This window comes from Chiroxiphia lanceolata, chromosome 5 (assembly GCF_009829145.1).
Source record: "Chiroxiphia lanceolata isolate bChiLan1 chromosome 5, bChiLan1.pri, whole genome shotgun sequence".
Taxonomy (NCBI): Eukaryota; Metazoa; Chordata; class Aves; order Passeriformes; family Pipridae; genus Chiroxiphia; species Chiroxiphia lanceolata.
The window spans coordinates 18,757,552-18,901,730 of NC_045641.1; the positions used below are offsets into that span (position 1 = coordinate 18,757,552).

General features: G+C 39.0%; 3 protein-coding genes across 10 annotated transcripts; 2 read left to right on the forward strand and 1 right to left on the reverse strand.

Annotated features, from left to right (window-relative positions):
• Positions 1–9,197: 9,197 nt before the first annotated feature.
• On the forward strand, positions 9,198–35,098 carry ZBED4 (zinc finger BED-type containing 4). Of its 4 annotated transcripts, none has more exons than XM_032688612.1 (3): positions 9,198–9,305; positions 16,619–16,698; positions 29,806–35,098. In XM_032688612.1, the coding sequence occupies exon 3, from the start codon at positions 30,215–30,217 to the stop codon at positions 33,731–33,733; it is 3,519 nt and encodes a 1,172-aa protein (XP_032544503.1). In that variant the 5' UTR covers positions 9,198–9,305; positions 16,619–16,698; positions 29,806–30,214; the 3' UTR covers positions 33,734–35,098. The 4 variants fall into 4 exon arrangements, with proteins under 4 accessions (XP_032544503.1, XP_032544502.1, XP_032544505.1 ...); XM_032688611.1 differs by lacking the exon at positions 9,198–9,305 and adding an exon at positions 9,735–9,911; XM_032688613.1 differs by lacking the exon at positions 9,198–9,305 and adding an exon at positions 15,348–15,366.
• A 6,017-nt stretch (positions 35,099–41,115) lies between these two features.
• ALG12 (ALG12 alpha-1,6-mannosyltransferase) lies at positions 41,116–55,665 on the reverse strand. Of its 4 annotated transcripts, none has more exons than XM_032688616.1 (10): positions 55,647–55,665; positions 51,683–51,872; positions 51,407–51,539; positions 50,679–50,852; positions 49,620–49,814; positions 48,127–48,230; positions 47,425–47,648; positions 46,520–46,689; positions 46,246–46,321; positions 41,116–42,443 (listed from the first exon to the last, which is right to left on the reverse strand). In XM_032688616.1, the coding sequence occupies exons 1-10, from the start codon at positions 55,661–55,663 to the stop codon at positions 42,212–42,214; spliced, it is 1,515 nt and encodes a 504-aa protein (XP_032544507.1). In that variant the 5' UTR covers positions 55,664–55,665; the 3' UTR covers positions 41,116–42,211. The 4 variants fall into 4 exon arrangements, with proteins under 4 accessions (XP_032544507.1, XP_032544508.1, XP_032544506.1 ...); XM_032688617.1 differs by lacking the exon at positions 55,647–55,665 and adding an exon at positions 55,446–55,506; XM_032688615.1 differs by lacking the exon at positions 55,647–55,665 and adding an exon at positions 54,858–55,008.
• A 266-nt stretch (positions 55,666–55,931) lies between these two features.
• On the forward strand, positions 55,932–68,175 carry CRELD2 (cysteine rich with EGF like domains 2). Of its 2 annotated transcripts, XM_032689038.1 has the most exons (10): positions 55,932–56,123; positions 57,087–57,169; positions 58,060–58,170; positions 60,606–60,697; positions 61,707–61,883; positions 63,111–63,209; positions 64,505–64,582; positions 65,388–65,483; positions 66,346–66,486; positions 67,602–68,175. In XM_032689038.1, the coding sequence occupies exons 1-10, from the start codon at positions 55,947–55,949 to the stop codon at positions 67,658–67,660; spliced, it is 1,113 nt and encodes a 370-aa protein (XP_032544929.1). In that variant the 5' UTR covers positions 55,932–55,946; the 3' UTR covers positions 67,661–68,175. The 2 variants fall into 2 exon arrangements, with proteins under 2 accessions (XP_032544929.1, XP_032544930.1); XM_032689039.1 differs by lacking the exon at positions 66,346–66,486.
• Positions 68,176–144,179: the final 76,004 nt, after the last annotated feature.

Genomic DNA, 144,179 nt, shown 5'->3' on the forward strand with positions numbered 1-144,179 from the left:
GCCCGCCGCGCGCCCCCGGCGGATCGTCCGAACGCCCCAGCACGGGGGGAACGAGGGAGGAGGAGGAGGACGGGGAACGAACGGGGGCGGGACGCCGCTCGTTACAAAACCGAGGCTTAAAACTTGAAGCGAGTGGTATTTATTATCGCTTTGGGGGAACTCCAAGCTCGAGCTTCCTTACATAGAAAATTTGTTTGAAAGTCAGCTCTTGCGTGGTCTTCAGGTCAGGCTGCTGCTTACAGATTAACTGATAATAGCCTTACATTTTGACAGAGCAAAAGCAGGTTATTTCTGGCTCCCCCTGGGAAGGACACCCTTTGTTAGGTATTATTTTTAGACAGCCATTACAGCTATATTCGAAAACTTGAGGATTTTACTGCAATACATTTCTGTGAGGCAGCTGCACCCACATCCTTAAAAAACAACTTTTAGCTGGCCCAGCCTGACACAAACATTTGCCTGTGCCTATCACAAGTCCTGAGTATAGTAAAAAGCAAGTAGTTGAGAGTAGGTGTGATTCTCTTTGCCCATCAGTAACCATCCACTAAGCAAAGTCGCTTCAAAACAATTTACCAATTCATTTTTATGTTTTTTCTAGCCCTACTATGTTTGCTTGCCCCAAAAAGCAGTTGGTCCTACAATAAATTTATGACTAGGATATCAGAAATAGATGCACCTGTCATTGTAGAAAGTGAATTAAGATCCAGAGAGTTTAAGTAACTTTGCTAAGGAAACGTTATAGAATAGGCAAAGTACTCTCCAACTCCTTTTTTCCTCATCAGGGACCATTCAGCATGAGGATCTCTGAACAAAACAGTAGCTATTAAAGCACCTAACACTTGTGCAGTGCACTCACTGTAGGAATAGATCCTTAGGATCAGACAGGTACAGTACCTTCAATTTTAAATACAAGACAGTTTGTATGAACTATGGAGGCCATCTGTTCATTTGTGTACTTGCCTGTGAGAAACTATTCTCTGATTATATTGCTTAAGTGATCCTACCATCAGTCTCAGGGGTCTCACAACATGCTCATGTAAGTTAGTGTTGTTGCACTGGAATTCAACCTGTGATAGGAAGGTATTAAGAGGGAGCAGCATACTAAATCATATATGTTAGTGTGCACAGTATAAAAATTAATAGAAATTACGTTGTCAAGAAGCTAATAATAATATTGTCTACGATAGAAAATACATCAGTTTATCTTTTAAGTGATAACCCACATGTGTATTTGCAGTGCAGCTGTACAAATGCTTTATAACTGGAGACAAGTTCTCTGCAGAGACCTTGATGGTGTCCATACTCTCAACGTGTCTGAAGCACAGTAAGTCTGGCTCTTTTCCAGATTCTTCTTTCTGCCAGGTGGACTACAGCATTACGTAGTCCCTGGACATCCTTTTGATAATGTGGTGTTCCTTACTGGCATTTGCACCATTTGACCATTTTTCTGTAATTTAAAGTCACGCTTCTAGATCCTCTTAATTACTCTCAGTAGGAAGGTATGTGAAGTTTTCGCTATGGATTGTCCAGGCTAGGACACAGAATGCATGTTGTTCCTTGAAATGGTATTTCAGAGCAACAGCACAAAGATCCGGGCAGGCTTAACATGTAGTTCCATATTAGATGCCTTAAACTTTCATATCACTTCTCATTGACGTTATAACAGGCTACCAGAGCAGAATCTTCATCCCCTCCATGTTAAGTATTAGTACATTAGCCCATATATTTTAAAATACAACAATATATAGTATTGTCTGGGGCATCTGACCAGTCCTCTGCACATGCCTCAATAACCTCAAAGTTCTGTTACCTTTGCCTTTTCCACCTTCCAAGTGAGACCTGGTTACTCAAAAGAATACAGTTCTACCAGGATACAATCCAATTTCAAGCAAAAATAACTGTCCATCTGATCCATAGTTTGGTGACAACAGATCCATAACCACCCTGGCACCAGTTCAACATTGTGCAAGGGGATTCAGTCCCAGTGCACCAGAATCTTCACACCCCTACCTGGCAGCATCAAATTGTTAACCAAGTTGCCACTGTTGACTCACCCTGCATGGGAATCTTCTGCCTACCAGCTTTCACATTTGCTCGTTACTAAATTCTCAACAGAATCACTGTAAGAAGGATCATGTAAGCAAACACAACTGATTTTTATCTGCTTCAGCATCCTCCTCTTTCCTTCAAATTGCAAGAGACACATTTTTACATTTCTAAAGTGTATCACCTACATAGTATCACTTTTGTTTTAAAGATAATTAAAGGTCAACTCAGACTCGCTGCAGCACTAAATACTGGAGGGGCGTTGATCATCCCTGGATGCAACTCTGTATCCCTCTAACGATCTCGACAGCCGGCTGGTGAAGGGACAAGCAAGAATCAGAATCCACTCCCCAAGTTCTTTAGAACCTGCAAGAATCTTTGCATTTCAACGCGGGTTTTGGACATGGCACGTGTTGTGCGGGTCTGCTTCCCATCATGATGACAAATCTGCCTAACCTCGCCTCTGTATGATGCCTCAAACCAATCTATCACTAATAAGTTTTCAAGTTTGGCTTCCCCACCGTAGAATTTACACCTTCACACTTATCTGTGCATGATTAATACTCCCCTTCATAGTTCTGTCTCAGGAGATATAACATTACCATGGTCCTTTCAGCCTACATGGGAATGCTTTTAGACCTCACTTACCTCATCATAGTATGTGGCACCCGTACAATACTCATGGACATGACTTTGCAAGTTCACAAAAGAAAGGTTGTTCCCAAACCTCACAGAAGCCAGAACAGCATTCACTGTGGAAAAGATGCTGTAACCCAATCAAAAGACATATTACAGCATTGTGCTGACAGCTGACAGCTGTTTTTTTTTTCAGTCTGTGAGGTGGCGCAGCATCCCTCCACATCTTCTGGGTGATCTTTTCAAACTATTGCATTTACAGAAAAATCCACCTATTACTGATCCATCTTCTAGTTATCACTGATACCCTTGCAGAAAGACTGACTTCTTTTTCATACTAGACTAAGTGGGATATAGTCAAAGTCCTATATGACTATTCCAGAATGAGGATCAAATTTTTGGCTTCAAATATGTAAAATATGTTAGTCCTTTTAACTCCTAGCTGTTTAGTGAATATTGTTCCTTGTTCTCTAGTTAGGAAGAACTGTCTGCATATTCCTTTTCACTCTGATCTGGAAGTTCTGGCTGTACTATGACAAAACAGCAAGTAAAGATGGAATGATATTGGTATTTATCATGTTCACTAACTGCTAAGGAATCAAAGATGTTTTGTTTCTTATGGCCTCACTAACTCTTATTTCCTGCAGGTACCACCCTTCTTATTCTCAAAGTGGTTCTCTGTTTATAAAATTGGTGAGACCCTTTAGTCTGACCCTCTGGAACAATTTGTGTTGATTCAAACAAATGGTCTTTACCAATACACAAGTTTTAAACAGTCTGGAAGCTGCATCAATGCCTTTTATGGTATTGATAAAGTTACAGAGCCCTTTTATCATCAGAGCTCCACCAGAACTCAGGCTACATCACTGTGCTTGTGAAGAAATACCTCTGTAAGCTGCATCTGCTAAGCAGTCCTATGGAATGTTATCTACAGATAAGACTTGAAGATCATTTGACAGAGTGGTCTTCAAGTGGTACAGCTGCTATGCGAAGGCCCTTACCCCATTTCCATTTAAGCATTTGTTGGAACTACTGCTTGGAGTCACCTACTGCAAGAAGAGGTATGCAGACAGAAAGATAAGCCACGTGATGAGACACACAATCAACAGGGAAACCTATTTCCTGCATTACTTATCCACTATCTAGCTTGAATCCTTTACCATCATGTACCTTTAAAATCTTGCAGTTAGAAGACGCTTTCTACCATATGTGCTCATAACTGTTGCATGATGGAAGGTGAGGCTTGAGCTCACCCCAATGGACACTGCAAAGATTTAAAAAAAAAGTAAAACAAAACAAACCCAAACAAAGTTCACTATTGGGATACACATGAAAACATATGTAAACTATGCTTCAACAATACAAAACAAAAAAATACCCAAATTACAAAACGCCACAGCACAAGCACGAGGCTTGCCCATCTACTCACCTGCAGGTCTTCTAAACAGCAAAACTACCATCTACTATTTTAGAGACTATTTTGTCAAGCACAAACGCTTGGAACAGTTATTTGCACTCTTATGTATAATAATACTGCTGCTTATGGAAGAGTAGACAGAGCCATAAACAAGGGAATAGCATTCTCCTTCTCTTCCGTCATTGCCTTTTCGGCATTAATTATTCAATTCCTAGTGTTTACAGTTTGGCACCTTTATTATGTTCTGCATAGTAACTCCACCTGCAAAGGTCTTTGTGGAAAGCTATTCCTGCCACAGGATAACTGCCATCGGAACAACTGTTCATAAAAAAGTCACCTATTTTCTGTTTAGCTCCCAGAAGTGCCTCCCTGCATGATCAGATGAAAACAATTGCCAGCACAAGGGAGCAGCAGTGAAGTAAATCCAGGATTTGGGAGTGCCCCTTCTCTAGTTATTAGCCGTCGTTAGTTCAGCTTACAAAAGCAGCTGCATGTTTAGAACTGGAGTGTCTGTCAATTCACACAGCGTAACTAACTGAGCCAAGTTACGGGCAAAGACAGAACGTCAGCAGTAATGGGTAGGAATCAAAAAGCAAAACAGTAATTGCTAAGCAAAAAGTTCTAAAAATATCATACTTGCATAGCAAAGAATTACAAAACAGTGTGGCCAAACAATCTACATTGGATTTTGACCTCTTTTTTGCAAGACAGGCTGAAGAAGTTAACGCAACAAAAAAAGGACCTATTTGAACTGAACATTTTTGTCAAACGCAGCCACAGTGAAGGGAAAACAAAGTGGGTTCCACACATTTATCTGATACACAATGATTTCTGAGAAATATAATTTATTTCTAATTTCTCCCTGTGGCTGTTCTCCTGATCAGGTTTAGATTTCAGAAGATATTTCATTTATCCTGAACTCAGGTAACTGCTTAAGGCAGCATAACCCATGTAAACTATATTAATGCAAATACATTGTTGCCTTCTCCCTCTCCTACTTCCTGATTATTTCCTCTACACTGGGAAGGATCCTCTACCCGGCATTCATCCAAGCAAAGACAAGTTGCTCACTGCCTTCATAAAGTTTAATAATACATAAAGTTTCTTTTATTTATTGAATCCCTTAGAGTAACTTCTCCATTCTCAATTTCTTTTCTGTCAGTATCAAAACTTGCCAGTGTAACATGAGATGAAAGTATAAACTCCGAGGGAAGTTGTTTTCCTAGTTAGGTCACTCACAAACATGGACCTCTAAGAAACAACCTCCAATATTTACAGTGAGTTAACACTTCAGCCTTAGTATAATTAAGGTAAAATTCAATCAGCAATGAGACCCAAATCCAGTCTTAATTATTTTACTACCTCTTCCTCATTCCTTCTAGAGGACAAACCTGGTTTGCAGATGATTAAGATGGTATGCAATGGAGGAAGCTCAGCCGCCAGAATCCCTAGTCATTTATCACAGAAGAGATCCAAAAATAGATGGGTTCATTCAGAATTAAAACCTTGTCTCCTCAATTACATGGGGAAGGACTACAATGCAAAGTGACACCAAAATCTGGGGAGGAAAAATAAAGTGAAAAATAAGTCAGAAACAAGACTCAACACATGACCACCCACAAAAAAAACCCCAAACAACCAAAAGCAACAGACATGGTTCATAACTTCCTCTTTCCCTCAGAGAAACCCGACTTGTATGTATCATTTAACAAGCAGTAATGAGCCCTATGCAACTTTGCTTTGTCTCAGACATGCTACCACCTTGGTCAGTGCCTGATGCTGGATAATAAAGAGAACTTCCAAACTCATGCATATATAAATCAGTTTGGATACATAATATGGCTTCAAAATGGAGACAGAATCTCAACAGGCCCAATGAAAATCCTAGAATAGGAACTTCCAACTGAGCACTCCTGAAAGACATTCCAGCACCATCCTAATTCCACGTAAAGGGTACATATGAATAAATCCTGTGAAGGTGCTACTATATGCTCAGCTCCAAGTCAAAAGACACTGACATACATCTCTGATGTGCTATAAATTGAGGACGATAAAGAGATTAGACAGCTGTGTTTGTAACAAGTGAGGTAATCAAAATAAATGTACAAGGGCACCATGGTTTTAGCAGTGAATGCTTGTTCACAACTACTGTGTAATTGCTCATTCTTTATTTCCTGAGCACCCACCTTGACACCTTGGATCCGATCAGCAGAGCCAAGTGCCCACTGATGTAAATGGGTATGTATGCTAAATATATAAGTACTTTCCTATGTTTAGTGTTCTTAGAAACTGTACTCTTGTGATACTAAATTGGACATCCAAATTTAGTACTTCTGACCTCTGTCTTAAGGTTTTGATCATTAAGTTGACATTGCCTAGATAGGTTCCTGGAAGAGGCTGGAGTCTATGTAGGGAGGGAAAGAGATAATTTTATTAAATCTATTACCTCAGTGCATACAAAAGGCAGCAATTCTTTGTGCTTGGTTTAAGAACTAGTATTTCTTGATATAGTTTGTCTTCATGACTTTGTATGGAAAATGTATCACTGATGCAGAAGTTACTAGAGGTGAAGTCAAAGGTTTGAGTGATTCAGTAAGGAAAAGAAGCTTATCAGAGCAGGTTTAGAGACAAATATGCATTGCTCAATTTTGCTAAAACAAGGTAATGGCATCAAAATGGTTGCTACTTACAATACTGGTATTATCGATATGCCATTAAAATATTTAATGTTTCCTTCCCTGAATCTCTAAGACCTATTTTCCAGAGAACCCAAACAGTTTATTTGGGAGCACGGTCCATTTCGCTATTCTACAAAACATAACAGGGAGCCAGGTACTTGCACTTTGCAGGGACTGGAGTAACAAATTACTTTTTTATATTCATTTAGTATTAGATCACTTTTAATTCATGCCAGGGTCAGTTAAACAAGCAAATGTTTATTCACAATATCTGAAACAGATAACAAGTTTGTAAAGGCGTAGATCAGGGAAAACAAAGAAAAAACATACTCTTCTGAAGTTAAATTATAGAAGTTTTGATTTCTTCCTGTCAGGATGCCTTGCACAGATCTTCCTAATTATCCATCTTTCTAAATGACTATGTTCTTTTACATACTCACCCCTCAGACTAGACTGCAAGCTTTATGGAAAACCTTTATCTTTAGACTATTGCTACACCACTGCTACTACATTTACCACAAGCTGGCAGTCTGGAGCCTTCTCTAGGAATCAGTTACTTACTCTTTCCTTGCCTGTCACCAGATCAGCATCCCCTCTTTGTTTTATGCCTCATATTACTTGGCTGTTTAAGACTTTCTGGCCCAAGCTTTGCTCAGATTTTTAAGACCTAATTTCTTGAGTTTCCGGTGTATTTTTGTAAAACAGAAAGAAGCTCCAGTTATTTCACTCAATCTGTTATATACATCTGCAGATTATATAGTGAATCACTGATTGGTTCTCAAGCCACATAAAAGATAATTTAAAGAAATAATCAACTTTCATTAATCTCATCTTTCCCTAACCATTAAGGAAATTTGCAGAATAGGATGTATGAAAAAATAAAGAGGTATGGAGAGGTGCATACAGAAAGAGTAACATGCACTGAGGAAGCACAAAATTCACTTCCAGTCTTTTTTTAAATTGCTCTAAAATTTTCAACTACAACTTGCAAAACTCTTCAAAATCATAGCTGTTAAAAAAAGGACTAGATATTCTAATATTATCAGGCTTTCCATGATGTGATAAGTGTAACTATTCCAAGCAAAATTCAATATAACTGATGCAATTATGTAGTTCTCTAAAAGATGCTTTATGAAGTGACATCTTTCTATTATTATTGCTGTTGTTGCTGTTATTATTGTTACTATTGTTATTATTGTTATCATTATTATGTGTTAATTACCATAATATCCTGTCAACAGTCTGGTGACTCACATCTCTATCTCTCTATCTCTCACATCTCTATTACTTAGTCTAATAGGCAGATCTGGCCAAGACCAAAATTAATTTTTAAGTAGTTGCATTCATATAAATGTACTTTGTAACAGTGGAAACTGAGCAAGTCCAAGGAGCTTCACCTCATATCACTTTAGCCTCAGTTGCTTGGCCTCAATCATCTATAGTAGTTGACATATATACTATATATACAGTATTGTGTATACTCACGCACACACACACAGAGATACAGTTCAACTGTATCAATAAAAAGAAACTGTAAATTAAAAAGTTGTAATAAGGAACAAAGAAGGACTGCCAGCACACAGTGTAACCACTATTTTGTTGGGACTTAAAGTAGTGTATGAATTAAAAAAGAACTTGATGTGATATTTCCAAGGGAAGTATTAGACATAACAGATCATTTACTTCATATTGGCTGGTATCATCCATTTAGAAAACCACACCAGTACTTAAGTACAGACATACAAGTACTATGGAAAAATGTTCAAGAGCTCCACTATTTCAAATCAATTGATTTCAACTGATTCAATACTAACTGATTTTCTTCATATGCTGCCATATATCCAACCAAAATATTTTTTACTAAATCTGTTAAAATTAAAAAACCCAACCAATTAACTGATAAGAACAACTCAGATAAAAAAACAAGTACTTCCTTAAGCACTATTTGTCTAAATATTGTCTTAATGTAAATTTTAACACTGTTTCCAAAACAGTACTGTTAATGTTTTCTCTTGTTTTCACTCCCAAGGATAAGAAGTGAGTTATTATATATAATGACACCTAAGCCAAAGCAGCAGAAATCTATGACTGCTGTTGGGAATTTGATAACAAATGTCAAATTCATAACAGACCACATCTTACTCAACTCTCTCTAGAAAAGACATACATCCAAAGAATCCAAGAAATCACCCTTCTTCGCCCTCACTCCACTTAAAAAGCCTGGATCACTCATCTCATTGACAACCTTGACTAACGTTTCTCAGTTGGAGAAGACAACCACCGATCTACAAGTGAACACCAAAACTGAAGGAGCTTTATCCAGAGCAAGACCTTAAGCACGTAGCTGGTCACCGCTTCCCTGAACCACTGCAGTGCATTGCCACCACCCCCGAACGTTCTTCCCTGGGACGGCTGCGCGGGTGGGACTCAAGTGCCACGAGAAGGGCCGCTCCCGAGGCAGACTGAGCACAGCAAAACAGCGCCCAGAACCAAACACGCTGTGCACTAAACCGCGAACACACATCAAGGTGGGTCTTTTTAAATACAAACACGCGCAATGCAGGGTAAGCTAATGAAAAGGCGAGGGCCGCGCTCAGAGCAGCGTGCTCGTGCCTGCTCCAGCGTAGCGATGCCCAGCAAGGCCTCTCCACACCCGGCCCACGGGGACTTCGAGGCGCCCGCCCGCGGCCTCCCGGGGAAGGAACAGCCGGCCGGGTAGAGGCCCCAGCAGCCCTCCCAGGCCTGAAGCACCATAGGAACCGCCCCGGCCCCAGCCCACCACCCTTAGAGCCGCCACAGCCACTGCCTTCAACCGGCCCAGGACCGCGGCGGGCGGCAGCGCTGAAGGCGGCCGTTGCCACCGGCCCTGGGCGGCGCGGCCCAAGGCGGCCATTTTGCGGCCGCGGCGCGCTGACATGTCGCGCGCCGTGCGTGGCACCGCCCCCCGCGCCTGCGCCGCGCGCCCCGCGGCGGCCGAGCCGGGGCAGCTGCCGAGCGCCGCGGCGGCGGCCGAGACAAAGCGCCGGGTAATGAATGGGACGGGCTCGCCCGGCCCTTCCTCTTAACTCCTTCGGGTCCGGCCGGGCGGCGGCAGCGACCACTTTCGGCTTCCCCTGCGGCGGCCGCCCGGGGAGGTGAGTGGCAGCGTTCGGGCACCGGGAGGGCTCCGGGCGGGGCGGTCCGGTCCGGTCGCTGCTGCCCCGGCCCCGCCGCTCCCCCCGCGCCCGCCGCCGTGTTTGGCCTCGGCGGCCTTGGTGCCTTGTGCGGCCGCGGGCCCGCACCCCGGGCCCGGCGCCGCGTCCCGGCCGGGAGCGCCCGCGGGACAGCGCCGCCAGGCCGGGCAGAGGACGTGTGGCGGCGGGGCGGCGCAGGGAGCCGGGGACCAGGCCCGCGGTGCCGGTTCCATTGTCTGCGGGGCCCCGCAGGGGGCCCGGCCGGTCCGGCGGGCGGAGGTCGCCGGTACCCAGGGACTTGAAGACCCGGCGCTGGCCGGGCCGCTCTAGGGGCTCCATCGCCTCCTGCCCGGGAGCGGTGCCCGCCCTGGCGCCGGCCGCGCCCCGAGCACGGAGCCCGCTCGGCTTTGTGTGCGGGCCGGGCCGGCGGGACCCGCCGGGGCTTCGCCCCCGGGCCCCCCTGGCGGGGCCGCGGGAGCTGAGTCCGCGGAAGGAGCGGGGACCATGTGGTCGCTGGCACCCCGATCCAAGATGGCCCGGCAACCCGGAGCGGGGACCTCACCGCCCCCCGCACGGTGCGGACAGGCCCTGCCCGGGCACGGCGGGCCGCTCGGGCATAGGCTCTCTGGTCGGGCGCCGGAAAGCCTCGGAAATCGCAAAAAGCGCTTCCCCCCGAGGACACGGGACACGAGATGGGCAGGCGCCCGCCAGGGCTTCGGCCGCCGCGTAAACACCGCGTCTGTGCGTGTGTGCGGGGAGGCTCCTGTCCCTCTTGAGCAGAGTCGCTCTCAAGAGAGATGCCTGGGAAAAGTGCAGGATTTAGCTTTCGTGTACTGCTGCTCTCGTTTTCTGTTTGGTAATTTTGCTGAAAAAATGTCTTCTGTAACTCCTGGAGCTACTCAGAGACAGCTGCCTATGTTAGACTGGCTGTGTTAGAATGCGTGCTGGATTCCAGAGGGTGTCCGATACACTTAAAGTTGTTTGCTGCACGTACAGCCTGCTGAAAGTGCAAAAACACTTATTATTGCAATGAAAGGTAAAAGGCCTTTTTTTTTTTTTGGATTAATGGTCATTCTACTTATCATTGCTAAGTTTAGTAGAGTTTGGCTTTGCAGTGTAGAGATCTTTCTCTCTGGCGCTTACATGTTAGAAGCGGTCGTGTCTTGTTTCTGGGGGGGTTATCTTTGAGAGATTTCAGTAATTTAGCCTGAGCTGTCATGCTACAACTGTAATGCCAAGCAGAGAAGGCCTTTCAGGCCCCCATAACATGAATGTATTTCTCAGACCTGCTTTAGGTGGTGGTGTCTGTAAGACCCACTCTGCATGTGCATGTGTTTTGCTTTTCAAGTGGGTGAGCGCAGCTCTTTTCTTCTAAAGGTTATTTCCAGTAATGCAGCGTTTCACTTAAAGCACAGATGTGCACCCTTGGGAGGATGTTCGTGGAAACACATACTGGGGGAGTGAAGTCTGGAAGACTTTATCAGCTATCCCCAAGATACCACACTGCTCCTAGGAAGCCTGTTTGTACAATACTGGGTAGGGGCATTCTAGTTATTATTTGCTATGGAGATGGGTTTTGCAGAGGAAAAAGTCTTGCATCTTTTCACTGTATGTTAAAAGCAGCGTAAATTCTTTTGTGGACTATTAGAAACTTGAGTGCTGTTTGCTAGGCAAGGTGCTGACAGTTTTCATATAGTTGAATATCTATCTACTTTGGTACTTGGTGTTCCAAGTACCTTCCAACTTTCACAGGTGTTGAGGAATTTATTCCATAGAAGTTCTCCAGAGCAGTCAAATGTAAGAATTGATTAAGAATAAGTAAAATGAAAGTAAAACAAAATATCTAAACTAAGCGTTTCAGAGAAAAGTTTTCTAAACTTATGTACTTTTGAATAACAATGACTCTTTTACTTCTGGTGGTGTACCATACCACCCCCCCATCCTCGTGACTGCTCTGCCTACTTGGAAGCTCCTGATAAGCCCTGTCCGAACTGGCTGAATGGTGAAGCGTCCCTTGACCGTACCAGCTGGGCCGTGAGGCACTCCCTGATCTTACCAGGAGCTCTGGCATGGTAAAGGTGGGAAACAAAGGATAAGCAATTATCCTTTGTAGCCTTGGTAAACCATTTACCTGAATGGTAGCCCAAGTGGAACGGTACCATTGTTACTGCACTTTGGGTAAAAAAACCCTGTACTTACTGGCTTGGTTTATGACCAGGATGGAAACTTACTGATGACCAAAGTCAATCATCTTGCGACCCTATAAACAGCCCTCCTAAGTGAGGCCCTTTGTGCTCTACCGGACCCCAGTGGGCTGTACCAGCACCTTCCTCTGGTGGGACACAGAGCTCACAAACCCTCAAGTCTGGTACTCAAAGGACTGTCTCCCCCTGCCCTCCATCACCGTGTTCCTCAAGGTGCAGCCCTTGCCTATGGGGAAATGCAAAGGACTTTGAAGTATTTCACTGAAATTGAGGGGACTTTCTGATAGGTACCTTTACACACATAGAAATAGCTGCACACATTGTCTTACCTTTGTGTGAGTGAATTGACTATAGTAGGAATTTTACTCTTTCAAATCTGTAGTTAAATCATTGTTATAATTGTAATAAAATTTATCAAATTGCTTTGTAAATGTTAAAGTACTGAATGAATAAGTGCTGCTAAACTCTTTTTCATGCTTATCTTTGCAAGCATATCCTTTACACTCTTACCCTCTTTTGCATTCCCAGCTTTTGTGTAAATCATTCCAAATTACTTCTTATTTGATCTTCCTTTGTGTGCTTTAGTCTGTGTAGTAAGTAGTAGAGTGAGCCTTGCCATCAAACTCTGTAAAGTTGTGTTTTCATATATTGATATTAAACCCTACTTTTGCCAGTACCTTTGACGGTGTTTCTTTAAGCAGCCAAACCACTCACTCCTGACATCTATATAAAGCCAAATTGTGACAGGTACAGCATAGGCATTGATAATGTGAAAAGCAAAGTATAGAGCAGCAAAAGGCTAGACAGGTGATGAGCTTAGCAGAATGTTTGCTGTCTTTGTTACCTTGTCTTCTACACCCTCTCTCTGATGTTTTCACCTATTAAGGCTCATTTTAAACAAAGACAGTAAATGTCCTGAGCAAGAATTGTGTTTGCAGAACAGCCAGTGTCAAAGGTGGTTAGTGCAGAGTGGGTCTGCTTCAGAAGACATAACACATCACTAAGACTTAAACAGGGCCTTTGACAATACAGAACTTTGCACTTTTTTTGAAATTGTTCATCCACTGAAGTAGAATATCCACCTGTCAAATACTTTTAAAAACAAGGTATTACAAAAGAAAGTGTCCTTTGAACCTATTGGGTCTTCCTGTTTTCTTCTCCCTTTTTTCTTGGAATTTGTTCTCTTCTAGTTTTTAGAACCCTAAATGCATTAACTTCTTAGAAATTTTTTTTTTTTTTGCTCTGAGAAAGTTTGAGTTAAAGAATGCACATGTTTTATCTCCCAACAGCTTGCTGCATTTTACCACCACTTACAGTGAAGACTGCATTTTTGTAAATCCTGGTTTTTTGCAGCTTGCCTTTAATTTTATGAGTTCTTATCTTCAAAGTGAGCATATTGTGCTATGGGGTTACCACTAACGTACAGTTAAAATAATCAGCTTTATTCAAATAGCATGGTGATATATATATATTGGCTTAGGCTTATATAAGAAACAGTATTGTAGATAGTTTAGTGGGGAATTTTGCAAAATACAGAGCAGGATGTTTAACTCATCTTCACGACTGGCATATTTTCCCTAAGTAGGGACAATCTAGGTATTTTAGTAGTATTGGCATAAATTAATGTAATTTACATAATATTATCTGTTGTAGTGTAGACTTTAAAAACAGACTTCCCAAAGAGAGCATTCTCATGTGGAAGTTGTGTATTGTTTTCTGCACATTTTTGGCTGTTTATTTTGCATTTGCTGCTGGCAACTTCAGTATTGGTCAATTCACAACTATGGAATTGTTAGAGTTCAATCAATTAGTGAAAAAATTGAGTAGTTTCTATGGCCTAAAGGTAGTTTTCAAGTGAAATCCAGAGTTTAAAGCTCATATGTCCAGAGGCAAGAAAAACTAAAGCTTTTATTGTGGGCTTTTTTGGTTTGGGTTTGTTTTTTTTTTCCACTGAAGTGAAGGAACTTCTCTCCTAAATTAGTGTGATACATAGTTTAACCATGGTAGTATTGCTGTAGGTTTGTTTGGGGTTGTGTTTGGGTTTTTTTTGTGATGGGATAGTTCACAATATGATGGGCTGTTAAAGGAACAACAGGGAGACAGCTTGATTTATTTTCATTCAAGTGTGATAATTCAGAATAAATAGTGAATTTTTTTATATTGAAAACTGAAGTCTTTCCTGTAATCTCTTTAAGACTGGTTTTCAGTGGATGTTGACATAAGAAATATTATTATATTACTATAATCTTTATATAAACTTGCAACCTGTGTGCTCTCTTTAGCAATTACTGCACAGTTGTGTCCCTTCCATCTCTCACCTCTTTCCCTTTCTCTACTGTTTAAGGACATGTAGGGTTGGATGATCCCCCTCTGAAGGTTTAGAGCGTTGCTAGTCCATTGTTACAGCTGCCTGAAAGTTTGTTTGATTCTATTTTTTTTTTTTTTTGAGTCATGTCTGTTAGTTTGCCTTCACTAGTGTCATACAGATATATTTTTCCTTTGGTGTGTTAGAGTAATTTGTGCCCTGAGTGCTCAGATTTTCTGTACGTTCAATACAAAAGCTAATTCTGAGTATCAGTAGTCAATAACTTGAAAATTATGGCTGAAAATAGGCTTGGTTTAACAGCTGGACATATTTAGCAATACTTTTTTTGCAATTCTTTACAAAATGTATGGGAAAAGGGATTTAAAATTAATCATATATTTCTCTCATGTGACAATGATCAAAGAATTTGTACCAGTTTCGCCCCAAATATATTAATTCAAATAGCTTGTCAATAATTATGCTGCTGACCTGTTGCTACAATTTTGTATACTGTTTTCTGAATCAGTGTTTGCCTTTAAAGAAAATAAGCTGAGATCCAGCTAAAATGACTTTTTTTTTGTTATTCTTCTCACTAAAATAAACAATCAAGCACTGATTTGAATTTAGTGAAATCTTTGGCCTGGCTTGAAACTATAGTCATCTTTAACAAATCAAAGAATGGGAAAATGGGGATGAAAGCAGTGAGCGGTTTTGGTGTTGTTTTTTAAAGATATCAGGGAGCATAAAGATGCATATTTCTACTTGTATCTTACCTGTAGTCTGATGGCTCGGGCACTTGCAAGGAATGTGGGAGAGCCAGGTTCACTTCCCTGCTTTGCCTGAGGAACTTAATCCACATCTGGGGAGAGTTCCCGAACCGCTCCACTGAGCACCCTGTGTCGAGCGGGTGGGTCTCTGTCTGCTTGCCTGACACCTTCTTCTCTGTATATATTATTTAAATGTTGCTGTAATAGGGATAGCTGAAGTGTCTCAACAGTCAAATTAACCAGCAGCACAGCTCTGGAGATGTTTCCCTTGCTTAAGAGGCACTATAGGGGTATTTTTACTTAAAAATGTTAGTCAAAGAAGTTACATATAATTCATTTCATAACGCACAGTAAGCTGTCCATCAGGACTCTCTGCCTTCTGAGAAGTGTTCTCCTTCCTAAGGAAAAAAAACTAAGTGTGGATATATATGTGTGTGTCTGTGTGTGTATAATTAAACATCTCACAGTTTGATTAAGAACAGTAATCACTGACTGGTGGGGAGAATGCTTTTCAGATTTAACTCCTGTTGATGCTTGACCCATATGAAGTTTAGAAAAGAGGACAAAGTGACATCCTGACCACTAAGCATTTCGGAGTCCAGCTCTTTCTGCATTTGGAATTGGAGTCAAAGCTTATTTTCTGGATTTTCTGAGGTGACAAAAAGATTTCTTAGTTGGTTGTGTTTGGTTTTTTCAGTGTACTGGGGCAGTGTAAGAGCTGGGGCCTCTGCGCAGTGGCACTCGTGTGTGTATGATGGTCAGTGGGACTGAAGTTGCAAAACTCTGAAAATGTGTCCTGTGATAGACTGTTTCAGTCTGTTTTGTTGCTAAGTCAAAATGTGTGACCTAATGTGCTCCACTTGCAATTGCTCCTTTCTCATATATGGGGAATGATAGTCTTGTGTTGATCCTATACTATTGCATGTTGATTAATACACACAGTAGGTGCAGTGTGTAAGCAATATGTTTAGCTCATGAAGAGGAGGTGTAACAAGCTGCCAGGTGAATCCTGTAGTGCACTGAAAGGTGTTGGCACGTTCCTTTGAAGTCTTGCATGTAACGTAGACTCCATTTCATTAAGCTTAGGCATAAAAAAATGGAGCAGTGCCAAGATAAGTATAAAAATTTGACTTACAAATTTTTTTAGTAATCATGTGGGAGGCAGTTTTTTTTTTTTTTCCTCTGGAGCTCTAGAGGTGAAAATGTCTAATTTTGCTTTTTCGGTTATGCCGGCTAGGGATTTGAAAACAGGCAAGAGCCAGTCATGTAACTGACTCCTGGAGCTCTCACCTGAAGAGAAACTTGAAACAACCCCATGACTTGCCACTGTGACAGCTAAGTGTTTAAAAAAAAAAAACACACTAAAAGTAATTACTTTCTTTTTTTCCTTAGATACAATCATCTCATCATTAACTTTGAGTAGCAAGTATTTAACCTCAAATGAAGCAGCCTGCGTGCATTGGAACAGATGTGTAAGTTTGTTTGTTTTGCTCAATAAACTAGTGGGCAGCTTGTTTATCTTGGGTCTTGTATCATTGTTTTTATTTATTTAGAGTAAGACAATGGATAAAAGGAGTGAATAATTGTATGCCTATGCATTGACTTGTGTGGAGCTTAATAATTTAGCAGGAGGTTTGTATGAATGCCCAAGCCTTAAAAATTAAGTTTGGAAGTCTGGATATCTTTACAGTGTTACAGAAATAGTAACTATTTTATGATTTATGGGGCACCTTTTACTCTCTGGTATCAGCTGGCATATATACATCCTTACCATGAAGTATACAGCTTAAAAATGGGGAGGAAACTTATATGCTACATTAATTCTATATTCAAATTACATGCATCTTAATCAGATTTTCCTGTCTTCACTGATAAAGTTAGTTTTAATATTTTTTCTAGGGTTTTTGTCTTAAAATATTAAAACTTTATGTATTCATTTTGAGCTGTTGTGCACAGATTTTTTGGAAGCCTGAGATTCCCAAATAGATGTGGTAGAAATAAAAAGTTCATATGCAGATCAGCATTTATATGTAGAATAACAATAAATATTGTTATTGTGTAGTGTTTCAGAGCTTTCTGTTTATTTCTTGTCCCATCCCTCCCTGCCCTGAATAAAATAGTTCAGTTTTTAAGCTTCCTATGTGATTGGTTAACATGCATGTTAACAACAGATGGACAAAATCTTTAAGACCAGGAAGATGTTGAGATAGGAAGTCTTGGTGGGGTCATGGAATCAGAATGGTTGGGGTTGGAAGGGACCTCTAAAGGCCACCTAGTCCAACCTCTTGCAACAGTCAGGAACATCTTCAACTAGACCACATTGCTCAGAGCCTCCAACCTGACTGTGAATGTTTCCAGAGATGGGGCATCTACCACCTCTCTGAAAAACCTGTTCCAGTGTTTTGCCATCCTCATCGTAAAAAATTTAGTCCTTATATGTAGTTTGAATCTACCCTCTTTTAGTTTAAAACATTACCTCTTGTCCAATCGCTACAGGCCCTGCTAAAAAGTTTGTCCCCATCTTTCTTACAAACCCCCTTTACTGAAAGGCTGGTCTAAAGTCTCTGTGGAGCCTTCTCTTCCCCAGGCTGAACACCCCCAATTCTTGCAGCCTTGAACCATAAGACTCTGGCCTCTGTAGGTAGAGAAAATTAAAAGCATGATTCAGATTCATTCCTTGAAGCAAGGTTTTCCTAGGTGACACCTACAGAGTGCATGGGGGATTTTGTTACACACTAAATCTTCCTGTAGATTGTTCTACATCAGAGTCTAAGCAAACATGAACTGCTCGTGCTTTCCAAGTCTATAGCAAAGCCAAAGAGCAGGAAAGAGTAGTTGTCATTTGCATCAGCCTTTCAAGTCAGTTTTAGACCACTGTCAAGAAATCTTGATAAAATGTTGTTTTTGCCAGGATATCCAAAAGTTCACTCTCTATGTAGTTAATGCTGAATTCTGTTGTACTCACCTTGAGGTCACCGAATGCTTTGCACCGTTTCTTTACATGATGTCAAGCACTGTAGTGTTTTATACTTCTATTTAAAGTGCCTTTCTGTTTTGACTGTCAAGGTTAAACACCTTCAATAAAAGTATCCACTTTAGTACTACCTGTCTAATGAAAATGAGTATCTGGTCTTAGGATCTTCAAGAACTGTTTCTTGAATTATATTGCCATATGAAATAATTGTTGACTGCAAGTAAGGTTGTTCTGATAGATAATAAAATCTGTAAGTCGTTAGTGTTAAAATAAATTAAATGCCAATATGAGCTCCAACAGGAAAGTTTATATGCTTCATCACCTCTTTTTTGTCATATTCATGTACTTCATTGAAATTCAGGTTGTAAGCTCTCGGGAACAGAGCTAACATAAATTTTGTCAGGCTAAAAATGCATTTATAGACTATATTTTGAGTTCCTTGCAACATTTTTTTTACACCATAATTTTTATGTGTTTATTTGGGGATATATGAGGAATATATCAAATCCATAATTTTGTAAGTGATCTCATACTGCTTCCTGCTGAGATATTTTTCCTTCATGGCTTGGTAGTTCAAGACTGACTTTGTTTTTCCTCTGTGTTTCAGTGTATCAATATGCAATATATCATGTATTCACCAGTACACATGGTACATGCAGTGCAGTGCAGTTGTTGCACACCAGCTCTTGGTGTTGCGTAGTGTGTCCCAGAGAGTTGGCATTTTGCAAATGTTCTTTCTGTCCATGAAATCCCAATTTATGATTAAGGCAACACTCTCGAGAACAGGTACCCTAAGAATGAGTACTTACATAGGGCTGGGGTCTCCCGAGAACAAACATGGGAGTATTCTGCTGTCCAGATGTTACCTTCTCTGTTAAAATTGTAAATTTTGGTAGGTCAGAAATGTTATAGGCCTAGATCCTTTAGCATACACTGTAAGAATTAGTTTTACAGTAACTTTTATGTGCAGTTTAGATAGATGAAGAAAATCTAGTTCCTGATTAAAGAGATCTAGTAGTGCTAGATGAAGAGGTAGGAGAGGAAAAAGCAGTGTGAAAATTGCTGCCTGTTTATATCTCACACCTGACTACTGGCTCCTATGTCTTTAGAGCTTTTCTTTAAGATTTGGCACTGCAAATCCCAATGCTAAAATGTGGCATATCTGATGGCAATCATATCAGATTTTCTATACTTTGTGTCTCTCCTTCTTTCTTCTGCATTAAAGGTGGGGACATGATATGCAGGATATGGGAGCATATCTACAGACAGGAGGGAAAAAATACAACCAAAAGGCAACAGTGTAAAACTCGTTACATGAGAGGTTGTCATTTGCTGTGACTTGCATTAATAGCTGCCGAAATAGTAGGAAGAGTGGGCCAGCTTTCAGGGACCCAAGCAGTGTGCAGACCATGCTGTCAGCAGCATCTTTGCTTTTGATACTGGGAAACAGGGAATTGGGGTTCTGTTCTTTTCCTAGTGATTCGAGTTGTCTTCTGTGGCTTTACTGTGCAGTGGGGAGACTGTAATTCATTTATGACAGGAAATGTCATAAATGTCAGAAAAAATGATGGCCTTAAAGAACAGGAAGATTCCTCATCCCTCTCTTTTCTCTAAATGTTTTTATTTATTTACCTTTTATATATATATATCTCAAAATATTAGGTTTATTAAAATAATTACGTATAATAATAGAAATCAAGCAAATGGGAACAGCAAGGGTTATCCTTTTCTTCACCTGTTCTTGTACTAAAAGTGTTGTGGATCCTGGTCTGAATAGGATACCTGTGTAATCTTATTCTCTAAAACTTATTTAAAATCCAGGTTTCATTACATGAATTAAAGCTCATGAACTGCACTAATTAGAATAGGTACTACAAAAAGCTTTATTCTTAATTAAAATTCTCGTATTTTTCATTAGCGCCTTGAGCAAAACCCTATTTGCTCAAATTATAGCAGTGGGATGGTTTTTCTATAAGCTATTTCTTTTGGGAGAAGAAGCTATTCAAAGAAGGAGCTATTTGTTTGCCAGGGACAGGAGAGTCTCTTTGTACTTCCTCTTGTTGCTCAGTGTGGTGCTGGTGGAAACAACGTCAGCTTCCTTTGGCTTGGTTGTCCTGTCAGCTGGGTCTCAGCGAAGTCTCACCTTGCCTTAAAGAAGGCAAGGAGAATATATGCCTCAAAGAAGTTAAGAGGGAAAGTACCCCTTTTCATGGAGGCTGGGCGACAGGCTGGTTGACATGTGAACACAGAGATGTGTACATTCATTTCTCTCTCCCCAGTTCTGTGAATTGGAATGTTTGTTTTGAGAGGGACGGTGTTGTGCTCATTGGTTTTAAACCTGGAATATCAGGTGAAAATGTCAGATGCTACCCAGGAATGTACAATTTACTTAGAACATACAGAATGACAAAAAGTACTTAAAAGAGGCATCCCTTTTGTGGGCATGATGGATTATACCTGCATGTGATATGGCAGCTTGGTTTTAAAGTTACCTGTTTCTTTTTGTTGCAATTCTTATGCTCATTGGCAAGGTGGTGAAACTGAATGTTTCTGAACTATAAAAAATATTTTGGATAGTAAGACTGTGAATATTGTTTCATTATATTTAGTAAAATGATGATATTTTCTGTGCTTTAAGAAAAATATAGACATATTTCTTCAATTGAGGAAGAAAGAGGATGCCCTCAATTGTAAAAGATTCTCCAAAGAAATCTGTTTCTTCTCCATACCAGGTGTCTTCTGACTTGAAATAAAGTTTTGTGAAAAAAGAACAATTAAGCTTAGCTGTAAAAATTCCCTATGAAGCATTTAAACTACTGTTTATACTTTTGAAAATATTTTTTGTCTTTTCAGGAACTATTAAGAGCATTTTCTTTCTAACCTGCCTTTAAGTGCACAGGCGTTCCAGGATACAAACATTCAATACAAGCACAGTACTATGTCATGATACAGATACACAAATATGATATATGTAAATCATGGAAAACCTCTCCATAGCACAGCTGAAACTATCTGAGGACTTGTAAGTAACTGGCATCAATATGAACACAGAATCAGGCTGATGAGTAGCTGTGAATGTGTTTTCAGAACAGACCTCTCCAGACTTGATTTGGTTAGTACAAAAATAGATATTAATATATGATAGTCTTAGCAGTTCAACTGATAAAGGTCCATTTTTTTTTATTTATCTTAGAAAAATTATAGTTCAAACAGGTTAATATAATAATATATTCTGTGAAGGACTCAGTTTACGTTCTGTGAGGGATTTTCACACTTACATAGATGTTTTCAGCAGGAGTTCCAAGAAGACGTACTGTGTACAAGACATGGTGTGCTTCTCCTAACTGCTTTTTCATTCCTCATCATCCTGCCTGTTCTGCTTTGTAACCCTGTTTTCTCTTTTACAGGTATCTCATTCCTTCCTGTTTGAAATCATCCTTAGAGTTCTTAAGGTTTCACTCTTACTGAATTTAAAGATAGATATTAAAAAAAATAAAACAAAAATACATGTTTTTTAGTTTACTGCAAGCTAGGAAGGTGGACTACTCCAGAGAAATCTCCTGTCCTAATCCCCTCCCGCTTACTTTGTCAGCTGTGGGCTGCACAGGAGGAGGAAGAGTAGAGTCTAATGGGCTGTGCACAGAATTGATCACTTGGGGAAAAGAATTGTTAGATGAGCTTTGCTTTACATTTTCTGATTCTTTTCTGAAAGCAGTCTTTTGTCTTTCATTCTTTCCGAGCTTACCTGTTGTTACTGTGGGTTTTGTTGTGTGTTTTTTCCTTTTCTGTGATAATAGTGATGCATCTTTCCTAATCAGTTCTTATCTTTATCTTCTTCATTTTAACCTTGTGTTGTGTTACCTCAGCCTTCGTTCATCATCCCTCGGCCCCAAATTGTACAGCATGAGATACTAAAAGCAGTTTTGATGTCCTGCACTAAAAATGCTATAAGCTGGACAATACATGCTTCGGCTGTGTGAAAAAAAAAAATAAAAATTTTTTTCTTAAGACAACCACCCTACTTCTTGTAATAAGAATTACCCCATCTTATTAGCGTATGATATTTATCAAAATTTGTAAATTATAATAGTATCACAATAATATAATTTGCTGTAGCTTTCTTTTGAAGTAACACTGAGCTGATTTGTTAGACTTGGGAAAATCCTGCTAAGTTGTAATGGAATTATTGCTTAAAACTTTGGCATTTTAACAAAGAACAGAGAGATCTGACATTTGGTAGGTGTGAACAATAGCTTAAAAACAGATCTTGCAAGTATTGCATACCAGATGATGAGAAGGAACACTTCAACATTTAAGAGACATCCTAGGCAAATGTTGACATAATTTACTTTAAATTATGTGATATATCTGGTTTTTATGTGTAATCTCTTAGTAGAGGCTGGGATGGAAATTACTGGCATGTGTACAACCTGCTTTTGTTTCTTCCTCCTTCATTATAGTGTACCGCTATGGGAAATTATCAAAGGACATGTGAAAGAATATAGCCCCATTTAAGATCTGATGGTATTTTTAGTGCACTAAGGAAAAAATAGCAAGAATTAAAGGCTTATCAGGTGGCTGTAGGTGTGAATAGTGCTACTATTTCTGGTGATACATAATATTATGTATGGTGGTAGTGCAACACAGTGATATTTATTTTTTTACATAAAACTTGGGAGCGACATTGTTTTGGCTGAGGTGATTGTTGCTTTAGCTTTGCATATTTATTTTACTTTTAAGATAAATGCTGTTTAAAATCACATGGAAAGGGGATTTCTGTGCTGTGGGCTTTAGGGTGTTTAACAGTGCTGCTTAAACCTAGGTGGTGCAGGATGATGCTTCAAGTAGATATATGCTTAATAAATTGGCAAATAAATTACAAAGACTGATTTCTCCAGAAATAAGCTTGAGCTTTGACTCCCAACCCTGTATCAGACACCTGCTTTAATGAGCAGTCAACCTGTATCATTGGGGTCTGATGAAGCATTTGGAGACTGAGCATGTTTAGCAAATCCTGTTGGGCACTAAACAGGGATGTCAGAGTTAAATGTCAGCCAGATGTAAATAATATGCATGCTAACATCTTTATTTAAATCGCATCTTAAAACTAATTAATATGAAATGTATAATATTTAAAAACCATTATCTCAATCATTTTAAAAAGTTTTATGGTTGAGGATATACTAGTGTAAGAACTGAATTAAGAACTGGATCCTCTTTTTTAAAAGATATTACTTTAAAAAATTACATCTTCATTTCCACTTTGTTCCAAAGCATTTTTTAAATGATGTTGATCTGGAAATCATACCATTTTTCTTCGGTTTTGCCACTGTCAGAAATTATTTTCAACCTTTCACACAACAGAGTAAGCCAGTACCATTGTGTGCAGAGGGAACTGGAATGCACACTTTCTTCCATACGTGATGCAGACAGTTTGAGATGGAAATATTGATATGAAGGTGGAGCTTTCAGTTCTTGAATCTTTCCTGATGTTTCAGTATTAGCAAAATGATTAGTAAACAGCATCCCATTGATGTTTAAAGCAGGAAGAGAAGAAAACAGATGTACAAAATAAAACATCTTTCAGGAGTAAGAGGTTAAGTTTGAGGAGTTTGAGTTTGTACAGTGTTCGGTGTTTTCTATATGCTGGTTAGATTTTAACTCAACGCTGTCCCTTCAACAATAGTCTATGACTAAAACTTCCACTTCTGAGCTGTTACCTTCCTACTTTATTATTAATTTAGAGGTAGTATGGAAAATAGAGAACATAGAGAAGAGTCCGCTAAACCAAAAAGTGTAACTTGGCCCTAGCAGATCTCTTTTACTGCTTAAAATAGTCTGTGTTTACAGTAAAATTATTTGGGGGACAGGAGGCAAGAAAGAGGGGAATATCTACATTTAGTGGGTAGTCTTTTTAACTTTTCAGTCTCTGCTTCAGCTAAATTTCTGCATTTGTAATTAGGGTCGAGTACATGGAGTCTAATGATGATAGTTGTGACTATAATACTCAGCTCTCTACACCTTGTTTTTTCTCTGCCTGCAATGAGTGAATTAGGCCCTGGCTTAGACCAAGCCCTGAGTTTTTCAGCATGAAGGGGCATGAAATATCTTTATACTCAAATAAATTGGAGGTCTCTGTGTCGTGTCTTGACAAGTAGCAGGAGCACACCTGGGAGCTCACAGAAGACTTGATGTCAACAAGGAGCAATGTACAGTATTGGTGGTACAATATTCTTTTGTGTCCAGATGGAGTGCTTGAGGTCGTGGACATGAGAGAGGGTATTTTCTGTTTGGAGAGAAAACCTTTGTGGAACCACAAACCAAAAAAGTTATTGGTTATCATGAGATCTGCCTTTCAGGTGCCTGGAAAAGTAATGGAATAGTAAAGGTGGAATCTCTATTCTCTTCTTTTCTCTCCCAGCAGTTCTCTACAAATTATACCTCCCATGAAGTCCAGAACAACTTGTTTCTTCTTTTAAGCCTGACTGTGCTTTATTCCTGATTACACTATTGCATCCCCTAGCTCAAGCTTGTATGTCTGTGCCGATTCCTGTGAGCTTCAGTGAGACTTGAGTAGGACCCATCTTGTTCAAAGTGTGACTAACATGCTAATTTTGCAGTCTTTTCTACATTTTAACTGCTCAGTATCTTGCAAACTTCTGTAGTTTTTTATGGGTGAGCTAGTACTGACATTTTGTCATAGGACATTTCTTAAGGAAAAAAAGTCACTGTTCTTAGTTTTCCTTCTTCAAGGAATTTATAACTTACAAAAACAGTAAGGTTCATCTGGCTATACATTTATGGAAACATGTTCTTCTTTTGTTAAAGGGTTTAGATGTGTGTTTTCTGGATTTTTGGAGCTTTCTTTATTTGGTTTTTGTGGTTTTATTTTGTTTTCGTAAATATTCTGTCATTAGCATAGTACTTGTCATTGCAGTTGAAGCAAATAATTTCTCAAAGTATCTGCTCCTTATTGCTTGTATTGCTTGCTTTTAATGTTTTTCTTTTTATTTGGAGTTCTTAATGATGCCTACACATTTCCAAAAATAAACAAAGGTAGCACTATTTATTCTAAAACTGTTATCTATTTTTGCAAATTATTTTTAATGATCTTTTATGTACATCTTGTGCTCAAAATCTGTACTACTTTTGATTTTTTTTTTTTTTTCAGACCAGCAAATGGTTTGGCTTTCACTGTCTCCACATTTTGCATCTTTCTTGAAAAATTGCTCTTGTGTTTTGCAGTTGTGGGTCTGTGTATTTACACTACATGCACTTCTATAATAATGTTTTTTGTTTCAAACTACTTTCTCTAGACCATTATTTGAACCAAATTTCTGTGATGTAATCAAGTTCATGATTATTGCCTGATTACTCAACCTACAATCTAAAATTGTTTAAAGCTTACAGGCCACAATGTGCTTTACAAACAGATAATCTGCTCCTGGTTCAGTGTTCTTGCATGCTTTTCATATTTCTCTGTGTGTTAATGTATGTCTCTGTGGTTCTGAGGCACTAGTGTTTCTCTTTTTACCTCCTTCCTTTAGCAGTGATTTCTTCAGGTCATAGCAGTCTACTGTGGCAGTGGCATTCTCCTGATATTTCTTGTCAACCATCATACGCTTCCAGTAACCCCATTTTAAATGGAAAATCCTATAAAATGTTTCTGCAGGTTTCTTACCACAGCAGCCACTCAGGAGCTAATAGTCCAGAGTAGTGCATTTGAATAGATAATTGTACTCTAGTTCCCTTTATTTTCTTTGATTTTTTTTTGTTGTTGTTGTTGCAAGGTGGTTCTGTATCTTATTGTGGTGATTTCAAAGGCATAAATCACTTTAATTTTGAGCTGTCTGCCTGTAGCCTTTTGTACCTTTGAACACATTTTTCTTCTCCTTGAATGTCCTGTTTGTTTAGCAGTAGTCCTTCATTTTGAGTAGCTTGGGTCCAAGGGTAAACAAGCTATGTAAAGGTGGTCATAACCAAATTCATACTTTGTTCAAGGTGACTATAAAATTTTAAAACACTCCATCCTTTTTTGTTTCTTATTAAAACAGACTCATACATATAGTTGGTATGAGAGGAGATGAAAAACATTCTATCTTTCTAACCCTGAGCATTCCAGAGATTGTATTCTAAAGAAAATTGGGTTGAACACACAGGGGTGTTTGAAAGGAAGGAGTTTAACTTAATTTTACAGTGTGATGTAGTAACATCATAACACAGTGTCACAGAATGGTGGGGGGTGGAAGAGACCTCTGGAGATCATCTAGTCCTACCCCCCTTGCCAAAGCACATTCATCTACAGCAGGTTGTACAGGATCTTTGTCTAGGTGGGTTTTGAACACATCAAGAGGAGACTCCACACCCTCTCTGGGCAGCTGCTTCCAGGGCTCTGTTACCCTCAAAGGAAGTTTTTCCTCGTATTAAGATGAACCTCCTGTGTTTGTTTGTACCCATTAATCCTTGTGCTGTCACTTGGCACATTGGAAAGAGCCTGACTTGTTGCACCAGAAATCTTTCTTGCTTATCCTGTATCCTTGGATTTTGATTGGAGATTTTACTACTTGAATTGTTGATTCCCGTGTTTTTCTATCCCCTCTTTGTGAATTAAATGTACATCTCTGTTCGTTCTGGTCCTAAAGAAATTTTTTGGTCCTAAAGAAACAAAGATAATTAAGGTCAGGAGCAGATGAAATGGCTTCCCACATCTTTTTTTTGGTGGAGGAGATTATGAGCTTTAAAAACACACAGCAACAGCAAGGAGAAATAGAGAAGAACGTAGTCTACCACCACAGTTCCTGCTTCAGAGTCCAAATAGCTCCCTCACCTTTTCACTTGCTCAGCTTCAGCAAGTAAGACCATCAGGACCACAGCCATCGGTATTAAACTACGGCATCGGCTCAGTGGCGTTGTGTACTCAAAGCTAATTTAGGATAAGATGATTAGGGCCTAAGTGTTTGAATATGTAGTGATAATGGCTGATAACGATTAAGAACTTAACCGCTGGCAGTGTGTGGACTTAATGAATGTCAGTCTAGTTAAATGTGGTTATAAAGGTTGCAACTGGTCTTTTTTATCAGGTTTCCAAATCTTCCCATCACAGCTACCTTAAGCTTCACTGTGTCAAGCAGTAACTGCTTATCAGGACAGAAGCAATTGAAGCATCTCTGCAGGTTTTTATGTTTAAAGCCTAGAATTGGTTTTGCATAGTTAAGAAATTACAGGAATCGAAGGCTAGAGATGTGATTACCTGTTTTGAGGCAAAGAAATTGTGAACAGGTTTGTCAGAACCTGATGCCAGGGGATGTGTGCGTGTGTTTTATGTGAATCTAGCTAGGAATCTGTAATGTGCTTACTGTAACTTGGCACTGCCATGCATAATTTATGTTCTGTAAGCCCTGCATCGAGTCACTTGCTTGTGAGCCTTTCTATTCTGTGATCCTAAGTCACAACAGCTTACTATGTTTTCTTGCTTTTCCTGTTTGCAATACAAGCTCCAAATTCATGGGTTAGATCAAAGTGAAGATGAAAAAGAATCCTCTTAGATTGATTCCTATTAAAAATAGTTGACTATCTTACATTCTCTCTCGTTGCAGATCCAAGTGCTTCTGTATCATCAGTATGTGTGTGATCACTAGCTTGTGTTTCATTCAATTTTATACTGAGTCATGTAAATTTAGTCTCTGGATGCCAGAATTGTTCTTAGATGTGATTTCACAAACCTATGGAATGTCCTATGTAGTGTGTTAAATTTCTTCTCGAAATCTAAAGCTTTTCTTCTTCAAGTCTTTCCCTTCATTCAAACTGATGTTCTTCATGCTCAACCCTGGTATCTTTTGGTATGTGAAAACAGTTTTTTTTTTTCTTGAGAAGGAGAAAGAAAGGCAGTGCACAAATACTAAAACTTATACAGAAAGAAAATCAGAGTTGCTCCCTACCTCTTAGCACGCTCTGACTGTTCCATCTCTCTTCTTAAAACAGCTGCAGTAAGATGATTACCCCTCCTTTTTCCTGCCCCTTCCTCTGCACTGGAAAAGAAAGAAAGTTATCACTCTGATAGGCTTTCCATAAATCTGAAATCCACAGAAAATGAGTGTTTCTGATTTGTAAACAGACCTCAGAGAAAATGAATTAAAATCGGTTACAAAGCTAATATAACACTGATCTTGATACAGGGAGGAAATGTCTGTGTGAATAGCACAGACTTTTTTAATGTGTTTTGTAGCTATGGCTATTTTCGCCTTTTGTCTCCTGACATCATAGAATCATAGAGTATTCTGAGTTGAAAGGAACACATCAGGGTCATCGAGTCTAACTCCTGGCCCATTGCAAGACACCCCATAAATCACCCCAATCCTTGTGTTTTACTAACAAATGAAAGTTGTGGGAAGTTTTTAAAATAACTGATTTAAATTTGTGTTTTGGCTTCAGCTGTGGAGAAAGAGTTCTAAAAAATTCAGTTTGCACAAATTGGAGTACATAGTGTGACATCACCTATGTGGCCAAAAATGTTTGTTATCTTGAATGAAGGCACCAATAACTACATTAATGACACAGAAAAATAAATGCAAAAGGGTTTGGCAAAATTTAGAATTCTGATATAACAATAGTGGAAAAAAAAGTGACTGACAAATGCAGACAATTTTGTGTTTGTGAGGGACTAGTGGGGTGTTCTGGTTTTGTAGCCTGTTGTGGCCCTGTGGTTTATATGCAACTATACTTCAGAAATCTACTCTTTGTACTGGAATTGGTGGGCAAAAATCTTTGCTCACAAGTGAAAGGGTGTATCTTGGTGTGAAGGGGCTTTCTATTGTAACCTTTGGGTACACAAGGAACTTGAGCTGTCAGTGCTGCACTAGGCACCAGCATGTGTGTCTTTGCTTCTGAGCCATGTTGTTGTGCTTTTGGAAGACCTCAGCGTCTGTACGGCATTTACGCAGACCCTACATTAAACATTTCAGTTTTTAATCATGAAACTCTAAAAGTAGCTTGTTTCTATAGTATGTCTGGGAGTCTTACGGAGTAAATACAACCACGTGAAACTATGGTCAGAGAAAGAGAGATTAGTGTGACAATGCTGGACACCCTTAAACAGAGGTTTCTTGTTTGTTTTTTTTTTTTAAATACTGTCAATAATGAAGGGCTCACATGTACAGGAGTATAATGTAACATCTGGCTTTAAGTACATATTTCTGCACTAAGATGATTAAATGCCTGATTGTCTTCATGTATATCTGCAGATATAGACACCTATGTAGTATATGTTTTTAGCATATATCTGCATGTGCAGTGGTTGAATTATGATGTCAGATGAGGCACAGGTATGTTCAAGCAAACACAAAAGCAATGCTTGGACCCTAGATTTTGTCAAAACTGAACCAGAACTTCGTGGGTAGACACATATTTGCCTGCAATAAATGTATTGAATAAATGTTGGAGCTTTTCCTTTTTTTTTTTTTTCAATAGTACGCTGATTGTTTTTATCTCAAAGGAGTAAAAACTAAAACCTACAGAACATTTAGTGCCTGTTTTCAGTTCCTTTACTGTAGTCACTTAAAGTAACTGAAGTGTTAATAAACTTTGTCTTCGATTTTTTTATTTCTAGATGGTGCAAAAGAATCACAGTTGCCCAATCAAGATCATCAGAATGGCTTCCTTCAACAAGAAAATAGAACATTCATTTTTTAGGATTATGTCTACAACATGAAGCATTTAACAGTAGCCGTCTTTGAGAACACTCATCTATGACATGAAATGTCCTGATCCTGGGGAAAAAAAAGAGATTCCATTAATTAAGTCTATAATTTTTAAATGCATTTTTATGACTAATTATAGTTGCTTATACACAACTCAGATACAGGATTCATAAACCAGAGATTATTTTAACACATGTGCACATTTGTGTTTGTGCATTCAGTATACAAGATACATAATTTTAATCAAATTTTAAATAATCTTTTAAATTATCTATATTTATTAATAAATGAAGTCTTGGCAAGAAGAATTTGTCATCCATGGACAAGAGTAAAGCAGAGTCCCCCGGAATGGATGATAATTTTGTATTGGGTAAAATCAATAACTTAAAAGTAGAGCAAGAGGAAGACAGCATTAACTGTACTCTAGAAAGAACGGATATAAAGACAGAACAAGATGATTTCAAACATGCAGACAGCAGCGATGAACAGGAAGATAAAGAAAAGAACTTCATTAACAATAACCCTGGCAAATATTTGTCCACAGAAAATGAAGATGATTATGGATCTCTTTTTTCTCAGTATAGTAATACGCTGTATGATGTAGCAATGGAAGCTGTGACACAAAGCCTCCTTTCTAGCAGAAACATAAGCTCCAGAAAAAAGTCACCTGCTTGGAACCATTTTTTTATATCTCCTAGAGACAGCACTAAAGCAATATGTATGTACTGTATGAAAGAATTTAGCAGGGGTAAAAACGAAAAGGACCTCAGTACAAGTTGTCTCATGAGACATGTGAGGAGAGCCCATCCCACTGTACTAATTCAAGAAAATGGAACTATGCCAGGTATATCCTCCTTTTCTTCGTCTACATTATTGCTGCCACCTCAATCTGCAGATGTTGGAGATCTGAGTTCTATGTTATCCCCCATAAAATTGGTAAAGAAAATGGCTTCTAAAATACCATCTCCAGATCGAATAATTGAGGAATCTGTTTCTATTGTTTCTTCTGAAGAAATATCAGATCTCTCAGTTTCTGAAAAGTGCAGCAAAGAGGAAATCATGGCCAGCTCATCTCCACAGCTACCCAACAACCAGTACGATGACACTGTTGAGAATGTAGCAGAAAAAACAGTTGTAATTCCAAAGAGCGCATCAGGTTCTAGAAGGAGATCTGCTGTCTGGAAACACTTTTATTTGTCACCTCTAGATAATTCTAAAGCTGTTTGCATCCACTGCATGAATGAATTCAGTAGAGGGAAAAATGGGAAAGACCTGGGAACAAGTTGTTTAATAAGACACATGTGGAGAGCCCATCGTTCCATTGTCCTACAAGAGAATGGGGGTGGTACCAGCATACCACCTCTCTACACCACACCTCCAACTCTATTGCCTTCTTTACTACCATCAGATAGCGATCTGAATTCTGTCTCATCTTCTCCTGGAAAACTAATGAAAGAACCAACTTCTGTTTCTTCTTCTCCGGACAGAATCTCCGAGGAGATCCATACAAATCTGACTTCTGGAGATGCTCTAGTAGAAGACTCAATGCTGTCATCTTCTGATGATATAGGTGAAGTCTCCTTTGTTTCATCTCCTGAAAAACAGTGTGAGGGATTAGGTCCACTAATATTTGAACCTACTGCTGTGTTTCAGCAAAACAAAAGGATTATGAAAAGGCTTAAATCAGAAGTTTGGCACCACTTTTCACTGTCACCTGCAGACAGTCTAAAAGCAGTATGTAGATACTGCAGTTGCATGATAAGCCGTGGTAAGAAAGGAGATGTTGGCACAAGCTGCTTAATGAGACATCTATACAGACGCCATCCCGATGTAATTGGAAACCAGAAGAGCTTTCTTGATGTGAGTTTGGCAAATTCTCCTTATGCCACTTTGGCTTCTGCAGAATGTTCATCCTCAAAGTTGACTGACTTACCTACAATGGTTACACATGATAATCAAATTATATTTCCTGTTAATAGTAAGAAGACCTCAAAACTGTGGAATCACTTTTCAATTTGTTCTGCAGATTCGACAAAAGTAATATGTACACACTGTGGACGTATAATAAGTAGGGGGAAAAAGCCAACAAACTTAGGCACGAGTTGCCTTCTAAGACATTTGCAGCGGTTTCATAACAATGTGTTGAAAACTGATGTTCCAGAGACAGTATTATCCTCATCTACGGATAATCACATGCCACTGCGCACAGAAATACTAGGATCTTCAAATTTTGATGAAACCAATGACAAGTTTTGTGACTCTCACCCAGTTGCCAAAAAAATCACAAGTCTTGTAGCCGAAATGATTGCACTTGACCTTCAGCCATATTCTTTTGTAGACAACGTTGGCTTTAACAGGCTGCTTGAATATTTGCAACCTCAATATTCTTTACCTTCTCCATCTTACTTTTCTAGGACAGCAATTCCAGATATGTATGATAATGTAAAACAAATAATTATTTCACATCTTAAAGAAGCTGAAAGTGGAGTGATCCATTTTACATCTGGAATATGGATGAGCAACCAAACACGAGAATATCTAACCCTGACTGCTCACTGGGTAACATTTGAGTCTTCATTTCGACCACAGTGTGAGGATTACCATTGTTCAGCACTATTAAATGTATCGCAGATTGATTGCGACTACAATGGAATCAGTATTCAAAAACAGCTTGAGTACTGGTGGGAAACATGGATTACTTCCATTGGACTTCAGATTGGGATTACTGTTACTGATAATCAGAGTATAGAGAAAACTTTAAATGAAGGTGATCATTCAAGTGTACAATGTTTTAGTCACACGGTTAATGTAATTGTAAATGAGGCTATTAAAAGCCAGAGAATGGTTCAGAATTTGCTTAGTATTGCAAGAAAGATCTGTGAACGCGTCCATCGGTCAGCAAAAGCAAAAGAGAAGTTAGCTGAGTTGCAAAAAGAGTATGAATTGCCTCAGCATCAGCTAATACAAGATGTTCCATCCAAGTGGAATACATCGTTTCATATGCTTGAACGTCTTATTGAACAGAAAAGAGCCATTGATGAAATGTCAATAGAGTGCAGCTTTCGGGAGCTAATAAGTTGTGATCAGTGGGAAGTCATGCAGTCAGTGTGTCATGCTCTCAAACCTTTCGAAGCTGCAAGCAGGGAGATGAGTACACACATGTCTACTCTAAGCCAAGTGATTCCAATGATTCATATACTTAACAGAAAAATAGAAATGCTATTTGAGGAAACTATGGGCATAGATACTATGCTGAAATCTTTGAAAGAAGCTATGGTGAGTAGATTGTCCTCCACACTTCATGATCCAAGGTACATTTTTGCTACGCTTCTGGATCCCCGGTATAAAACATCCTTATTTACAGAAGAGGAGGCTGAACAATATAAACAAGACTTAATCAGGGAGCTGGAAATAATGAGTTCTACCTCAGATGATGATAAACCTGTTTCCAATGGATGTGATATAGGTTCACCATCTACAAATTCCTATGGGGAAGATAATCTTTGGTCACTCATGGGTGACATGAAGAAAACAAAAGACCTGAAAGAGAGAGCAAAGTTACCAGAGGAAATGGTGCTTTCTTACTTGGAGGAAGAAGTGCTTGAGCATAACTGTGATCCTCTAACTTACTGGAACTTTAAAAAGTCGTCTTGGCCAGTGCTGTCAAAATTGGCTGTCAGGTTCTTGGGTTGCCCACCAAGCATTGTTCCTTCAGAGAGATTGTTTAATACATCCAATGAAAGCAACAACTTTAGTCAGTCAAGGTTAACGATTGAACACTTTGAAAAGCTTATCTTTTTGAAAGTGAATCTTCCTTTAATATACTTCCAGTATTGAAACTAATGAACAAACTGCTAGATTAAATCTATTGTTGCTCACTGGATATTAACTATCTATAACTTGGATTTTTAAATTGCTCCAGTAGGGGCCATGTATGACATCTAATCAGTGACTATAATTCCAAATTTTAGGATCATTTTTTTCAGCTTTCAATATGTCTACATGTGCCTTATTCATAGTACTTCAGGCCAGATATTGTATATATGTTTTTTAAAAGTTCACACTAGAGATAGCCTGTCTCGTCAAATTATACAAAATTATGTAGGTTTTAATCCATAATTGTAAATGAACTTTAAAAAAGCTCAGTCATTTGTTTTAATAGAATGGCAAAAAAAAAAAAAAAAAGATGTAAACAGTTCTATTCTGTAGTTTTTTATTCAATTATTATGTAAAAACCATAAACCAGGTACTGTATTTTAGTTGAACATTGCTTTAATTGCAAGAAAACAGGTTTTGTAGTTGTCAAGAGAAAGCTGTATGTGAAAGACGGGGTTCAAGCTGTCTTTTTATCACGCGGTGTTTTTAACTGCAAGCCCTAAAGTACTTACAGGATTAAGAAGAGTTATTGAGAAAGATGTGTTTACAGGAGACTGTTGACTTAATATCTGAAGATAAATCTTAAATTTAAGATGATATGGAATGTCAGTTATACAGCAATCGGTAATAAAACTCCCCATTCTGGGTTCTCCTGTTCAGGTTTTACATTTTAACTGAACTACAGAAATATTCTGGGTATTTATAAAAGCTCTTTGGAAGTCTTATCAAAGTTTGTGAATTAATGCTTGTTATTTAATGCCATGTACAAAAAAGGCAAGAAACTTACCATGATGACCCTAATGTCATTCTGAAGCCTTTCCTAATCTTTAGTGCATCAAAACTATAAGGTCCCTTTTGTAAAAATTGAGCCCTTACTCCTAATGTAATTTCAATTGTGTAGAACAGCCTTTCTTAAAGCTCTTAGTACAGAAATAACTGATCTTCTGGTTTTCAGTAATAGCCTTATGGGTATGGTGCACTGCTTAGAACTTTATGTAGTAGGGTTGATTCTTAACTGTTGGTGTCCATCAGGCAAATGGGATATAGAGCCCTTAAAATTTCAAATAAGATGGAAAAAATAGCCAGCATTTTAATTTGAAAGGAATGTTCTCCACGGTTTAACTCTAGAAAGATTCATCTTTTCATTTCAGTTTTCATTGAATACTTTTTGGGAAACAAGTCATTTGCCTATGACCTTTTAGAAAAGTTGTAGCTTTGTTAAAATACTGTACCTATGCCTAATCTAATTTTGCATTTACTATGTTTTAGTGTATTTATAAATGGTGAACTCAGTTTCTGAAATTAAACATTTTATTTGCAATTTTCCAGTGGTAGTCAACACTGCCTTTTATTTTTCAGATGGATTTAAGGCAACAATTAAATGAAATTTCATACAATTGTAATCATAAATATACCACCAAACATGGTATGTGAAAAGATTGGTTTTCCATTTCGCTCTTTGGACTTGAGCCTGGATTCTGGTTCTTTTCATTTCAAAAAAGCTGTTTTAATCTCAGGAAAATCTGTTGAATTATTTCCCAGGTGGCTTTGATTTCCATGTGCCGTTTCTCTAAAACATTTTATGGTTTCAGGTATTTCAATTGTTATTCCATGAGTTACATTTACACCTGTACTATTTAAGTAAATTACTATATAGTGTGCTTGGGAAAAACTAATACTGCATTTTGCCTCCAATATTTAAAAAGACAATTTTTATTTCTATCAACAGTCAGCATTTCTTTGTTTTTCTAGGGTTAAATGAGAATAGCACACGGTTTTTCTGCAGTAATAAAACTATTTGTTCTCGTTTATATATAGCTGGAAGTAGGTGAATTTGAATGGTTACTGGTTAATTATTATCTCAGTTTTTTCCCTACATTTTAACTGTGAATATAACCTTGACCCTTGTAAAGGAGATTTTTAATCTCTCCAAACCAGTGGAGAGGGAAGTAGAGCATGAAGAAAAAAATTTTTTCTTTTTAAACAAGTGATATAATTTTCACTCAAGGCTTGAATGTAAATAAAGCCTATGGCTTAAAACATTGTGGAGCACATCATACCAGGAGTGCTGATAGTGAACAAGCTTACCTGAAAACCACAATTCTCTGGAAGCAAGCATCGTGGCTCCTCTGAAAGCAGTCTTTGCTGTAGCTCCTGTCTAATTCCCTGTGTGGAAAGTTGTAGTGATGGCATTTTGTAGCCCCAAATATGCATCTTACTCGTATGGATAATTAATTGTATAGTCATGCTTTTTGTCAAAACTTTTCCTGAGAGCACAAGAACTAGTCACTATTTTTAAAAGTAAACTTTTATCAGTTAGTCTACTTTATTTGCATCTGCAATTTTCTTTTTCTGTTTGTTTTTTTCTTTCCCTGGTTTGGTTTGGTTTGGTTTTTTGAAGGGCTTTGTTCTTAAGACTGCACTGTTTCAGTGTCAGCTTGGTTAAGAATCAATTATAGGCTTATGTTAGAATTTTTTGGAAGATAATACACAGGCACAAAATGCCTTAAAATTGAAATACTTAAAATAAAAATAGGAGAAACTGAGAACACAAGGTTGCTGGTTTTGGTTGTAAGCCCTGATCCTTCTGTAGGAGTTATGGGAGCATCTCCTTCTTCAGTTCAGGCACTGCTGCCTGTGAGAAAAGAATGACTTCAAGAGAAGGGCTGAAAGCTGTCATTGAAGCAGTGAGGTAAGTTACTGAGAGGGTGGGGTTTGTGTTGGGTTTACTTTATTTTTTTTAATGTAAATTCTCAGTGATTGCTAGGACTTTAGTTTTTTTCCAACCTTTCTCATCTTTGCAATGGATAGGAACCCCTGCTATTTTTGCATCGCTTTCCTTCAGACTAATAAAGCATAAGCTGAAAACAGTGGGAGTTTTCACTGAGCTGAGTTTGTGCTGCACCAGTCCCTGTGGCAGCAGACATTGCCTAATGCATAATGATATGGTGACCCTGATAGTGATACTTAACCTGATAGTTTCAGTACATTAGCAACTTTAGAAATAAATTTAGTAAGCAGGCATTTTTTGGTCTTAGCATAGAAAGTAAATGTAGATGATACTAAAGATGATATTTGGTGGCATCATAAACATCTTACAGCTTTTGTTTCTTTTAAGAGTAGGCAGGTGTGACAACTATATAGCAAGAAATATTTTGTAGTAATAAAGGTAGGAAGAGCAAGCAGTAGAGATCTGCAACAGCCTTTTCAGAGCTGACCACATTAAATTTTCATTTAAGTATCTCCAAACATGGGAAAAATATATAGTATACAGTTAACAAATAACACTTTCTAGTTACAGATTATTTAGATTTTATAAAGTAAGCATTTTGTTCTTTTACAAATATATTCATCTTTTGCTTCATTCTTAGCAACAAGAAAAAGTGATTCTTTACCTTGGTTTTCTTGCAAAGCTGACCCAAAAGTGCTTTGATTCATAAAATGGCTAGGCCAGCCAGAAATAGTAACTACAGCAATGTCCCCAACTCAGGTATCAGCTTGGGTTCTAAGGGCTGGATCGAGCCTAAGCATTCTCAACTTTTTTTTTTTTTAATTAAATCTAGAATTAGATTTAATTATAAGGAATTCCTTCTTCCAGCTTCTTAAATTGACAGTTTTAAAGGGAAAGGTGGACTCCATTTCAGGCAGCATTTTTACCTTATTCCTGGCACAAATTGACACAAATGAAGCCTTGGTTCAGAACCAAGGGCAGCTGCAGCTGAAATAAAGCAGAATTGGTGAAAGCCTACCCATGACAATAAGATGTAGAATTTCAGAGGAAACACTGGGCACCCTTTATATCATAAACAAAGGTCTGAAATGAGCAGCCAGAAGTAGTTGTTGCTTATGTTTATCTCAAGGCCTGATCTAAAATAATTAGTTGCATACTAAATGGATTAATTATATTTAGAAATAATACATATTTAAACAGAAAATGAAGAACATATTCAGAGGTATTCTTCATCATTTAACTTAACGAATTTTTGCAAACACCCTTTTAATCTTAGGTATTCCATGTTAAGCAGGTAGTGATACAGTTCATGTATCACTGTAACACAGCCTCTTTGCATTAGTCTTGGCATAGTTGAGACTAATTATGTAGCCAGCTTGCTGAGATGTGGCTAAACAGCCTTGCTTACATTGGTGGTAAACTCAGCTTGTGGTTTTCTTCTTTTCTGGCAAAGTGAAGTCACTTGTACAAGAAAGAGTCTTTGAATACTAAGTTATAAGGAAAGCTTTTTTCAGGGTGATGGTAGAAGGGGAATATTTAAGAATGAGCACAGGTAGTCAAGAAAGGAAAGCAACACTACACTTCTGTATAATTTCTGGAATTTCTGTATATGAAAAAGTGCTGTCAGATGTAAGGGAAATATTGCATTAAAATTGAGATACAAGATCTTAGCACTGGTTTGCTGTATCAGTTTTCAAGCTCCTTACCATTATGGGAAGAACTTAAAGTGTTCAGGAAGATAGGAATGGTCCTAGAACAACTGTAAGGGCAGGAGCAGCATAATCTCAGTCTTGTTCTCTTGAATGTGGAACCTGTCTCACCAAAGGGACATGTGAAATGGCCAGGGAGTGCGATCAGTGTTTCAGAACATGTTGCACAAATCGCTTACACTCAGGTTGTGTTCTGATGGATGGCAAAAGGAAGAACCTGAGACATGTTCTGTTTTTTCTCAGCGTTAGCAGATAAATGTATTTCACGTTGGATCCAATACAATCATTCTCCATGTCTCCTCACCCCAAATTCACTCATGAGAGAGAAGACCCATAGCAAGTACTTAGGGGAGGTATAAAGTGAATGCGATCTGCTATTTTTTCCCAGTTCTGAACACTTTATTAGAGACTGTGTGAACTGGAAATTGTTCCTTGATCTTTGGTTCTTTTGGTTCTTGCTGCAAGAGTGATCAGTTTAACCTTGTTTTTAAGCAGCTTTTATTTTCATCATGGCAGAAATGTCCTGCATCGGCAAGTTCCACAACTTCTTTTCAGTGTTAGTTAACTTTTATAACACAGGGTGTCTTAAATCTCAGGCTGTAAGACCATGATTATTCACCATCTCTGCATGAAATGACATGGTGATGTGTTTTAGTCCAAATAATCTTTTAAGACTTTTTACAGGAACAAGTATTGCTTGTAAGAAGTCAAACTTCAAAAGGCAGTGCATGATGCTACACACCATTTGACCTTTGGGAAGTTTAACTAAAGACATCCTAAAATAAATCTCATTCTATATCAGCATTTCAGATTAACTGTACTATCTATCTTTTGCTTTATTCAGGTTAATTCAATCTTCAGTTATTTAAATACACTCACTTTATTCCTGCTTTTGATAAGAAAAGCTGTACTTTATGGTGGGATTGTTTGTAATCAGTCCAGTCAAAAGGTATTTTTCTTTTAAGATCTTGAACAGTCATGAGAAATTTATTGCTCCAAAGTCCCTTTAGAAATTCCACCAACGGTTCAGAGTCTCTCTCCAACCTGCACCATTCATTCTGTAACTTTAAGTTTTCCCCCTCTGCCCCCCAAATGCAGAAGAATTTGTAATACCCCACTTCATGTTTGTAGAAGGAGCGAGAGACTTTGTTAATGCCCTCTTATATCTAAGGAAACTTAAGACTTTTTACTTCCATGGAAGTACACTGAATATTTGTATATAATAAAGAAAATAATTAGCTCTATGGTTCTTGTGAAGCTAAAGGCAACCCAAGACTTGGAGATGAGAAGACTCATTTAAGAGACAGATGGCTTTTAGTTTCCAAGGATTGTTTTTTTTTATTGAAAGCAGCCTTTAGGGAAAAACTGCAGTAATCTTCATCCCAGTTTGCCAGTTCCCCCTTCTTATTCTGAGTGTGGCCTACCGTAATATTCACAGCTTGAACTGGAGGTGGTTACCCATAGAATCATATATCCTGAGTTAGAAGGGACCCACAGGGATCACTGAGGACCACTTCTGGCCCTGCACAGGACCCATGCCAAGAGTCACACTATGTGCCTGAGAGTATAATCCAAACACTTCTTGAACTTTGTCAGGCTTGGTGCTGTGACCACTTCCCTGGGCTGAAGCACTTTTCCAGTGCTCAACCAGGATTTGGGTGAAGAAGCTTTTCCTAATATCCAACCTCAACCTCCTGACACATGCTGTCACAGAGGTCATACAGCCATGAATACTACAATGCTGTATGCACTGCATGGGGCACAATCTAGCTCTTTGCCTACAAACCCAAAGTTGTCGATTTTCAAACTCAGCACTTTCAATAACCATATATGTAGAACAAGATGCAACAGGACCCAAATAAACTTCAGACACTGTTCAAAACTTTTTGATTGCAATCCAATCCAGTATCTCTTTCCTGTCTTCTTCTATGTATTTTACCTTTCTCTACCCCAAACAAATAAACTAAACAGGCCAATTTGAGCTGATCCCTTCTACTTCCATCAGTGGTGAAGCTGTGAACAGTAGTACACATTAGCACCACAGCTGAACACCATCACTGGTATAAGTCCAACAGGTAGCACCTTGACACCTGAATAAGTCTGTGGAAGGACCCAACCCAGTGTGTGTGTCCAACATTCAGCAAGATGAAACTCTTCAGATGTCTCATCTCCACACACGCTGTGCCACTTCAGGCATTAGCTTGAGGTGCCTATGTTGCAAACATAGCAGCCCTAGGTTTTCTCTGTAGTTAACAGAAGACAAGTTCCCACAGAGGATTCTGACAACCAGAGACTTGGAAAGCTGGAATAACCATAGACCTAACTGCAGCAGTGCAGACATTTGTATACAGTTGGACAGGATAAATTTTAGTTTAGGTTCTTGAGTTGTGGATTACAGGGTGGGGGAGTTACATAAAGTCAATGATTAGCCTTAACATAAAGGCCTACTTACACCCTTAGTCAAAAGTTTTCCTCTGTGTGGTTCTAAATTTCCAGCTATTTGCACATGTATTTCCATCTATCTCATGTGAATTGTTTGATGTTCAAACTGGTTCTGGAGGAAGCCGAGTTTTCTTTCAAAGACAAGTCAAATAGATAATACTTGAGTGATTTCAATTTCAAGAGCAGGGAGAGACTGGACCAACAAGTTCTGCAGGTTGCCTTTGCCAGATCAGCTCAGGCTGAGGAAACCTGGGCAACAGCAATAGCCACCCACAGGGGAGCAGGCTCCACCCAGCCAGAGCAGTTCCTCTGATACATAATCTAGAGAATAAAAAGAAAACATGGTCCAGAAAGCTGAAATATACACACAGGTAAAGGCAGTTCTTGAATCAAGCACACTTTTAAGAGTAAAAAAAAAACCAAAACCAACCAACCAACGAAGGAAACAAAAACCCACCAAAAACCCCACCAAACCACTTTATTCCGTAATTGTTTTTTACTCAAGTTTTCATTCAGCAAGGAACAGTTTTCTGCCCATGATAATTTCAGCAATTCTCTTATTTTACACTAATGGAGCTCTTGTCATAGTACAACTGGCCTAACCAGAACTCTTTTTTCCCTTGTTCCATTTAGCAACCTAGGCAGACATCCTTAACAAAAACATCTAATAAAGAAGACACTACAGAGCATGCAATCTTATTCTAGTTTACAGAATGAAGCACATGGCACGTTAGAGTACTCCTTTCCAAAGGGATTACTTAGTAAAAAAAGGAAAACAGCACCTATCTTAAAGTGTATTCAAGTGAATATTTTCAAAGGTAAATTTTTGGACTGCAAATTAAGATAATATCATTATAGCAGAAGAGGGGAAACCTTATTTTAAAAATGCTTTTTCCTGTGAAATAGAAGTTGCTGCTTTTTCATGATCTGTTGGAAGATAATCATCCTTAATACTCAAATCTGTTATGAGACAGTGTTTGTCTAGAGGTCCAACTGCTTTTTAAGTGAATCTTTCACTTTAATTAGTTTGGTAGCCTACAGGGCATTATTAGCTATTATGATGAAGCTAACAATGAATATGGCTTTCGTATGTTGATAACATCATTAGGTTTCACACAGGCACTCTGACAGCTGAGGGAGTTACAATCCTGCAGATACATTAAGTAATACATCTTTGCACACACAGATTACAGATCAAATTATTGCCATAGCACAAACCTGTTCCATTATGTATTTTAAATAGGACAATTAGGACATACCTGCGCTGTGAAACAGACAGCTACCCAAACCAAGTAGACAGTTTGTACTTAATATCACTAAACTTGGAGGTAACTCTCAAACATATTTAACAATACAACTCAGTATACTGAGTATATACTGACTAAGAATGCACTGTAATATTTATGTAAGAAACAGACAGAGCTAAATACCAATTAGTACAAGGATTTTCTGGGCCGTTCCACAGAAGCTGAGCTGCAGTGCCGGAATGACGATTTGCTTCTGTCTTATAGAGTTCAGTCATCAGCAAAATCACATCAAAAGACTTAAAATTCACAGTCAAGATGATAGAGGAAGTTTTTCCAACAGTACTAATTTTGGTTTCAAGTTTAAAGTAAAAGGAGGTAGTGCAGTAAGGTTCAACCCAATTTTACTGATACCAGGTATATTTGCCAGTGGCCTGTGGGTTGTCTTGTAATGTGATATTTGAAGAGGGTTTGTTTCCATCAGTATATGCGTGTAAGAAAACATCAGCTGGTCTCCTGGTTTAACATCTTCCCTTTTGTCATACCTGTGAAGAATAAAGAGGCTTTTATTTATATTTCTCACTTTACCTATTAAACAACTCTATTATTGCAGGGGCATGTAGCATTCTAAATGAAACAAAAAAGGAACTGTAACATTCTTAGTTATATTTCTTGATTAAATAATTAGTACTAGAGGAGGAAATAGTATTTTTGAAGAGTTCAGGGACTCAGTCATTCCATGCAAATCTTTCTGCTGCTATTGTGATATAAATCAGGATTCCTAGAAAATTTTTTACTAGTCCCCTATTCGAGTTCTGTTGAGAAAGGACACCAAAGCCTAAGACTGTAAGAAAACTGGACTAATTTTTAAGGTTTACTTTACCAGAATTGCAGTTTGGGTAAGTGTGGATTTTTTTTTGTTTGTAGGGATTTTTAATAATTTTTAAAAAGTACATTATGAGGTACTCTAGCAGAACCACTTTTCTTCTGGTAGTCATACATTACAGTAGAAGCCTCAGAGAATAACAGCGAGAAGACCTCCTTGAACTCTATAGGAAAGAAAGAACAGCCTGACAATTAGAGTATTAACTTGGCCCTTGTTATTTCTGAGTTCAGCTCCCTGATCTACTACCTATTTGGGCAGGTCACTTTGGGTCAGCTTTTATAAACTTGTTAAAGTACCAAAATATATATAAATTATATATATAAAAGAAATATTTAAAAAGTAACTAATGAGCTCTAAGACTATTTAACAGGTACACTGACAGTTATTTCGTAAAAAGACTTATGTTCAACCTATCTATTGAGGGAGTTTACAGGATGAGAAAAGTGACTTAGCCATTTGGCAGGGATGTGAAAGATCTAGCTTCAGTCAGTCTCCATCTGATCTAAGCCCAAAACTGAAGATGATTATCTGTCAGAGCTGTATGAACTTCTCTAATCTTCTAGAAACTGAGATACATCTCCCTCACTGTCTCATGAGGACACTTCAAATTCACAATAGTTACTTATTCATTCACTGAGAAGAGTTCAGGTGCAATTTATAGCCCAAGGGTCAGGATACTCATATTGGACATGGCAGCCTGATCAAGTCTTCAATCCAACAACTTCAAAGGAGAAAAATGAGATGAGTCCACCCAAAAACGCTTCACAGACCACTGTTAAGCTCTGTAACCCAAGTGAAGAGCAGTGCCCCATTCTTCAGCCTTTCTGTTGCCCTATTCTATGAACTGTTTTCTATCAGCATTTGTCACTCCTCTTCTTAGGCACCTGACTCCTCCTACACGTTTCACGAGCATCTTACTCAAGGCTGTGGCTTTCCTTGCAGACATGGACACTGGGAAGCAGTGCGATCCCAACCCTACATACCCTTAAATGCACCTAGGATTAAATACAGCCTGCACCTTTGGCAACATGTCTTTGCAGGTCTGGGCCTCTCATCTGTCTGAATTCTCTGAAAAAAAAATCTCAATTGATATTTTTACAGTGCTCCCTGAGATAGCAGTCACTACGATTTAAGATATTTAAAGGAAGAACTTCACAGCAAACTAGAGGTTTTGTGTGGATTGTTAACTAAAATTCTGGCAATTCAGAAAAGATCCCAGGCTGACAGAATCCAGGTGTCAATAAATACACCATGTAATGCAGAATTAAATTTTGCACAGGGAATAGGTGCTTTCTTCTTCTAAAACAATTGCATGCTGATCTCACCTGCTATTTCCAAAAATATCACAATATCCCTTTAGGTTGGTAAACACGTCCAAATGAGCAGAAGGAAAGGCATACTTTGTAACAACTTTACCACCTACTAATTTTGCATTTTCTTCATCAGCAAATAAGAGCCTTTCATCTGGCTGCAAGCATTTCTGAATTTTATTATTTTTAAATACTTTAAGCTTACACAGCGTATTTATTCCTGGTTCAAAGAGACTGCACTAATTGAAGAGAAGATTGTAACACCTGTCCTGTGTAAGAACCTGCATCAAGCTTCTTTCAATCAACTCTTGAAGAAAAATAATGGATCACTTGCATTTTTCTTGAGGCAAACAGATCTAATCTGAGCATGCCACTGAAAGCTGTTAACTTTAAGGCACTTTTATTTATGGATTGCAGTTATCCTGATGAATCATCAGCCTTCACAACCACCCCATCCACAAATCTGTTTTTGCCTGACATACACTGTCTATGAAGATGTTAAATTAGTTTTCAACCATCTGAATGGCTGTCACTTCCTTGGATAAAGAGAAAATGGACAGTTGGTGCCACTAAACTTTGCAGTACTGTGCTGTTACACAATGTGATAGGCTTGTGTATGATGCTCAGTTGTGGATTGTGCCTAATTTTTTTAATGTGAAACTTCATGATGAATCAGCCCTTCCTTGAGGCTTTGTTTTGCTGAGTAGAGATAAAAGTGAGAGAGACAAACTGCTCTGGAGCTACAACACTATGAAACATCTATCAGTGATAGGGATATTATTCATTCACCTTCCAGTCTCACTACACTATGCCTTACAAGCCCAAAACAACCCAAAACTCACAACCTCAAAAAGCTCATTGATATGAAGCACTATTTATATAGTGTTGTATTCAGAGTAGTGTGTATATTTAAGTATAGTCAAAAAACCAAAGATTGGAACATTTTAGCTATCATGCATGTTCTACCCCTTGTACTCAGTTTAATGATTTGTGGCTTGAGACTTTCTCTGGATTGAACATACAAAAAATCAAGTTGAAATAAACACTAGATGAGTAACTGTGGAGGCTTTAAACTGTCTGTACCATCATGAGAGAGCCTGAAAATAAAATAAGGCACAGCAAGATTGATGATTTTTGTAATTCTCCCAGAAGCATACTTATCCCTTCTTCTGCATTATTTCCAAAGTACTTTTATCTCTAAACATACCAATAATTGAATTATGTTCATCTGATCCTGAGTACTGTAACTGGGGAAAAAGAACTTCTTAAAACAAAATTTGCTTATATTGCTTTTGTTTTGTGCAGTATGAAGGGAGGCTTTGTATCACTTTCTAGTGAGTCGTTTTCATTAAGACGACATTAAATTAGAAACCTACATTCCAGCAGAAGACGTAGGCCTAAGAATCAGAAAGGTGCCTACTTTTTTGGTTTGTATCCTGAAAACCAAATGATGCCATCCCACAATGTCTCCTACTATCCATTCCAATATTCTGATTTTTGAAACTGTCTATCACTGCTGGTCATAGTAACAAAGCACTCAACAGCCTTTTCTCAGAGTTAGTGAACGTGTCCACAACAGCAGCTTCAATGCGAAGGATGTTCCACACAGACTTTCAACATTAATATGTACATGAGCCTCACATCACCACACATCATTCAAAGACAAACAAAATCAGAAGATACCCCCACAATTATATAAAATTATCAAGTTCAACCATCAACTTAGCACCACCACCACGTTCACCATTAAACCATGTCCCCATGTGCCATATTCACTTCCAGGGATGGTGACTCCACCACTTTCCTGAACAGCCTGTTCCAATCCTTGATAACCCTTTCCAAGAAGAAATTTTTCCTAGTATCTCATTTAAACCTCCCCTGGACAACCTGAGGCCATTTCTTCTTGTCCTTTGAAAGATTCTAAGCTATTTAAGCAAATCAGAACCAATCAAAAAAAAAACCAATACTGTTCTGTATTTCTGAAATGGTAGCACTGCAGACACCAAAATTCTCTGAAGATTCACATTGTTCTTGACCTGGCTTAATAAATACGCTGTACCAGAAACGGTGTTTGTAATGCTTGTCTCTGCACATATATAAAAATGGAAAAAGCAGAGTCCTTTCTTCAGATCAAAATACTTCATAACATACCTCCAATCAGAATTGATTTCTAGAAACCGAGAAACTCCCGTTTGTGCTGCAGCCACATCAATATGAACAGAGACGTCTACATAAATAAAGAAAACAGAACACAGTTTCAACATTCTTCTAAGAGCACTCTGATTAATAATAAATTAAAAAAAGTAACAAGAAAGATGCACGTAACTAGTGTGAAGAAGTAGTATCCAATACATGAAAAGATATACTAGCAAAAAAACCCTAAAATTAAAATTAGGTGAACATACCTCAAGACAGCTTTACATACCTGCTGTTGAAGGTACCAACTCATGCAACTTCTGAATTGCCACTCCTCCAGGATAATTGAAATGTGAAACATATAAAGATGTTCCTGAATAAGCAGCATTAACTAGAAGATGCATGATAACAAAGAAAGATCCAAGTTTGTAGAGCCAGGATCTCCGGTAGTTATTCAGACTGTTGAGGAAGGAAAAAACAAAAATAAACTTATTTTCTTTCATAGTGATCATTGACTACCATGACAGAACTGTTATGGAAACTCCATTGCTAGATAATAAAGATTAATGTAAATTTTATTAATCATGTATGGCATGCATTTATTATCAATTTCTAAAAGATTTAACTTCTAGTGACACTTAAATTAGAATATTCTCATTAATATAGCTAAAACAAGCTCATTAATAAAGCTAAGTATTTCTGTGTTTAAAACCATTAGCTATGATTGTATTGTCTGTCAAAGAAGTTCAAAGTATAACTTCAATTTGTTTACTCAATATACCCAACTATATTTAACTCCATGCTTCACGAGCCTCACCTGTATATTAAACTATCTCCTGAGGTAAGTTATGTTAACAGCACAGGAGTACACTGGAATGTGTCTTTTTTCTGGTGAATAAAATAAACTGAATTGTAACAACATAACAGTAAAATTAGGGCTCTATTCTCAACTCTGCTCCAGACTTGCCAAATGGTCCTGTCAAAGCATTTAACCTTTTCCTGTTTCCACTTCTCTCTATGGTTCGGTACCTTGACATAGATCTCAACCTCCCTTCTACAGCATATGAACATCTCAAGGTGATCCAAAGTACAAGATGGGAAAAAGTGCATAAAACCAGTAATGATAATTTGTCTTTTCTTTTGCATTTTCAGAGGAAAAAAACCCAAACCAAACAAACAGAGTTTTGAACTTACATCCGTGAGCACATTTTAGCAGCCACTATGTTGAAGACAGGGAAAGTATATATGATAAAACGCAGCTCTTTGTGTGGGAGAAACGAATACAAGAAAATAAAGCCCAGTGCTGGCAAAAGTAAAATCCGAGTTCTCTTTTCTGTTACACCTAAAGGTACAAATACAATGCTGCATCCCAAAGCACGAGGCAGGGCTGAATAGAAATACCACAAGAAGGGAGAGGTCTTCAAGGTGAAAAGGAGAGTTAAGGATGTTTTCACTCTTAACAAGTGAAGTAACTATTCTTTACAGCAGTACATGCAAATTTTGCAAACAAGCAGTATACTTTTTGTACACGCATTTTTCCAGGCCTTTGGTTTCCTGCCTTATCTTTAGAGAACTAAAAGCAGTTGCTTAACATCATTCACATCACCCAGCAGAGGCACATCAAATGGCACTAGTGATAGGCAACATGAAAACCCAGGGGGAAGAAACCTGGTTTTACATAGGGAGAACACAAAGAGGCAAGGAGGAACAGTCAGAAGAGGAAAGTTACAATTTGCAGAAAGATCTAAGGGACAGACATTGTGTCATAAATTTCAAATAATGAAATATTAGATCAAAAGTAGAATTTAGCACCCTCACTGAGTCTGAGGAATAAGTTACATCAAGTCTTTGCTTTGGCTGGTAGTATTATTTTTCCCCAAATGTTTCAAAGGATACTCCCCAGTTGGAACTTTTGTTTAAAACTGTGTTATACCAGAGCACTTTCCCCTCAGGCCACACAAGTTGCCTCCAAAATAGAGAATCCACAGCAACTGTTAGCCCTAAAAGAATTAAAGAAATACAAATCTGCATGAATTAAAAACTAGGAAAAAAGCAAACTAACATATCCAAATAGGACATTTACTGATGAGATCAATATAAACTGAAACATGGATTGTAAGCCTCACCCAGAACCACAGAGAAGGTTGAATATGTCTGTCTTGTAGAGGAAATGCACAGAAGGGAGGCATTTCTTAATAGAAGTCTTAAAAGAAACATGTTACATATTAATCTAATTGGGATTCACCCTACTCCGACCCCAAGTGTGAAAAGCAGGGGTTTAGCTGAAGTTTGTTTTAAAATTAAATGTCATGAATGGTAAGAAGCCCAAGTTAGCTTCAAATAGTACTAAATAATTTTTTATTGTAAAAATGTGAGGTTACAAAAAGCAATCTCTAGAATTTTGCTACTATTTATTTGGTGGGAGGCAGGAGGAAGATAAGAGATGAAAGGCAAAAAGGGAGAGCAGCAAAACCATCAGCCCCATCTCTTCTACTCCACACTTCCACTCTGGTATTTAAAGATTTTGCTCAGATAGGAAATGGCAGTGTCAGTGACTAATTCCCATTGAACTTCCAAACTCTTACATCATGAGGTGCCTCCAAATGCACATGGCATGGTCGTTTAGTGTTTGTATTGTCCACGCTGTGTAAAGGACAGCACACTGCCAGAGATCATCACATATCTGACAACAGCACTTTTAATTAGATAGGTTGGCAGAGAAGCTCAGAGTATGTGCATATGCATGGCTCTTCCACGGATGGGTAGAGACAAGGGGATTTTTCAACCTCTCTAGCACGAGATCACTTAAGCTGTTAAATTAATGTAATAAAGGAATAGAGTTGAACTGTAACTCTCCCCACAACCCTCTTGCTTGGTATCTCTGTCACACCTTTGCATTTTATCCTGGGATTTAGCTTATCACCGTGGCAATAGATACTACAACGATAACATGCACAAGTAGCTACAGCCAGATACTAATTATACTGAAGTCAACTTGCACATCTAAGCCTCTTTAAGATCAGGACATTATACTGTACGCATCTAAAAGCACAGGTCACAGTATCTTTCTCTGCTCCTTGCACATCTATTTCCTCACAGGGAAACTTTCAAGGAAATAAAAAGTCTTATCATATGACTAGCAAATGGAATCGAACTAAAACAAAAATACAAACAATACCGAAACAAAACAAAACAAAAACCAATCAAACAAAAACAACCAAACAAAACCTCCAAAACAAACCACCAAAACAACTAGAAAACAACGAAAAAAAACCTAAAAAAAAAAAAAGAAAAAAAAACCTTACAGGACATTTACCAGAGAAATCAGTCAAAACTCCAGGCTTCTCTTGAATTTAATGTCCTTTGCTTTTTTCCAAGCAAACACTTACCCAGCCAAAAAATTCCAGCAGGAACAGCATGGGAAAGGACCTTGAAAACGGAGATTCTTTTAGTTAATAAAGTCACCAGAAGCATGAGGCCTAAGAATATGCAGAGCTCTGATCTGAAGACTATAATCGCCAAAGCTGAGAACCAAATGAATGGCCTTTGCTTTTGCTGTATCCAAAAGGTCAATGCCAGGAGCACTGCAAAAAAAAAAAAAAATAACACACATCGCCCGACATGCTGAATTATTGTTTTTGTAAAGGACAACACTATTCTCAATGCTATCTTCTTCCTCTAACTTCCCACCAATCCTCTCTTGGTCTTCATACCATTTCTAGTCCGGAAATTTTTCCTCTGCTAGAAAAAGGTAGTTTGGAACAACGCACAGCTTTACATTTTTGGTGCTTAATTAGGAAAAGTATAACCACAGAAGGAATACATGGGAACTCTTTCTAGACAGTGTATTTAATAGCTTTTGAGGGGGGGAAAAGAAAAACAAACCTTAAGGGAGTACTAAAAGCCTTTCGAAGTATGATTCATAATTAGTATTGTTTGATATCAGCTGAGCAGTTAGTTTATTCTCTTGGCTAAGTATATTCTATTTTCATGATAACAGCAACAGATTTCAAATACGACTATGAGGCTACAGACTATTGCTCAGGGAGAAAGAACCACAATTCATTTCAGTGATTAGCTGGAGACACACCATGTCTCTACACACTAAGTTCACAGGTTTTTTTGAACTGCAGGTTTACCTAGTGCCTTTTCAATAGCTCTACGCTTTATGCATTAGATATGTGTACTCAAACCTCTACCTAACCAAAGCCATCTGACAAAACCCACATACACTCAGAATCAATAAAACTCGATTCAACAGTCATTGTAAGCACATGATTAAAATAAAAAGAAAGGAAGAAATCTCAACTAAAGTTTTCTAGTCCTGCTATCACACAATTTAATCAAGCACATGCATTATTTATTCTGACCGTACTTTTTCTGTGCTTTAACTATGATGCATTTGAAATAAGTTTTATATTTTAAAATTATTCCCGTGAAATACCTACCAAAAGGAAGTGCAAACACATTAGGGAGGGTTCGTGTACAGTAAAACATCAAATGAAACTGAGTGACAGTGATGAGACAGAAAATTGATGCTGTAGTTGCTCCAAACTGTTTTCTAACTTCTTTCTGCAGCTTCCATAACGTGTAAATCACACTGAGCCCCAAGCTTCCTCGGACTATTAGAAGAATAAAAATGGGAATTAAAGAGTAGTATCAGACAGAGCAGTGATGAACAGCCATGTTATATAATGTAATGCAAAAAAGTTCTGAAGAATAATACTGAAGATATCACAATGTAACCATCTTCAAAGAAACAAAAACCCAAACAAAACTTCATTAGTTTATCTATTCTAATCCACCTTTAACTGGTCTGGTCCCTCTGCACAAAGGTCAATGCTTCTATGACCAAGTTAAATGATATTTTCTGAAGCATACAAGAAACATGCTTTGGAACACACAGGAGTGTATTCTCTGAAGACAATTGAGGCACTTGCTTTTTCTACAGTATCTGACATCTTTTAGCACAGACTTTCCATGTGCTGTTAGTTATCCCCAAAGAGGAAGTGGAACGGCCATGCTGGCCCCAAGTATCTACAGTTTACAAAATCCCTCATTGAGGAAAAGAATGTCACATTTTAACAATTGATCCAAACATTGAATGTAACAACGATGCCACCCATTAGTGCAGCAGGAAAAACATCTCTATTCTGAGGATCTGAAGTTCTCATACCTATCAGCTGGGAGTAAAACTTGGACATTTTTAGCACAGAAAGTACATATATAGCTGGGCTGGAAAGGGCAGCAATAAAAATTGGTCCAAGGAACGTTCTTGGGACAACTCCAGGAAATTCATGATGGTCATACTGCAAAAAGGAAAACTGATGTAAGATAAGCAAATCAGAAACAAAGGAAAATAAATCATTCACACCGCATTTATCCTACTCATAGTGCAGGGAATTGCCATCTTTAACAGTGTCCAGAAATGAAGACATACTTTTCAATTTACCTTATCCAAGTCCAGTTGGTGGTACACCACATCATGGATAGCTTGTAGGTTAAAGCTTTCCTCCACTTTTGTGAAAGGACAGACAGTTAAATGAACAAAAGCCACAACAATAAGCAGCAGCAGCAATGGGAATGACTGCCCACTTGAGTTCCTCTTCTGAGCCATCCTGGGCTTGAAATTCACAAATATTCTATAATTGAAAAGAAAATAAAAAGAAAACACATTAATAACACTGCAGGAAGTGTAGAACCAAAGAAAGAGATTGATAATGCAAGGACAACGTACTAAAGCAGTGGAAAAGTTTAAACAAAGTTTCACTTCAATTATGTCTGCACTTTGTGGGAGAGACAACTTTGTTATTTATTCTCATTTTAATCACACACTGGATTTACACATAATCTTAAGAATGTGCTCTCTCGTTTGTCCAGGACTCCAAAATCAGTGAGAGAGGAACCATGAGGATGAGGAATTTCTCAGAACAGAGTACTTTGATCTTCTGAGTTTGCCAGCAGCAAGGTCTGGACTCGGCAAGTGAAGGACGAATCCCCTCTGGCACTTACACCCTGTGTCACTATGGCATCAGAGAGTCTGAACCCCATCCTTCACACTTCTACCCAGAAACGAAGGCCACCTCTCCCTAGCGCTTTATTTCACAACGCTGCTGAGCCATTCTTCTGGTAGTATTTACATTGTATTTTATCATTATGATAAAATCATGTGTCCAGGTGATACCAGAGCAGATCTATTTCATGTTCTTTTAATTTAAGCTTCCCACTTAAAGTTTATAATTTAATAAAAGAGATTTTGGTTATTGTTACTCTTGCTCTGTTCTCACAGAGACAAAACTACAAAAATAGCATTTTTAAGGTACAATTGGGGTTTTGGTTAGAGATGTTTTCTCCTGTGTTTTGGTCTAAATATGTCCATCAAACAGATGTAAGATAGTTGTCAGATTTCCTAGGATCATTTAGCAACTGCTTCCTAGAGTTACCTTTTTTCTGAACTGATGTTTGTGCTGCTAATTAGTAAAAATAAATACGAGTATGTTCATGTTCCTTATATTTACAATTAACACCAGTAACACTTAAAATTTGCGTTCTTCCTGTAAACTGCATGTATCTGCATATTATTTTACATATCTCACTGACTGCATCTCTTTTTCTTCAATAGCCTCTGCTACAGACTGTTATTGAAGCTCTAAGCCTGGGCTTAAAGACAGGGAGCTCTGTATTACATCCTTACAATTTTTGCTTTGTTCTGCATTTTTAAAAGCCTACACAACATAACATCCCAGAAAGTGGGAATAAGTCTTTTTAACCTGTGCATAATATTACTTCCTTAAAAAAATGGCTAAATATGGGTTATGCAACAACAGAATCCTTTTTCCACAGCAGTAGCAAAGAAGGTACAGGACTGACATGAGGAGCATCTCCAGAAGTGTCTGGCAGGAATTAAGCCTCTGCACAGGGCCATTAATTTTGCACAGACTCTAGAAGGCAATCTTGGTCAATTCTTCCAATAAATGCAGAGGCATCTAATGTTTCTGGCCAAACTTACCAAGGACAAAAATGGACACTGCAGGGTCAATCCACCACTGCACAAAGCAACATGGGCATTTGAGTAGCTTATGTATCAGGCAGAGCAGCACATAGACACTCACCAGCAAGGCAGGTATTCCTCACTCCCAATTCACAGTTTCTTAATATTTCAGATATTTTAGGACCCCAAAAAAATCTTTATAAAATGACACACGTGCCAAAAAGCTCTATTTTTTCCTTCTTAACTACCTCAGTTTCATAAGAGCTTTTACCTTCACCTATAAATACTACATTCATTATCCTCTGACCATTCTACAATATAGCCTGCTCCTGGTATCTTTAGCTGATAACCACCTGAATAATCAGTCCCCAACTTCCTAAATCAGAATGAAAGTGAAGCTATATATCCCACACGCAGTTTATCACAAAGTTTTTTTTTATCTTGTTGACTCCAATCCTTTTGTATGCTTGAAGAAAGTAAGCATGCCAGCACACTCGTACATCTTGAAGATAATTACATGCATTATAAATACTGAGATTCCCTGAAGGAAAACGTGCTAGATGATAAAAAAACCAAAGCACAAAGACAACACCCAGGTTTCTGAGATAAAGCCTAATAAATTCAGTTGTCTTGTCAAGACTCAAGATAACTTGCTCTGCTGAAAATTGATGCTGACAAGCCTCAAAATTCAAGTGGAATTTATCAAGACAGGTAGATACTGAATTTGATGATCAAAATAAATTTTCGATATAAAGGCAAAATACTTGCAATTATTTTTATTTTTTTAAATGCCAAAACCACAGAAACAGATTTCACTTATTTAAAGTATTTTAATAATGAACTTTAGAGGAATAATTGTAAGCAAATACATATAAGTTTTCTCCACTGTTAACATTCTGACAACTTCAGAAGAATCCTCCTCAGGTCTCTAAAATGTGCCCACACTGACTTCCCCCAGATGCCTACATCATGACCAAATCACAGAAGAGCAGCAATTCTTCAACACAAAGAATTCATCTCTTCATGGGATTAAACCAGGTGAAAAAAAAATGGCTTTTTTACTTAAAAAAAGGCTGAAGTACTTTCATCAACAATAGTTCACTGTTGTTCTATACTTTTTCAGTAGAAGTGCCATTAGTTCAAATGGACTTTTTACTCTTCCCATGAAAAATCTACCATATTTAGCTCATTTATGTTTTTCAAACATTCTTCACTATAAATATGATAGTATGGTAGCCAAACTGCATGTTAAATCTGTCTACAGAGACTCATTTCACTCCCTCATACAGAGGCATCTAAGCAGAACCACAAAGCGCATCCCACCATAAGGTCCTCCCTCTTTGGCTTGATCTAGCTTTGGCAAAGTCTATGTTGTATCATCCTAAATTTTCATGTTTTTCTTTCCTGTGTTTTAATAACTCTTACAACTTTGCTCTGAAGCTAACTTCTCAATGAGGTCAGATTTAAACTTTGTAGTTGCTGGGATTGCTTTTTCATCTTTTCTTAGAAAAAACTGAACAGTTACTATTCTTTTATATACTTACTCATAAGTTTGGGGATTGGCTAAAAAAAATAAAAGAATTAAGACAAAAAGAGAAGAGAAAGTTGAGGTAAGAAACGAAGTGTGAGACGGCACCCGACACGAAGGTGCGATGAAGCTGTGGAGCAAATGTCACTCATTGTTTGGACTGGGAAGAAACACACAGAACGCTCGGGACTGAAAAATAAGCAAACCCAACCCAAGGACCCTCCCCGCGCCCCCACCGCCATCGGGGCGCCCCGGGCTCCTCAGGGGAAACCTCAGACCGGGGTGCGAGGGGCTTCCGGGGGAGTCCCGGACGACACCAAACACCACCCGCTACTCCAGTAGCACCGGCGCCGCCCTCCAGGCCGCCCCGGCTCTCCGCGGCAGGGGCAGGGACAGGCACCGCGCACACCCCTCAGTAGGCGGTTGCCCCGCGCTGCCCGGCCCCTCTCCCTCCCTCCTGCCACAGCTCCCGCGCCCGGGAGGCGGAGAGCTGGGGCGGCCGCCTGGCAGCGCCCGGCGAGGCTCCCGGGAACGCCCTGTGTGCCGGCTGCAGCCGGGCTGTGGCGATGGCAGCCCCGCTCCCGTTTGGTCGGTCGTTCCCTCCCTCCTTCCCGCCTTCCCTTCCTCTCTCCCTCCCGCAGCCCCGGGCAGCGCCCGGAGCCCGGCCCGGCCCGGCCCAGCCCAGCCCGCACTCACCGCGCGCGCGCCCGCGTGGCCGCCCCGCGCAGGGCGCCGGCAGCGCGCGAGCAGCCGGGCCCGCCCCGCGAGCACGTGACCCGCTCCCCGGCCGGCCATGTTAGGTGAGGGCAGGGCACGCCCCGTCAGCGAAAGATCTCCGAGGCGGCGGCTGCCGAATACAAATGGCGGGCGGGTTCGAAGCCCCTGCGGAGCCCGCGCCTGCCCGTTCTCACCATGGCGGCTGTGGCGCCCGAGGCCTAGTGCCCACCTCTCCCTCAGACGGCTCGGCCGCGCCCCCCGCTCGGCTCGCCCGGCACGCGGGGCGCTCCCATTGGCCCGGAGCGTGGCGGGCGCTGATTGGACCACGTTCCTCTGCTCCCGCCAGCTCCACCAACGAGCGTACACGGCCGGGGCGCGCGTGCGGCTGACGCGGAAATCTGAATGGGGCTCGCGCGGCGGCGCTGAGGGGGCTCGGCTGGGGCCGCCCCGCTGCGCGTCCCGGGCTACCGAGCCCTCGCCATGGGGCCCGGCCCCTCTGCTCGCCCGGGCCCTGCGCCGCGCCCGGCCCGCGCCGCTTTGGCCGTGCTGCTCTGCGCCGTCCTGCTGCTGCTGCCGCCGCCGCCCGCCCGAGGCGCCGGCGAGCGGCGGCGCCTGGCGTGCTCCACCTGCCGGGGCATCGTGGACAGGTTCAACCAGGTGGGCGGCGGGGCCGAGCCGGGGGTGGTCGGGCGGCCCCGCCGTGGGACAGGGGGCCTGCGGAGGCCCCACCCCGAAGGGCAGCGCCGGTCCCCGGCCGTGCCGGCTCTGCGCCGAGGGCCGCGCTCCGGGAGCACCTCCGCCGGGGCCGCGTCCCTGGCAGCGCCTGGGCGAGTGACGGGGCCGCGGCGGGTCCTGCTTCGGCAGCTGTCGCGGTGCTGAAGCGGGCAGGTGGCAGAGCTCCTTCAGCTCTGCAGCCCAAAGTGCTTTGGTGCTGGCCGTGCTCAGGTGGAGCGCGTCTGGCTTTGCGGGGAGTGCTGGTGGAAAACACCATCACCAACCTGTTGTCACCTGCAGCAGCCCTGCCTGTGACAGAGGACATTTGGCGTGGGCAACGAAGGGCTGCTGCACCTTGTGACAGGTGCTTGATGTTCTCGGTACGCGCATATCGGGTGCTGCGGGCTCGATGGGTCACTTCAGCTGCGGAGATTTTTTGTGCGAGTTGTGATTTGGTGGCGCTGGCTGTGGCTGGGGACAGTTGTGTGATCGCCCTGTTGTACCACTGGGCGTTGAAGTTACAACAGGGCGCAGACTGGGCTAAGCGTTATCAAAGCTAGATGAAGTAGAGGTCCTGTTCAGCGGATTATAATAAAGTTTCTGAGAACTTAAAGGAGAAGGGTATAAAGTTTCATACGTGTATGGGGTTTTTTGTAAATCAAGACTGTATCAAGGCCTTGTTTATCAATTAGGAAAATTAAATCATGTTACATTGTAACATACACTTTCTCACTTCTCATCTTGTCCTTAGCTGTTTCTTTCACTTAGCAATTTGATCAGCAGCTTGAGAGCTTTGCTGAAGTTTCTGCATGGTACTTTTCACAATTTTTATGTAAGCATTTATTATTGCCCTTCCTTTTTGTTGAAAACAAACCTTACATAGTTTTTGGTACTTTTTATTTGTAGGGTTTAGCAGATACAGCTAAAAAGAACTTTGGTGGTGGAAACACTGCTTGGGAAGAGAAGACGCTGTCAAAGTATGAGTCCAGGTAAGCTGTCTTAGTACTTCTCATTCAGCTACGTTTTGTGTCCACTGTATGAAATTTCACTGTACAAGTGTTTGTCTGGAACTTAAATATTGAACTAAAGTTTTGCTAGACCAAGCCTTAAATTCTTAATTACTAAACTGTTACATTACATTGTAATGTAAAGATTACAGTAAAGACTGAAACCTCTTATTAATACCTTTATTTGTCTTGTTTCTAAAAACAACAAAAGTTAATTCTGCCATTGGTCATAGTAGTTTTTTTCTATTTACTCATTGAAGTCCTAAAAAACTGATCCTAAATAGTAGTCACTTATTGATAGTCATAAAAGGTGCAGAGTACTGCAGTACTTGTTTTAGAATTAAAGCAGTATCTCCCCCCTAGAGCTGTCACTATTTCAGTGCCAAACAGAAAACAGCTTACTGTACTCTTTTATATATATGTATATTTATATCTATGTTTGATTACGGAGCAAAGTAATCTGATGTCTTTCTCCTAAATTTCAAATTCATTTTTTATCTTAGTTGGAGCATTGAGATGTTACTATGAGCTTCATGGGCTTCTATCAAATATTAACAATACATGAAATTTATTGTTGAACATAAGAGAAGAGTACTGCACTCCAGTTTTCTGGGAAGCTAAAAATCTATCAAAGCTACAATCTGCAGGCATAATAAATGCAAGTAAGCCACGAGAGTCTCGTGGTCATTCTTCTATTTTCTTTTTAGATTGAAGTAACGTTCTTTATTTTGATATTTGCTGTGTTTTGGAACTAAATCAGAACACACCATAAACAGATGAAATTTTCTAGGCTGAAGTCTGACTGCTCTGTCATGGCTTGAATTGTGTTGAATGTTTAATTTAAACTTACAGTTTTCCTTCTCCGCTTGTAGCGAAATTCGTCTTGTAGAAATCATAGAGAATCTGTGTGATAGCAGTAACTTCGAATGCAACAACATGGTAGAAGAACATGAAGAACATATAGAGAAATGGTGGTTCAAACTGTAAGTATAATTTTTTTGGTAGAGGTCTCTGTGTGAATAAGCTATCTAAGAGGATTAACTACTAACATAATCTTGTGCCTGAACAATAGCAATATGGGTAATTCTTCGTTATTCATCAAGAGTTGGCGTTGGGTACAGCTGGGTTCAAGTGACTTCTAGTATCATGTGCTGCTGCACTGTGTTCTTTTTGATTCCTGCAGTGTTGCACCAAAACATCCAGTCTCACTTCTCATACAGTGTGTATTCGTTTGCCAGTGGGGTGTCGAGGCAAACTAACTTTGGAAAACTGTGAGGTTTAGTCTCTTATTTGTTGCCCTTTGTCATAAAACTGCAACTCTTTGGTTCTTTTGGGGTTTTTGTTTGTTTGCTTTTTTTCCCTGAAACTGTTTTGTTCTCCTGGCAATCAAAAGAGTAGTTGATGCTAATCAGTGTAGAAGTCGGATCTCTTGAAAATGATGGAGTTGCAACTAACTTTTCTATCTGCCTTTTAAACTAACCACTGATTTCTGTTACAACACAAATCTGTTATAAACTTTTCATATACCAGTCTAAAATATAATTAGTGCAAGGATGGCAGTGTAGCATTTAGATTTTTAATATCTGTTTTTTTATTTTCGTAATCATGTTTCTTCTAATTATTTTTTCACTAATTTAGACTGTCATCATTCCCAATTAGCTAAAATTCAGTAGGGTGAACTGCCATTATAACGTTTTGTAACTGGATAAGGCTTTTTAATAATCCACTTTCTTCTTAAAGAATGCCTTATCCTTTTACCTAACTATACAGGATTGTGTATATGTTAACGTGTCACTTGAAGGGAATAGAATAGAATATTTCAGTTGGAAGGAACCTGCAGTGATCAACTAGTCCAACTGCCTGATCACTTCAGGGCTGACCAAAAGTTAAAGCACGTTATTAAGGACATTGTCCAAACACCTCTAAACACTGACAGACTTGGAGCATTGACCTCCTCTCTAGGAAGCCAGTGTTTGAGCATTTTCTTGGTAAGAAATGCTTCCTAATGTCCAGTCTAAACCTCCCCTGGTGCAGCTGTGAACAATTCACGTGTGTCCTGTCACTAGGTACAAGAGATAAGAGATCAGCACCTCCTTCTCCACTTCCCCTCAGTGAGATGCAGAGAGCAATGAGCCTTCCAGAAACGTAAGCTATGCAACCCAGAGTCTTGAATTTGGCTTAAATTTGCAGAACTGAAAGAAACTGGTCTTACACTAGAAAACTTGACAAAGTAGACTTCCTAAAATAAACAAAACCATTCATAAAATTGGGGTTTGGCAAGTTTCTTTATTTAATAGGCGTTTTGAGTGTAATTTATTATTTTATTTTGCTCTTTAACCTGCAGATGTTTCTGTGGTAGTTTCCAAAAGACAATTTCTTTGTCCATAAATGCCATAGCCTTTTTTTCACAAGTTGTTATTTAAAGGGTGGTCAATCACTGGAACACGTTCCCCACAGCACCAAGCCTGTAAGAGTTCAGGAATCATCTGGAGGACACTCTTTGTCATATGATTTAGTGTTAGGAAGTCCTGCAAGGAACAGGGAGTTGGACTTGATGATCCTTATGTGTCCCTGCTGACATATTCTATGGTATTCAGTAAATTTACTTTTTGGGGTCTGAGCCTTAGAGTTGATATGGGTAGATGTAATAGCTTAGAAAGACAAGCTGTACATGCCTTGGGAGTTGCTGAATACTCTTGTTAGACTACAGAATATCTATGTCTTTTCTTAAAAAGTTTTTGAGACTTCAACATCAACAATACTGAGATCTGTGAATTGTCATTCAGAACCCTAGTAGTCCTCATAATTGCTTGCCAAATTATATCTAATGATTTCACTGTTAATTGGGGGAGTCTACTAGTTCTCAAGTAGCACATAACTAACTTCTTAATATTAAAAAAAGAATCCCTCTAAAATAATATTTGATTAATGCTAAAAAAGAGGAGAAATTTTAACCCTATCATCAAGTTGCCAATACTTTGAGCAAATGTTAATATCTGTCCTGGGTTATCTTCTGTATAGTTGAGATAAAGACACAGCATTTATCTTTAAGGGAAGACATAAATAATATACTCTAAAGTGTATATAAACCTTCCCTAAAAGTAAGGTGTTAATAAGTTGTGTATTTATGAAGATGAATTGATTTTATTTGTTGCTCCTATTTCACATTTTTCTTAAATATAAACTATAAAACTTGGGTAGAATTTGTTAATAGTGTTGTAGCTTAACAGGTAAATGTTCAAGTTGAAGGACTTCTTCTAGAAATTGGTTCTTGAAATAGGATCAGCTTCAGAAGTAGGTTTCTAATCTGTCATGTGGAATAGATTTCTCTCCTTTGTTGTGCTGGGTCAGTTGTGTGAGTTGGCCTTTAAAGAATCTTTGTTCTTTTTGTTTATAAATTAATGTCTTTCATATACAGAAAGAAGAAGTATCCTGATTTGTTTAAGTGGTTTTGCATTGAAACAATAGAAGTTTGCTGTCCTGCTGGAACTTATGGACCCGATTGCCTTGGTAATTTTTCTTCTGAAAAATTCAATAGCAGATATTTTCTTTTTACCTATTTGCTTTAATCTTTCCTGATGCATACATGAAGTATGATATTTTGCATGAGACACTGGCTGCTGTGTAGCGTACCTGCCTGGTGCCTGATAATTAGGTGGCTCCCTTGTGAATATCCTGCCTGAATAAAAGTCTTCTGGGCATGAAGTAATGTACGAAGCTGTCAAGGGTACCAAGATGTGTAGAATCCATCTGATGTGATGCTTACATCCACACCTGACCCATCCTTAAAGACTCTCTGTGGCATCAAGTCTGTTGTTTAGGTGGCTTTTCAGAAGCTTCTTAGACAAGAATCCTTATTTAGTTTCAAGAGTAAAACAGCCAAGACACTGTTGGGGAATTAAATTAAGAAATTTGCATCTGAGGATCAGTTAAAAAGGCAATGAGAGAAATGGGGTAAAAGTAGGTGGGAAATGAAAATGAGGTCTTTGCAAAAGTGATAAAAGAGATATTTTGGCCTCTGAAGCTTGGATAATTTTTAAATCTCTAAAACCTTGCATGGTGTTAAGAGATCAACTTTGACCTCTTATGTATTGTTAAAAATTAAGTGCCCATTCCCTATATGATTTCTGGTGGGTTTTTACCATTGAGATATCAGGCTTCTCAGAGATCCAGAAAAGGGAAAGATTCCAACTTTATCCAAGAAGCTAGGAAAATAAAAGTTCTAAGCTGTGGTCTTTGCCCAAAATTAAATTGATAACTGAACTTTCCAGGAGATGGGTTTGAGTTTCTCTTATACTTAAGTATATTACTGAACATGCCCTTGTTGCAAACCTTTTGGTTATTCTCAAGGGTAGAAAAGACTTTGGAAATTACATCTTTGTTTAGTGTGACTCTTTTTTATTAATTTTCATTTTATTTTACTCTGTATGAAGAGAGAGGGACTTCAGGTGCTTGTGTCTGAGAATAGGATGTTATTTCCTTTAACATCTCATTTAAAAGTATTTTTGATCCTTTTTAGCTTGTCGTGGTGGATCAGAAAGACCTTGCCATGGAAATGGCCACTGTGATGGTGATGGTACCCGAGGTGGAGATGGCTCGTGTAACTGTAACAAGGAGTACACAGGAGAGTTTTGTTTGGACTGTTCCAGTGGTTACTTCAGTACCTTGAGAAATGAGACACATTCTGTTTGTACAGGTAATGGAGTCTTAACACATGCTTATATCTTTGTGTTACTTCTTCAGTTTTTGTAAAGAAAACTAGAAACAGTTTAAACTAACAAATGTAGAAACAAAACATAGTTTGATCACTCAGCTTTAAGCATAAATGACATGTCAGTTACTTTGGTGGAATTGTAACTTTTGCTAAGTTACAATTACAGGCTGCCCTTGAGGGGTTTTTTTTTTCTGCTTTAATTTAAGAAGCGGAATTCATATGTAGCTTTGTCCCTCTCCTTCCCACGTACTGCTAAAGTCTTGAGCTGAAATTATTGCATGCTGGACTACTTAGAAAGCTAGGTTTTCCTCAGGTCTCAAATAAGCTTAACTGGAATAAATGGACAGCTGATAAAAGCTGATAAATAAAAGCAGCTGATCTATACTGTAGACTACTTAGATTCCAGTTAGATATGTCTAAGATTAATTTTGAAACAAAGTCAGGTCACAGGAGGAAACTTTTGCAATTGGTCAGATTTTGAACTGGTTTTACACCATTGATGAGATTCTGCAACAACCTACATCCTGATCCTGGAGTCTAATAAGATTGTTTTTCAACACTCTATATTGTGTTTTTCTTTTTTTAATCTGGCTGTGTAGTAATTCTTCTATATGATTTGTTTTATATTATAACATGCATATGTTATATATGGTGTGTTATATATGTGTGTAATATATATATAATGTGCATATGCAGCTGAATTTCTAGTTTATTTCCTTCTGAAGCTCTTCAGAGTGATATCACTTCACATATTGCTCTCATAGCTGGTTGCAAATGAAGTAGTGTGAGGATTCGTTAGGTAGAACTGCAAAGTCTGATATTTAAACTGATGTCCCATCCCTGAGGGGCTGAGCAAAGTTTACTTACTTGATCTCCTCTTCCCAAATATTTTGGAAATTGGACCTGCCCCTTCTAGTCACTAGAGTGGTGCTCTTCTCAGTGTGAAGATGACTGTAATTGCCAGATTTGGCTTCCCGGAGCTTCTGGGGGTATTTGAGGCTTTTGCGGTTGTTTTGGTAGGATAGAGCTGCATGTTTATAAATGAAATCTTGACTTTATGGAGATGCCATCTTGTGAACGGGAGTTTCAAGCTCTTAAAATATAATAGCTTTCAGGGAATCCTAAATAAATTTGTTTGAGAGTTTGTGTGCCCAATTTTGTCTTGGAATCTCTCAACAAAGCTCAAGTTGTAATTTTCTCTACTCTCAGCCTGCCACACTGCCTGTAAAACTTGTACTGGTTCAAGTAACAAGGACTGCCAAGACTGTAAAGAAGGCTGGATTAAAGATGAAGATGGAGCTTGTGTGGGTGAGTAATGCTTGGCAGACTTCAAACAGGTTTTGTAACAATGGCTGGTGACATTAAATGACATCACTGAGTTTTACTGTATTTTATGGAAGAGCTCTGTCAGTTTAGATTTCTACAAGTTTTGTAGTCTCTCTCTTCCTAACTTGTTTCATGTTGCAGGAAAGCAGTATTTCCTCACCATTGATTGCTGGTGATTTTGGTTGTCTTTATCATACTATTCACTGTAGATCTTTTTAGTTTGGTGGAATACACTTTCTTTTCAGACATGGGTTTTCCTGGTGTTTAAATGCTAAACAGTGCCCTGCACTTGATTTAAGCTAGTTTGTCAACTACTGGAAGATTCCTGTAAACTTACCTGCATACTTTGTAGTAATTGCACAATTGCCTTCACATGTATTGTCATAAATGTTCAACCCTAATGGAGTTCAAACATTTCACTAAAAACTATGCATGCTAACTTTTCCTGTTATCGGAGAAAAATACCAGGAGGCATCGAGCTCAGTGCTTCCATTAATCTCTTACCTGTTTCTACCTTAACATTTAATTTGGTTTGTGAGGAGATAAGAATGATACACTTCAGGAAAAAAGCAAATACTAAAAATATTCCCAATGCAGGAGTGCACTAGGGGAGAGTAACACATTCTGGTAACTGGTTGAATTTGACCCATTAAAGATCCTTAGCATAATGCCTGGAAACAGTGTCTTAGAAATTATATGAACACTACTTCCTCTTCAGAGTGTCAGTGAGACCTGGGCTTGGAATTACAGGTCCTGCAATGCCTGCTTAGGCAACTACTGAAACATTCCACGAGTGTTTTTATGATGCTTTAGTATTGTCTTCCGTACAGCTCTTTTATTCCAAATAATCATTGCCACTAATCAAGTATAACTCAATTGAGTAATCAGTAGGAATGATAGAATCAGTAGCAGCAACAGGATGAGAGTGACAGCAAGGGGACTGAAATAACCTTTCTTTGTCTGAATTTTTTAAATTTAATACTGTTGTGCCCTTTCCTCGAAATCACAAGACTAGCACATTTTAATTTTCCATTAGAAGGTTTCACTTGGCCGGTCCTAACCATAATCTGATTTGCTCCAATTTGCTTTGTGTAGTAAACTAAGAGGTGTATATGTGTCATCACAAAACATCTTCTAAGGATCAGTTTTGATTTTTTTTTTTTAAATGTAGTTTTAAGCTGAATAAAACAGTGTATCTTACCGTGCAACTTCTGTGTCTAATATGTTGCATATCCGATCCCAAACTCTTAGGTAACTTGTCACTTTTTATCTTTCAGATTTAGATGAGTGTGCTACTTCTCCTTGCAAAGATCACCAGTATTGTTTGAACACAGATGGATCTTTCTCATGCAAAGGTTTCTTTTTAATCTGCTGTTGTATTTTACTGATTAGAATCCTAATCTAATGCTAGAGGTAATGCTAGAAAAGGAATGATGCCAGGCATTTGGTGCAGTGTGGTCTGGTTCTGGCTGGGCATGGAGAGGATGAGGCTTTAGACCTATTGTATGATGAAAGCAAGAGATTTCTGGTTATTCCTACTCTGCTCTTGTGAGACCTCCTTGAGTTCTGCATCCAGCTCTGGGGCCCCCAACATAAGGAAGCCATGGACCTGCTTGAGTGGGTCCAGAGGATGTGACCATGAAGGCTTTGATCAATGAACTGGAGCACCTCTCCTATGAAGACAGACTGAGAGAGCTAGGATTGTTCAGCCTGGAGAAGAGAAGGCTCCAGGGAAACCTCATAGCAGCCTTTCAGTACCTAAAGGGGCTTACAATAAAGGTGGAGAGGGACTTTTTACAAAGGCATGTAATGGACAGAAGAAGGGGGAATGACTTCAAACTGAATGAGAGTAGGTTTAGATTAGATACTAGGAAGAAATTCTTTACTGTGAGGGTAGTGGGGAACTGAACCAGAGAAACTGTGAATGCTCCATCCCTGGAAGTGTTCAAGGACAGGTTGGATGGATCTCTGAGTAACCTGGTCTAGTGAAAGGTGTCTCTTCCCATGGCAGCACGGTTAGAACTAGATGATCTTTTAAGGTCAACTTCCAGCCCAAACCATTCTATGATTCCTTATGTGGGTAAGCTGTCTGGCTTTAAGGGTGGCATTTTAAACCTCAGACACATAATTTTTTTTATTCATAAAATATTTTGTCTTTAGGATGTGATGCCAGCTGTGTAGGTTGCACGGGAGAAGGTTCTGACAAATGTAAGACCTGTGCATCTGGATATGTGAAGGAAGATGAAAAGTGTACAGGTTGGTGGATTTAGCAGTACATGGTAGACTACTGGTTAGCTCACTCTTGGTTAGCCATGCCATGCTGAGGAGCAGATAAGTGTGTTCATGTTTGTGTGCTTCTATTTCCAAGCCTGTCAGAATGAACCTAGTCATTCTGGTGTTGGCTGCAAAGATGTTCATAATAACTTTCTGTATATTACTGAGCCAATATGCTTGACAAGGCTTAAAATGAACCACCTGTACAAGGGAACAAAGTATTATATAGTATGTTTGGGAAACAGCCATGTGAGTCTCTTTTCAGTCATCTACCACGTCATCATGTGTGTGCATCTCTATTCATTTTGTAACAGAAAGGCTGGAACACAGTGTGAATTCTGCTGCCTTTCTGTTAATCCGTTAATGTCCAAATTCAAATGGTATTCATTCGTAGTGAATTATAATGTGACATTAGACTTTCTCTGTGGGGAAGAGCAGAACGTATGCATAATCTTAAGTAGCTATTAGCTATGATGATGTAGTATTTCAGGCTCTGTTCCCTTTAGCTATACTTTGATGGCATAAATAGAAAATGACTGTGGGGGAAATGTTCAGTGGATTAAGAGGAATTGCCTTAATTGTGACAAATGTAATTGCTTAGTACATTTCCCCATACAGGGACCTGCAAAACATAAAAAAACCCCCAATACTGTCTGAATTACTTTGAAACACAGTCTAAAGCATGAAGAATTGGATTATTTTAACAGAAGTTAAATGTGTTGCAGCAGCATTCTGCTACTCAGTGTTTTTTGTATTTGAATAGAATTTTGTTTATATGACTGAGCATGAGTAACTTTTGTAACAAAACAGCAGTGAACTCTTTCTTTCCCTATTCTATCTCTAGATATAGATGAATGTAATCTTCCTGAAAAGGTCTGCCTGAAAGAGAATCAGGACTGTGTTAATACATCAGGTAGTTACAAGTGTGTATGTTCAAAAGGGTTTGAAGATAAGGATGGCACATGTGTTCAGACTGTAAAACCAGGCAAGTAGCTTTTCAGTGACAATTTTTTTAAAAATATGCCGCATCAACAGTTCTGTTTGAGTCTAAGGGTCTAATTGCTTATAACCTCCTCTGTATAATTTCTTACCATCCTACAGCTGTGGTCCCTCAATAGGGAACTGTTTAGCTTGACATAAACTATACCTTCAGTCAAGAAATTCAATTTTTTTTCTAGGATCTATTGACACATTACAGACAGCGTTAAGTTCATAAATGTTTCATTACTCCATCTAGGCCAAACTCCATCTACAATTCCAAAGTGGAAACTAGAATTATTTTGCAGTAACTGTTGTAGAAGAATAGATGAGAGACACTGAATTTCATACCTTTATTTTCTTTGTATTTCTTAGCTTGTTTGGTTATTTTGTCCCCTCATTCCATCCCCAAGAGTGCTTATTGCTCTTGCACTAATAAGTTGTAAAGATCTGTGTTGTGTTGCTACTCAAGGCCACTTAGTTCATGCCTTATACTCTCAGTACTCACTGTTATTAGTCCTTTAAAATCAGTTATGTGCTTCTCCAATGCAGATACTCAGGATAACTAACTGATAAGTTACTGTGTTTTTAATGTGGCCTGACATTTTATGAGACTAAAAGTAAAATGAAAAGTTGACAAATTGGCTTAGTTTTTTTTCTTAGATAATACTTTTCCCAATATAATAAAATCACACTGCTTTTTTAAAAGCTGTTTTAATATCTGAATGGAGCAATTTGTACTGTAGAAAACAACTCTGAGTAAGACTTGCCTTATTTTTTCAAATACCAGAACTACTGATGGGTCATGTGGAAAGGAGAAAATTCACTGTGAAAAGCTGAAATCAAAAGATTAGAACAGAAATATCTGTGCTGATTTTTTCCCTTCCTCTAATGATATAATGCTGGTTTATTTGAAATATTTTGTTTGCATCTGGTAAAAAAAAAAGAAAGTAAGCTTAGACTAGGCAGATGGTGCAAGTAGCTCTTCTATATGGCTTAAAATTGCTTCTCTGGTCTTGATAAACATGTTTTGGTTTCTCTTAAAAAAAATCCTAATGTCAAAAATCATATGGTATAATTAATAGTAGATTTATATTCTAATTGTGATACTTATCTTCACAGGAGAGGAAGTAGAGAGTGAAAAAACTGAGCCTTCACATACTGGACATGATGACTTATGATCTTCGTTCAGAACCAAAAGACATTCCTATCTAAAGTTTTAAATTATTGGACTAAGCTTCTCCTAGCTGACATACTGTGGAAATGGTATTAGATATGCAGGTTACCATTAAGATTTTTTTTAAATGGTGATAACCTGCTCTTAAAGCTGCATTTCTTTATTCTTAAATCCCACTTTTTATATAATTCTTCAAGAACAACACTTAGATGGGTTAGTATAAAATTTGAATGAACATAACATTATACCCAGCAAATGTAAACAATTTACAGGCTTCTTGTTCTAGTGCCTACTGAAAACTGTTATCTTTTGGAAGAATTGAGTTGCACTTCATAATTCAAGGAAAATTTAGACTTAAGTTTGATGTTTCTAATAATGAGAAATATTTCTGTAACTGAAATACAGCTTTTGGAAACTGTCAAAGGGAATCTCTTTGGGGGGAAGCACTTCCCTTAAACAAAATAGAATGCCTAATATTGCATTCAATAAAAGTTTATTTTGTTGGAATGTGCCTTAAAATTTTTAAGATGTTAATACCTTACTGTGTGTTGTCATGTCTGTTTTTCTTTTAAATCTGAAAAAAGGAAAACCAACCCCAAACAAAACCAAACAACCCTCACAAAAACAAAACACCAGAAACTTGTAAACTGTATTTCTCAGTTCATGACTGAATTCCAGCACTCAGTTGGAATGTATATGGAAAAAAAAAGAAAAACCCAACATCATCCCCCTCTCATACACACTCCTCTAAAGGAAGAATTATGTCAAACTTTGCTTTTCAAAGGCAGGTAGGCAAGTCTTTCTACCAGAAGTTGCATTAACTATGTAAACTAGTTTATGCAGTGATGACAAGCAGGTTTGGCTAACACCTGCACTCAGTGGCTCACAGTTGTTATGTGAATACTCTCTAAAATTGATGAATAGATGACTTTCACTACAGTCTACTGCTATGTATAATAGCTTCCTGTCTTCTGCAAACCAAGCATACTACAATCAGTTTATCATCTTGTCTCTTGTGCCATTTCAGTGGGAAAGCTTATAAGAATAGCATAAACACAGTTTGCTATGTGTTGTCTCTAAGGTTAAAGACAAGTATAAAAGCTAAAATGGGTATATTCTGTAGGACTCTCACAGCTGTGAATAAGGTAAGGGCCATCCAGGTTCAATGTTTAAAGATCTGGTGGAAGTGAGTAAAGCTTAGAATACATTGTGGTGGTGGATACAGGGAGTATAAAAAGGGCTTGTAGAATACAGCTAAAAAGAGCATAGCTTAGGTTTGGCTATGAAGACATTATGAACAGTACCCTGAGGTAAGGGGAAATAGAAAGGCTATAAATAGGATTGACCTGGTGAGCAGTGAAGGCCAGACATCTCTATTCTTCTGAAGACTTCTTTGTTTAGACTAAGTCACAGTTCAGTTTGTGAACACTGCATGTAGGATTTGTATGTGCAATAGATTCTTATGTGAATATTTTATAGAAAAGGATTCTGTTGGATTCTTACATTAAAAACTGTCTAAGCTGATATTGTGTGTGGTAGTCTAAATACCTAGTCATATTAAAGTATCTGCTACAGCTTTCTGTAAGTCAGTTGCCTTCAGCTGTTTTATCTAGATATTTCTTAACTTTTTAGTCTGAGAATGAAATCTTCACAGCTTCTCAGCTGTAATTGCCAGACCTGGGCCCATGGGCCACATGTGTTGCAAGTTATAGGGTAGGTGTTGTATCTAATAAGTGCTAAATTAAAAGGAGGAAAAGCAGGCAGTTTGGAGAACACAGGGAATACAGATCAAGGATCTTTAGGGTTTTTTCATACACGTGTAGCCAGTTACAATAGTATTAGCCTTTAAGGATCTTGCAGGAGTGTAACTTGTCTTTGTTAGTCATTCACATTTAATTCTCAGGTGTTGCAGGTGATTGTAGGAATGGTTCTTGATAGTAACATGAAATGTCAGTTCTGTTTAGAACCTACCATCAACTCATACTCCAGGGAATCGTCTCTCGAGTCTAAACTCTTATATTAATGACTCAAGCCTGAAGTAGTGCTTATTAAGTTCCTTTCAAGTTATTTGGGGCTCTGGGGGGATACTTGATGAGATTCTTAACTACATTGTGGAAGTGTTTGCTTCCCACTCCCCAAAGCTTTGGACAAAAAGCCCTAACTGAATTGTCCTAGTTAAGCTCACCTCTGAGATGAAGTGATAAAAAACACAAACTTATTTGTTTTTTCTCTCTGGTGATAGAGAGGAGAAACTCTTCTTAGCCTGACCTGCAAAAGTAATGACAGTAGTCTGATATAACCAAACTTGTGGTGAACAATGTTTTCAGCTTTCCATTATTGGAGTAGAACTATCAGAGTGTAGTTCCCTACAAAACATACGTATGTGCTACCTGGGTATTAGAAGTCAATAATAGTCTTTCCTCAATCCTCCCCTGCCCACCAGTTATAGACACTTGTTGCTCTGCATTAAGTTATTTTGGGGTCCAAAAAGGTGAATTCAAATAGTTAGAGCTTTCTCTGAAGGAATATTGACCAAGTAACGTATGTGATAAATATTTAATACTATGCTACTACCTTAAGCCCTCTCAATGCTGAGGTTCTAAAGGGTTAGTTCTCGTTTTATTCTGTATCCTTCTTTCACTACTTCAGACTGTAATTACTGCTCTGTTTTAGTGGTTGGAACAAAAACTGTTTTGACTGAACTTACTCTTTTTTCCCCCCTTTACCTTGAATAAAGTGGGGATTGGACTTGGTTGTCTTGGGTTTTGCCCTTTGTAATCAGAGTGGAGGGGTAGGAGAAGCAGGATTTAAACTGATTAGCAGAAACTGACAATGAAGGTTAAGTGCTTTGTGATAATCAAACCAGTCCAGGCTATCAATGCATTCTACTGTATGTATTAACAGCTTAGTGCTAAGAAAATGAGCTGTTCCCATTAAATTTTTCATTGCGTTTGTAAGGACATGTGGTTATGTTGTAGAAGATGTTGTACTTGAGGTTACCTGAAATTATAGGTCTCATGTCAAACTATATAACTATGTTGGTAAATACTTCAGAAATCATCTAAGATACCCAGCAAACAAGATTTGTTCCTTAGTGAAGTGCTAGTTGGGTACTTTTGTCATAAATACCAAGGTGAACCTTGAACTACTAGATTCACACCTATTATTTATTTTGTAAACTTCATACTATGTGGTATCAAACTGAAAGTGGCATCCCTTTTGCTAGATTGCCTTGCTACTACTTTGGGGCTTCTTGACCTAAGACTAAGTGCTTTTTGCAATGGGAAGTACACTCTTCAGTACTATCTTGCCCTTTAAAGGACAAGGTTCTCTGGTGTGTGATAACTGGAATCCACAGAAAGTCCAGGAACACTTTCCAGTAACAAGCAAATCTGGAGACCTGCATGTTTCAATTAAAGCTCTAAACAAGGCCAGGAAAGCAGTCTGAAATATGCAGCATGTATACCACAATCTTCCCGCAGTGTCTAAACTTAGAAATCAAAGTATGTGCTGAAATGTTTTCATCTGAACATTGGGACATAAATAGTGATTTTTTTTTTTGATGTGAATTGCCAGCATGTCTATAACAGAACTGAGTTCTCTGCAAAGGATAATACCATCTATTCATAAATAGGGTAAATGAAGTCTGTTTTGCAAAATACCTTAATAATTTAGGTAATTCAGGAAATCAGAGATAACCTGAAAGTGTTCAAATCACTATCTTCTTTCTCAAGAAAGATGACAAAGCCGAGAGGTTATAGACAAGATCAGGATACAGGTAACTGTAAAATATATGAGTCGTACTGTACAAACACAACCCTTTTTCTTTTATGAATGCTGAGAACTGATCATACATCATCCTAATATGTATGAGAGAGGTACTATTCAGGCAATTGTCAGTTCAAAAGGCAAACAATGACATTTGCAAGTTGAAAAAGCATTAAGAATTGTGAAAATTGCCAAATCACATTTTGAGCATATGCTGTTGTGTGCAGCACTATGTGCATATGTTAAGATAATTCTCCCTGACAAACAGGGTTCTTGATGCCCCTCAGGTTACTTTCAGACCCTTCTTAATACAACACAGTTAAGCACACAAATAATTCAAGTTTGCCTTAAAAAGTGACTAACTGAAAAGAATGTGTGGGGAGAAAAAAACAAACAAAAAACCCACACCAAAAACCAAACCAACCAACCAACCCCATATCGTCCTGGATCATATGTAGCAATAATATAAATAACAGTTCTCCATAATGATGCTAGCTAAGTTCCTGATACCCCTGCCTTCCCTCTGTCTGTCAGACTGCCGTGGGTTTTTTTCTAAGGTTATATTTTTTCTATTCTGAAAGGAATCTTCTGAGGTTATTCAAAACAGCTGTCTGTGCTTTTTTTAATTTTCTTCCTTGGATCAAAATGGAATTCTCATCCTTTTTAGCAACTTCACACCTTGTCTAATTTCATGATTTTATTTCCTGCAGACATGCCTATAGCAACCCTTGATACTCTTCAAATCCCTTGCCAGTTCTTCTCCAAGTGAGCTTTGGCTTTCTTGACTCCATTCCTTCATGTTGAGAGAGTGGCTCTGTATTCCTCCAGGGTAACTTGCCACTCTTTCCACCTTGTGTGTTCGTTTTTATGTCTTGAGTTTAGTCAGGAGCTCATTGGTCATTCTTGTCAACTTCCTGCTACCTTTCCTTGATTTCCCACACATCAGGGTTGGAGAAGGCGACCACTGAAAATCAACCAACTCCCCTGGACCCTTCTGTCTAGGACTGTCTGCCTTAGCTTTCCTCCCATGCTGATCCCTGAACTGGCCAAGGCCTACTCTTCTAACATAAAGGGTTATGATCCTGCTATTGCTTTGAAGGCAAAATAGTCTTTGGTTACACTACTTGGTCTGCTGATGAGGTAAAAATATTGTCTCTCTACTTAATGACACTTTTTTGTTGAATTCAACCCTTTTAATTTAGCCTTGGTCAGTAAGGAGACTGTAGGCTCCTTGGGACTGAGGGTCATCTTTTTGGTTTGCTTTTATTAGAGTCGTGGCCTAATCCTCACATGAGTTTGCATCACAGCATTCGATATGTAGGATTCACATCTACCAGTGAATCCACCAGTGCAGAAACTGCATGAGTAGTATCTGGAAAGTTGTGCAACTAGGAGAAACACACTTCTCTTGCTAAATTCTTCTGTATTCACAGTGCACAGTAAGTCCAAGAGGGAAGAAAAAAGAAACAAAAAGAAAACAGTTGGATTTCATACTAACTGTAAGATGAATGTTACACTTGTTAATGTTTGGACAATTATCTATTATTTAAATACATCTTGGGGCTGCTATGTCAGTATTTCTAAGCATATTTGAGAAATTATGGGTGCTGTGGTGGTGGTGGTTCTTTTTTTGCAAATCTGTGATGTCCACATAGTGTATCATTTTTGGTAGATTATGTATACAATAACTTTATAAATCTTTCTGTACTTTCTGTTCTCTTTTTGATAGATAACATACCTGGACTAAGCAAATTTATCTTCTTGAGGAAAAAAGAAAAGGCAACTTAAATGAAATCAGTTCTGCTTCACATTGATTTTTTCAGTGTCTTCTAGGAGTGTGGTCCAGATCCTTTTATTCTTGCCCATTTTGTGTACCTGTAATAAGTTACTTCTGATGAAAAACCAAACAGTTTTTCTTAAATATTTCTTACTTAAAAAAAAAAAAGGTTTCTCTTTTTTTTTTTTTTTTTTTAATGATGAGGAGAAAGAAGGAATGCAAACTTCAAGAAATAAGGTGTCCTACTTACTGGGGGCTTTTATTAGGTTTTAGGTTTTTTTCTTCCTAGATAAAAATGGCTACCCAAAAACAGGGATGCGTGAATAAATTAAAGAGTATTCTAATGGGTGAGACCTTGTACATCATCTTATTCTTCTCTTGCCAGTGTGGAATTATTCTCTCTGTGCTGCTTGGAAATGCAGCATCTAATTACAAAATTGCTGAGGTAATGTCTTTTCCATAATTCCCTATTATTTTATCTATCATAATATATGATCAGGTACTCATTTGACAGTTATTCTTTTTAATGACTAGGACAATAAACAAGAACTCTCCCACATGCAACTGTGATCATGCCACATTTGTTTGAGGTAATGCACAGAAAAAAATATGGTCCTGTGTAAGATCTTTGCTTTGCAAAAGGTGGAAGAGGAACAGGTTCAGAGAACTGAGACTCATCTTTGACCTTTAACATAAAAAATAGGTAGATTTTTCAGTTCACTTTCAAATTTTTTGGTTTCTGGAATAAGCAGTGCCACATTATCAAACACTGAAGCTGAGAAAGCCAGAAACTACCATTTAGAAAAGCATAACAACAGCTGACATTTTCATATGAAAAGCAGTTATGTAAAGAAAATGTCTAACCATAATTCTTGGCAGCAGTGAAACGTAGTTTCAGAGCTAAGATCAACTTGCTCTTTGGAAATTCAGAATTTTTGCTGTGTGAGTGTATCCATCAGTGATTTTGTAACTTACTTTAAGAAAGTTATTATCATTTATTTATCAAGGAACTGCAAGGTTAGCTGTAGCTGCTCAGCATTGGCAAATAGAAAGATCACACATCACTGGGAGTGGAAAAGAGGGAATGTGGGAAGTCACCAGGTGCATGGAGCAGACACCAGAAAGGGGTGGTGGGGTAGCCACCAACAATGGTCTCTTGGAGCTCTTTAATAATTTTGTCCAAGACCCTGTACTGAAGCAGCAGTTTCTCAGGTTAGGGAATAAAGAATTGTCTCTACTCCATTTTTACATGTACTCATCTATACATCTAAATGCTTATGTTTTAAGGAAACACTTTCATACCTAGATATAAATATATATAGAGACCTTTGTGCCATAGTATAGATAAACACCTTTCAATTGAAGGACTTCATGACTTTGGGTTTTTTTTTCGTTATACATCATAATATATTCAGTGATTAAAATAAATTCTTCCTACTTGATGTCAACTTTTGCAACAAGAAATTTGATTGCATTGTGAGCTGTACGAGCTGGATAAACTCTTCCCATGAGCTTGCAAGGGAGAAAAGATGAGTCATTAAGACACAAGCTGTTCTGTCTTTTAGGACATGATTCTGTTATCAATTCCTTGCACACTGTTCATGTTCAAAACAAACGGAGTGTCCCCAGAATAAGTTTTGGTTTATGTTAAAGCTCTTGCACAGATGGTGTTTGACAGACTATTTGACAAGACAGGCATCCTAATGGGATGACAGCTCTGGAATTCCAGTTGTTTGAGAAAGAGAGCTCTGTGGCCCGGGTGGTGCGATGTTGCTACAGGCGTTCCCTTTGTAGGTGATAAATGTTACGGCACAGCCGTTTGCCCCATGCAGAGATACACAGCTGTGCTACTCTGGGAAAGGAGTTTGTCTCTGTGATGCTGTTTCAGTATGTTATGCTGCAGATTTTCACAACCTTTGTATTGAGCCAGCAGAGGGTACTCTTAAGCTTCCAAGAGTAAGTTGTTATATTGGATGCTTCATGAGGTTACTGCTTCAAGGAGAGGGAAGGGGCTGGAAATGTGAGCTCTTAATTGTATGAGCCTCATTACACCTAAGTAAAAGTGTTGAATAGGTCATATACTTTATGAATAAACCTACACTGCTTTCTTTCCAAAAACGCAAACCAAGATCTTCTCAGTATAATATAATCTTAGAAATGGAGAAATTCAGGTTTGAAGGTACTCCAGGATGTTTCTCATCCAACCACCTGCTGAAGCATCACTGTGAGATCTGAGTACCTGCCTTACCCACTCCTAAACACCAGTAAGGATGGAAACTGCACATCCTCTTTTGGCAGCTATCCTCACAGTCAAATTGTTCTTCTGTGTATTCAGGCTGAACCCATCTTGTTCAAACTTACACCTGTTTTCTCTTGCCCTCTTGCCACACATTGCTGCAAATCCTTGATCTACTGGCTCTGCTCCTGCTAATGCATTCCAGGAGGCTTCTGGCCCTCTCTGCTGTGAGGGTGCTGCTGTCTCACATTCATCTCGCTGCCCACCAGACCCCCAGGGCTTTTTCCACAGAGTTACTCTCCAGCTGTCAGTCCCCAGCCAGTATCACTGCAAGGGGCTCTTCCTTCCAAAGTGCAGCAATTTGAGTTTGTTCTTTCTGAGTTTCATAAGTCTCTGTCAGACCATTCCTCCACCTTGGCTAGATCCAAATTTTCTATTAATTCTTATATTTACATTCCATTTTTATTCAAAACAACAGTTTTGCTACCTTTAATAGAACAAATTTAATAGAGTGAGTACTCTATTATACACATATAAATCCTAAAACTTTGTAGACTTGTGGATTACAGACTTGTACACAAAGTTACTACAAATAATAATACAAAATTAGATCGTACATTCTAAACTTTTCAGCAAATAACAGGGGAACAGAGTTTTATCTTTTCTTTGGAAAATAATACTTTGAGAAGAAAAATACATAGCTTACATATCTCTCGTGCAATGTGATAGTCAAGTACAAAGTACAAATGCACATTTCACAATTCTTGACAGGGTGATGTAAACCTCAATAGAAGTATGACTTATTTTTAAAGGCTCAAATCTTTTTCTAAAAACTGTATATATTTATGTCATTACCCACAGGTACAAATAGAGATCATTTAAAGCACAATTTTCTCCTTCACTATTTTTCAGTCTTTCCCTCGGCCAGTCAGCTGTATCGCCAGTTTTTCCTCCTGCCTACAAATGTATGTTTTATGCAGATCACAAGCAGAGTAATGAGGTGACAAGAAACACCTGGAATCTCTTCAGAATTCTTGATGCCACGTCTGGAGCTCCCAGGATTGTTAAAGCACTGAGACCAATGGAACCTCTTCTATTATCAATTTACAACCTGCACTTAGCCTCTAGTTGGTGAAAAAAATAAAGTAGTCTGTCACACTGCACTGGAAAAGATGCTGATCCCTGTCCTACATCTCACACTTCCATGGGAAACATGCACAGTTGTTGAATTTGGCTGTATCAGAGCATGTGTTTTAAATCCTATGAACTTATGTGTCTGTTAACATCAATTTAAAAACCTGCCAGTTTTCACAGAATTTTATAAACAAGAATATGTAGTACTTCTGAAGAGTTACCAGCTATTGCTCTGAAAATAGTCTGATATTTACCAGGGAAATCATCAGCAGGAGAGGTACGTGCTCCCTACTGGCTTGTATTCTGTATTGTAATAATATTTGGACTTCCCTCAATGTGAAGTAAGAACACAGTGTTTACATGACTTAGAAGCACAGTAATGAAAAGAAGCAACTATATGAGTTAATGTTCTTTGAATAGGAGTTGAATAAACTTCCATGGAAAATTTGTTTATTTCTGAACTTAAAAATGGTTCCAGGAAATACTCATCCCATGACAAAAAGTTTCACTGTTCTCTGGAGTGGACAGGGATTTTATCATGGGATTGTAGTCTTCTGAATTTGCCAGTGGAAGAATGGACAGGCAATAAATTTGTTCTCAGTCCTTGTGTTTACAAATACAAAGAAAGAGAAAAAGAGGTCATAATTCTGCAAACTAAGCTTGGCAACTGTATTTAAGGTTCCAAGAAAGCCATAAAACCCTTATGATTCATAGTAGCAGGTTGAAGGAGGAGATGATGGGGACTTGTTAAAATAAGAATTTGTGGGAAACAGTCACTGGTGAGTTTTGTCATCGCAAATGTCACTGCTTCTAATCCTGCAGTCCTCTATGAATAGGCAGAAGATTTTTACAAAAGTATCCAAACTGCAGGTGAGCTTCATCTCAACATTTTTTGAAAAAAAAATTAGGATTGTAGGAAAAAATAGATGTGATGACATGTGAAGCAAAACATAGAATCTTCTGAAAACAAGAATAATCCTGAATATGTGGTGAAGGCAATGCCGGTGAAACGGAATGAGCAGGCCCTTACCACAGAAGTCCTTTCAGTAGCATGCTGACATTTTGCCTTGGTTCTTCCACAGGAGGAGCTGTGGAAAATGTCTTCAAAGCTTTTTGAGTTACACCTGTCAGCAAGGAGGGATAACTGATGAATGGGGATGTGTGTAATGGCAGCACACCAAGGCATGGCATCAGTCAGTTGCATGCTGCAAGATTATAACAAAGATTGCTTGGAGTTTTTCCAGGACCACCTTTGAGGTACTTTTTTGAAAGTGTAGGATGTTCAGATAACATGTCCATAAACAAATCCATGACAAAAGACAGTCTGGTGGAGCACAGGCAGGGATGTGACTTCTAAGTTCTAGATCTAGCCTTGTTGTAAACTACCTGTGTGTTTTTTGGATCATTTGCTCCATTGAGCTTTATCCTTTGGGCTGGCCAGTGCTTGACAGGCTGGCTTGGATGGTGTTATCCCTGTATGACATAGGAAAGCATCTCTCTTAACATAGGAAAGCACCTCTCTTAACATAGCATCTCTCTTAACATGCCTCCAATTGAATTTGGAGGCCAGACTCAGGAATAAAAAGCACTGACATTAACAAGGAAATTTAGTGGTCTTAGTGGCCACACATAGTCACTGCTATTCAAAGCCTCCTTCTGGTTTCCTGATTTGCTCTGGAGAACCTGACAGGCCTGTGGCAACCTGGGCTTTGGATGAACCCAGTGACATCTGGTGAACCTCTAGTGAACAGAGGAATGTAGTGAACTTCTAGTGAACACAGGGATCATAGTGATTTTGTTCTTTCTAGTGCTTCTGTAAAATTCATATCACCACAGAAGTGGAAGAACCACTCAAATACCCCATTGTGAAATGTCTAAAATGATGAAATAACTACAGGCTTTGGACTGTGGAGCATATCTCATAGCAGTTCAAACAAACCTGATAATTAATGTAAATTTTGCAAGGAGACAGGTAGATGCATTTTTGTCAAGAATGCAAGCAAAATATAGGCAATGAGAAAAAGTTCCTTTTGATTATGCAAGGTTTGATCATATGTTCATAACTGGAATTTACACAGCCTGTTGTTCAGGAACTCAGCACTGCTGTATTCCCACAGCAATAACAAAATAGACGTACAGAGGAAATTACAAAGTGCAACATGGCAAATGCATATTGTCCCCGATCTCTTGTCTTTCCATCTCCATTTCCATTTCCATTCCCATTCCCCTTTCCATTTCCATTTCCATTTCCATTTTCTTCCATTTCCCAAAAATGGAAATTTTAAATTTTTCCTTTTTTTTTTTTTACCTAAAAAGTACCAATTCTAATAAAAACAAAGCTTGTTAGGGGATGGCATTAACAGCAGGATAAAAAGTTCTTTCTTCTTTGCAAAGCGAACTTTTTCTTATGAGGATGTGTCGAGACACACTAAACTTCATGAAACTTCTTTAGCCTTTCAATCTTTCATAGCAAGTGATGTAACTTCTGGTGACAAGTGATGAATGATTTTGTATAATACTTGTTTCTGCTAGCAGGAGTCACATATTTTCCAGCATAAAAGCTCTTAGACACAGTGACTATCATTCGAAGTAGAAACTGATTTTCAGAATCGATATTTGTGGTGGAAATCAATGAAACTAGACAAATGAAATTATTATTCTTTTCCAGCTGTAAATGCAGCTTAAATTGTTTTACTTAAATGGCCTTCTCCAGCTTCAAAGTTAAATACAGACGTTTAGCTAAATAGTAAAGTTGTGTATGCAGACAGACAGGAGAGAAGTTGAAGAATGCTTTCCAACACAGAATGGATTTTGGAGATGACTGATGATACCGATTAAGTGAAGCAGAGGATCATTTTTTCTGGCTAGCTCCTTTTTCTGCCTCTCCCTCACTTGCAACATTCCTTTGCACTCCCTCCTTTCTTTTATCTGCAGCCTGCCTCCTTCCTCAGACCAGAGCTGTTCAAAGGCCTTTGCTTGCTGCTTACTTTTTTTCCGCACTAGGTCTCATCTTACTTCTGTTGCCATCTAAAGAGACTTATTGGATGCTTTTCCTTGCCAGTAGAAAAGAGGATGATCCACAGGAATTCAACAACATCAAAGGGATAAAAGTAGTCAGCATGTAACGAGCCCAAATCGTGCCAATTCTGTCATTTTGGGGTATCACTGCAAGTCAGGTGTGACCATTGCTGTGGTCAGTGGGAGATTTGTCCACAGTTTTTAACTGGAGCATGGCTGAGACCTTAGAGCACTGAAAATGAATGACTAAAACCAGAAACCTTTCTGCCAGTGTTTTAAAGGAGTCTGTTGCAAGGAAAATACCCTAGTCATTGGGGACTCCTCAGTATTGGAGTGAATGAGCTTTCAGAAAGGAACAAAAGCTCAAAAGAGAAGAAAGAGAAATAGATTTTCTCTGAATACTTGAATTAGTGTATTAGACAATAGAATAACAGAGAAAACTTTATTTATTATGGTTCTCTCACAAAGAGAAATCTCAAACCCCAAAGAAATGCAAGAATAAGAATTAAACATAGGAATAAATATCAGTTAATGAATAGCAAATTGTATCTTCATATAGCAGATAAGAAGAAAAAACAAAGTATTTTCATAAGCCAAACCCTCGCATGGGAAGTTCTTCCAAATAAGGGCTGAGTGTGACTGGCAGCAGTAACTTGGATGATACTGGTAGCTGCATCTCTGGGCCTGCAGGTGCTGAATGCCTCTTAAAAAAAGTCTCCTCCAAAGGGCTGGGCTGGGGTGGCTGAAAATCTCTTGGTACAGTACCAGTCCATGTTAGGTGCTTCACACAGATATTACAAGCTGTTTATTATGGTTGCAGAATTTCTCTACAAGAGCTAAGCAGTTCTGAGTGGGGCTGGCAATGTGTTTATATACTTTAACCAAAGCCTGGTTGTCTGCTCAGTAAAACTGCAAATAAAAATTATGAAACAGTTGCCCAAGTAAAATGTAGGTAATATTGCTGAACACAAAGGTATCAGTGAAAAAAAAATGCTGCTATTTAATGATGATTTCTTGGTTTTGATGTGTCAGAAGACTTAATGCAAAGTCAGACTTTTACATCCCCAGTGAAGCTGAGAAAACAGAGTAAGTATCACTCAGCAAACAAGGTCAGTCCCTCCTGTTTTAGAAATTTATAGTCTTTTGTCCTGCAGGGAGGCTTAATTTGGCTTAGAATTAGCAGAAATGTCATTGTAATGGGTATGCAATGATGGAAATCAAGTCTGGCTGTGCAGTACTGCACCATTTGAATGCAGGTTATCACACGGTAAGGATAAAAATGAGGCTTGGATGCAAAAGCACTAAGACTTCAGAATCAGTGTATATTTTTCAAGGCAGATCTGCAATGCAGTTTCACCAAGGAAAAGATCAGAAAAATGTGTCCTTTTTAATTGGAAATAGTTCTGACAGTCTGAATACCCTTTAGTCAACAAGCAGGCATATTTTATAACACCTAATCTATCACACTGATGAGAATTCATGCTTGCAGAAGTTTTGTGGGACATAGCAATGATAATTAATCCCAAATCCCATCAGTTGTATAGTAGTTTTAGTGTTATGCTATGTTACTAATAAATAGCATGCCATTTCTCCAGAGTGAAGCTCCTCATGCAGGAAGTATATTTTCAATATAAGATATACGTCTACCAATTCAGAAAATTGTATATCTCAACCTAATTTTCCATTGTTATTAATTAAATAATTTTCTCTTCAATTATCAATGGTAATAATTTTCTGTGAGAGTCTGCTTTCTGGACCAATTTTATAGTTTATCCAAAAATGACAAAAAAAAAAGTAATTACAGGGGACAGTTTATGATAAGACATTAAAATGCCTTAGGTACCAATCAGGATCAGACCTGCAGGTTGCAATCAAGTTATTTGGCATTTTTAATAACACCTGCTTAGTATCTTCCAAGTCTTCCAAAAGAAAGCATGAATTTTCTTTGCTCAATTTTGTGTAAAAAAAATTTGTGGTGTCCAGCAGTGATAGCTTTTAGGGCTAGTTAGGAATTATCTGCTCCTCTATCAAGTCTCTCCAAAAGGACTTTTCAAGTGTTGTTGTCACATGTCATTTGATAGTGACCCATCTGCACGCTTGCCATGGGTTCCCTTCAGAGCAGGAGCACGGGGACATCAAGTCAGCTTTGTCTGTGCACACAGCAGCTGAATTTGAGAAATCTTCATCTGTATGTTTGTGGACCTCATTCAAAACCAAAACATTTGTATTCAGAAGCTCTAGGCAGTTCTATTGTCTAGGTTACACTTAGCTCCAGGATAAGTGTGTGTTGATTTACCCATTAGAGCAGCCAGGGATTCCCTTGGCATAGAAACAACCAAAGTGGATTAATACAGCATAGCAGCAGGAGAAATTTGTTGCTTGATTAGAAACATAACTCTTAGGAGTAGGTCTCACTCTTCTAAGTGGGAAGTAAGCTATGTGCTGTTAAAAACTCCTGTAGGAGCCACTTTGACCTCTAGTTGAGCTGAAGGTGATGGGAGAAGTACATTGCTATTTCCCATGTACTCCCCACTCTGGAAAGTCTGCCTACTCGTTGACTCATGGCAAGCTGAATCTTTCCTCAAGAGGCTCCTGATGAGTCAATCAAACTCCAAAAATGGCCCCTACCCACTGCCCTCATGAGCATATTCAGTTATGAATAGACCTCCATATTACAGAGCTGTTTTATGGACTAGATTTAGGAATAGTTTAAGTAATAAAAACCACGTGTGAAGTGCTAAAGACTCATTGCTTATACCCAATCAGAGCAGGAAATTACTTTCTTCTGAGGATATACTCATTTTCTAGACTTACAGCTAGGCAAAACTATAGTATGGTGTGCTTGCTCAGTGAGACAAGAAGTTGGTGGAATAACAGGGGAAAAACAGATTCTTAATTCTCTTAGACTTCAGAGTAATTAACCTACACTGGAAAAATGCTGTGTTCTTGTCACCCGGTACTTGCTGAGTGTTCCTTAAAAAAAGAAAGAAAGAAAAAAAAAGAAAGAAAAGCATCCAAAAAACAATTATATTCTTGCAGAATACAGCAATTCATCAAATATAACCCACAAAAGTAACTGAAACCACCTATTTCCACTTCCTCCCTAAAAAAAGAGAATTCCACAATGTATGAAGCAGAGAGCATTGAATGCAGTAAGTCCTGCAGATGAATCTCAGCAAACACTATTGCACAGAATGTATTTAGCAGGAAATGGCGTATCCCCCTCTTTTTCACTTTAAATCCAAGCATTTCTGTTCACTATCTTTTGTATAGCTTTAGCCTGCTTGCCTGCTGCACTGTAGAATTTTGTTAGGTTTTAGAATTCTTTCCAGGCTTTATATTAATATAGTCGTGTTTAGTTTGGAATATAATGATGAAAATGGTCACAAGTTCTCACTAAAGAGCCCAAAATACATCTTATTCTCACTCCAGCTGAGGAGGTAATGGCCATTGAAAAACTTCCCTTTCTTGTGGTTTCCTGCTTAGGTACAAACTCAATACTGTTGTTAAACGGTGCTTTATCCTGTGAGTGCCCCGTGGGTTCATCTGTATACTCACAGAGTAATTTGTGCCTCTGGCCAGCAGATGATGCATTCATTCTGTGTGGTATCCTCTGTTGCTGACCCATACTGAGGTTTTTTGGAACTTTACTCTCCTTGCACCCTTTAAAACACTATAAAGAACATTTTCAGATGTTTAATAGGTAGTTGTCATTATAACTGCTGCCTTTACCAAGATGATTCAATTGCTTCTCTTCATAAATGTGAGACTCTGATGTTTCACAATATACACAGTCTTTGTCTTATATACATTAGGTGTCTGTATTAGCGTGCTCATAGAACTGTGACTGATTTTTGCCCTGATATCAAGATATCTTGCTCCAAATATCAAGACCTCATTACTTCGACTGTTTATATTTTGTTATTTTAATCAACTTAATGGAATTAAATAAGTAAAAGAAAAACATAGAAAACCTTTTCATCGGAATTGGTCAGATCCATGCCTGGCAAAACTTCAGCAACTTTGCATCAGTGTACGGGATGAGACCTTCAGATGCTGGGAAAATTACCTCTCAGAAGACTGTATGCTACATACATTATGTATATAATGGTTGGCTGTACAATAGCTGCTATTTCATAATTTAAAAATCACAATTAACAATTCAGGTAACATTAAGTATATTATTAAAAATTTTACACATTTACACTTCTTGATCTTTCCCTTTGGCATCCTTTGATTGACATTATATTGTCAACACTGTAGCATGTATAGTTAAAATAAGTATTAATGTTACAGAATCTGCTTTTAATATCTGCTTGAAAACACATTTAACCACCTTGCTTCATTACTGTGTCACTGTCCTGAAGTAGAGGTGCACGAGCTTGTTGTACTAGATGATGGAATGAATTTGTAATTTGATTCCCCAGAGATGCTTTCCCTTCAATCCTCCTGTAACATTCAGGTGACTCCACAGTGAACGTAGCCAACACAGCTACACAAGGTGTGTTTGTTTGGTGTCTCTTTGCAGTTCTGTTCAGGTTTCCCTGGGGGGACAAAGCAGTTGTGAAATGACATATACTTGAACTAGGAGCACATGGCATCTGTAAAACTCCCATCCTTAATGGCTTGGCAGTGAATCATTTGGGAATTAGAGATGAAAGCAACAGATGTTATGCATTCAAGCACCTGGATAAAGAAATGAAACTACCTATTATTAAGCAAAATGGTGAAACTAGCATTTGTTTCTGATGTCCCATTCTGTTCAGATAAGGTATTGTTTGTTTTTAAATGGAAATATGGCTTGGCATAACATGACAAAACCATAAAGGCCCTTGTGGCCATGTTACATCTGGGTCAGATGTATTTGATGTTCTAACTTTGATCTCCTGTCTAATCAGTGTGTTTTCAGCTTAGATCTGGAATCCACGTCTCTTGTAAACATGAACGATTCCCAGACCTTTTGATCTGCAAAATGACTCATTCTTCCACAACTCTACTCCAGGACAGCAGAGAGAAGCGATTCCTGTTCCTAGGGATTTCTTTGGCATGCTCCTCTGAGAGATATAAAACTCTCTCTTAATAAAACTAAAGAGGCTAAACAAGGTCTTTTACTAGATCTCTTAGAGCTTTTTCTTTGACATTCTTCCTCTGGCTTTCCTTGGGACTTAAAAATTTCGATAAACTTTGCTATGATGACTGAATTCGTTCACTGCATTACCTGGGACTGTAAAGTAAGAAAGAAAATAATGGATAGTATAGACATTGATGGATTGTGAACGAAGCAAAGAAACTGTGAACAAAGACCATGCAAGTGCAACATAAGTTTGGACAGAGAGAGAACAGAGATGGTAGAGCCAACAAGGACTTGGTAACAGATGTAGCTTTGAGATGGGCTAGACAAGGACATAAGAAGAAGGGATTGAGGTGTCCAGGACCTGGATGTTGCAACTGACTGAGGAGTTTGGAGAAGAAATTAGAAATCTGAACTCCTGGGATCAAAACCTGTGAGTAGGGAGAAATGACAGGAGATGAGTGAGAGGGGAGCCAGGCTTTGTGAGCAGGCCAGTGCAAGGGTAGCTTAACTCCTTACTGGCCAGGCTTCTATGAGGGGGAGTGGGACCAGCTCAGGGGAGAAAACAGGAACAAACTTTGAAGGCAGGGATGTGGAAAGGACAAGACTGAGGCCTCCCAGGGCAGGAAGCCCTAGCAAAAATGAGTGAGAAGTGGTGGCCACTAAAAACTCTCTTCCTCATATAACCACTCTCCTGACTTTCACCATTCATCCACACTTACCGCTTTTTGTGGTACAAACTGGCAAAATATCTAATTTCTTTCAGACTTCATGAAAATCTCTCACTCTCTTCTATAAATTTAAGGGGTTAGGTTTTATATTAAAAACCCTCACATTGGTCTTATTAAAAGTGTGAGGGTTTATTTCAGTTCCAAAAGAGATTTTTTTCTTTGAAAATTAACAGCCATTTTGGAAAAACATTTTTTCTCACCTATCTCTATCCCATTCAACTTGTGAGTACTCAATAAGATATGCAACTTGCTAAAAATAAGATGAAATCGTGCAAAGAAAGAAAATGCCAATGCTTTTGCAGGAGTTTGAATTATAATAATCCTTCTTACTTTGCCCACGATTTCTATTTCTGACTGCCTCTTCTTTTATGCTTCTTTTGTATGATACACTCAGAATATGGGTAGTAGCTGTGGGCTATTTTTGGTATGTAATACTATCACGCAAGAAATGGATCACATTTACAAATGGGAGGATACTGCAAAGATGTCTTATTAGGTGCTATTAAAAGTATGTAACTCACAATGTGAAATGCAGCAGACTCCTAAGATAGAAAGGCACAAAACCTATTTGTGTTGTAAGCAAACAGAAACAGAAAACAGTGATGCATTTTTCAAACTAATGAGTGCCGTCCACCTTCTAAAGTGCTTATTTTGACACAAAGTCACTACACAGGCACAAATCTAATTTTTTACTTTTATTTCCCAGGTAAATTTCTTTCTGTTTCTTGTCTTTTCTCAAGTAGAGGAAAAGCCAGTGTGTATGTGTCCTTATTTCTTTTATGTCTTTGTCTGAAAAGCATTTACTGACAACTGTGTCGGAAAACTTGCTGTGATGTGTCATCCTCAAGCATTTCAGTGGCTGTGTATCTGGGACCTGTGGTATCCAGGGGATTGATAGAAATCTGGCATGGCTTTCATATTATGCACAAATGCATGCTTAAAATACGTCATGTGGGCCACATCGAGGCATCCCCATTGCCCTTTCCCTTAATGAAGGTGGCACTTGCTCGTTGGATCATTTTTCAATTTTGGCTAGAAAACTACTGGGGATTACTGGGAGGCCCAGGGTGTTTTCCATTGGAGAAACCTACATCCCATTATTGGGGAGCTTTTTGACTTCCTTTCTCAAAGTGAAAGAGATCTGGGAATGTGGTGTTTATCTGTTCTGAACTCTTTCTGGCTCATGTCTGTTTACAAACAGCAAGCCAGAAAAGCTATCTAGTAGGCTACTGATTTAAAAAACAATACAGAGTAAACAGCACTAAGTGGATATGTAGATGTAAGTATATGCATATGTATGAATGTATGAAACACTGTGTGATGGATTCTAAAAAAACATCCTTCGGGTCAAAATCATTTACATTCATAACTGAAGATTTCTTGCCAGATTTCTTGTAGGTGCCTATCTTTACCTGTTGCTATACAGAATTTCACTGTGTCACATTTACCTCTGTGGACTCGACCTTTGGTGTTTGTAAACTGCTGGTGAGGTCTCTAAGGAATCCGACAGCCACTAGAGGGAACTGCGGCTCTGCGCAGTGTGCCGGAGAGGGGGAATTTAGGGGCTCACGAGCATGGGCTTTTTGTTGCTAATACGTGTTTGTTTAATGTTTGGTTGCCAGGTCTGGCCTGTGTCTGTGATAAGTCCGGCAGAGCCAGGAGCAGGTGGTGCTTGGAGCTTTCCCTTTCACCCAGTTGGACATTGGAGGACAGGGACAGGGTTTCTGGCAGCGGCTCCAGGAGCTGGATGGGGAGGAAGGCTGCTGCCTTCTCACCAGCAGCTGATCGTACAGCGGGAGGGCGAGAGTGGCCCCCAGACCTCCTCCAGCCCCTCTGGACCTTTGATTCTAGAGAACTACAAGTGCTTGAGTAGTGTTCACTGGGAAACCAGCAAAGGACATGAAGTCTGGCCAGGTAAATGTTTGATCCATGAACATCCCCAACCCCCATTTCCATAATGACAAGACAGAAGCATATGCACACTTGGCTACACAAATAGGCCATTCAATGATACTTCTTTAAATGTTAAAGAAACTACTATTTAGGTTTTTTGTGGAAAAGGAGGAAGCCTAAAATACACATGCATTATCTGGATATGTCTGGAATATAGCATTCCCTCATACAGTTATGATATTTATTCAGAAACAGTCAGTGAATAAAGTAAGCCTGGACTCTGGATAGAGCTGAGGCACCTGGTTCATGTCCACCATTGTTTTCGTGTCCTGTAAGTTTATTACAGAGACATGTGACAGCTTATAAGAGTAAATCCATGTTGATGAAACAAATCCTTTGCTTCCCTGGGGCCAAGGGAAGGCCTCTGAGCTCAGAGATGTACTAGTAACAATATTAATACCTTTTTTGTTTATTTTCAGGGTAAATAATATTATCTTCTCCTTTTGTGGGATTCCCTATTACAGCTGATTACTGTGCCAAGTCCCTGACACATGGTCCAAAAATGTCAGAAGCCTTCTTACATTCCCAATTTCTCCCAGCTTGCTTTACGGCACTTTCTTGATATATTGTTCCCTAAAACTTCCCTAAGCTCTAAAAATGCCTTGAAAAGTTTTGGGGATGGTCCAGCTTAAAGGTCAGTGGAGTCAATTAGGAATGTTTCACTGATTTCAGTCAATTTGGGTAAACCTTCCATCCTACTCTAAAACTTGTCATCTTTGCCTTTTTCAAGCATTTATGAGATGGATGAGCTGGTGGCTTTAATGTATATAACTGCCTGAGCACAGGCCATTTGACTCTCAAAATCCCAGCTGAGCAGCAAAGCCGAAGACCAGGCTCCAAGAACACCTGCTCTCAGATTATGCTGGAGATTTGTCTGTTTGTAAAAATCAACCTGGTGACTTCTTCCTCTGAGCTCCAACTGAGTTTGATCCATGTGATGGATGAGGTGTCTGACTGTGAAGCTTTCAAAGGGTCTGGCATAACTATGGGACTTTATAGTGTACAGTGGTACCAGGTTGGAGATTCCCAGCTGGCAGCTGGCTGATACGTAGGAGCCTCTCAGCTGGGTAAGGACCCATAAGCAAGGGCTCTAATTCTTGCTGGTTTGTGCATTTCTACTCTGAGTTATATTTAGAGAAACAAAGGCACTGGAGAAATCTGCAAAATTATTAAGTAGCTTCTCAGAAACCAGATAATATAGGAAAATCATCTGGAAATCTCTCACCTTAACAAAAAAACTAAACCAAAACAAAAGGCAGGAAATTGCTGGTCAAAACTGTAGAGTCATTATAGACAGCGGTGAGTCTAGAATGGGAAAAGCGAGGACAGCCTAGAAACAGCTCTTTTAAAAGCAACAGGAGAGGGAATCCCCTGAGCTCCAATTTATGTAAGGAAATGTCAGGAGGCAGGAAGCAAGCACTGTGGTTCAACCACAGTGAGAAATAGGGCTTTTGTGGCTTTCTGTGGTCATCCAGGGTGAAGATGTTTTAAGCAGTGATGGTGATGAAAGTGAATCACCCCAGGTAGAAGGGGGACGAAAACTCCACAGTCCTGAACTCCTGAATCCATCTGGAAATATGCTACTTCTTGTACTTTCAGGGAGTCCTAGATATTGCCATTTTCTCTTTCCTGAAAGTGCTTCAGAGGCATCATCAAGTGTCATGGTGGCTTTAACTTTATAACAACCACACTACAAAATTACTTCTGAGTAAGCAGGATATGGTAGAAAAGTTTCAATCCCTGGCTTTGAACGGGTGAATAAGTGTTTTATAGCCCACGTTATGCACATCCTACCCCATCCTACTCATGTCCACACTAAGCAACATATACCATTTCCCTTTTTTCATTTTATTTATCTATGTGAGTTTTTATTGGGTCGTTTTCTCTACTGTTTGGTTATATGTTTGTCTTGGACAGTGAATAATTTTTATGGTTGGTTTCTTGCTTGTTTGGCCTAATCGATCTCATTCATTTATAAAAAAATTAAATTAATATAAGAAAGAATTAAGGTGACTGCACAGCAGGTTGTTTTTCATGTCCTCATTTTCACTTGCTGTTTGACTTTGGTCTGCTGTGAAAGGCCAGCCGCCAGTGTTTGTATCTGCACACACACACGTACACACACAGATACAATGAACCCTTTCATAGTCAGGCTTTACAAGTAAATGGAGAGTGCTCGTGTTCATACTGTTAGTTTGGATTTGTTCATACAGGCTTTTCAATGCTGCCTGTAAGCTGCTTCATGACCTCAGATGTCACACAACATCCCTCTCTCATATGATAGTTAAGTACCAAGCTCCTAACACATCTCTGCGTGAAGTGGATTTCAGAGCCTTTGGAAAAGATGTTTTTGCTGAAAAATTCCATAGAAATAAGCTCCAGTAAATGTTCCCTTTAGTTTAGACAAGAGTATGAAAAGCTTCACTTAACAGTATTACAGAGGTCACGTAGCAGTGAAAAATGTAGGAGTCCATGAACTTGTTTACAGCAGGATTTTTAGCAGGTTGAAAGTTTAAAAGTATATAAAAAAATCAGTGCATGTAAGTACTCCTCTATATACATTTTATAGTGCAAGAATTCAAGAAAGATCAAATTCAACACAAATTTTATTCCTTAGATATTTCATGAGCAATATTGCAGCCAAACCATATCACTGTGGAAAGACAAGGCCTCTCTTGCTTACTATGTCTCTCCAAATTACCTGCAGTGAATTGTGCAGGTAGACATGTATAAACAATGCCCAACTTAATAATTTTCTAGGTACATTGCCAAATCCAAATTTTGTATCTAATAATCACAAATGGCTGGGTTGGGGAGTGAGCAATTACCTAGATAGAGGTTAGTTGAGGACATAAATGTCAGGCATGCTGTCATACTAATAAAATGTGTACGGAATAGAATGATTTCAATTTGCATATTTGGCGATGTTTATTTTCTCGTTCCCTAGAGCATCGAAGAGAGACGTATCATATCAGCCAAATCTCATAAAATTGGCTCCTGCCTTGCACTGGCATGCTGAAAAACATGTATTTTAAATCCTACCAGCAGTCTCCCTTCTGCTCTGTAAGTAAATGCCAGCTGCCACCGGTCAGCCTGATCTTGCACACTTGCAGAGCGGTCGCTGAGTAGGAGGAAGGCCGGCAGCTGGGGTAAGCATGTGCCTAGCCTGGAGCCAAGATAACATTGCTGTGAATTTTTTAAAGTGTAGTGGCTGATCTGACTAAAGCTATCTGGAGACTTGGTCATGCATCTTCTATTCGTGTTCAAGATACATCTGGGGTGCGTATGCTTAACGCTTGTGAATCTGAGGGCTGTGGTCTCATACTCTGCCTGGCCATTTGGAACTAGGAGATCACTGGTAGTAATAATCATACATGTAATGAGTATAAAGTGATAAGAAAATGTGGAAGAAACATATTAATTATGCAAACAAATATAGTAGTTAATCTTACACCTGTTGCTCAAAAAGTTATCTGTTTAAATCTAAGCTGTTGTAGTTCAAGTTTGTTTCTTTCTAGAGAAGATTCGTGTGCATCTGGATTCAGTTATCTAAATGTAGGTCCTGTCTAATTTGAAATGCTTGCGAGACATCCTACCTGCTGCTCAAAAACCATCAAGTATTTTGCAAATTCAGAGTCATATACTAGCCCTCTGCTACCTCCAATGGCTTGGAGTACTTAAATTCTTTAAAGTAGAACAAGACATTTACATGTATTCCTTGAATACTTTAAATACTTTCAACACCAAACCGAGTTGTCTTAATCCAAAGATAAATACCACTCCTAAAAATTTTAATTAAAGAAAAAACAGATTTCAAAACTTCAGCTTTGTAAATGTCCGTCAATATGCTTGTACTAATAACTATTGATATCACACTGGGTTAGTAACGATGAAAGCTTTGGACGGGAGTAACAGGCTTGAACTAAGGTGGAAGACAGCAAATCTCATTATTATTCTTTGAAAAGTTAGATTTTTGCTTCTTTGAATGGCTCAGGGAAAAAAGAGCCTCACAAGTCTTCAAATTTCAGAAGTAAAAAAATATTGCTTTGCGTATAACGATGAATGAAACAACATTGTATTCTCATACATAATAAGCTGTCATAGGTTACTGAATCCAACCTAGAAGCTGAAGATGTTACTGAGGTCCTTTCTGGAACCTGTTTTCTTTATGTAATACAACATTTCATCCTGCAAAGATGAAAGATCTGCAGGGTCTCCTTGAGCCTTAAGTTTTTTCTGAAACATGGTAATTTGTAATTGATAGCAAAATGAAGGTTGAGATTTCCCCCGGGAATGAGAACATCTGTTGCTACAATCTCATGGATAATGGCTTCTCCCATGAAGGAGTAAAGCCTTGCCTGCATGAGAAGTTCTCTCCTACACAACCATGTCAGTAAGGCAAGCTAATGCAGATGCAGTCTATTCTGAAGGGGATCTTTTATTCTTTTAAGGGGAAGTTTATACTTTTGCTCAGGTCAGTGAAGTCCTTCTATGTCTCTTCTCCATTGATGTGGCATTTGACTACAAATAAAGCTTAGTATGGTTTGGAAACTTGGGGATTTTACTCTACACTTGCTTCTCTGGGTCATTCATGAAGACATTAAATAAAACTAGTTCCAGCATCTGTACTTGGGAATACTCCAGTATTTTCTTCACTCTGTGACACTTAAGCCCTATTTTTTGCTCTCTGTCTTTTAACAGCTCTCAAACTCTTAAACAGTGCTTCCTCCAGAACAGTGACATCTTGTTAACCTTTGATGCAGAAGAGCTTTTAGTAAGTTTTTCTGTGCTGCTTGTTGTACTATTACATATTTGTTTCATCTGACCTTAATTAAGATAGTCGGATTTCCACGGCAGACACTATCTCCTGATATTGTGTGAATGGCATGTAGCACAGACTAACACTCCCCAAGCAGTCACAATACCCTTTTTCATAGTACTGTCAGATGACCAGCTCCCACTAAAAGATTTTCAAATGCTGTGCTGCAGAACTTTAATATAGCACAGAACTACCCAGACACAGGTCTCTGGGGAACAGACATGGACTTGGTTTCCATCAGAAAGTACAAAGGAGAAAAGCACCTCAGGGCCTTCTGTTTCCCAAATGTACTCATGAACATGGATGCTGGAGTTCATCTCATTACTTTATGATGGCTGTGGCGATTTCCAGCTGGAGCTAAATGTGATTTAAGAAATTTAATCTGTTAATAAGCATGGTGCTACTTCTCACCGTTATATCACCACTGAATGTCATAGTGTCTGTTCTGGACATTGTGTGAAACTGCACATGAAATATGCTTTATGGTGGCAATTATGCCATGAATTTTGCTTCATTTACCCTGAGATTAGCTCAGTTGATTAAATTCTGGTACTAATAATGCCAACGTTGTGGGTTCAATCTCTGTATGGGCCATTCACTTAAGAGCTGGACTTGATGATCCTTCTGGGTCACTTCCAACTCACAATATTTTGCGATCTTCTGTGATTTGAACATTAATAACTCAAATCCTTTCACATGAGAAGAGTCTTCTGCCTTTATCACTCATCCTTTTACTGTCTTTGGTTTTATCAGTATATTGTCAGTAACTAAATATGGTTTCTGTACAGCAACTGATTTCTGGGGATGGCCACCATTTGTGTACAAAAGCAGTCACCCAGCCTCAGTGGAGTAGACCTGTCACCTGGATGCAGCCACACTTTAACAAAGCTCATTATCGGCTCAGTCAACCAAATGCACAGATGGAAGAGTATTTCACACTAGTTTTTAGCTTATTTGAGAATGCCTCATAGTTTGATGTTACCATTTTAATTTAGGCCATTCATTCTATAGCAACTGATATTATTGCTTATATGGAGTTAAACCTTTAACTAAAAAAACATGTTTCTAGCTACAAAGTATAGAGTATATATTTTTATTTTGTGTGGTATGTTTTGTAGGAGGCAGTCTGTCTCTTTCTCTCAAATGTTCCTGATTTATTGTCATGGTAAAGCTACACCTCTAATTTTGTAAAATGGAGAGAAAAATATAATATTTTCCTTGGCAGAACTTTGGGATGGATGGAGCAATTTACTGAAGCATCTTCAAAAATATTTCACCGTGGGACAGAAAGTAGAAAAGAAAGCTTTAGTCTGTTGCTAAATGTGGGGAGGTTAACCCCTATATAACTGTGTACCTGTACAGGCAAAGTAATAAGAAAACAGTATTTTGTAACAAATCAACAGTGTGTTTTATAGTTTCTAACCATTCATCTAGGTAGCTGCCTGCTCCTGTTGTCCGAATGTCTGCCAGCTTCACAATATTCAATGCTTTTTCTCCTACCATCCCTGCTAAGAAGTGAATGCCTCTGAGGAGAGCATGCAGACAGGGAACCAAGAGTAAGTTCAAAGTATTGCGTTACAAAGATCACTGCACTGAACTTGAACTTCTGAACTTGTTCCTGAGTTTGTTCCAGCACACAAGCTGCTGTAGCTCAAGCCTGTGTGCTGTGCTCCTTCACCCTCCCTGCTGTGGGGAAAGGAAGCATTCAGGAGAGAATAAATCTGTCTGACACCATAAGCAGTCCCACAGACAGGTATAGCTATGCAGATGCATAGCTCTGCTCATGCAGGCATTGGTTCTGGCTAATGGTAAGCAATGCCAGTTTGTCCACACAAACTACAAGGACTGCAGAACTTGAGCCAGGTTGCCCAGTGTCCCTGAGTGCCTCCAGGTGACAGTGCTGTGCTCTACACAACCACCCTTCCTGCACTTGCAGAGATGGTCAGAGCTCTGTGACTTGTGCCTTGAGGCACTGGCTGTGTAGCTAGTGGCTTTCTGGTATCTGTCTTAGATCTAAGTCAATTTGGGAGCAAACTGGTTGGACCAGTCTGTCACACAGTATTGAGTTCAGCACAGAAAAAATCAGTATTTTCCAAACCACAGCAAAAGAGGACAGTACTGCAAGACTACAGATGTTAATCAAAAAGAGGGAGATCTGGTTTAATATTCCTCTCATCTTGATGATATTCAGATTGTCTTTACCAGGATACTGCACTCTTTGAGAGTCTACAGACAAGCCTGCAGTGATGATCATCCACTCTACAGGAAAAACGTGAAACTGATGGGAGCATAGAAAGCAAAAACGTGTCTAAATCTGTTGGCTACTATTTATAGGTACATCCTTGGCGAGGAGAAAACCTTGTTTCTGCTTCCTCCTTCCACATTTGTTTGTGTGCTTGATCCAATGACCTACAAAGAGGTAAATTCAACACAACATGGCAAGGGTCTTGTATTGTATGAAGCAGTCATGGCAAAGTGCAGAATGGAGTGATGTTAATTGAGAGTCACCATGATTGCTAGTTGTTTCTCTCTGTCAGTGCTGGAGTTTGGTGCTAAATTACTGCCAGTAGTCCCTTCCCACAGGGAAAGGAGGGTGGACTGTTAAGACATATGAACGGAACGAGGTCAATAGGTGAGAAAATGAAAGCAGGTGCTCAGAATGCCGGAAGATGGAACTATTGATGCTGCTGGTGGTGGCACTGGACAAATAGGAAATTAGAACCAAGAAGGAGCTGTGTCATACAAGGTGTTTGCAGAGAAAGTGAGCTGTGCCAACATGAGGAACAGCACAGTGGGGAACTGTTTCTTTAAGTGAAAAATGAGAACAGTGACCTTTGTAGATGTTTGAAGAGACACCTAGTCTTTCTTTTACTCAGTGTATACAGCATTTTAATTGAGATCTGCATGTCTCCTAGGCTGAGTCATATAATGGTAGTGCTTCTGCTCTCTCTCCTCCATTGTGGGTCATGCAAAAAGGGAAGGACCTGGCCATAAGGCTGCTACTCTGGCTCTGGAGCCTTCCAGTGGTTTCTTTGCCTTCAGGACCTCACCACCAAGGCTGTTGCCACAGCTTCTGTTTGCCTCTGCACCTCCCAGCCACTCTGAAATCATCCAAGAAGCTTTGCGCTTTGCCCAGGCAGTACAGGGAGCTGGCACTACTGGGGTAGTAGCAGAGGTAGGTGGGCATCACACAAGGGATTTTCAACCTATAGAGCTGAGTACACCATAGGGCTGCATGAACTGGAAGGAATTTTCATTTCCAGATAGAAGGATTTTCCTTGGACCTGTCCACATTTTAGCACTTATAGAAGTCCTTCAAAACAGATTATAATCTTGGAAAAACTTGAAGAGGTTTCAGCAATCGACAGGTGATGTTTAAGATTAATTGTTTCCCTACCAAACCATGCTCATGGTGCTAGTCTTCTAATCCATGGGATCTGTCAAGAAAGTGGAGTCTGTGAAATCAGTCAGTGAATCAAATGGTTAGTGTCCTTCTCTGAGAGGCAAACAATCCAAAAACATCCTGGCAAATATTATAAATGAATGGTCTTCCCTTGGTTCAGGGAATAGTACAGGATATGTTGGAGTTTCTCTTTATGTGGAGTAATATTACTTGCTAAAATAGGAGACTTTTATTAAAGAATTTTGGCAGTATCTTGAGTTATAGTCAGTTGTAATTTATTATCGATGATCATAGCATGACAAGTTTTTATTGGTATTCTAGACACTTTTAGAGGACATTAGAAAGATATTTAAGTTGGGTAAGAGATACAGTACCAAATGAGGGTAGGATTTTGAAATCTAGGGATTAAGAGAAGGGATGAGTATGATGACTAGAAGCTCCTATCTCCGAACTGCCAGTGATTGGCTAAACAAAATTTAAGCCAGTTTTCTCCTGGTTAAGGAGCACCAAAGCCTTCCTTTTGGTGGCCACTGAAGCCTGAACAAGACACATGGTAATGGGTCATCCTACCAGTCATTCAAAATCATGCTAAATAAAAAAAATGCAAAGCTGAAATGTAATGAAGGATTAGGAATTGACATCAGCCATCATTCATGTAAAGAATAAACAGAGTAGTTAGTTTAGGAAACTTACCTGAGCAATATTGTCTCTTACCACCACACTTGAAATTAGTTACAATACCTCAGATAAAATGTCAGATCAACCACCTTGAATTGCTAAGTTATAGAATAGACTTGACTGGTATTTTTTGTCTCAGGTGTACTGTGGAACCAAAGCAATTAGTTTTACAGAATCACAGAATCACAGAATCACAGAATCACAGAATCACAGAATCACAGAATCAAAGAATGGGTGGAAGGGGACTTCTGGTTCAACCTCCCTGCTCAAGCAGGGTCATCCTAGAGCACATGGCACAGGATTGTGTCCAGACAGTTCTTGAATTTCTCCAATGAGGGAGACTCCACTAGATTCAGCAGGGAGCGGTGAGTAACTGAAGCAGTAAGTCTGACATAACAAAGTCTAATTTCTGAATCTTGAGCTTTAACCTGCCATCACTAAGGCAAGACAAAATTTTGTGATAGTACACTCTCAGGAGAGCCCTAAGCTAGGTCTGAGTGATATATTTGTCTATAGCCCCACTAGATGCAGATATTGACTTGGTCATAGAAACAGTAATATTGCTGTGAATACTGCTCTGAGCCTGGACTAACTCTGCCTCTAGCCTGGGTTTGGGACTACACAGCCAGCACTACACTACTTGTGCTCACTTGCCTTTGAGCATCATCTACACAACAGCTGTGTGCTGTGTCCTGATATACTTCCAGCATATCCTGGGTGCTTTGCTGACCTCAGATCCTGCTGCTGCAGGTCTGTGCAGATCCACTTACCTGTAGGTTAGGGGCCAAAGGATAGACAAGAAAGAGAGATTTGCTGGGCTTTGTTTTGTTTTGCTACTAAAGCCTTTTGAAGGTTTTATAAACAATTAAGCCTTGGCTTATGGTGAGCAGTGGTGAAGGACACCTCCATGGCTCACTGGCTGTATGTTTATACCTGACCTTCCTGTGTAGTGCTAGCACATGAACATGCTAACTGTTCTCCCTTGCTTTACAATTTGGTTAGTCAGAGATTTTTAAAAATAGATCCTCTTCATAACCACGGTGCATCAGAGGAGAGTCACTGCTTTCCTTCTTTCGACTTTGAATGAATCACAGAGTTAATCATGGACACTTAGGGAGCTGTATTTCCAAATATCAGGCAGCTATTTAAAACCTGTGATCAGCTGTCGTTATGTCCTGATGGAGGTTGGATGGCTCTGAAATGTTGACAAATCCACTATTTGAAAATAAAAGCAAGTTATAACACACCAGACTGCAAGCATCTGTACTGTGAAGGCTGGATGCAAAGCTTAGAAAAGAATGCAGGGTGGAATTGCACGCTGACAGTTCTCAGGCATTTTTATTCAAATATTTCATTTAGGGTGATTTAAGACCTCCATGAGCAATGTGAGCAATGCTGACAAAATAAATAAATAAATGCAGATGGTCTATGACCATGCCACTATCATGGGAGAATGATGAACAAATACCCACATATCATGCTCTAATGGGGTTCCAGCTTGTCCACTGCCTTGGTGTAACAGGCTCTGTGGATTTCTGAAGTTGTATCAAAGCCAGGCACCCACACCTGATGGCATGCAGCCATGACATCCCTAAACACTTACAAATGTTCCTATGTTCACACATGTAGACGTGTATGTTCCCATGCCTCTCTGATTAATCCTATGGCCTGATGGGTGAGACACTCAGTGTGCATGTAAGACATTTCTTCTGATCTCCCCTCAGAGTTTGTAAATACTTACTAACACTGAAGTGATTAAGAGAGTCTCATAGCTTTACATCTAGGGAGAATTATCCTGGATGTGGGGGATTTAAATATCAAGCATGGACTTGAACTGCTTATGGATGTCCTAGATGACTATTATCTCTTGGCTTAAACAAGATCACCATCACAGTGCTGGGTTGAAACTCTCCCAGTTTCGTATTATGAAACTCATCTCTCCCATTTCCTCCTCAACTGACAGTAATAAGCAGTTCAACACAACCTGAAATATGCCCTGCCATCAAACAAGCTGCTGCCATAGAAGGCTATGCAGCACAGGTGTAAAGGGAAAGACATGCACAGATCAGTAATCATAAAGGATGTAACTTCCAGGTTTGTATTTCTTAAATGTTTTCTTCCTTACAATTATAACATCCTTAAAGTTGGTATTAATGTAAACTACAGCTTCTGGACTTAGCTAAGTAGTTGTCTTTTAGATTACAAGCCCTTGCTGTGCTCAGCCCTTCTGAAATAGTGAGAAGTTTAGAACTTCTGAAATAGGCTTTATTTGAGCCTATTAATTCACCTGGTCTTACAGGTGAGTTAAAAACTGCAAGTACATTTTTAGTTAGGAAAAAGCCAAGCCTAATTTTTGACGATCTTTGTTATGATCAAAGTAAGCTGTGGCATGTTAATTCTAGATTTTTAGCCTCTCGACTTTGGCCTCTTCCTATGTGTTCCCTGTGCTCCAAAACCTAAAAGCAGATGGAAACTTGTTGGGTCAGTGATCACATCTTCCATTTAGAGTGTAGTACAGTGGGACCTATGAGACACACATTACTAAGTACAACTGTAATAATAGTTGACATTCCAGAAAATCAGCAGGAATCAACCAGATGTACTTTTCCAGACATTGCCCTCCTCTCTTAGTTTTTGCTTTTGAAGTGCTTGAGTTAATCCCCGACATAATGCAAAAATAATCTTGGGTTGATAAGAGAAACAGTTCTGGATTTATGAGAAAGTTGTGCAGCAATTTATGAGGAATCTTTTAGTAAAGGCCTCACCATACTTCTGCTCTTTGGCACTGTGAACATAGAAACTGTTTGTTTTCTCTACAGTAATCAGGGATACATGACTGTAATCATTTCAGTCAATGCAACTATGACAGAAAAAGACAACATTTGTACGTCTCAGTGTGAAAATAGAGAGTTTCTCAATTTGTAAACTCATTTAGACAATCTGAGACTCACTCCCTTTTGTAAAAACTTATCAGTCTCTCCCAGTGCCTAAAACTAATATACATCCAGTCAAATACATTTCTTTAAGGATATGGAAATTTAATGGATTTTAAATAAGTATGTTCAAAACATTTCAGTTAAATTACTGTAATCTGTGTGCACAGCCCTAAATCACAGAGGTAATCTAGATGACTTTCATGGGAATTTTGCTTCATCTTTTATCTTTCCTCCAAGCCAGCAGAAATCAAAGTTTCATTGTGAGGTCACTCAACAAAAATAAGACTGTTAATCAATAGGAACAAATCTTAATTTGTGTGAATGCAAACATGTTTCCTGAAATAAAGCAAACATAGCATAAAACTTCACTAACCTGTTGCTCCCACATCAGGAGGTTACAGCACTCAGCCTTCTCACAGAAGTAAAAATCTTCCTGGTGGCTTTTCATGCAGCACTTTCTTCAAGAACCAGTCCAATACGAGGCAAAGAGAGATGGCATTGACACTTAGCCATGGGCAAACCCCGAAGTATCTGGATCCAAAGTTCATGCATGAAAACTCAGAAAGTGATTGCCTACGTTGATACGTGTGCTGTAGCAGTACAGCTGAGTTAACTAACTTGGGTACCTCATGGCTTTACAAAAGTAGTCTGTTGTGTTGGAGAGGGTTGACAGGCCACTGATTTCAGGATACCTGATCCCAGTGTTAAGTTACAGCAGGATTCCTCAATGAGTACCTGTTGAAGAAAAGTTTCCATAGGAAATTAGAAAAAAACAGATCTACCAAGGCATATTACCTCCCATTTGACACCTTTCAGCCTGGAGGAGACTGAGGGGAGACCTCATTGCGGTCTACAACTTCTTTGTGAGGGAAAGAGGCGAGATACACACTGATGCCCGTGGTGACCAATGATAGGACTCAAGGGAATGGCCTGAAGTTATGTCAGAGGAGGTACCCACCCACCCTCTCAGTGAAGGACGTTTTTCTAATATCCAACCTAAACCTCCTCTGACACAACTTCAGGCTATTCCTTCACGTCCTGTCACTGGTCATCATAGAGAAGAGATCAGTGTCTGCCCCTGATTGTTGTAACTGCAATGAGGTCTCCCCTCAGTCTTTTCCAGACTGAACAGACCACGTGATCTCAGATGCTCCTCATACAGCTTCTACTCAAGGCCCTTCACCATCTTCTTTGCCCTTCTTTGGATGCTCCTAATAGCTCAATATCTTTTCTATATTGTGGCACCCAAAACTGCACACAATATTCAAGGTGAGGCTGCACCAGTGCAGAGCAGAGCAGGACAATGCCCTCCCTCAGTCAGCTGGCGATGCTTTGCCTGATGGCCCCCCTGGACACAGTTGGCCCTCCTGGCTGCTCAAGCACTGCTGACTCATTACTGGTTAGAAATAAATACTAACAATAGCCAAATACTTAATTGATAGAATCTAAAGCAAGACAATCTAGAACAAGAGACATAGAAGCAGTTTGGACCCACAGAAGCTAAAGACTGATGTGCTAGTTGCTTCCACAAAGCCCAGTGACAATGACCTGGAGGCATTCCGTCACTAGGGCTGTCTCCTGAAACCTGCCCGAGCTATATCCTCCAAGCAGCATCACTTTCACCTCCACAAAGGTGTTTTTGGAGCTTATTCTTCTCCCTCATTGGGGGAGGAAATCCATAATGTGTGCTGCATGCAGCAGACTGGGCTACTGTGAACAGAGCAGAATGAAGCACAGCCCCACAGAAGAAAGGGAATGAAACACTGACCTGCCTACCAGTGTCTGCTCTCTTGCATGAACCAGACTAACTTTTGTAGGGTGAGCCCTAGACCAGGACAGATAAACCTAGAGAGAACTGAATTGACTTTACTGCATCTCCCAGAGCGTCTCTGCAATGTGCCTCGCAGTGTGGCCTAGAGGTGCCTGAGCAGGTGCCCTGCAGAGACAGATGAAGTTCATGATTTAGTAACTATTGTTCCCTGTCACACAAAGCCACTCCTGGGCAGGAGCTGCCTCCATGGCACAGACCCTGCCACTACAGTGCCAGGTCGGTGGGCTTGGCATGTGTGCCTGTCCATCCTGGGCACTGCCCATCCAGTATGCACGAGGCTGCACAGGGACCCTGCCTCACCTGGCACAGTACTGGCATTTTCTACTCAGCAGATTAAAGCCATCTGAAGTTCACTTGGAGAATGCTGAGTTCTCTGACTTAAAATTAAAAGGACAAAAATGTGATGAGTGTCATTCCACAAAGCCATTAATGAAACTCTCTCCTATGCTCTTGTGACTGCACATTGAGGCTGATATTTAACCAAAGGGGATTTAAACACTCACTCAGAGGGTGTACATTTCTTAGTTGACCCTAAAATAGAAGCACTAGTGTGGTTTCACACAAGTTGTTAGTTATCACATCCTAAATATGGTATATGTTGAGAAGTGGTGAATGAAGTCAAATAAACCACAGGAAAAAAAAAATCTTAATATAATTACAGACAGACTGCAAAAAATTCCATCACACAAATAAAACATATATGCTAAGTGAAAAAATATTGTCAGGTTTAATGATTTATAACCTAGTATTTTTATATATCCTGTAACATCAAAACTACTGCACATATTTAAAAACAAAAGAAGAAACACTTTCTAAAAATATTAGTCATTAAATAACATTAAACAATGCCTCTTTAGTGCTAGAGATCTCTCTTTGATAGTTTGTCTCTCTGGAATTCATCCCTGTCTGTTTTTATTTTTAAAGGTATCCTTGTATTTAGCCTTGCAAAAATACAGACTTCAATGGAAATATAGACACATAGGAGTGGTTTAGAAAGGTTGTTTTGTTTTGTTTAACAAGATTTAGCTAACATACTTTATATAATCTTAATATTTTTTATTTTTCTGTTTGGTTTATTGTTTTCATTCTTAACATTTAAATAAACCTTCGCTTTATTTATCCCTATTAGCCAAACATTCCCTTGATGAAACTGAATTTTTGCTGTGTACAATCTGCTGGGGACAAAATCACAGGTCTTATGAAACCAATGTTTACGTCAAATTTAAATTAAAATCGTTATTTCCGAAACTCTTGGGAGACTCTTTTGTCTTGCAAGGAACTGAAATTATTTAAATTGTGATAGTGATTGCCAGCCTCCATGCTGCCTCAAAATCAGTTTAATGTTTTTCTGATATCAATGTCTACTATTAAACACATAGAGTCTATCACTTCTTCCAGTGTGAAGCCAAAGTAAAGCAGACCAGATCCATTTATCCTTTCACTGCTGTTTTGAACTTTTGGCTTGCTGTGCTGAAGAAAAAAGGTACAGATTTCTTTTAAACATGAAGTTTAATGTGATCTTTGATCTTTGCACTTCAAAAAGTTTTTTTTGCCTAGAACAGTCTTCCACAGATGAGTTATAAATCCCTGAAAACAGAAATTTATAATGGGAAAGCTACCATTAATTATGGTACCATAAATGTGGTGCTGCTTCTATAATTAGTCACTGCTAAAAAATAAAAGCTAGAAAAGAAGATGTTCTGGCATAAAGTCTATCCTCATGGTACTCAATGTCAAATGTTCAATATTTAGTCAAGTGTGTTTTTAAAAAGTGATTGCTACAGTGCATTTCTTTGCTTTTTCTATTTTGTTTCTTTTGAGAATTTTAATGTGTTGGTATATAAAAGACTACATTTCCACTGACAGATAGAGCTGGAAAGCAGCCAAGATTTCATATATTAAAAAGCTTTATTACATGAAAAAAATGTCTGGGATGTTTACTTAGAAAAGCCATTAACTGGTATATTATTTTTTTTTTTTGAGCTTGCATTCTTTGTCAGCAGTTTAGATTCAAAGACTCTAAATTTAAAATTTTCTATCGATCTCCTTTAGGTCTTTGGCTTCCTTCTAATTGCTTCTGGACTTATGCCAGCTCTTTGGGCTTTAAATGAATTTGTAGGAGTGGAGTCACTTAAACATAATTTAAATGATCTCATATGGTAAACTTAGTAGGTATTTAATAGATTATGTGTTTCTGCTTGGTGATACTGAGAACACATATTGTAGTATATTAGTATGTATCTATTCGGCACAGGGAAAAAAGCATAAATCATGGAACAGTACAAATTTCATGATAACAGTCTTCCAGGAAATATCCAAAGAAAACTCTAAAGGAAAAATTGTCTGGTGATACAGCACACTGTGCTGAAAGGTTTTCTGGACTTCAAAAGGCATACAAAAACCATAACAAATAAAAAATGCTTATGAAATGGAAATAGATAACTTTGGTGCTACAAACTACTATTGTAAAGCTGACACTGCAATCCAAAAATTTTGACCTTGGCTGCAGTATCTGTGAAACACTGAATTTTAACTGTACATGGCATTATGTATTTTATCCTTTGTAGTGTTCAGAATTTGACAGAAGGATCCTTTGATATGACCGAAGATAAACCAACACAGTCCCATTGAAGTATCTGGGTTTAACACAGACAAAAAGAATTCATTTTTTTTGTTTGTTTTGAGTTCTTCGAGACTCCTCTCTATGAAGCCTTCTGTGCTGTTCTCTTTCTGCACAATTGTATCATAATCATCTTTTCTATTTCCAACTCTGTTTTAAAACACATTTTTCCTAACAGACTACTGAACATTAAAACTTCTGTGGAAGGATGTAGTTGTAGGAATCTTCAGAGAGAGCAGCTCTTCTCTTTACTAGTCCTGGGCGATATTATGGGATCTGTCAGTACTGTAAAACTTGTTCATCTTATTCCGAGCATTGCTTGACACAGAAAAACTGTAAAGTCCACATCAGAATTTAAGTGTTTTCATCATAATAATCTCATTTATGCTACATTTTGATTGGTCCTCATTTTCCCTTCCTTATGTCATAACACACAGACCAGCCAAAAATAACAGTGTTACTAGTGGCCCTGGTCACTAACCAACATAAGCAAAACAAGGTGCTTTCCTATCATTGCATACAGAGGAGCAAAATCCTAATGTCTTCAGCAGAATTCCTTTGTTCTCCCCCTGGTACAGGAGATCTGAGTGATATCTGTCTTCTTGGGATTCTGCCTTGGTGTTACCTCTGACAATGTGCACTGTGCTGGCAGCACAACCAAATTATAAGTATCTTAACATCCAGTGCTTTCATATTTTAGATTTTTTTCAGGTTGGAAGTAGGCCTTGTTGAGGTACTTGGATATTTTCCTCACTAAAGAAAATAGGTACCCATAACTCCGAGCAATTGATGCATAACAATGCTTCATTGAAGACAGGGAAATTTATAGGTTTCAAATAAGTTAAACATTGAGCTGATGACTCTAGAGAAGCCAAATAAAAATGAGTTTCTTTGTCTTTGCCAGGATCCAAACTTTAGTTAACTAATTCCAAATGTCAACACACCTTTTGCTTTTTTTTCCCCTTTTTTCCCTTTTTCTCTTTTTTTTCCTTAATGAAGGCAAGACCTTGCATCTGACATACCAAAGCAAAAGAACATTTAATTCAGGATCCAGATTTTGCAATTTGGGTCCATCTGTGATAAGAACAGAGTGTGAACTCATAGAAATGCTTGTGTGAATTTTTAATAAATTGTCACTAGTCCATTTTGATACAAGCTAGAAAACTATACATGAATGCAACAAGGAACTGACATATAGAAAAAGGTGCTTCGCTAGCAGTGAGTCCAGCCCAGCCCAGCCCAGTCTGGTGCTCTCTAGCAAGGTGCAGAATAACAATTCCCCACAGCAACATCTCTGTCTCAGAGCTGATGAAATGTTAACAATGGGACATGGTCAGAAGGACTGAAGTTTCTTAAGGACAGACCACAGAACAGCAAACACTGAGAGAAGCATTTATATTTAATCTGGTAACGTGATTAAAACGAGTTACCTTATTTTTCAGCAGCAAAGATCCTATGCTAACATCTTTTAGTTGTGGTTTGTTTTCTTTTTTGGAAACAATTTGCACCAGCTTGTCTGTTTTTTTCCAAGGAAATGAAAAAAGAAAAGTTCATTTCAGGTCAAAGTAGTTTTTATTTCATTATTTGATCATTTTTTGGCAACCCATTATTTGATCATTTTTTGCAACCAAACCATACAAACAGATATTCACATAGCTCTGGTTTGTAGTTCAGTTGATGGGAGTTTTCCAAGATGTACTTGGGAATCTGGACCATTTATTAGGAACGGAAGTATATTCGAGATTTCTTAATTCTTTCTTGTTTATTTAGCCTTATATGCAGTTTTCAGTATTGCAAGAAAGGAAGAAAATTAATCTCTTTTTGATTTGAACACACAAATTTGAACTTAACACACAATGTGAAGAATGAAAATTCCTTTTCTGGGTAGAATTTGATCACTCCTTTAGTAAATTTTGCGGACACATGGTAATAATCTATATTATGTTAAGATATGCAAACAGTTTTCTATGGAAACTAGAAAAAACTGCAAACTAAATCCCAGATGGAGTTCTTATTAAGGAAACATTCTTTTAAAAATCCTATTTCTCCATCTGCTTGTAATATCTTTGAAGTGTTTCTCTGTATAATTGTAATGATGATTTCTTTGTGTCATATTCTTTTTTATTACATAATTCTACTCTTTTCTCAAAAATTCAAATGTTTACCTCAGTCAGCAAGGACTTAATTTCCTCTGCTGTGATCTGAGTGGGGGAATGTGCTACAGTTATGGCATCCTGGCAAAAGCTCTGTGAAGGGAGCTCCATGTGTGGCTTGAAACTCCCTTCTTCCTCAAAACCTCTACAGAGAGAAGTTCTGTGCCAGGGACCCTCTCATCATTGTGGTCTGACTCATTCTGACTCAGTGAGCTTGAGAAAGCAGTCAGCATTACTCCTTTCTGGGAAAGTGCAAAGAAGGAGCAATTCTTCTCCAAAGAAATGCAAATAAGTCAGCTGTAAGCATCTGGGGAAAAGCAGTTAGAGGAATGAGAAATTGTTTCTTGTCATCCAAGTATTCTACTGCAGTGTAATTTTGATCATTATCTCAGTTTTCTTTCCTGACTGAGGAAATGAAGTTCATAGGTTGTGAATCCAAGCTCAGTACACAAGTTGGGTAAATAATAGGTTACATTTAGTTAAATTTGTTTTTCAAGCTGTTGTTCGGAGGTGCTTATCCAGTCATTTCAGTTTAAGAACCCGAGCAATTTCATCAACTTCAGTACATTGTTAAAGTGCATTGGCTTAAGCCTTCGGGGATTTACTGGAAGAAATATAAACAGTTTCTCAAAGAACACTCTTACTCTTACCTTGCTTGCATGTTCCTGAGAAGATGATACAAAAGCTAGAGGTTCACCCTGGCGATATAAAAAAAATCCAAATCAGTCTTTACTAGAAACTGCTTGTGCTAGATGTCAGCTTGATGCAGTGATAAAATATCTGCACCTGCCCTGAAAGCAATGATGGAAGGAGGGTGTCTGCTCCTGAGGAGCCCTTGGCTTTTCCAGCTTCTATAGGGTACACACAGACAGTGCTGACTGTTCATTGGGGATTGGCACTTGGAAGCGAAAATACTATCATTTTCCAGGTATAAAAGCAGTATTTCACACAAATGTTGTAAGTCCTGTACTAACCAGATGGTGTCAGTCTTGTATCGAAGCTTTATAATTACTCTCTCATGATGCTTAATGGAATATAATAAATTCTGCTGCTCACATTTTTTTTCACCTATACTTGCCTAATGACAACACACACACACACAAATAAAGAGAGAGAGAGAGAAAGAAAAATGAGTGACTTGCCAAAATCTGCTATGATCAGGTCACACAGACTGTCCTTGAATTGCAGTGAACTTTTCCAGACCAGAGAGTAAAATCTACATTTCCCTAAAATCTAGGACCACTTCTCTGAAAAATTGCCTGATCTGTCTGTCTTGATTTTTTTGTCAGAATGACTGACTCCTGAATAAATGTTTCTTATCAGCAAGAGACATAGAAAAAATAAGTACTTGCAAGACTTTAGATGGACATGACCCACCCAGATTTGGAAGAAACAATAGCAGTGAATGACAGACCATTTAAAGGCAGGCGCCATTACCAACAAAAACAAAGTAAATCACAATATGTAGATCCACAACATGTCACTAAAACAGTAATTATTATATAATCCATTAGTTAATGCAAACATTATGAGCTTTTGGAAGAGCTGTAAAACCAAATTCTTGGTCACTCTTAACCTTCAGAAGTACTTTGGCACTTAGGCCAGGAGCTAGGGTGTTAACACGAGGGCTTTGTCCAAATTCCATGTGAGTAACTATATTTTGCCTAGCTGACATTTGCACGTAATTTAGTTAGATATATTATTATTCTTTTCCTGTCTTAGACTGTAATACAGAGCTGCTGTATTAAGAGCTGCTGCTGCCTAACTAGAAGTTTTGATAATCCAGGGACCAGTGAAGGGATTCCTGTGACAACCAGAACAGGGATTTCTGTGGTGGTTGGTGTTTTGAGAGTTTGGAGTGAAAGCACTATATAAACAAATGTCCATAATCAAAGCTCTGTTTCAGATATCACAGATACCCAGGAAGTCTTGGCATCGCCTAGTGATGCTGAAATCCTGAGACTTCTGGCAATAGTAAGGGAATTGCTGAGCCCTGAATGAATTAAACAAGAAAACTGGTAAGAGGGCTTAAGAAATAGATGTTGTGTGTCTTTTTCTTAGTTGAATTTAAACTATTTATTTTCAAAACTCTTTAGCAATCTTTCAAAAGTCTGTACACTGCTTCAAATTTGAGCACCTCCTGTTTCCAGAAGCAGACTTTACAGGGTCCGTTGGCCATTCTCCTATGGAATTGGGTAGAGGCTTGTGTTGTGACTGCATTGTTTTTTTCAGACAGCATGTTTTGAATGGTGTCTTTAGGAAATTTGCCCCATTTTCTCTGGAAAGTTACTCCCTCACTGGATCCTCCAGAACAGGAATGTGTTTTTGTCTCTTTCATGCACACCTTCAATATTTTGACTAGGACAGTTTCATGGAAAGTCAGTCACATTGGCAGACAAAGCTCCTTCGAGCATGGTAACGCAGAACTTTTGCAGGGCAGTCTGGTCTGCACTGCAGCAGTAAGACAGAGGAGGAGCTGCCCACGGCAGATAGCAGAGGGTAAGCCCAAGTCAATGCAGTTACTACTGAGTCCTGCAATCTCTCCTGCTTTTCCAGCCTTCTGAAGGGCCATGAGTATACCAATGAAAGGATCATGGCTGCAGTGAGAGCTGGGGGCGCTCTCCTGTGACTGCCTACAGTGTCTATTAGTCCAGTCCGTAGCATTCTATGTGTTTGACTGGCCCATCGAGGACTCTCTCAAACAGTACCTTGGCTTGTTTCTGTGGATAGAGTGATCCTGGAACTGTTCTCCCTCTGTGGCATCAGGGATGGGACCACTCTACTGTGGAGGGGCAGAGAGCTAAGCTGGGTGGACATGACTGCTCCAGAGCTGGTTATGTCTAAATTTTGGCAGCGGAAAGAGATTTGGAGGTGAAACTTTGCTGTGAACATCAACTTCTTGTAGTTGTATCCTGTGGTTCAGGATTGGACTCGGTTCTACTCCTGATAAGCTGTTTCAGCCCTCGGAAACCAAGGCAAGTCGGGTAGAGGAATACACTGCAAAATTTTTCCTGGCCCGTGGATACTCTGTGCTGCCTGACATAGCTAGCCATACAGCATCTGGTTTGTGCAGGAAAGCTAAGATCTGTCAGCTCTGTCTAACAGTCAGGGGTTTTGGGACCTTTTTGTGACTAAGCAGGCCATGGAGTTGTATAATCCTCTGACGACTGTGCTCTCACAGCTTGAGTTCACCAACACAGAAGACCCTTCTGAAACCCTGCACTTGCTTTCCTTCTCCTGCTATAAAGAACCTCTTCACTAGTATGGATTTAATTTGCTCATTTTGTGGCTCTGGAAAAATGGTGACACCTCTCTCTTCACATCCTGATATCAGTGGGGAATTCCAGTCACAATTCACAGGTAGCATCACTGTGTACCCTGTGGGAGCCAGCGACAAAGCTGTTGGTTTCCAGTTCTCCCTTTTCTATCTTGCCTCTGTGAAGTAGGTTGTTCTTTTCCAGTAGCAATGACCTCCAGTCCCCCCATTCTTCTATCCTTGAAAACTGTACCAGTCTTAGTATTCTGTTATTTGGTCTTCTGTCTCACTAAAAATACAGTGAAACAAGCAGTGAAAGCTGGTACTGTGTTGTATAAAGAAAAAAAAGTGATAGTTTATGAATTTTATGATACAAAGTGTCACTTCCAGTGGGTAGCTCTCAGTTCATCATGCTTGTTGCCATGAAGAATCTGGGGAAACACTGGCTCTCACACAAATGAGTTTTATGTGGTTTTTATGTGTTATAAAGCCAAAAGCACAACTTGTTTCCTAGTGGAAATAAATACAAAGAAAACCTATTATGCAGAATGGAAAGTAGATGATTCTGATTTTCCCTTTTGCTCTATTAGAGTTTGATTATTTTCTTTTTTGCTTCCTTCTCTCATGAGTGTTACTCTAAGAGTTATAATCCAGTAGTACCCTATTTGTGGTTTTGGTTACTGTGTAAGAGTCCTAAGAAACCTTTGTCTTTCTGGATTACTTTTTTCATTGAGTTCCTAAGCCTAAAAAAGGGTCTTTCCAACTCATTTGTACTCTTGAAACCATGGCAAATTTAAACAAAGGAGTATATTCTGTTTCTGCTTTACTGAGATGCAGCTCCACAGGACCTCTGTTCACTTTCACAGAGTTTATCTGGATTCACGTAAGTGTAAATCAGACCAGAATTTGGCCACTAAGAATGCAGCTGATGTAGACATTGGCTTAGAATGGCTGGCATTAGTGACTTCAGCGTATTTGGAGATTCAGCCAGCTCTCTTCCAAATTCATTTCCTTTTAGTATTTTTTCTATATCCCCTGGTGGCAATATGGGTTGAAACGATGAGTTGCCTTACCTAGCAATGCAGGATATAGAGTGGCAGAAAACGTCGAAACACTGATACAGTGTGGGCTAGCGCTGACCGTAAAGTCCCATCCACACCCTGTGAGCTCCTGAATCAGTGGATACATAAGACATTTTCCAATGAAAAAGGCCTTTCACACCCTTGTTATTGCCAATGGTCTAGATAAAGGAAATTAGCAAATTGAAACAAAGGGCCCTTCCCAGAACAAGCTCTTCCTTATCACAAGACATGCCACACTTAGCCCTTGTTAGATCCCAGTTCACTTTTGGCTTTCACAAGCCAGAATGAGCTTATCTGTGATTTTTTCAGGTTTACTCGAGCTCTCAGCTTGATAGTGATGTACAATTAATACTTGGGTGGTGCCATGATCCAGAAGATTTGTGAAGTAAATGACAGAGAGCGAGAAAAAACCTTTAATTATATGAAGTTAGTTTTGGAGTTTTGCTTTCCACAACCATTACTATAAAATCGGCAGGCAGCACTGTTCGGAGCCCTCTCTGCTCTTCTGGCAACACAGAGGATCCCAGAAGCTGCCATCAGCATCTAATGGGATTTTTTGAAGCTGCATGTTGTCATTTGGCTACATCATCTTGTGGACAGAGGAAGATTTGTCTGTTTGATCTGGGGCAGTTTCTGTAGGAAACACGGTGGGGTGCACTGGGCATTCAGCATGGGTTAAACTGTCCTGAGATGCACACTGGGGATGGAGTCAGTACAGAACAACCCCTTGAACAAGCAAGTTGGAAGAAGTTTCCTCTCCTTTTGCTACTGCGTGGCTGGTGTGAGTACTTGTTGAAAATAGCAAGGAAAGAACCTCATGTCTTCTGTTGTTTCATTTGGAAGTACTTCCAAGAAAATATAATTTTTCAGTCTAATGACCTTGAATGACCATGGTTTAGTTTATTTTTCAGTTTGCAAAGTAAGAAATCTAACTGGAATTAATGTTTTTTTTGAAAAAAAGATCACTGCTGTCTTTTTCTTTTTTTTTAATAAATTCACTTGTTACAGTGTAATTTTGAGAGCCTTGAAATTTCCAGGTGAACCTCCAGGAAGACTGGACCTTTACAAAGATATAGTGAAGGTGTTTTTATTCCGAAACAATGGATATATATTTATTCAGAATTTCTTTTATTATTTTTAGAAGACAAGGTAGTGGTCATGAATTTTGCTTGGTACTTACACAAAAATCATCCGTGCTTTTATGAAGTATTTCCTTGTGGTAGTGATATTTTAAAGTTGATTTGTTTTCTTTTTAAGTTTTTTCTTGGTATCTCCCCTAATGGATGTGTTTTCCCACCATCTAGGGGTGGTTGAATAGTGAAAACATAAACCAATAGGCTCACTATCTTATTTCTATGAGATCTGAAAAGGATAGAAGAAATAGTATCCTCTCCACCAAGTAATTGCACTGCCACTTGCCACTTAGTCTAGCTGGTGAAGTCAGCACAGGAAAATTTTGCAGAGGAGGCCTCCATTCCTATTCACAAGGTGGGACATGTATGCAATCACACAGTAATCCTGAGGTTGTTTGCTTGTTGACCAAGAAATCTTCCTTTGGCCTGTCCTGTCCCAGTATTTCCAGTGGCCCACCAGGCACAAATTCTTTAACACAGTGTGTACAGAAGGTAACTTCTGGCATGCTCTCCAGGTGCCTTAGAGCATGTAAGCTGGTGTATGCACTGATCCCATCCCAAGGGACCCGCATCATAAAGGGTTTATCCCAGGCAGAGTAAGTTATCCATCCTCTTTCATATTTGCCCTCTCATGCTGACCTCAGAGTGCTGACCTCTTTCTATACATATCTCAGAAAAGTGTTTCATGTAGCCTGTACCCATATGAATGATGTGGTTCTTCAGAAACCCCATTGCAAGAACATGTGGATATTTCATTTTCAGTGTAGTACCTTCCTGACAAACATATCAGTATCCCTTACTAGTTGGGTGAAAGGGAAAGAAGGACATGAAGAGAATCCCACCAACTCTTGTCCATAAGTACACAAACCCAGAATTTAGAGTCTGTCACTCCAGTCCATGAGGTGATAGTCATAGATATTTTGTGTATGGGCCATGTCCTCTCTCCAGGACACAGTGATGATGCTGGGTACCACATCCAAAGATCAGCTGTGGGAGAGGGACTAGTTAGGATGCAATTTTGCAAATTTCCAGGAAAAGACAAATATCAATGGACTTACTCATGACAAATTGCTGGGCTATAGAGCTGTGGGAATCCAGCCAGGTTGCAGAGAGCAGTGTCAAACCATTTCTGGCTAAAGAGAGATGCACTGCTACTGCAGATCTCCTGATTAAAAAAAAAAAAATCTCAAATTACCTTCCCATTGGTTTATCATCCATGTCTGGAGTCACAACTCTACCTTTCAGTTGCATGGATGAAAGAGTGGATCACATGCCTCCTGGAGAAGCAGTGTAAAATTAAATGGAATAATGCAAAGTGTGTGGAAGGGCGGGAGAGTATAATTATTTGAAACAAATGAACAGTAATTGTACATTAGTGAGGAAAGATGTTTGCTCTGGTAACTGGTCTGGTTTGTGGGAATGCTGAGTTCCCCATGATCCCTGTGATCATCCTAACTCTTTATCTCCCTAAAGAACACCCACAAATTCATTAGTCCAGATAACCAAAAGGAACTAAAGCACCTCACTCTTGGCCTCCTGACTAGGTACCTTAACTCACTGTTAGGCATTTAACTGCTGTGGAGAGAGTTCCAAGCCCGCTAATACACTGCTACTCAGCACTAACCAATGGGGTATGCTGAGGAGGGGGGTATGTCTAAACCTAGATTTTTATTCTCCTTCTCTAGAAATACACACAAAATTGGTTTGGAGATGCATATCTTTCTACACATGGATAGGAGAAGAAGCATGATAACAATTTTTGTATCATTCCATTAATTATAGTGTAAGACTAGGGAGCTGAGGACTTTAGTAATTACACTGTACAACTATAGTTGAGTAGTTTGTGATGGCTTGAATTTCTACTTCTCCAAGGAAGGTGTTTCTGTAACTTATTGCCTGCAGTATCAGAAGCTGCTTTTCGCTGAACCCAGTGCTGCGTTTGTGTTATATGTTTGGTGTGAGAAAGCTTATTGTTGGGTACGGGTTTGTGACATCCGTCTCTCCTTTACACTGGAAGCATCTGTACTGTTTATGTAACTGTATGGTTAATGTGACACGTTTTTCATACTCATTGGTAAAGTTTAATAATAGCATGCTGCAGCAAAGGGCACAGAAAATCTGATGACTTACATCAGCAAATTTTAGCTTTTAAAAAGAATTGTCTTTTCTGGGCTCTGACATATTAAAATTTCTCTCCTTTTCAAAGCAAGGGTGATATTATTACCTAGGAAAATTGCAGTGTGGGAGAAAAAACTATGAAATGGAAAAATGAGATTCAATAGCATCTCTAGGAAAACTCAACCTTTCTGTGAATTTCTGTGTTGGGATTAGCCAAAGAAGCCAGTAAGCAAGTATAGTTTCAGCAGGGAGGTATATCTTCAACATAGTCCCTATGATTCTCATATTAACAATCATGGGATCATTACAACTAGAAAGGTGAAAGAAATCAGTGTGCTACTCTTCACATTGATAATGAAACTTCTGCTTTCAAACCAAATACTCCGTGTTAATAGATGTATATATCTCCTTCATATGCCAGAAGGCAGCCACAATAACATTTACAGAACAGTAAATGCTTTTAAAGCATCTGTGAACAAGGGTAAAAAGCCTGAGTACATGTAAGAGCAAAGAGCTGAATAAAGGATTAAAAAAAAAGAAAAATGAAAGAACACAGACATAAGGATGCGGAAAGATTTTTTGGTGTAAATGTAATGTAAGTTTCAGTGTAAATCCGTGTGACTATAATGGAGGTTGACAAACATCCAAAATTATGAACCAGAATATTTAAGACACCATTTGTAATTCTTTTCATTAGTACCAAGATGATACTAAAGTGATATTGCTCTGAAATGAAGGTTGGATTGACTGGTAAACTTAGATATTTCTGAAAGGAGTATTATTTAACTGGCAACTTGTTAAAAGCATTCTGCTTCTTAGTTCTCTGTTGTCAATCACAACTGAAACAGTTCACATTTTGAAATATACAAACCAAAACTTATTTTAAATTATTCAAACAATAGTTTTGTCATTTGAGTTAATGTAACAAAAATTGATTTTGAATTTTTGGTAGAAGCCCAGAAAGAATTACTTGAGTTTTATACATACATTTTCAAGATGTTATCTGACATTCATAAATACCAGTGGAAGTTTAACTCTTTTGTAGGAAATTATGTTACGTTGTATTCATGTAGTATTTTAAAATATGCCAAAGGCTGTTGGAGTGGATTTTAGGATTTTTTAACAGTTCTGTCAATCTCAATAAAACAAAATAAAATAAAGGATGAAACCATATTGAAGGCTGTTTTAAATTACAAAAAAAAATTGTTGACAGCTTGGTGCAGAAGATTGTAGAAAAGCATGAGCAATACTTTTCAATAGTTACTGAGTTTGCAGTTTCAGTAGACACTGAGAATTCTGATTCAGATCCAAACTTCATGATGCAAAATTGGCTTTGCCAAAAATTCAGATATACCAAGGTCCAAGAAGATTTAGTGCTAAATCCAATTATCAGAATGAAGACCCATCTTTAAGTTTGAAAAACCTCCTAGTGCCTGTTTGGCATCTCACAGTGCTGTCATTAAAAAAGTGACTTCATAAATTACACTAATATAAAAGGTAAACTTTATGAGCTAATGTAAAATCAGTGTAATGGCAAGAGAATTGGGTGCTTTTTTACTTGAAGGTTTAAATAATTCATTTTCTTCTTCCATTTTTGACATCTCAGCCCAGCTCAGGCAAAAGTGTAGGCTGAGAAGACAGATACACTAGGTAGGCAGCCAATTAAAACAGACTGTCACAAAAGAGCAGGATGATTTTCAGGGCAGGCATCGTTATTTTATGAGCACAAGTATAACTTCCTAAATGTCTCACAGATGCAATCTGGAAGAAATTGCACCCCCTTCCCAGTAAAAATATCTTAGCTACCTCAAAGAAAAGACCATCTGGAGGCTTACTCACTTCAGGGGATGCTGAGTTAATTGAGTGAAAGTCCAAATAACTCTTTAGGAGAGACATGCTGAGGAATAGCAGTAGATTTTAAAGTGGTTTACTGTAACTCCAAATGAGTTTGCTTCAGTACTGCTAATTATGAATGAGTTGTATTAGCACCATACTTGGGAGGCCTAGGCAGAGATCAGGGCTTGTTTTGAATTACTGCTAAGGAATTTGCTGAGCACTGTTAAATGTGTTTACACTAGAAATTCAGACAAAATCCAGTAAAATTTCAATAATAAAATCAACACAGTTTGGTGCAATTTGTCCTTGCAACTCTATTTTCAGACTGGTTTAAGACAGCTTAGCAAAAGTTTAAGCTTGTTCTCAAGTTAAGCCAGTTTAAGACAATAGCAGTCACAAAGCCTGATATGATCTCTAAATTAAGACATGACTCCCATTAAAATCAGCCAAAATTTCCCAGCTAAATATTCTGTGATTCTGTGAAGAAACAACCGCAAATACAGCACAGACTTAGAGCTGACCAACTGGAAAGCAGCTTGGCAGAAAAAAGACTTGGGTATCCTTATAGGTAACAGCTGATAATGACCCAACTGTGTTTCCTTGGAGCAGTGCAGGACCTGGGCTGCAGTAGGTCGAGTGGTGCCAGCAGGTCGAGGGATAATTTGAGCGAAGAGGCCATAGCGAAAGGAATGTGCTCATTCTCCTGTTCAAACAAGTGATTCTGTCTGCCTGGAAGAGTGTCTAAGCTGTGGTTGAAAGGTGCAGCACAAGCATTCACTCAAGATACTTGGAAGTAATATAGGATCAGCAACTCTTTTGTTCCAAGCTTTCTTGGTTACCTTTCTCCTGGTTTTTCTGGTTGCTGTTGGGAACTGCTCTAGCTCTTTAGATCTGTCTACATGTTCAGAGCTGCCAGTTGTCTCTTAAGTTTTGCGAGTTTTAGTCGTTCAAAGTGGTGATACTGTGTTGACGGGGCTCTGAGATCTTTCAGTTAAGAAATCTTGTGTCATTTAGACAATCTACAGATCACCCTTCAGGCTGCTGTCTCCATTCTGGAATCTCATCAACCCTGGGCATTGTAGATCCCTTGTGTTTGCAGTCTCTGTGCCAAGAACTGACTGGGTAGAAGATAGAAGACTGTCTTGAGAAGAAAGTCTTCTTGCTGTCTCCAAGTGCAGGATCTATAGCTTGGCACTTTCTTCTCTTTGTCCCCTTCTAATGCTACCTTGTCTTTTTAAGTAATATGGAAGGAGTAAGTTTTGCCATGTCACTTACCTATTACTCTTTTCTAGCCTGAGACTTCTCTTTGATTCTTTCTTTACACAGCAATTCTTCTTTCATTGGTTTTACCCTGGATAAGTTGAATTGATCCTGCCCCAGTGACTGGAAAGTTTTACATCTCAGACTTCAGCCTTATCCTTTAAGCCCTCCATTTCCCATTGCTGTAGTGGAATTACTTATCTACATCTATTTACCCTTTGACTGTAGTGGGTCAGGGATTGTTAAAAATTGGGCAGACTGAGCCTTTTCCAATTCATGTGACATTCATGCCAAAGTAGATGGGATTTAGGAACCTGAATATATCTGAGGATCTATATCTATCTATGTCTTATTGTTTCTGAGTGATATCCACAACTGGTTTAAGAAAACAGCCTTAAAACTATATTGTGGTGCCAAACTGGTGTGTTTTGTTTGGTTGGTTGTTTTGTTTTTTGTTTGTTTGTTTTTGGGGGGGTTGTTTGTTTGTTGGTTTTTTTTGGGGTGTGTGTGTGTTTTTGTTTTTAGGAATCAGTTTCCTCCTGCAGATTATAACCTAGCAGTTAGCATAAGAATAGAATTTAAGACAGAAGTTCAGTTCTCTTTGCTGCCTGAGAATGGTTGCTGGGAGAGGGACTCTGCTCTTTCTCACATGAAGGTTACAGCAAAGAAAATCAAGAATATTTTCCCCAGTGACAGAAAACTGACTCTGTAGAATGGATAGAGCAGTTAGAGCTTCCAAATGGAGGGAGAGAGTGCAGAGTGGCCCTAAGAGCTGAAATCCTTCTATTACTGCATCGTTTTCTACAGCAATGTGAATGCAAAGCCAGTGTTGCTTTAGACTTTCAGGTTTTGCAGCCTTCCAGTCTTTGCAGGATTGACAGACTTGTTTGGCCCATTCAAAAGGGAAAACTGCTCAGTTCCGGAGACATATAACCTATAGTACCTTTGCTTCTCTCTTCCCTATTCTTCAGAAAACTGATTTTTTAACACTTGAATACTTTCAAGCAAGAATTGTGATGTATCCTGTGTCCATGCACTGCCTAGTACATAGACAGTACGTTGGGAAACAAGTAGAATTAACTATACATCTCAGATAAAATCAAAACACAACTTACCTGCGATCTACAGGTGCACTCTCCTTTCACCCCGCCTAGCTTCCTCTGTGAACTAGAAAGTCCTGCTGTGACCATGTGATCTGCTGAATTGATGTAGTCCTAGTCTATTGTCCAGACTGAAGGAGCATTTGGAGCACAATAAGCACTCCTTTCAAAGTAAGCCTGGGTGTACGGTGGGAGATTACACAGCAAGGTACCTCCTGACCTGAAAACCAGAAACAAGGAAACACTATCCTTCTACCAAAACTCAAAATTTTATTTTAGTGATGGCCTAGTGAAGCCAAAGAGCTGTGACACCTTTCAAATGTCCTTTCGGGAGTTTTGAATGGCTGCAATTTAGAAGACAGGTATTTTTATTCTTTGGACTCACAGAGAATTAGTAAAACCTGTAGCACTGGCCAATCATGTATAGAATGGGAAGGAAAGAAGAAGAAAAAACCCAAACAATTCCAAATGGTAGAGCAAGAACAGCTAGAAATGGTAAGACACATAAGGAACTTAGAGGAGGCAGGTTGGAATGAGGGAATGAGAGCAGTGAGAGTGAGAACACATCAGAGACAAAAACTGAAGATGGGTGGGAATGGAGGAAGAAGGAAAGAGGAAGGAGATTCTCAGAGAGAAGAAGAAAGACCAGAAGAAGTAGGAGATGGAATGTGACAAAGAGGGATAGTAAGGGAGCAGGTAAATCAAAGGAGAAGAGGAAAATGGAGGAGGAAGGTGACCAAAGGGAAAGAAAGAAAGAAATGTATGCTGGAGTCAAAACAGAGAAAGGAAAGAATCCTGAAGCAAAAGGATTTATGGAGAAATGGAAGTAATCACATAAAACATACAGGTGTAAAATGAGAAAATAAACAATGGAAGCATGAAGAGAGGAAGAGGAAGAAGAAAAAGAAGGATAACATGAAGTAGGACCTCTACATCCATTGATAGACTTTTACACCTCAGAATTAAGGTAGATGAACCTCACCATAATATGTGAAAAGAACTTTTGTGTATTTTTAAACTTAGGGGTTATAATACAAGTATTTTGTGGAAAATACAAATTGTCATGATTTTTACAAATATTGGGCTGTGTTACATATTGCTTGTAAAAAATGCCAGAGCAGAACAAATTGCATCAAGATGTTGTGCAGAAATTAGAAAAAGTAAACAAAAATCTGATACTTTATAACGCAGGCAGGAAAGAGTAGTCTTATATACACCAGGACTTACAAATCTGTGGGAGCTATTGTGACTGATGTCCAGCCCTCACTTCATACATTAGTCAGTGTAAAGAGTGATGTCACAGAAGGATTAGGTCTAATCCTGGACAAGAAAACCTTGTGATGACTCAACAAGGAGCAGAAAAGAGGAAGCTAAATAAGCTTAAAGTCAGGCTTTATGAGTTTGGATGGAATCAGCATTTTGCTTGTGTGGTCATGATTTGCACGTAGCAGCAACACACTCAGTACGCGATGATACCTGTCTACAACTTTCCTACTCCTGCCTCCTATTTCAGCATGCTGCTGGCCCAGTTTCTGGCTGCTACTACAAATACAAAATAGGGGGCTATTTTCCAGAATCAATACAAGGATAATTTTAATTAACAGCAGAACTCTTGGCACCCCATAAGCCTCACAGTGCATTGGTCAGTGCAAATAACCAATAGATAGACCAGGGCACACCTTTGGTTGCTATGTAGTAAAATAGGTGGCTGCTAGATAATCCAGCTTTAATTTTTCATTTTTGTTGGTAGTCTTTGAATCTTCTATCTGGCAAAGCACAGGCATGATTCAAAGTGACCAAATTTGCTCACCTGCTAAATGGATGGTGTTGATCACCCACTGCTTCCTCTGACCCTAGACTTCTGCTCAACCCAGATGAATGGCAACGAGAGGAGAGGTCTTTCTGAATAGGACTGCAATTTATGTAGAAGCTATTGATGAGTCATGGAACATCTTTGCAACAAGCCCTCTAGTCAGACTCTCACATGGAATTAGCTAGGCAGCAAGAATCTCAGGGCACCTCTGGGTCAGCGTTGCCTGTATCAGAAGCAAAAGGTGAGTATTTGAGTGTTGTCTGAACTGGTCACTGCAAAGAGGGCCTATTCTCATGGCTAGTGCTATTGATATCTTTCTTGTATTGAAATGAAAGCAAACAATTTGCAGATATTTAGAGAACATTTAATTTAACTTTCATTAGAAAAGCACCAGAATCCTGTTTGGGGAGGTAACTCCCAGCTGGAGAGTTTTTTCTTGTGTTGTCATGAGTTTCTTGCTTTTGGGTGGAAGCAGCATCAATATTCATCAGGAATTAGTACATTACATCTCACAACATCTCACAATCCATTCCATAAAGCCTTCTGAGGTCACTGAACCACTGTCTTCTATCCAAGTATGAAAGACAAATGCAGAAAACACTTCAAGATCATGTGTTTCTGAGAATGATCTGCAAGAGATTAAAAATCAAAACAAGGTCAGATCTGAAAATGAACTCAGGATTGAAGAAGTTCTGGAGAAACTTGGGTGTAGTTGAGTATAATTATGATCCCCAAGTTCCCTGCTCAGCTGCAGCTAACCTAATATAGATACCTAAACTCACCAGGGGCCTCTTTGTTTGATGTTTAACATTACTATTATGAGAACTCAGTTGTCTGCAGCCCATCTCAAATTGCTCAAATATGAGAAGTTCAGCAGCTGGTTCAACACTTGATCAGATTTCAGAAACAGAAATTTTCCCCTAAGTCTCTCTTTAAGTTGAAATACATTCTCAGAACATTCATGGCAAACATGCAGAATGGTGTGCTTCTCGAAAGACACAGTTATGAATATGTTTTAAAGGAACCAGAATTTTTAAATTTCTTCATAATATGATGCAATAGTTATTCTTATACTCGGAAAAATTGTGATGCTTTGTCTGTAGACCTTCCTTAGTTAGTCAGAGAAAGCTCAGAGCAAAATCTTTTATTTCTTGATTGAGCATCAGAAGTCTTCAGATGCAGGTTTTTCTGATTTTGTCGTGTCTTCTCAGATTGACTTTGAAATAAGGAAAAAAGAAAATTAGTAAGATGAAAAAGAGGGTACAATAGAAGGCTCAGTCCTGAAAATTAGGGGCTGTGATAAACATCACAAGGAGGAGAAAGATTTCTTGATTCTTGTTACTCTTTCCAGGAATGTTTGTTCACTTTATCCAGTGACTACTTAATATGAAAACAGGAGGAGAAACGGGTTGAAATTCCCACTGGTTGAAGAAGAAAAAGAGACTTAATGGTCATACTTCTTGGATAAACACCTTTGTGTTGGGTTTGCCTGGTAAGTTTTCGGTAGCAGGGTGGTTGCCTGCAGAAGAAGTTGCCTCTGTGAGAAGCTGCAAGAAGTTTTCCTTATGTCTGATGGACCCAATGCCAGTCAGCTCCAAGTGTGCCCAAGATCTCCAAAGAATTTCTCTAAAGACAACCTAAGGAAAGAAAGGGTTCTGCTGGAGACAAGGGTTAATGAGAAGATAGTACTGTCTCTTGGCAGTCAACAGCGGGGTAATAAACGGATTATAAATGAACAGCACCACTCATAAGGTGGGAACTGGGCTGGGAATACTGAGCTCGGGGTGTGGAGCACATGGGCTACAGGAGAGGAAATAGGAATTGGGAACAGAAGGGGAATTTAAGGTCTGGGGAAATGCTTGATAAAGGGTTTAGAAAAGAATGGTGATAGAGGAAAAGGAGGGTTGGGGTTCAAAAAGGATTAGGAAGGCCTTATTTCTGTAGTTTGTACATTTGGGGATTTCAAGGACTGGCTCTGGAGGAACAGTGGGATTTTGTTAGTGAAAGATATGGGAAAATAATTGTCAGAGATGAAGTAAATCTATGCAAGGAGAGACAATGAGGAAGATGAGTGGCTTTGGTATGGGAGGAAGGTGCTTTGGAGCAGCAGACACCTTGGAAAGGGACAATGTGGGAGGGGACCCTCAACACAGAAGGTGTTTGGAGGAGTTTTTAGGCAGAAAGAACTGGAAGATTTGAGACCTGGAACAGAAGGGGCTGAGGACAGTATGGTGTGAGGGGGAGGTTAGGGTTACCAATCTGGGGAATGTTACTTTTTGGGACCCGATGTTAGAGAAGAGGCATACCCAGAGAGAACTGTCTCCCTGCCCTTGTACAAAGAACAGCCCTTCCCTTATTCTCTGTTTGCAGAAATTAAAATAACACTGTTTGGACTGAATAGCCCAGAGATTACCCTTAAAGTCAGCAATGACATGAATTTTGAGTGCTCTGTGATATTATTGTGCCATATGAAAATTCTTCACAGGACAGCCAATTTGAGACTGAAACTTTGTGTTTCTGAACTTGTTTGACACAGCAAATGTGCCTAATAAATCCCAGTTTTAAACCAGACACTCTTCCACACAATGACATGCATCATTTTAATCTTAGCTGTTTCCTTAAATATCTCTCTGTGGGAACTTGGTCCTAAATCCTTCAGTGAGATCCAGGTCCTTCCATAGATGGCCTGATAATCCTACTCTCTGTATATTGTGAGTACTGAATTTGCATAAATTCAGGTCAGCACACACTGGTGCTCTACTTCGGCTTTAGTCAGCTTTTCTTTCTGAATAGGGTAACACTGAGCTCTCTTGAAATCCTGTCTGTAATACACAGTTGTTTACAAACCACTTGATAGAGAAGTCACAGCACATATTTGTGTTGGCTGATAATCCGTTGTCAATGATGGACGATGATCAGGTGTCGTTTATGATTCTTTTGGATTTGTGGCTGCCTCCAGTACTGTTGTCCATGAACTGACCTGCACTCTGGCAGTCTGGAAGCAAGGACAAATGGGATGAATAATGGAGTTCAGAGTTATGAGCAGCTTTGAGCTCTGAAGCCTGTTGGCAGTGGGTTGAAGCAGGGATCAATATTAATATCTCTTCTCTGTTAAAAATACACAGGTGATTCTTCCTTTCACAGTATTTTCATTAATATGTATAAACATTTTGGTAATGTAGCTTTAGCATTTGTCTAAGTTTCTGCTTGCTGGTCACATAAATTTTAAAAAATGTTGTAAGCTTACACAAAATGTTTTCAACAAATATTTTCTCCCAGTCTTTCGCCTTTAGCTCATACTTCCTACAACTACCTCAAAAAATAGATGAAAAAAGGCTCTGTACAGCAAGCTCAGCAATGCCACCCACCTCCCCCTTCAACAAGCAGCAAAACAATCTAGTCTTTGTTGGATCTGGGGGTATGAGGTAGGTTTTATAATCAAATATGAAGACAATTCTGCTAGATAGATGTCTCTTGTCCTTTTTGGGTCCATTGCCAGTATCTCTGCTGTTCTCAGTGAGATGTTGTAGCATACTAATTTCCCCCATTGCTCAGAATTTGGGTTATACACAGCTCCAGGGGTCTCTTACATTCTACATATTCCAATTTGAATGACTGGGGAGGAGAGAAGGAATGCCTAAACTTTTCTGCTTCTACTTCTCTATTCTCTGTGGGGCAGTTAAAGTTCCCTCTAAGCTGCAGACCAAAAATCAGCAGTCTGAAGTCTACCTGGAAGCAGCTGACAAACCCTCAGACATGAGTTCAAGCCCTGCCTGTGTGTACAGCTCCTCTTGAGAAATCTGCGTGAGCCATCAGGCAGAGCAACCAGGTGATACCAGCTTCGAGAGATACCAAGAGAATTTTGTATCCCAAGGTGGGAAAAGCATAGATAACACAGTCTGAAGGGAACTGACTTCTTGATCCAATTCCTATGGCAAAGCATTTTATGCCATGTCAGCTCAACCATGGGAGGAGTCCATGTTTAAACTACTTGTCAGGTGCAAATATGAGATAAATAGATACAAGCTTCTCTACCTTGTATTTACTGGCCTCCTAGATACAATTAGTCTGAAAGGTGGGTAATTAGGTGGAGAGATAATGATTAATAGCAAATTCAGATTAGTGTACCACAGACATTCTGGGTAAGCACTATGAGCACTTTTAAAGATTCAGTTATATGTCATCATAGCTCTATGATTAGACGTGGCCTATGAAATTCTACATTAGGAAGATGCAGTTAAATCCATGCCCTCAATCAAGAGAAATAAGACATTCTCTCATGGTTTCCATATATTATAATAATTTCTCTAGTTCTTTGCTCAAGAGGGGAAAAAAATTACACAATCCTGACATCTGTCCACTTGCTGCTTCTTTTTTTGGCTCCTCTTTCACTAGAAAGACAAGTGTTGGGAAGCAGATGGATTTCCCTGAGGGCCCTGAACTGGTGCCATGCCACAGCCAACAGCTTCAGCCACTTGGAAAAAGTGCAATGTTGTGTCTTCCAAAATTGTTCCCAGGGCTTCATAATATTTGATTATTAGACCAGAGCTGTTTACTGTAGGGTGGCAGCTACACTCTGTCCAGACTTGTTGCTTTATTATGCACTAGCTCAATCTGTTTGTGCAACAGTTTGCATGTGGTGATAAAGCCAGTAAAACATTGGCAGTGGTGTAGTGCTATTTAGGAAACTTTGAAAGTCTCTGTTTTGCTCTTTCCAGAGTACCAAGCATAGCTGGATTTCAACTGCCTTGTAGTTTTACAAGAAAAAAATTACTACGTGTAATTGATTACTGTTAGATTGGTCCATGATCTGGCCTCAAATCTGCCTAATAATCTTACAATACTCCACCCCACCCTTTGTTCATCACCATCCCCAGCCACCTTCTCCATCAGCTGTTAGTTAGCACCTCTGTGTTTTTTCTCTAAGACATCTACTCAAGGCACCAGAGGCAGGTGCAGGAGACAGGCAGAGCTGCTTGTGATTGTTTTAACAATCACAATGCTGTTGTTTTCCAGTTGTAAAGTTTGTTTTCCTTAGTGAAATGAAAATAACAAAAAGAGTAAATCTGTTTGTGTAACTTTTTGTGTAACTTTTGCTTATAATTTTCATTGTAAGGGTTCAGTTGACTGGGTTCCTTTGGTTTACTTTTGATTTTCATTATTCTATAATCCTCTGTGGCTTGAGACAACAGGGATTGAGTTTCATTTACGCAGACAAATTATACAAGGAACATTACCACAGCAACTAATATCCGGATTTATAAGACAAAACACAGCTCCCTCCTCTATTCAAAAAGGATTTACAGGTATTTTGCTAATCATACATCCACAATTCTTTTGATTTCCAAATGAAATGCTACCTATATTATTAATAGTGCTGTCACCTTGACTGATGCAAATTCAACTGGCTATTTAATGTCAGTTGAAGAGTTGGCTTTTCAATATCAAAGTTTCTGGTTCTCATATTATGCGCTGAGCCACAACACTACCCTAGAACTGATTACATTACATTTAATATTTCCTGAAAACCCCTCAATATGGCAGGATCTGTATGACTGTCTCTTTGATTTTCTTCTCGGAGTAAGAGCAAAGTAGTAGTTTCCCCAAAAAATGATTTTACCAATAAGGGTATAAGGATGTTGTTATAGGATGTTTTTATCATCACTTACCTGGGTTTTTTGTGTCTGAAGTATGATATTCCATATTAGTACATAGCCATGCAAGAAAATAATTCCCTCCAAAACACAAATGCAAGACTAGGACATTGAATCTCTGCTCTGTTTCAGTTTTTCTGTCCTGCAGTCAATCCACACAGTCCCCATTTTAGCTTCTGGACTGCAAAACAGGCATAATACCACCCACTTTTGCAGACATTTGTCAGGCTATGAAACATTCAAGTACCCTTCCCTAGTGTTACTGTGGCAAGGGTAGGAGTGATATCAGTTCTTGTGCTGGGAGCTTGCATAGATATTCCTATCACAGTAGAAAAATTAGCCCACACTATCTTGATTAAGATGTGTGCAGAGCCAGGAGGTGTTGGACAGTTTGGGTGGTGTTTCTTATTTAAGCAGTTGTTGCAATATCCTCCAGGGACTAGCTGGTGAGCAGACTGCTGTAGCAGTAGAAGTAATGTGTCCTGAAGCTTGAAAGTTCCTAGGGAACTTAAAAAATATTCTTGTCTCAGAAGTATTAAGCAAATTCTGAAATAAAGATTACATTTTTGACCTTATTTACATGGAAACACTCCCCTCAGCCCTGTCTATTTCTGACCCCTGAAAGACAATCAAAGTCATAAAGACCCTGCCTTATTTACTGGAATGTGAAATTCTAACAACTTACTGGAATGAACCTCTCAAGTCCAAAACTTTCTTCTGCTTTGAGGCACTTCCCATTAAAAAAAGCAGGAAGAAAGATTACAAAAGGACACTCCTCTCTGAAGTTTGGTAAAAAAAAAATGCTCCAGTTGCAATTACATGCAGTTGCAATATAAGCAGTATTCAGCTGATGGCAAAGACATGATAGTCTTGTTCGTGAGACTGCACCAGCCGAGAATATGCAGGATGGCTAGGAGCAGGCAAAATGGATTGGGAGTGTAAGGGCCCTGCCCTTGAACTCACAGAAAATTGCATTTTTTAGATCTATTGGGAAAAGGAACAATTGTGCCATCCATGGTCTCCCTTACCATCATAAGAGTACCTATTACAGCTTGACTAATGGTATCAATGTAGGTGTGAACCTCATCAAGTCCAGACTTATTTCATGCAAGATGGAGAGTAGAAGCTTAGCAAACACAAAGGGACAGGCAACTGTCTACAGACCTGCAGTGTACACAGGTCAGGGTGCTGTGCCAGTCTGGCCTTGACCGTATTGCCCACCTGCCTTTGGGCTGATGCCATGTAGCAATGGAAAGCTGATTCCTGTAAAAAGAGTCCAGGGTATTTTATCATGCAGAGAGTGAGCTTTTTTGTTCTTTGTGTGAGAGTGACTATCTGTATTCTGTACCACAGTTATTTTACAGACATACAGATTGCACAGTGCACTGGCTTGCTAATGGTCAGAGAAGTCAAAGTCACTTTCTGGTATCAGGACTGTAACACAGATTGATGAAACCTGGGCTAACATTACTGTGTTGCCTTTGAAAATAGAGGCTGGACTTGTCTTCAAAATGCATGAACAGGGAAAACACCTTGTTAAGAGTAAAGTTTTTTAAAAGAGATTCAGACTGATTTTTTTTTTTCCAATTCTTTTTTCTCTTTGAACTTTTACAATCCCTTCTTGGTCTTCCTATGTAACAAAAAGAATTGAAACAACATAGAAACAGCAATACAGAGCCTAGTAAATTCAATTGAAATTCGCTTTGGTTTCGTCAGCTAAGGACAATGACTGTAAGAAAAGACTAAGGTTACCATCAAGGATAAGAGTATAATAACATAATACAAAATATTTTTGTTTGCTTGCTCATTAGTCGTTAACTAGCACATATGTTTGCTGATAATTTAGACAATGGTCATGTGAATTCACTTAAAAACACTGCACTTGAGGTAGAAAACCTCCTAGTCTCCTACAACGTGATATTTCCAAGAATAGATGAATATCTGTGTGAATTTACTATCCTCAGTCCATCTGGATTAGGCCAGTTGCTGATTAAACACACACTGAGGACTAATCAATAAAGAACCATATCTTTGATTTATTTGGTGCTGTTTCTGACTACATAAAGTAATACTCTTAATGATACATAATTCTCTTGCCTTTTCAGAGTAAAACCTTATTTTTAAAATGATTGCTTATTAAAACCATGATGAAATAGCAACAAGAAGTTGCTCTTGTTTACTCATTTCAAACGGTGCAACAGCAGCTTGCTTATGCTCTTCTTTACTGGTTTAAGGTTTTGTTTAGAGATTCTCACATGTGACACAGAAGTCACGCTTTGATCTCTGTCAATAACAAATGGTATGATTTCCTAAAGATACAGTTTATATTTATTTTGTAATGTTAAATAGGTCAACGTGGTACCCTAATGTCGCAAGACAAAATCGCTGAACTGTCTAGGGATGAACGGCTTCAGCTGACTGAAGAGGAAGCAAAACAGGACCAGCACTGGGCATTTGTGTGCTGTCAGTCTGCTTTGGCCCTGCCTTACAGATGAGTATTTTATTTTCTTGCAGTGCAATCAAACGTGCCTGTTCTCTAGCTCTGAACACCTTCTGCTCTTAGCTGTCTAAATGTTTTTTAAAAATTGCAAGTAATCACCCTCCCATTACACCATATCTCTAAGTGTTCCCTCATTGATAAGTATCTCAGTTGCCTCTTCATAGTCCTTTGCAAATGCTGGTTGAAACAAGTGAATCCTTCACTGACCTTAAGCTATCTGCTGTTAAGAATGCTAAGGTGTCCCAGTGTCTCCCAGATAATGTCTGCCACAGAGTGCTGAAATGTCAGTGAATTTGAGGATGGAAGCGGAAATTCACTCTTCCTTTCCAGGATTAATTTTATTTTGTGTTGACAGACTTTATACCCTTGCTAATCCCTTCCTTCTTCTGTTCCTGCAGTTTGGGATGGCCCAAGCTGTTTTCTGTTAAAAATAAAAATTATAAGGCTGCTGTCTATATCTTTCTATACTTCTCACTGCTCTTCCCTCCTGCCCAGCACATGCTGTACATGAACAGTTTCTACAGATGGCTTCATCTGGGTGAGTGTATGGCTGTACCAAGCTTTCTTGTACCCTCCAGATTTATTAGTGTATCAGAACTCCTTACTGGCTTGTGTGTTCACCAAGGAAAAATCAACTCTCTGTAGAGACAGGAGAGAAAGGGAGAGACAGAAATTGTTTCCTGCTTTAACTACTGCCAATATTTTTTTCCTGGTGACTCTCACCTGTAAAATGACGACAGAGGAGTTCTCAGGAAACTTAGAGAAAGTGTTTTCACCTCTAGTGTCTCTCAGCTGATAGGTAACCTAGCTTTAGCAAGAAGGACATGGAGCAGTTTAGGTCTCTCAGCTGTGCTTACCGGCATTAGAAGCCCAGTCTGTTATCTGGGGAGGATGCTCCTGAAAGGTGTCATGGTCAGCAAGTCATGAAAGGTACACAAGTTAAATAGAGAGGGTGGGGTATGCTATGAGGATGACAGAGAGACAGAAGCAAGATCCTTAGGCTGATGAAACAGCTGGGAGAGAGGTTGACTTCTCAGCAGCTGAGGATGCTAATTAAATGCTGATTTTCATTTTAAAACACAGTTTAGGATATGATCTACATACTGCCATGAGGTTTTCATTGGTACCTCACTTTACAAGGTGGGATTGAATCTTATGGTGTCTTGGTGCCTCATCCAGTCCTTCTTGGAGTGGGCCACCATTCTGGAATTGCTTTTAGATTCACAAAATATTGGACATTTAACACAAATCTTCTAGTGTATATGTCTTGATGCCCCTTTATGAGTTGTTATATTTTCATCCTAGCCATCATCAGTTATCTTCTTATAAAGGCCAATTAAATAAATCAAAGGCGAATGATAGAAGAGCAGGATAATGGCAAGAGTTAGCAGAGCAGAGGAGTTAATAAACACTGAATGCTTTACAACAAAACTCCAAAATGATGGATGAGGTACCAACAGATTTTTGATACACAAAACCACAGCGACTGTGTTTTACACACTGTTATGATATAACAGAGTGTTTCTGTGTTATTAGAGAACATGGGCAGCTGTTTGGTTGCCAGACTAAAACACATCTGGGCATTCATAGGTCCAGAAATTTGTACTCTGATTTGAATGTCATAATTGATTTTAGGTTTTTCTGTAGTTGTCTGGTACTTGCGAGTAAGCCTTACAAAACTTAATCACTGGCAACCAGTCAAAATGGAGTTGGGATCTCAGGCCTTCATCAGTAGGGGCAAATCCTACACCTACTCCTTTCCAATTAATAAATTAAAAATCTTCTTTGGTATTCCTTGAAATTTCTTGCTATATTTTTGTTGACAGGATGTAGTTCATTTCGTAATCATCAATGCTGACAAATCAGACCCCCAAAACTACTAGAAACTTAGAGATGTACGTACGTCGAAAAAAAAAAGTTGGGAAATTATATTCGCTTAAATTAGTCTAAATAATAGGAAATCAAAGGGGTAGTCTATCCATTAAAAAAATAAAAACAAAATAGTATTTTCATTGGAGTTTTGGTCAACAAATAAACATAAAATTGACATATTTACTTGTACTGAACTGATCATACTCTCTCAATCTACTTACAAGTTTAGATGTAAATAAAAGATGTAAATAAATATATTGTCATGTATTTATATTGAAAAAATAGTTTTACATTGAAATCAGAAAAAAAGCCTGCAAAACACTGAGAAGGGTTTGGTAAGGTGACAAGTGTGTTCTTCAACTGGAGCATTTCTAAGGAATGACAGTCAAGGCCCCAGGTACCTACAAAGAATGTCTATGTTTGAATAATTTTCCTAAGAAATAGTCTCTGGGAAATGAACCTCCATCAAGTACAGAAAAATAATCTTCTTACCCTTTGTTATGTGGACAACACATTTAACTCCTTGTATCTGAAAGATGTTCCCACCTTAAACAATGATTTACGTGTTTCTAAGTCACTACTTGAAGCATGTTATTAGATATAGATGCAAAAAAAGGAAAAAGAATATGAAATGGAAGCTGTTGCTGTCTTTTATTGACTTCTTTTCAAACAATTTCACTATCTTGATGGTCTACCTCTTCTCTTTTGCTTATTGACCTTGTAAATATCTGATGCAAATACTCATTTATTGTGGTAGATTTTGTTTATATCATGTGGACTGTCACATGCTTTTATAGACCAGCACTTTGGATAAGATAAAAAAATCTATGAGACTTCTAAAGAGTTATTTAATAAGCCACAGGCAGATCTTTCATGGCTACATTGAGATGTTTTCTTCCAGTCAGATAATATTCTTTGTACTTAATATGCTCTACTATTTGTCTATGAACAGTCATTCAACCATAATAAGAGAGAGACCAAAAGTCATTTCAAAATTATCTTCCTTTATGACTTGAATACTAAGGGAATCAGACTATAAGTGTGCACAAGCTTGCTCTCCTGCTGAATGAACTGTTGTCCTGGGTACCGATTACTTCTATCAGATAGAAAATAAATCCTTTTATGAGTGATTTTGAAAGCATCTTGTCTTGTTAGGATCTGCAGCAAAGGCAATGCACTTTCACTCAAAGATACATCAAAACTGTCAGGGGTTCTAAGGTATCAATATTGATTCCTGTATAAAGTTTTGGTTCTACTGAGACCAACAGAAAAATCCCATTGATCTCAGAGAGGCCGAGATTTCATTGCTTATCTTTCCTTAATATTAACAGGAGTAAATTGCAGACAGTCTCATTAAAATAACATGATATTACATTACATAGAAGTATTCTCTTACCACACATAATAAATAATGGGAATAGAAGGGCAATGGAAAAGGCAGAAGTTATATGAATGTGAATAGGGATAGGAGCTGAAATTGAAAATATTAAGAGGTTATTAGCCCTTCCCACCATTAGAGATATTAATGATCTTGAGCTTTAATTCTCAAAGAATCCATTTTCTATCCTTGCATTCTGTTCCAGAATTAAGTTCAAATTTCAGTGGGAAATATAAAAGGGATCAAGACTTATCTATATAACAATTTATAAGGCCTTCATTCGCCAGCAGCAGTTTCCTATTTTGCTCTCAGATATTCACATAACATCTGAGTGCCTTGCAAATGTTAATGAATTTATGCTATAACCTCCTTGAGAGTTAGAGGAGAAAAATTATCTCTATTTTACAGCTGGAGAATGGAGACAGAAAAATGCTGTGATGTGCTTGAGGTCTCTCCCTGGATTTTTTGAACTCTGTATTTAAACCCTAAGACTTCCTTAGCCTCTAATTATCTTTGCTTTGGAGATTCTAACTTATTTAAATTCTGCTCTCTTGAACACTTTTCTCCAGGCCAAATCCATGCAAAAAATGATTCTTAACCTCAACAAATATCTGGAAAACCCCTTGTCCAGAAGAAAGCTACAGTTTCTTCTGGCTGCTGTAGCTTGTGAGGCAACAAAAAGAGAGAAGAAAACAGACTCTGAAGGATCTCTAAAAAATTTCTTTGAAAACATGACAAATGCATAGAGACTGATATTTAACAGATTTCCTTATCTTAATTTTTCCTGGGATAAAGTTACCAGAAGCTCTTCAAACTCAACTTAAGTTACCTTATATTTTGCACTACTAAAGTTATTAGCATTTTGCCTCTTTTTTTCTGAAGCTTGCTCCTTCTTCATTAACCCTGAGTTTCATATGGGCTACTTTTATATAGAGCTTTCATTGTATGAGAACTGGATTGCATTGCCATGATGCCTTTTGCTCTGCATTGAATCTACACACCTCACAAATCTATCTTGATTTAAAGACTTAAGAAGAAGGCAACTGGTTGTTTTGTCTACATTCTATTTTGTAAGAAGGACAGGAACAGCCAGGTTTGCTGTGTTACTGCAAGGAGTTAATGTCTGGTAAGCTCCATTATGCATTTGCTCCATGTGGCTCTTGTACAACTTCTTCCAGCTCCAGGTTGTTTCACTAAGGGTTATCCAAGTGTGCTGTATACTTACACATAACTATAATTTAGTAACTATTTTATTTGTTTTGTAATTAATTATATCAAGCTGAGTTTCTTTAAACTAGAGATGTAATCTTTCCCTAACATCTACTTTGCATAAACCCAGCAGAATTCAGTTATCCCTTTGTACAGTGTTTATGCAAAGGTAGTTTACATAAACAGAACACACATATGAGAAAACCTGAATACCGGGACCTTCATAATACAGAAACCTACATCCTGAGAGAACAGCACACCTTAACCCTGGATACACTGAGAGCCAATGCAGTCATAAAGTGTTCCCTAGGCTTTGCAAGGTGAGAGATGGACTAAAATGAAGCAAGAGGAATGAAGTTATTGGAAAGTTTCTTGATTCAAGAGGGAGATCAATGCACACTTCTGTGGACTCCTTTCCGCCATTCTTGGCTTGGAGAACCACACAGAGTGGAAACTTTGGATGGAGCCCTGGGAAAGAAGGCTGAGAGAAAAAGAACATGGAGCAGAAGTCTTCTTCCCATAAAATTGCTGTTGTAGAGAATATCTGGCTTCGATTTTCCTTTCACCTATACCCATTTCACATTGTAAAAGTACTGCTGACTTACTGAACCTATTATGGATTTCCTCAGGAATAAGAAAATTTAGACTTGGGTTCATTATATTTTAGTATGAAGCAGTTTGTCAGTGACAAGGCTGAAGGACAGAGTTTAGGACTTCTAGAACTTCTCCTGTGGTTTTCTTAACTTATTTAATATAAAGAGTCTTGGACATTTAGAAAGTGGAAAATTCCAGACACCGCCACTGCTGACTGATGCTATGCAGTATCTGACTTTAAGCAACCTGACATGTCTTCAAAATAGGTCCTGCTTTGAGAAGGTGTTTGGAGCAAATGACTTCCAGATATTCTTTCTAAACTGAATTGTTCAGTGATCCTATGTTCCTGCTCACTGTAAAGCTATAACTATGAAGAGTTGTGTCTGTGGCTTTCTACATGGCCATGTTTCCCTGTGCTTTCAATTCCAGAACTAATTATAGAACCAGTTTCCAGGTGAGGCTGTGCACACTGTGAGTTTGTTTTGCTTCCAGCCTCTCTCACTTTACCACAAATCCATTAAGTCTCATACAAAGCATAATCATAGAATCATAGAATATCCTGAGTTGGAAGGAACCCACAAGGATCACAAGCCCAACTCCTGTTAATAAATTAATAAACAAAACTGCATCTGTAGTTACTTAGTCTGGAGGTCACTGGTTCTCTGCATATTGTTTGCTTATGGACTCCCAGTTCTGGGAAAGTATTTCAAGTCTGCCTCTCCTTCATGAAGCCAAGTAAAGTTCTAGACAAATTATTAGTTCAGTCAGGTTGTGATATGAAAACCACAATACTAATACCCGACCCAAGACAGTCAAAGAAGCAGTACAGTTGTGTTTTCATGGAGCTGAATCAACCAATGCCCACTGTACAGTTAATCTACCCAAGCAGGTGACTGTACATCACAAAGGAGTGGAAATTTCATGTGCATGATGCTCACTGACATTTGCAGGATTTGCAACTCCACTGGCAGTCACTGAATGAAAATGAAGCAATTTGGTTTAATAACACAGATGTCAAAATATTAAAACATTCAGGACAATTATATTGGGAACCGTCATCATCAATTTTTTTTTCTTATTGTGGAATTGTTTGAACGGTATACTTCCCACTGTTGAGAAGGATGACAAACAGAAGAACTGAGCTGAAGCTAAATCATTCATAAATCCATTTTTCAGCAAGGTGAGGTGTCATTAATTCAGACACTGGAACAAGTAATATCATTAAATATTGTGACACACTTCATCCAATTCCTCCACTAAATGATTTTCTTAATGCTTTGTTTGTAAAGGAAATTAGTATCAATCAGTCAAACATGGACGTGCACCATTATAATTATGTATTTTGCCAATATCATAAAAAGAGCATGTTAGGTGCCTTAGCTAGTGTGTATCCAAAGTGCGTCAGAAATATTTTGTCTCACATAAGGATAATGTGGCCTGTTTCCTTCACATATTACTCAGAGGTGAAGAAATCTGGGTAGAATAGGCTGAGAGGAGGACAGGTAAGCCAGGGGAGGCAGATGGCACAATTCCACCAGGGGCTGGACCTGGGTGCAACCACTTCCCGATTTTCCTATGAGGCAGTGAGGTTCCTCATCATCATGACATTGCTTGGAAATTGACACTGATCTGAAGTTATTTTGATCTGATGCTAATGAAGATTTACAGAGCTACAATTCAAGCTATCATTTCTTTAAGCACTTATACAATCCTGTCACGTTCTTGAACTTAATGGAGTGTAGAATTAGGGAGCAAATAATTCAAAATATAAGAGGAAAGCAAAAATACTACAGAATTCTTTACATAAAATGTAATGTCCCTTTCTAGAAATAATTTTAGTGTCATATTTCTATGACTTAGATTAACATTTTAGATGTAGATAAGTACTAATAATGTTATTACTAAACCTGAAGAGACAAGTTTTTCTTTGAATGTAGACAGCCCAGACATTTTTAATGGGTGTTGTGTTTTATTACATAATTATTTGAGAACTGTGTGAACACATCTATTTATTCATTTATCTACTTGTTGGTCTATTAATTGCTCTACTTAATTTTCCCCTTACTGTTTGAGAAGTCATGGGAACTGTCCTAAACCAAATAAACCCCTTAACTGAGCAGTCTTTCACATGCTTTTGTGAGGGTTTATGGGATCTATCTAGGTGAAAATGAACTTTTTCTGTAACCACTGGGAGATTTAGGCTATGATTTACCAGTAAAGCATAGATTTGATTCAGCCTACAATTATCCATACAATTTAACAGTTGATACTAGGAGGAAATCAGCCCCATGGAAGAGTTTTGTCATAATTACACTACCTAGAATAATAACCAGGAGCCATTTGTTGGATAGCATGGGCCAAAAACCATTCCCTTCAGGGATGACACCACACTGTTTGAGGGGTAAGGGATCCTGGCTGTATGCCACGAGCTGGACTGCTCTGCTTTCGCTCATCCTGGCAACAAATAGCTCCCAGTGCATGCCTGGGCAGTGCTTTGACTCACAGCCGCACTGTTGAAGCAGAAGGTCAGATTGGAAGCCACAAGAATTAAATAGTAAGGTTTACTCAGCCACATCTGAGTGTAAGTCAGGGAGGAGATGTCACCAATAAAAAAGAGCAAATGGGCTTGATCACAATCAATTTCAGATGCTTCTGAATCACTTGGGCACTCTCCTGTGCCAGCTCAAGGACTGCAATACCTATGATGGGCATGGATTGGGATTGCAAGAGAAAACGATCCTTGTTCTAGGTATGATAGTTCAGTCTCCTTTCATGGACAACTCCCAGAAGCTAGAAAGAGAGCTAGGAAAAGTCCTTAGCTTCTCGAAGTATTGGTAGCTCTTGATCTGATCTTCTGATCCTGATCTCTGATATCATAAAATCACAGAATGGTTAGGATTGAAAGGGACCTTAAAAATCATCCAGTTCCAACTCCCTTCCTTGGGCAAGAACACCTTCCAATAGACCAGGTACTCAGAGCCCCAGTTGGCCTGGTCTTGACACTGCCAGGGATGGGGAGTCCACAGCCTCTCTGGGCAACCTGCTCCAGTGTCTCAGCACCTTATAGTAATGAATTTCTTTCTAATATCTAATCTAAACCTATCCTCCTTCAGTTTAAGGCCATTCTCTCTTGTCCTGTCACTACATGCCCTTGTGAAAAAGTCCTTCTCCAGTCTTCTTGTAAGCCCCTTTTAGGTTCTGGAAGGAGGTAGTCCCATGATAAGGTGAGTCACTGAAGTGGATGAGGGTCTACCTGCATTTTAGTAAAGCCTTTGACACCGTTTCCCAGAGAATTCTCCTGGAGAAAATGGCTGCTCATGACTTGGAGAGGTGCACTCTTTGCTGGGTAAAAAGTAGTGTGGCCAGCAGGACCAGGGCAGTGATTGTGCCCCTGTACTCAACAGTGGTGAGGCCACACCTCTGACCCTGTGTTCAGCTTTGGGCCCCTCACTGCAAGAAAGACATTGAGGTGCTGGATTGTGTCCAGCGAATGGCAGCGGATCTGGTGAGGGGACTGGAGCACAGTCTGATGAGGAAGAGCTGAGGGAGCCAGGGTTGTTCAGCCTGGAGAAAAGGAGGCTCGGATGGGACCTTATCACTCTCTACAACTACCTGAAAGGAGGTTGTGGAGAGGTAGGTCTTGAATTTTTCTGGCAGATAATAAGTGAAAGGATGAGAGAAAATGGCCTCAAGTTGCACCAGTGTAGTTTTAGGTTGGATATTAGGAAAAATTTCATCACTGAAAGGGTGGTCAAGCATTGGAATAGGCTGCCCATGGAAGTGTTGGTAATACCATCCCTGGAGGTGTTTAAAAGATGTATAGATCTTTTAAACACTTGGGGACATGGTTTAGTGGTGGACTTGAGAGAACTGAGTTAATGGCTGGGACTTGGTAATACTAGAAGTCTTTTCCAACCTAAACCATTCTATGATAATTCTGCTCTGGGTGGATTTCCAAGGTGACAACTCTCTGGAAGCTCCTTTTAGTTCCCAGGGGAAGAAAACATCTACCACTTCCTTGCTTCAGCCCAGGGCTAACAGCAATTTTACAAAGTATTTTGTCTCCATTCTGCCAAAACCAGAATTTTAAGTTAAGGGGCTCTTTTTATGACCATATGTAAATCTAAAAAGAATCTGTAACAATAAATGTAAGTTGTTCATGCTAATACAGGATCTGCACACAACAAAAGAAAGACAGAAGTAGAAGAAAAGAAGAAAGAAAGCAAAAAGGACCTTGATTCCACTTACTGCAAAAATTAAGAACAAGACAATTGTCCTCACTTCACTCATATGAGAAAGCAAAGTGCTCTCCCACACACACCCTCTTTCAGTCTTTCTTTCTCCTTTCCTGATACTATCAGAGACTTCTGTCTGTAGTCAGTCATCCTTGCTTTAAGTTTCTTCAAACTGTAATTGGGCAGTCTTCCAAATTCTGAGGGACCTCTTTGCCAGAGGAGCTCCTGGGGACACAGCCACTATTTTTTGAAATTGAGGACTGATAAATTAACAGATATGATTCTTTTTTCATAGCAAAAGTCTTGTTTTACCAGCAACTATTTTTAAGCAAACTATATTTACCAGCAACTATATTTAAGGAACCTTATTATAAAATATGTATAGTTGTACCTTTATGTTCCTGTATATTATTTTCTGTCAAAAAAGACTCCAGGTTTAAGAAGATTTCTCTGTGTGTGTGTGTGTGTGTGTGTGTGTGTGTCTCTGTGTGTGTGTGTGTGTGTGTGACACTGGGAATTTGAACCTTATCCTGCTCACCCGCTACCCACGCTCTTAAAGATTGCAAACATAAGCACCATATGAACCGATTTCCCCAAATCAGTTTAAATTTTCACTCTCTCTATGTATGTGTTTCTTAGTCACATGTAAAAGCCCCACACATACCAGCCTGAAAGGATGGGTCAAGGCCTGTTTTATTGACAAACAGAGCTGGCCTCGGTCACTCCACTTCTGCTGGCAGCCTGCATTTCTTGCACTGTGTCAGCCAGCTGGGCAGCCCTCAGAAGTCCTTTGACTTATGACCAGGTGTAGAGACGAGAAGAGGCAGGGTTGGGAAGATTAAGCAGAGCAGTGGAGCTACCTACAAGTACTACCAGCTGTCCTTTGGATAGCAGTGGTGCTTGTATGTAAAGTGTGTTTGGTTCTGTAGCCCACTCCCCAAGCTTAGTTTCCCCCCCACAGCAGGGCGAGGACTCCAGGGATGTGCTGTGATTATCAGAAGTAGTGTTATCCCAAAGTGGTCATGGTCAAATTCAACCACCTGCTTCAGTGAGCTGACCATGGACAGGGTTAACCTTCACCGACTGTACCCCATGCTCTTGTAAGGGTTGGAAAACTGCTGTTTTGAGCTTTTCTTCTCCTCTGGTGGGGTATCACGGTTACTGGGTAATGTCAGATGTCTATGGTATCATGACCTTCTCTCCTGGGCCAAGTTTTGGCCTCTGGGTTGACAAATCATGGGTAGGTTTTGTACTCTCTTTTATTACAGTAAAGTTGCATCATCCCACCTCTACTGGCTTCTTGCAGTATGATAGGGAAAAGTTCAGTAAGAGCTGCCACTATCACTCCGGCCTGGGTTTGAACCTTGTTTTAAATACAAATATCTCTACCTTTTCAGCATAGTCAGGAAAGATAGGGTCATCTTTATACCTGATATCTCAAGCAAAGCAGTGGGTAAATATCAAAGATGTTAAGGCAAAGCAAACACATCCCTTTTATGTTTGTGGGTAGCACTAATGACACAGGGTGAAATTTATCCTCTTATCAAAGGTCAACACAAACCTAGGCACTACTTCAAAGGTGCATTGATCCTATAACTGGCTCCTGTCACTGAGCTGGATTTCACCAAACTCCAAAACTTATGAGAATGGAGAGATTTTATACATCTGTGTAAAAAAATAATAGAATATGTTCAGATACAGACACACTTAGAAATCCGCAGCAGCTATCTTGATTTTGCTGGGACAATGTAAGGTTTTTTTATCTTGTGTTCACGTATTTTGGACAATATTTACTAAACCATCTGTCCCTTCCTCCCACTTAATCAGTCAAAACATCCATATTCTTGCAACTACACAATATTTGCTCAAGCTTTGTATTTACCAAGAAGAAGCTGACAGTTCGGTGATGAGTGTTTAGTACTGCAGATACTGCTTGATTTGGAGGAAAGTAAGAGTGAAGGCACTGTCAAAGCTATTCTTTTAGGTCTTAGTGAATGATAATAAGAAGTATTCAGTGTTTCCTACCATCTTCAGCCATTGCTCCAGGATACCCAAAAGATCTTGCAGACAGGGAAAATGTGAAAGGCAAGGGACAGGGCAGTAAAGGCAGTGTAATAGCAAGTGAAACACTGGTGTCTTTTTTTTAGTGGTTATATGCATAAATGCGTCACTTCAGAGCAGGCATGAGATTTTTTGTGTATGTTGCAAGTGTGGTCATGCTGTGTGTGAACATATTAATTGCAAATACTTTAGTAGAAGATATGGCATCTGCAGTAGTTTTTTTCTTTCCCTTTCTTTTGTATTTTCTTTCTGTGGTTGTATTTGAGCAGGGTGTGCCAATATTTGCTGTCTGAGGAATAGCATCAGAACGTCTAGTATTCCCGCCTACTAGCAAAAATAATCAAAACAATTCAGCTAATTCACCATACCTTCTTGTGCATTAGTCACTGGTCCCTGTGTGCTCTAATTATAGACTGCCTTAACATCATAACTGCAGGGCACAAAGCAAAGACTTTACAAAAGTTGTTTTGGTATTTCTTTTTTTCTTGCTAGGCTAATGGAAAAGATGTTTTAAATACGGATCTGTGCTTGAAGTCCTGTTCTTGGAATGTGACTGTAGCAGTTAATATGATTACAGTAGTATCAGCTGAGATGGATTAGGAGGTACTTTGCTCAGGAGAGATAAACTTACCTGGTAGTGTGCTCTTCCTTTAGTTCTGAGAAAATCAGATTTTTTTTGATTCACAGGAGTAAGACATAAAGAGTCTTTTCACAGCTGAGCTGTATTTTTTAACCTGAGTTGCTCTAAATATATAACCAAGGGCAGCTAAATCCCATGTGCTACGGCTCACTGTACAAGTTAATAAATTATAAACTCTTATATTCACGAGATTATGTCAGAATTCCTTTGTGCAGTCATATACATGATTGCTTTGGGGGCTCCAATAGGTCAAATTCTGACAGTGTGAAGCATAATTATCTTCTGAATATATTCACACCTGCTGTGAAAGCCAATGTTTGTTTGGTTTTGCCTTATTTAAGACTGTATTCATTAGTTTACAACCTTTAATGGGGCTTTCTAAGCTTCAACTGAATGACTAAAATCTGTACGAAAGACAGATCCACTGAAGATTGTATTATGACATAAAATACATTGAAGAAAAATTTTGTATTTCCATAAAAAATTCAAGACATTATGTTTATTTTTGCACATTGATGCAGCTATCTGTATGTGTTGGGGCCCATGGTAGTAAACACAGTGTAATGCACATTAGCTTGTTCTTCTGAATTAATGACTTTATATATATATATATAAAATAAATTCATAATCCCCCACTTTATAATGGATTTGGAGCTTAAAAATTGTTACAGCTACTGAAGTTCTCCTCCAGTAGACTGGAGTGGTTGGTCCCAGTATAACAGGTACTATTTTTGTAGAAGGTTTGCACAGTGAAAATGTGAAATATTAATAACATAACTGAAGAATTAATACTAGAATGAGTGAGACAGATGGAAGCACTGTGTTTATAAGCAGAAGACCGGGGCACACAGCCAAACACAGCTGAGTTGTGGTAACCTAACAATTTGTCACTCGTCCATTGAGTCAACATAACTGATCTTGTGTCTGTCTCAGCTTTAGGGAAAAACATATTAATGTAAAGCTCTTTGACTATTTTCTTGTCTACCAACTGAAATACTCTCTCCCAAATTTTAAAAATTCATTCTCTGTTATCACAGTAAGCTTGTGTTAATAAGTACACCACATCACAGAATCAATTGTTAGGGTTAAAAAGGGACCTCTGGAGATCTAGTCCAACCCCTCCGCCAAGGCAGGGTCACCTAGAGCAGGTTACACAGGAACGTATTTAGGTGGGTTTTGAGTATCTCCAGAGAGGAAGACTTCATGACCTCCCTAGGCAGACTGTTTCAGTGCTCTGTCACCCTCAACACAAAGAAATTCTTCCTCATGTTGAGGTGAAACTTCTTGTGTTTTAGTTTATGGCTATTTCTCCTCATCCTGTCACTGGGCACCACTGAAAAGAGTCTGGCACCATTCTCTTGGCACCTGCCTTTGAGATATTTATATGCATTAATGCGATTCTTTTTCAGTCCTTTCATCTCTAGGCTAAACAAGCCCAGCTCCCACAGTCTCTGCTCATAAGGGAGATGCTCCAGGCCCCTAGTCATCTTTGTGGCTCTCTGCTGGACCTTCTCCAGTAGCTTCTTTTCTTTGTTGTATTGAGTAGCCCAGAACTGGACACAGTACTTCAGATGTGGCCTCACTAGGGCCAAGTAGAGAAGGAGGATCACCTCCCTCGATCTGTGGGCCACAGCCTTCCCAATGCACCCCAGAATACCATTGTCCCTCCTGGCTGCAAGGTCATACTCCTGACTCATGGTCACCTTGTCATCCACCAAGACTCCCAGGTCCTTCTCAGCAGAGCTGCTCTCTGGCAGGTCAGCCCCCAGTCTGGTTCTTGGAGTTATTCCTCCCCACATGCAGGACCCTACACTTGCCCTTGTTGAACCTCGTTAGGTTTTTCTCTACCCAGTTCTCCAGGTATTAAGGCAGCACAGCCTTCAGCTGTATCAGCCGCTCCCCCCAGTTCCATATCATCAGCAAACTTGCTGAGGGTGCATTCTATCCCTTCATCCAGGTCATTGATAAACAAGTTGAATAAGACTGGAGCTGACCCTCCGAGCTCTGTCATTTAGCCAGTTCTTGATCCATCTCTCTGGCTATTCATCTAACCCACATTTCCTGAGCTTACCTACCAGGGTTTTTTGGGAGGCACTGTCAAAAGCCTTGCTAAAGTTGAGGTAAGATAACATCCACTGCACTCCCCTTATCGACCCATCCTGCCATGTCATCATAGGAGGCTATCAGGCTTGTCAAGTAAGATTTCCCCTTGGTGAATCCATACTGCCTACTTCTGATGATCTTTTGTTCTACATGCTTGGTGACAAACTAAATGAATTTAGCCTTTGTGCTGAAATATTTACTTGCTACCTGTGTAGTAGCTTCATTCTGGAAACTGCTGCTCTTTGTTCCTTTCACTGATGGAAAGAACTACTTTGAGGGAAGGTATCTTTTGGGCTCATGCTCAAGTTGATACTGCACAAATTGTTATTTGTGGAAAACCAGAGCAACCTCCTAATTTGTTTTGAGCCAAACCTGTTACATCAGTTCTGCTGAGTGTTCCCCTCATTGTTAATTCTTTTACAAAAATATGGTTTTAAAAATAAAATATATTTCTCAAAACAAAAATTGACAGCTAATGACCAGACTAAAAAAAATAATTATATAAATTTTAATAAAGTTAAAGAAAAAAAGAAAATAAAACAAATATAAAAAATGCATAGCAATTTTCAGTAGAATAAAATTAGCACAATATGAAACACTGAAATGGCACTGGTATATGAAGACAAGTCAGCTACAAAAGTCAGATAAACCACAGGCTCATTTCTGACTTCCACCTAACTACTGACATTCCCTAAGAAATCAAAAGGGAAAAAGAATGTCATTAAGAATCCTTTCCCTGTCAGTAAAGAATAGTGATATTTGGGAAATAGAAGTAGATGTCTATGAAAGATCAGCAGAATTAGGGAATGTGGGGACTGGGCCACTCAAGGATGAGGCCAGTGAGTAATGAAGGATCAGGTTCTGCTGAGGGTAGGAATGAGCACAGTGGGCTGAGGAGGGAGGATGGACAGCAGCCCCTTGAGATGGTGGAACATGGTTTCTGGGAGAGCTGGTGGGAGCAGGGAGGAGCTGGAATTACCGAACCATGAAAATCTTCCTGTAGTGCAACCCCACATAAATGTATGAGGTATGTTTAGCATGTGTCAGAAATACTACTGATGATAGCTAGATGCTTGGAAAATAGATATATATATGGTTTAATAAAAGAGTTCAGAAAATATTTACCTTCAGAGTTGGGGTAAAAAGTAGAATGAACAATCCTCCCTCCCTCCTCCAGCTTCCAACATCACATGTAATTTTTTATTTGCTTCAACAGAAAGAGATTTCTTTAAAAATTAAAAAAAAAAGTGTTTGCAGAGAGTCTTGGCTTGTTAGTTGTCTGTCTGCCCAGAAAGTACTGCTCACTTTCCTCTTCCTTTCATAAATGAAAATATTAGCCTTCAGCTGGGGTTACTAGCAGCTAAATGTGAAGGATTTTTGTTCTTCTGCTCCTCTCTGCTGATGCACATTCAGGGAGTTTTGTTAGCTTTGCAGCTTTCCCCAAAGGTTGAAATGTAGGGGGATATAGCATGGGTAGCTGTACCTCTTCTGTCAGTAACAGAACAGAAAAATGAAATAGCCACTAGAAAATTCAATTTCATGGAACAGACATTTTCTATTTTAATGAAAATAACCTTGATGAAAAATTGCTGGCTAGATCACCACTCAAGTCTTCTCTAAATATGTCAGTTATTTCATTTTAGTTATTTACCTCTCATAGAACTACTGAATCATATAGGTTGGAAAAGACCTTTAAGATCACTGAGTCCTACCATTAAGCTATCACTGCCACAACAGGATGGAAGCTAATCCTCTGCAAAGTTTAGCTTTTACATTAAATTTATGTATTTTAATATTACATTGCCCCTTAACTCACTAACACAGTGATGTTTCAAGAGCAGCAAATTATGGTAAAGGTAATGTAGTAGTAAGGTTTTACGACATTTGACAGTTTATCTTGGTTACATCAGGAAGGGACAAGATGCCCATTTTCTCCTTCTGAGTAATTACTTTTTGCATTGCATCTGATGCTTCACTCATTAAGCTCTGAGCTTCCTGAGATGACAGATCAAGAAGCTTTTATGTTTTGTTTGGAATTTAAATAAGCTAGATATTCAGATGGTATTGGGACATCTACTCACACATGTATGTATGTGTGATTGTGTGGCTGTACTTGTATATAAAAGAACCACAAATCTTTCCACAGAGTTTCCAGTTGATGAAATTCTTGGCAAATATTTGACCTTTTCCATTTTTCGAATCATTACATCTACGATTGCTGGAGTTAAGGTTTTAGAATAATTTATTTTTAAACCCTGCTTGCATACATTCATACTTACAATTTCACTCATAATAATGGTATTATAGCACTATTCAGATATGCACCAGACATTTTCCTGGAAAAAAAAATATAGGAAAAGACATTAGAAGTTCATCTAAAAAAGAGTTTATTGGTTAGACTTCAGGTATAAGGTGACCACTTGATCATCAACATTGTCCATTTAATGTCAATATTGGAGATGACCATTACAGTATGTGAAATAACTCTTCTCTCTCTTCAGTCTTCATATTATACATAAATCTTCTCCAAAAGACATTTCTAAGGTTAGCA

What these genes read in the sequence shown, in the direction of transcription:
- CRELD2 (XM_032689038.1), top strand. Translation starts at nt 55,947, where the DNA reads ATGGGGCCCGGCCCCTCTGCTCGCCCGGGCCCTGCGCCGCGCCCGGCC. An exon ending in GACACATTCTGTTTGTACAG is followed by an intron (nt 61,884 to 63,110) that starts GTAATGGAGTCT and finishes CTCTACTCTCAG; the next exon opens with CCTGCCACACTGCCTGTAAA. An exon ending in TGAAGATGGAGCTTGTGTGG is followed by an intron (nt 63,210 to 64,504) that starts GTGAGTAATGCT and finishes TTTATCTTTCAG; the next exon opens with ATTTAGATGAGTGTGCTACT.
- ZBED4 (XM_032688612.1), top strand. Translation starts at nt 30,215, where the DNA reads ATGGACAAGAGTAAAGCAGAGTCCCCCGGAATGGATGATAATTTTGTA.
- ALG12 (XM_032688615.1), bottom strand. Translation starts at nt 54,991, where the DNA reads ATGGCGGTGGGGGCGCGGGGAGGGTCCTTGGGTTGGGTTTGCTTATTT. An exon ending in TCATCGCACCTTCGTGTCGG is followed by an intron (nt 51,873 to 54,857) that starts GTGCCGTCTCAC and finishes TTTCAATTATAG; the next exon opens with AATATTTGTGAATTTCAAGC. An exon ending in TGCTGGAATTTTTTGGCTGG is followed by an intron (nt 48,231 to 49,619) that starts GTAAGTGTTTGC and finishes TAATTCTTTTAG; the next exon opens with GGCTAACAGTTGCTGTGGAT.